This window comes from Lampetra fluviatilis, chromosome 7, assembly GCF_964198595.1.
Source record: "Lampetra fluviatilis chromosome 7, kcLamFluv1.1, whole genome shotgun sequence".
NCBI lineage: Eukaryota > Metazoa > Chordata > Hyperoartia > Petromyzontiformes > Petromyzontidae > Lampetra > Lampetra fluviatilis.
The window spans coordinates 12,623,795-12,738,284 of record NC_136281.1 but is presented as its reverse complement, the minus strand read 5'-3'; the positions used below and the strand labels follow the sequence as shown (position 1 = coordinate 12,738,284).

The window sequence follows — 114,490 nt, the reverse complement described above, 5'->3', positions numbered from 1 at the left end:
TATTGTCATTGTAGTGCGTATTTAATGTGGCGCTGCACTCTGATGTTGTAGGAGAAAACATTTAATAAAAAGTATTTAATTAAGTAGAATGTGTTGTCCATATTTATTAAAAATTGCGCATTTTGATGTGACGTCACATTTCTAACCCCCCCCCCCCCCCCCCCTTTGTCACACATGGTCACAAATGTCTGACCCCCCCCCCCCCAGGTGCGTGACGTCATTTATGGACGGCCCCCTATTTAGTTTTTCCTACTTCACGTCGTCTCCAGCCCAAATCTCTCCCAACTCAACTCCTATCATGACTCTACAATCGCTGAAGGAAAATGTCGGGCTGCCCATGACGACTACGTCAGAAATGCAACATAGGTCGGAACACGAATGACTGTATATATAAAAAAAACTACTGACTTACAGCAGTAACTAGTGGCCTATGAGGGCTTAAATAAGCTACAGCCGTTTAGGCAATGTCCGCTTCCCGCTGAAATGTATTAAATAAGGAATCAGCCAATCATGCCCAACGCAGGAACCTCCTGAATGAGAGTCTTGAGGCTCAGTAAGGCGTGCTTTCCTGGGTAAATGGAATGATTGTAAATCTAATTCGTGGCATTTCGGAGTTGTTTTTTCACCCGACCACTAAAACCTTTTAAATGCTGTTTGCACGACACAGTGATCGTTCATTTTAAAATTCAAGTCTGCCTGCTCAGTGAACTCACAGTGACTTAATTGGCTTAATTGGATTTAATCAGAATTGACAAGACACCAACTCGCTCGGGCACAATAAATGAGTCTAAACAAATGATATTGCGCCACCTAGAGGAGGTAATAGCCGTGCAGAGTCAAAAGTAGGAAGCCATGGACGATCAACAACATTCTACTAAAGCAACGGGGATACATTACGAATACATTTCATATTTTCGGAGTGTTCTAAATGTAAGTCTTGATTTTCGACTTTTTTTTCGAAAAATCGGAATGATCCTAAAATCTCAGGAACATCCCTAGATCAACATTATCAACATTAATAAAACAATCATAAGTGTCATCAAATATTAAAACAAGCGCATGACATACCATTAACGTTGATGCCATCATTGACCACGCCACAATGACCTCTTGACCTTGGCATACTTTCGGTAGTTCCCATGAAATTACCGCGCACTTTTTGAGCGAATTTAACTGATTATTGCTTGTGAACTGATCCATTGGCAATAAAAATAACATTATTATTGAACAACATGGAACTCTTTGAACATTTACCCCTAAATACTGAAATGAAACAATTGTGATTGCCTCGCTTCCAATAACAGTAATACATCATCTTTATTTTTTCGCCGCCATTCACAGCTACAGCCAATTAAATCAAAACAACCCGAGGACAATAACTACACCGTGACATCTAAAGTGGTAAATTATATAGGTAGGAACAACAGTTGCACACTGCCCACCAGGGATTATTTGTCTGTCGTGCATATCCCCTCCCAAACATGTACGCTCCCGGATTGGTTGAAGTGCGTCACGTGACCGCGAGCTTTCTGTCGTGCACGAATGCGCTGTCCAACCAAGTTCCTACCTGCCCACTCCGAAGGAACGTGTTATACATGAATGGCATCACTTTCTAGATCTTCAAGTTATGAGCATCTGCAGTAACACTTCAATTATTCAATACACTAGAAATAACACCGCAAAGGGATGGACTATATATCTTTTAATTGTCGCCACTTACTCTTTCCCACAGTCTGATCATATAAATATCGGACTGTAGAGGTGATGTGGGGTTAAGTGGAGGTCAAACATTGACCTTAATAATAATGCAAATTATAACGCGCGCAAATTTGCGGATGTAACGGCCGCAACTCAGAGGCGCGGAGCCAAGCTCAGAGTCGCTCAAAAGCATGGTTATAGAGGTGAGTTTTTACGTCTCTTTTGAAGGAGGCGATTGAGGTGATGCTGCGAATGTGCAGAGGAATTGCGTTCCAGACTGTTGGGGCTGCCACCGAGAAGCGGCGCATAGACATAACCATCCTGGATCTTGGTATCAAGAGGAGGTCGTAAGTCACGCTGCGCAAGCATCTGCCGTGTGCTGAGCTGCGAGTTGTCAATAATGAAGAAGGTACGGCGGGCAGGCAGATGTGAAGGCATTGTGGCAGAGGCAGGCGATCTTGTATATGACCCTACTGGCGATGAGTAGCCAGTTGAGGGCACGAAGACAGGTAAGTGCCCTGGGCTCATTCAGCTGTTCTCCTGTGCTGCTTGCAGCCACACTGTCTCAGTCACTATAAATCTGGCTAAACTCGCTGATAGAGTATTTGTTATTCTTGCGTGATATTGTTCTTTATTAAAATCACGAGAGAAAACGTTCAATGGTATTGCTTTTCATATTTTTCAATTTAGTTAATGGCATGATAGCACAATGCAAATAATACATTTGGAACTCTCATTGAGAAGGGCACTGATTCTCAAATCGGGAATTTGGTCAAATTAATCTTCTTGGTTCTTTCGGTAAAGTCACGTAGAAGTGAAATAATAAAATAACAGGTCTGTCGGGAAGACAGCGTCTGAATTCAGACGCTGTCTTCCCGACAGACCTGTTCTTCACCTGAGGACGGCTGCTTGCGTTGTGGCCGAAACGTCGTGAGAATTATTTTATTATGTTTTATTTTTATTATTTTATTATTTCCCTTATACGTGACTTTACCGAAAGAACCAAGAAGATGAATCCCTGCAGTCACGAAAGCTTTAAATCGAAAAATGGTCAAATTAAGTTCAAACCCCAATGTAATCATTGTTTTTCTTGTGCAATCATATTCAAACTGAGCTGAAACTATTAACTCGCTACATTTGAGAACCTGGTTTAATCATAGGCAGATCTCAGCAATACCGGCTCAGGCCTCTGGTATATAAGCCACCTGGCCACCTCAATGCATTGGCTCCACATGCCTATTCCACCAAACTGTTTGTAATAATTGAAAAATAATACTTGCTGAAACTTTTACGTGTAGAATAAATAATTAAAACACGTAATTTACAGTTTTAGCAATCCACTGCTGTAATGAAGGCTTCCCCATGCCACATGAGTCATGGGGGGTTGGTTGACCATACTTCACCCCAAGGCCATAGCCATGGAGTCAACATTGGGGGGGACCAAATCTTCCAGGGTGTCTGGGGTTCCCAACCTAGAAAAAAAATCAAAATTTGAAAACTCACTTCCTGCCTAAATTATTGAAAAATTCACTAACACATGGGTGGACTTTTTATTTATTTTGTACAATTATGTCTAATAGTGTATTGTATTACATTGCTCTGTTTAAACTTTTTTTTACCATTTCTTGTTCCATTGTATGTAATGGCAGAGATTAGGGATTCATAAAGTACAACCATAACCACAATCATATAAACAGAAATCTATGCATTGATTTATATGAATACAAGTCCAGATATTGTGGCCAAGGTTTAGCAAATTGTTGTTTTTATTTACATAGCATAGAACATTTTTTATAGCAATATATTGGGGGGGGGGGGACATTTTGAGCATATTTGAATATTGGGGGGGATGTGTCGTATCCCCCCAATATGGATATAAAAATGTGTCCCCCCCGATATATATTATAATTACGGCCTTGTTTCACCCAACTGGTCAGTGCGAGTTGAAGGCTGAGGGGTGGCCTCGACCGGTTTAGATATCCTTCGCCACTGATCTTAACCATGGCCGAGAATTAAACACAATTCTAGATTTGAAGCTTTCGTGACTGCAAGGATTCATATTCTTAGGTTTTTTTCGGTAGTCACGTAGATGAAAATTAATAAAAGTAAAATAAAAATAAAATTAAAATCACGTTTCGGAGGCAACACAAGCTTCCGTCTTCAGGTGGAACCGTCACAGCACGATAGCTGTATCAAATAAGACGGTTCCACCTGAAGATGGAAGCTTGTGTTGCCTCCGAAACGTCGTGATTTTTATTTATTTTTATTTTATTAATTTTTATTTTTTATCTACGTGACTTTACCGAATAAAACACAAGTTGCCAGGTTCAAAGTGTGGTGCCCTAACCACATTTATATATATTCTACATGTATTGTGTATTATTTGTATTTATAATCTTAAAATGTGATTGTAATTCCCATATTTCCAAATGTAGACGTTTATTTGAAGCACTTTTCCAGAAATGAATTCCTGTTCACCACCTTGAGAGAGATGTTCAATCATGGCTAAGCTGGATTAATATTATACAGTGGGCATCGTAAGTCACCCGCATGAGATATTGATACAACAATAGTACTTTGTGTGTTATACCTTTAAATGAATAACCACGTAAGAGCTCTTGCAAATCAGTATATTGCCCTACGTTAGAGAACCACCTGCAGAAAGTGATATCACAAAACAAACAATCTCAATCATTTTTCCGGAAAACCCTGAGTGTGAATAGCATTTTTCAAGGGCGAGGGTGGTCCTGCAATGAGAAGTGTGACCCATACCGTTAATGAGTGACTTACACGAGGAAATCAGAGTACCCGGATACATCCCATGGATATAAAGGTATACTACTCAACGCTATGCACAGATATATTGTCCAGAGGACAAACCCTTTTTGTGGACTGCACCGATTGCTGTTTTGCAGTCTCATGGCACCTCGGGGGGCCCTCAGAATCAAACGCCTCCAACACCAGGTATGCACTGGTGGTCACGCATTCAAACATTAAGCAGGCTGAACCCCTCTTAGATTGCAGGATCTGATGAGATGAGGTGCATTTATGGAGATTTGGTCGAAGCTAAATTACATCATACCTACTCTCGGGACTTTCGCATGCACCCTGCTGCGGAGATGCTCGTCGCATGGCAGTCATTCTCAAGGGTATACATTTTTTACCAAAGTGAAAAAAATCTAATTGAATAAAAATGGTATTTTTTTGTGTGCATTAGTGACCCCGCTGAGACCATCACTGAAGAAGCCAGATTGATCGAGGAGAGCTGCTCAGATTAGAACCCATGATTTCTGGTGGTGGATGAATACTCTGACCCACCCAGCTAGCTCCAACACATGTTTTTTTGTAAATATATAAATGAGCAATGACAACAACAAACAAACGGTGCAATCAGAGTGGCAGTAAATGTAAAACACTAATAATCCTTTATTGTTCTAAATACTTGCAAGCAGCTATAATTACAGAACGTATAACCAAAAACTGCATCACGTTTTCTCCGTGTTCCCAAGTGACACATCCTACTGCCCTCATTGCAGTCCACGTGTGCTGTCTCACAAAATACAAATACGGGGATAAAGCGTATTTTCAGGGTGGACTCATCCATTCTTCCCTTAATAACCCCACAGTGTATGTGAAATAATAGCCATTTTTTTTTATGAATTTCGATAAAGAAACGCAATTGACATGTTTCTATAACCTCAAAAAAGAAATTCCATAAATAGCATACATTTATTGGTTTAAAATGATAAAGGGCTCTGTGCTTCTTATACGTATGTGAAAGCACATTTTAGTTGGAGTAACACAGATCAATCAGGGCGAGGCTCCTGTGCAGGCACTCACAACTGTGTACAGCGTTAATGTATGGCTTCGAACGCCAGTAAACGTCACAAATGAATGCACGTTTCGCAAAAAAGGCTATGAGAAAACAGCTTGCAAATTGGGTATCTCACTCCACTTGCAAATGATGTTTTACTGCCCTGCTCTGCAATTTTCAGAGTCAAAGTGGTATCCCATGCGATGTTGAACATCCTCCTGACAATCATTTGGCTCAGTAGCCTGCCTCAATCGTAAATCTCAACCTTCATTTAACAATATGGCAGCCCATTGAAATCTGTAATTTATTTAGCAAAGTAGTCCGTTGGTACGGTTTTTTGTTGTAAATAGTTAATCGTCATTTTTATTCGGACATTTAGGAATCACTTTCCGTCTTCTTTGTATTGTGGATTCGGATAATTGTGAAATTTGGAGCCTAAAGCACAAATGGCTTACAGCAAATGGGTTGTGAGGGTGGCCAGGAGAGGCAATACAGCAAATTCACTCTTCAATCTATCTGCACGGAGCATCGGATGTGACTCCCTCGTATGCGTGGATTTTCTCCAGGAACGTTGTTGTCCTCTCACAAGCCAATGACTGAAATACATCTTAAACCTCTACGGTTTTCCTGGGTAAATAACGGATATTTTCATGATTATGACACATAATAAAGCACAATCAATTAAATTATTTGTGAAATGTCATAAATGTATCTATTCACGACTGACAAAAAGTCGACATATCATACTATGGCCATCGGTATAACCAAAGTCCAAGAACATCGGTAATTAGAGATAGCACTTTAGAACCAACCCTACAAAACCGCAGACCTAATTAACTATGCTCGCTGCCTCCTCTGCAAATAACTCAGAGGGCCCATTCAGTATCTCCTACTGAGGGCCCCACATATAGCTGAGATCAGCACTGCCTCTACCATTGTACAATAGATGCTTTGGTCCGTGTCCTTACCAACAAATTTAAATTGCGTTCAATTAAATCAACGTTAAATCCCCCAGCTGCTGCTCAGGCACTGCAGTCATTGTACCTCGTCAAATGAAAAAAAAAACAGGTTTATGAGGGCCCTGAGCATGGACAACTGACATTCCACTGTAACCAATCATTTACATGATGCTGTTACAAAGACGTGGCCGGGTTAGAGCAATCAACTAAATTGGAAGGTTGAGGTTAACTCCGCATCACTTGTCAACTAAGCCTGCCGATCATGCTTCCAAGATCAATCAAATTTGCACTGCTTTGTGAGAAATTTACAGTGGTTGTCTAATTGAGAAAATGGCCATGGCCATGAGTAAAGTGTCTTAGGGTCAGCAGCAGAGATGAGAACAGCTGCATATTTGAGCATAGAGACACTTTAACTATGTCCATTAATAAATTCCAGTGCTACTTGAAGCCAGGACTAATACAGTATTAACCTTATCATTAAAAATTATTTGGTACACGTGCATTTTTTCTAAATCTTTGCTCAAAGCTTAGACGTAGAATTTGTGAGCATTTTTTGTTGTATCAACCTTGCATGTGTGGTTGTTCTTTCAAGCAATACTATTTCATATTTGTGTAAAAGTATCTAAATGACCAAAGTTACCAAACAGGATTATCCTAAACAATAATATTTTGCCTCGCAATATATGTCGGTGTATTATTTGTTATCATTTGTTCAACTATATAAGATTGGTCTTTTTTAAAGGGTATTTACCATTACTTATGCCATTTGTCAGTTTTGACAACATACTACAAAAACGCAATTTTGGGGTCAATGTAGTATTACGTTTATTTTAAGAGATTGATCTAAGTGCATAATAACATGTGGCTGTATTAAGTTGAACGAGAGCAATGTCTCAAAAGTATTCAGATAAATCTACAATAAAATGTATTAATATTAATGTTAAGCTACAGGGAGTAAAGCCTGCTATGCCTTGCACTGATATTTAATGAAGATGGAAATCTCTGAAATACATTTTAAAACATGAAATGCAAAGAAGAGCCCAAACGAACGTGTTAAATATTATCTGTTAAAACTTGGCACTGAGGCACAGCCAATCGAGGTTAACATAATGCCAATAAGATTAACCTTAATAATATAAATTATTTGGCGATGCTTCTGTGTTGGCAGTGGTGCAAAATTAACCAAAACACTCAACACATTCGTCAATAACACCACCGTAAAAGAGAAATTACTGTATAATAGATGACGTTTCAGACAATGGATCTTCTTCATAGCACATACAATCATAAACTGTAATGATATCATCATTAAAGAGCTCAAATTACCAAGTAAGATATTTTGGCAAAATGAGTTAAAAGGTCAGACAGGGTGAAATCAACAGCATTGCGAGGAGTCTAGTTGACCTTCTTCAATTAAACTATTTTAGGTGCACAGCAAAATGGCACGGTTACACTGACTGACAATGAAAATATATTATCGAGGACAACCGGAGGTGAATAGATAGGGAGGCAGAGAAAGATAATGTTCTTCTTCAAAATGATGATCTGTAAAATGTATACGTCGTTGCTTCTGGGGGGCGCGTTGGTTGTTGAGTTACAGGGAAAGCAGGGGGCTCAAGGGAAAAAGGCATAATCAAAATTTAGTGACGACGTCATGCTTAGATATTGAACACTTCTCCAATGACAGTGTGTGGGAATGAATTGCGTTTTTTTTTATTAATATAGAGGATTGCTTTTCTGTCAAAGAACTCAATATAGCAATTTGAAAAATACGTGTGTGTGTGTACACATTAGACTGTATTCGTATTCGGTATATGTCATTTTGACAGAGTGAAGGTTTGTTGGTTCAAATCCCAGTTGGAGGTTGACTGTTAATCATTCCAATTAGGATGTTTAAAATATGTACCACTTCGTGAGAAGTATCAATCTTTTGAGGAAACCCCTGCTTTAAAAATGCGGAATGTACACTCCTAGCCCAGTACCACGGTGGAAATGAATGCTACCTCATTGATTGTTTGAGCAGGGAGTATTTTTTTTCACAACACAGAAATATATATTCCAAAAATGGTGCTTCACATCCATTAAAATAGAAGCAAACACCTCCACCCCGTATTGGTGATGGATTCGTGGTGCATTGGGTAGCGAACCGTGCTATGAACCTGGCAACCCGAGGTCAATTCCTGGGCACAATTTGTCAGCTGTCAATTACATTCCTGATTTCAACTATTGATATGAACCGAATACAATTAATTTCATAATGAATGATGAAAAAACTCTGCACGTGACATACGATGACAGAGAGGGGGGGAAAATCCCACCACATTTTGTGATATCTTATAGATAATCGAATGGTTTATTATTGTGATGGATCACATCTTACGTGCTCATGCACGTGTGTCATGGTAGGGAGATCGACTGAGATCAACATTTTCAATGTGGCCGAGAAAACTATAATCTTAAATTAAAGTTAACAAAAGAAAAGCTTTCCATTAGGAGGCAATTATCATTAAACAAATCTAACAAAGGCAAAAACTGATTTAAATCAACAAAATTACCAATCTTGACTTAAAGCTTTCGTGACTGCAGGAATTTATATTCTTCTTATTTTTATTATTTTCTCTATCTACGTGGCTTTACCGAAAGACCCAAAGAAAATTAATTAGCAATGTAACGCTGCGACTGTCGATTTAAAACTGGTTGTTAAATTAAGACATCCCAGTTTTATCACGGCTCTTGTGTACAGCGCCATCTCCAATGATAAGCCGGTCAATCTCCCTACTTGTTATATGATCGGCCCATGAAACATGAGCCGATCATATAACACATGTTGTAGTGCTTGGACGTGTGCATGTATATTACGTCCAATCCAGCAACTTATATCTTGTTTTGCCATCACGGTATATATTTTGAAAACATTATTTCCTGTGCAGGCACTTAAATCAAAGTATCTATACATACTCTTTGGTTCTTTCGGTAAAGTCACGTAGGTAGAAAATATTTATTTTATTTTATTTATCTATACATGTGTACTATGGGAAGCTGATGGGGCGAAACAGGAAAACAAATGACAGGAGAGGAGCACAAATTACTGTCAATGTCACGGGATGGGACAGAATAAAAAAAATCATTCCAGCGTGACGAATGGCTCATATTCTTAGGTTTTTTCGGTAAAGTCACGTAGGTAAAAAAAAATAAATTAATAAAAGTAAAATAAAAATAAAATAAAAATCACGTTTCGGAGGCAACACAAGCTTCCGTCTTCAGGTGGAACCGTCACAGCACGATAGCTGTATCAAGTGTTGCCTCCGAAACGTCGTGATTTTTATTTTATTTTACTTTTATTAATTACAATTTTTTACCTACGTGACTTTACCGAAAAAAACTAAGAATAGGAAAGCTTCAAATCCAGCGTGACGGATGGCTGAGTTGCCCGAAGAGGGCAGCAGCTTGTCAGGGTGCCCTCTGCTGGTCGGGTGCAGTTATTGGCAGTAGGTGCCAGGCAGTCACTCAGCCTGAGACCGAGTGGGGAGATGGCGCGCCAAAACCTGATTGGCACTTTAAGCAGAGGACACTTTTGGTTCACCCCTTCGCAACACAAATATTCTTCGAGTCGTACAGCAAGGAGGAGCACGAGTAAGATGATTATGTGATGTACGGGATGGAGTTATGTTGAGACTCGCCCTTAATCGTTCTCATAAACACAAGCGCCTATGGTGAAGAGGTGCCTCAAGCATGGCTGCAGGACTTTCACAACTGATAAAGAAATTGACCTTTGCAGGTCTTCTAGTGATGCCATCCTCCCATACGCTGCTCATCCGGGCTCTTGACCGTACCTTTCTAAATCAAATGTTTACAATTGTCATTCTTTTCGAGTGTGCTTTAACATTCTAAAATGCTACCGTTTTATGTTCTACTTGTGTATTTTTCTATCGGCTCGATTGTCTTCTCGGCTGATGCAACTCCCAGTGTCACATGGTGAGGGACCTTATCTGTCATCTTGTTTTCACCGGGCCAACCGAGGCAGACCGAACCCCGGTGAAGCAAGGGAATGTTGGCCTCAGTGTCTGCATCGCCACGCTCTTCTGAGCCTCCAATTTATACTGGTAGGAACCTCCTGGTTCCACTAGCCCACAGGGGATTATTGTGCCCGTTCGTCCGTCGTGCAGGGAGGGGCTGGGTGGGGAGGGAGGGGCTGGGTGGGGAGGGGCTGGTCACCCCGTGGTGCCCTTATAAAACTCAACGTTTAACCTACTCACGCCGGCTTGTGCCCGCCCTCACAGTCGGCCATATTTGCGGAATACACCACGCCGCCGTTGACCCTGGCCATTGACCGAGCAACCCAACGTTCCTACCAGCTCCCTCCGCAGGAGGAATGTGTTAGAATAGCGTGGTAAGGGGCCGTCCATAAATGACGTCACGCGATTTTGGACGATTTTTGACCCCCCCTCGTCACACGGCGTCACAAAAAGTCAGACCCCCCCTCAAATATGACGTCACAAAACTCTGCCCCCCCCCCCCCAAACCATATTTTGATTTTGAAAATAAAACATGCTTCAAATCGCTTTAAACTATTGTCATTGTAGTGCGTATTTAATGTGGCGCTGCACTCTGATGCTGTAGGAGAAAACATTTATTTAAAAGTCTATTTAATTAAGGAGAACGTGTTGTCTATATTTATTTAAAGTCGCGCATTTTGATGCGACATCACATTTCTCAAACCCCTTCCCCCATCATCACACATCGTCACAAATGTCTGACCCCCCCCCCCTAGGTGCGTGACGTCATTTATGGACGGCCTCACGTCGTACGTTGAACTTCTTTCGCACCGTACGTAGCCAACCGTGCTAATCGGAGGTGCGGGGAGAGGACAACAAACCAAACACAAAAAGCAGTTCGGCTCCACCGTGAGTCTCCGTTCCCTGCAGCCACGCGGGACGCTGAATATGGCTATGGCTGCAGAGTTTGGTAGTACAGGTTGTTAACGTCGTTTATTGTGAAAATTCGGTCACAGTTCCTATGACCTGTACTGTTTCATTGCTTTCATGGCTTTATTTTGGTGATTTTCGAAAAGTTTTTTGGTTTGGCCATGTTTGTTGTAGTACAGAGTTAGACTGATGGCCTTAATCTAAGTTGTCTTGTGGTTGTTGCTGTTTGACTTGCATCCCACTGGGATTTTTGCACACAGTGTTGGTGTACGGTGCTTTTTCTGCAATATTTTGCTGTCTTTTCTTGGATTTTCTGTTTGCACATAGTCACTTTAAGATGTTTTCTTGTTCATGTTTTTGTTTTCTGTTTGTTGCAGTTGCACCCGATTCAAGAGCCGAATGGCTCACAGGGCTATACCTAATACATGAACTTGAACTTGATGGCGCAGAGCTCATGGTGGGGGGCTCGTGGGCTGCGTCGTGACTCGGTTAAATGACGTTGAAGGCCTTTGTTGGGTGCACCAATGGGAAGCACAGCACACGACTGGGAAGCACAACACAATGGAGAGTAATAGGCAAGCTCCGAGGTTTAATAAAGGTGTCAGTTTTGTACCAGTTTAAAGGGTAAAAACCTACTACTATATTTTGCCACTAGTAAAGGAGGTCTCATAGTTTAAATGCTTACCCCGAGCTCTCAATACTCTGATAGTGCACTGTTTTTGGAGTTGTACGCCTTTTGGTGTCATCTGGTCCAACACCAATGGAGACTAGGCTCTAAAGAAAGCTGTCTCGGATGTGGACCAATCAACTTCAAGGACAGTGCATATCATTATCATCATCAGAGTTGTTTCTTTTTGTTTGCATTTTTGACTACTTGTGTTATGGTTATTGCAAACATGATGTCTTGTATAAAGGTGTCAGTTTTGTACCAGTTTAAAGGGTAAAAACCTACTACCATACTTTAATAATATAACCGACCGCGTGGTCGTAGCAAGATCACGGCCAACGATAACGCGACACGAGCGTCAGCGAGTTGTGGCTCTCGGCAAAGACGACGCTCTTCTGACTGACGCAAGGGAACACTCTGATGGTGCGCCCAAAATTCGTTTTGGGGAAAAAAACACACAAATTAGTTTTGGTCGAGCCTACATAATAGAAATGGCTTCGTGTTCCCAGTCCACACAAAAAATGTAAGGTTAATATTCTCTCAAAGATAGATTTTTTTTTAATAAGCCTTGGCAGAGCACACAGGGTTGGTTTCCCTTTTTATCTTCCCTATGGGAGAGAGCGAGTGATGCTTGTGTTGAATGCGGGGTAGCGGATAGGATTTAGACTGCTCCAAAGCGGTAAAGGATCCCCCTTGATGAAATGGATAAAGTAGCACTTGGTCGAGATCACCATATTTTAAAAGTGTTACCTACGGGAGGGGATGTGGCCTGCTAATAAAAGTCTTATCTGTACGGCCAAGACACACCCAGCAAAGATACTGAACAGCCCTTGCACGCTCCTGCCATTAAAATCATTCGATTATGTTACCTTGTCTTTAAAACTGTAAAGCGAATGGACGTGGGTGCTGTTAAGATTTTTGAACCCATGATCTCAGCAGTGTCGACCAATTTACAAAAATTCTACACATTCAATAAACTGCCGTAACAGGTTCACTTTGTAGAAAGATATTGCATTTATTAAAGCTTTTTTCAGTTGTGTTAAATGGAGCCCCAACACATGAAATGTGTGTGAAGAAAGGTGAAATACAACTCTTGCTAAAGCCACCTTAAATGAATGCCATGCATTTAAACTTGAAAAATTACATATTTTATCTGTGAACATTACTATACATTATATGGCGTTTCGTATATGTCGAGTATTTTTACATTTATACTCATTGTTTAGCAAAAAAGCATTTCATGCAGGGACATCCTGGAATGGCTGGAGGGTGAGATGAAGAAGAGTTTGCCTTTGTTAGTGTTTATCATTCACTTTGAAATCAGATCGAAATTTGCAACATTCTTTTACTGAGAGTTAAGTCAAGGCTTCAAAAACGAATTCTCACAATTCATTTGAGAGGTTTGTTTACCAACAACAAAAAATACACAAACGTATTTTCTATTGAAAAGAATGATGACAGTAATAAGGTAGATCAAGGTATGGAAGCGAGTTGAACAATTGTCACATTTTTTCCAAAGGCAGCTTATGTCCAGGGCTGCCAGATTTGTTCGTAAATAAGTGTCTAGACCTCTAGACAGAAGAACCTAAAAGCCCCACACAATTGCCAATATTGGAGCCCAAAAAAAGGGCACGCATATTTAAAACGTTTATTTTTCTTTCCATTTCACAGCTTTGAAAGAAAAACGACGAATTTGTGCACGGAATTCAATCTGGCAGCCCTTCCCACGCCTGCACCATTTTCCGATCAGAACTTTAACTCGCAATGACAATGAAGCTGTAATGATCTGACATCAGCGGAAATTGAAAATAAAGACTCGCCACAGTGCGACTGGCCATGCAAACCAAACTATGGGCGATGCAGTAATCCAGTATAGTATGTGCTCCTTCAGTGGAGGAATAGCAATGCGACACATACTCTCCTGAATCTCTCATGGCTAGCAGACCTCGACAGTGGAATTTTAGCTCATTAATATATTGTCACATGCAAGAATAGAATATCATCGGTAGTGTAAAGTGGTGAAATAAAAATCAGCCCAAATACTGGTAAAATTCCTGCAAAAATTGCAATCCAATTGGTAACACTCGTCTCCAACTGGTGGTCGGATACTTTTATTTGAACAAACTTTCCCAGAAACAAGACGCACCTGGCAGCTGTCGGAGTGACTGTGCGAGATCATGTGTACATGGTACAGACGAGCCACTGGGGGGAGAAAAAACGTGAACATTAGGAGGGCTGGCATTTAAAACAGTGTTAAAATCGTGATCAGGAAAACCACTTTGTGGGCTGTCATCAGTCGAGAGTGACCTATGAGGAAGCCTTAGAAGTGTGGAATTCCCAACAAAGAGCTGCCAAACAGATACAAATATCACCCACGCTCATTTGAGAATGGAAAATATTTGGCTTTTCAATGCGCCAAATGCAAAACTTTTAAATATGCCCGACTTATGTTTGTCTTAACTTTGTGGCGTATAAAAAAGGGGACTATACAATATGTCCTTCAGTTCCAATGGAATGGCAATCGCCTTGCGTTAAGGTGTCTTACCTGGGCAATCGTCATGGTGGCCACCCCAGCCTGTGCAGTTTGTAGAAACTGGAAAGCCTCTGCACACAACACAATTCAGTCTGTGACAAGCATTCACATCCGTATACTTTGCTGTCTAACATATAAAATAAGTGTGTTACTATATACTGGGTGTAATGGTTGGATACAATAAAAAATGTGACATTTGGTCTCAGGCAATGGGGCCCAATGGCCATAATATTGTGATAGGGCCACTCACATGAATTATAGCGGATATTGGCCTAGTTAGAATAGAACCGTCGATACAAACTGGCTCAAGAGGGAGTTTGCCTAACATCAAGCTGTCCAGCCTCCTAAAATGAATAAACTTTTGTACACACATTCAGAGACTGGCTCCTTCCACAGCAATGTGGGATTTTCACCGTTGGCACAGGACCATCAACAGAGAAAATATGCCATTGGAACCTCATTTGCCAGTATAAAATATAATTGTTTTTTTTACCCTTTATCTGGCAACAAAACTGACACCTTTTTTTTACAAGGAGTCATGTTTGCATAGACCACAATACCTGCAGTCATAATGCAAACAAAAACATTACTCTGATAATGTATGCACTTGTCCAACACCATGTGAGACTAGGCTCTAAGGAAAGCTGTCTCGGGTGTGGATCAATCAACTTCAACGACAGTGCATACATTATCAGAGTTATGTCTTTGTTTGCATTATGACTGCAGGTATTGTGGTCTATGCAAACATGACTCCTTGTAAAAAAAGGTGTCAGTTTTGTTGCCAGATAAAGGGTAAAAAAACAATAATCAGAGAAAATATGATTTGCGGAAGGAGACGCTGCGATGTTTGACCTGGCATTTAACTATAGAGAAAGCTTCTAAATTACGTCACTATGGCTATGGCGGCATAGGATAAGGAACTCACTGCAGGTGGCCTCAATCTTCAGCAAGCAGCACACAAATTTGTCCCAGCAAAGCTGCATCGATTGGTCGGCGTATCGCAGCACCAGCACTTTGCGAAGTCGATTGTTCAACGGGAACCCTGCACGAGGAATCATGAAGCGAAGGTTACTTAATGTGTCAGGTGAGCAGAAAGAGAGGGTATGCATGAGAACCACCGTGTTTTAGATTTGAGACACAGGCTACCTGCAGAATTGAGGGCAGTGTGCAGCTCGTACGATGACATCATGCCTGATCCATCCTGGTCGAACCTCCTGAAAATATCCTACGTGGTAAGAACAATTGGACATTGAAAGGCATCACCGATGTGTTCTGCTACTCACATACAAAAAGGCCATTTACTTGTTTGTGATGTTATTACAAAATGTATTTCAGCACATTAGCTCATGCATATTGATGTTAATATACTACAAGAGGCCAGCTGCAGCATCTGTAAGCTACAATTAAAACCCTCTGATGGTCACACACCATTCATTAAACAATGATAGTATTTTTGTATCATTTAACAAAGGGAGGGTCAAATCTTCTCTCATTTACACTGATGTGATTATCAAATAATGTTTTTAATCATCCCTTTTCACCATGTGGTGGTTTGTTTACTAAAATCTCTCAGTAGAAACTGATAACATAACATCTCCAAATGGCAGCAGTCTTCAATCCCTAAATGCTGTCAAAATGTCCAATTTCAACTTTTTCTGTGCTGTGCATAAAGGTCATTGTTAAACATATTAGCACGTTGTTTGTTTTTTGGGTTTAAAAACAAAGTTGAGGTATTTTTAATTCATGCCTGTATATCTATGTCAACACCACCCCTGTATCATCTTTAAATTGAGAATTAATTAAGTTATTGATGAGAACAGCATTGGCAAGTCAATGCACGTGACCAGTTGTATTATCAATGCACGTGACCAGTTGTATTATCAATGCACGTGACCAGTTGTATTATCAATGCACGTGACCAGTTGTATTATCAATGCACGTGACCAGTTGTATTATCAATGCACGTGACCAGTTGTATTATCAATGCACGTGACCAGTTGTATTATCAATGCACGTGACCAGTTGTATTATCAATGCACGTGACCAGTTGTATTATCAATGCACGTGACCAGATGTATTATCAATGCACGTGACCAGTTGTATTATCAATGCACGTGACCAGTTGTATTATAGCCCGAATCGTGGCCTCGTGTTCAACCTTCCAGGTCTTGATCTTGGCCCACAGAACCTGGAGCTCTTCAAAGCCCAACCGTCCTGACAAATGTGTCTGGTGGACACAGAGGGTTAAGGTTATATTTGTGGATATCCAGCAGGCATCAAATACTGTAAATGTCTGGACACGGCGGATGGCTGATTATTGATTAATTTTTAATTTGGTTGATCCATGAGCATTTCACGTAGTGCAACAGTTAAGTTGGTGAAAGCAAGTCTCTGCAGGGTTGTGTGATGTGTATGCATGTGTGGCTGCATGTGTGTGCACGGTGAAGATTGGTGGTATAGTGGTTAGTGTATTGGACTACCATAACAGATACCTGCTTGAACTGCTTGTCATGCACATCAGCAATAATTGTAATCTGGGCCTCTCATAAATGCGTATCTGGAACAGGATGTCACTATCATCACTGGGGGAGAGATTGTGTGTGTGTGAGCATGTTGCTGGGAAAATCTCCCCTCTTGTGCTGTCTGTTTTCATAGGTGTTTGCGAACAGAACAAGCTTTTACAGTGCATAATGTGAAAAGGGGGATATTTGAATCGTGTGTGTGTGTACGTGTGTGAGATCCAGTCGCAGTCCCTTCCTACAGACGAGGCTATATTGGCTGGGTTATGTGGCTCCCATGCCTAGCCCAACAACAACAGAGGGTGGAGGAGCAACGCTCACGAGTGGAACACCGGCCGACTAAAACGCAGCAAGTTGTTACAGTGGGGGGCATAAATGGTGCCATTGCGAGCCATTTCAGTCAGTCAACTCATAAGACCTGGGTCTGTCCCATGACCTGTCAGCGAAACTTCAACACTTCACATAGCCTCAAGGTGCATCTAGCCTGGCACAAGCCCCATAGTGACATCACCACCGCTTAGTGGTGCGTTGCGACTCTATTGTTGCTGTGTGTGAGAGGCTATGGGGGGGGGGTCGTGGATACATCCAGCAATGCGACCATGCTGCGACATGTCTCTATGCTGAAACTTTCTGTCTGCAATGCCTTGCCTGCAAACACACACACACAAAAGAACTCGTCACACTTACAATGTAAATAAGCCACCACTTTTATATTTCACGTGATGCACGATGAATGTGTATCGCCATCATCGCTTAATGTTTATACCGTGCCTTCCTTGCAGTACGTCTCAAGGTGCCGAGGCAAGGGGGGTGGTGGCTGTCCCAGTTGCAGCACCAGGTGAAGGGAGCACCAGCTAGCAAGTGGGACATTAATCTGCCAGTAGGTGGCGATAATACTACGTGGCTTCCCAAGAAGAAATTTTGCGAGTAGTTTTGTCAAATTTGGGAAATTTGGACCATGCCAGCAGCTGTAGCCGAGATGACCTACTTTTTTTTTATACCAACACAGTATTAACAAGGACGGTCGATGGGCTCGACCCATGAACCTTTGCAATGAGCAGCACACGTGCATCCGTTCCGTTGGGGCATATCACTCGCCCATAATATGAACAAAAAAAATATTGCAATGCTCAGAGAAAGTATGTGCTCAAGTTCAGCTAGTTCAATGGAGTCATCCCAGGTAATGACAGTTGCATAAATATGATCAAATTGATCAACAGTTTATTTCATTATATGTATCTCTTTACACTTCCTATTTAGATTGGTAGCACTGTTGGTGGAGTGTCAGATTCACAATTGCAAAGCTCTGAGCTCAAATCCAGGTCAGATATCAACTCAGTTCATCACCCCACCAGGGTCAATAATATGAGCAGAGTATCACTGTGTGGGAAATCAATAGCAGTGGCAAAAGTAGCTCAGAGCCACCATAACAGCTACGCACCACCAAAACACGCGTGATCATAGAAGCACTTAACTCACTTGTGTTTAAATGACTATTAAAAATCTTCAGCAGGTCATTTGGACGCACCTCCATTTCCTGCAAGTGAGAAAAATGTACACAGTTTAACCATCAATCCCTATAAACGTCTAATAATGTTGACTGTGAGCAAGTGACTCACATCAATTACAGTTATAGAGGGGCTAGAAACTGAAACTTGGCACAAATATAGATGAGCATGGCTATAGATATCTAACAATCCAAAAACAAAACGTTTTAAATCTTTGCCCCCCCAAAATTGTGTGTGTGGGGGGGGGGCAAATTGAATAGTTTTGTTTTCAAATCTAGGCCCACAAAAGTTTGTATCTGGAGGTTTTAACCTAAATTTGAGATAGCATTTCGAAAAAAAATTCGGGCATTTTAAAGAAAGTATGATGCTAAAGTCAATAGAAAGTGGGCAAAGCCCACTTGCAGTTTATACTCTATGTTTATCTGGGAATGCATCAATTTTCCAAACTCTTTTTCAGGGTCCTGCTTTGGGACAATTAGCTAAACAGTACTGACCAGCAATGGGAGTTTTACGAAGCCTAACACACTACAGTTGAAATACTTAATAGAAAGGCAGAGCAGTGTTTTGTGCCATGCAATTTGCAGGGCAGATATGTAGACCTTTAATTTATAATGAGCCAAAATAAAATAAAAACGAGGCTTCAGCTAATGAGAAATTCTGGGGATGATAAAATATTGTCAGCATATGACCACACGTGAAAAGCTAAAGTCATGGTGTTCAGTAGCGTATCTAGGTAGAAGATCCAACCTCTCCTGCCACATCTGAGAAGACCATGAAGAGCTCCGCTTTCTCCTGCTCAGTGAGATCCAGGGAGGGCAGTCCCATCTGCAGAAATACAATTATTGTGTCCGAGCTTTAAATATACTCTGTAACATAACGCATTGAACAACCTTGCATGACCTACACACGTATTGGGCGATGTCCTTTTAACATGTATGGCCAAATGTCACAAACAGAAAATACAATAAGAGCTTACCGGGTGCCTCAAGGGACGAATGTTAGTGTCAGAGTTCACAGCCAATACTGCTCACATTTTGTCACGTTTAGCTATCGACAACAGTTGAGGCCACGTTAATTTGTGTGTGTGTGTGCGGTAATTGGTAACGGGACCGAGACTGTATATTCGCACACCAGAAAACCTGATTATTTTAACAGCATGCAATCAATGGCATATAATTTGCATGGATTTTAAAGAATCAATTTCCATCCGTATGAGTTGAAGCATATATTGTGATCGTAACAATGGATCAGAACTTAAAGCTTTCGTGACTGCAGGAATTCATATTCATGGGTCTTTCGGTAAAGTGACGTAGATAGGTTCAAAGAAAAAAATGTAATAAAAATAACATAAAACTACAATTATTTTTGATTATTTTCTTTGTACCTATCTATGTGACTTTACCGAAAGACCCAAGAATAATGGATCAGAATAGATGCATCATCACATGCATCCTGTATTCGTAAGAATGTTTAAAAACTGCACCTTTAAGGGAAGGTCTGCTGCTACTGTACTTTCGTCTTCACTGAAAAAACCCACACACACACACACGGTGTCATACCATGAAACAACACATTCAAAAGGCTATGAGCTTCTTAAGTATGCAAGTTTAACATAAACGATCCTTTTGGACATATAAAACGAATTATTTGGTAATGCTGCGATTCAGCCAATGGCTATGAAGAAGGGCTATTACCCAAAACATCGCCGATTATATATTTTTTTTATTTTAAGGCGGTGTTGTTGACAAGTGTGTTTTTGTAAATATATGCTGGCATGCCTACAACAAAAAACACTGCAAGGTCAACCTGTATCACGTGAAGAATGGTTATCTGGTGAGAACACAGCCTATGAATGTAAATGGATGATATAATAATTGTCATTGTTTATTTGGTTACCCAGGAAAGATTAACTGAATGCCTGTAGGTTTTCTTTGTATGATGTTTGGCCAGTTCCAAAATAAAGAGAATTGGTTCATCCAGAAAAAAAAACTCGACGTTGAATATACAAGGGATGAATATTAAACCGCAAATGATTTCGCAACCTAATTGTTGCACTGCCTCCTCCAAGCACCATCCAACTTAATCCGGCCCTGCCGACGGGACCGTCCGCATATGTCTATTTTTATTAAATCCTTTATATTAAGTTCACTTGCTAGCTTGCTTGCGCGCTTATGACCGTGCAAATCTTTCGGTCGTTTTTTAACCCACTTCCTGTGATCCAATCGAGCTGACATTTTGCACACAGACTCGTTGTGCGTGACAATTTATTTTCGTGAAACTTTTTTTCCAAAATTTTCCACTTTTTAGGAAAAAAAAAAGACATATTTTATTTAAAATACCAATGTGATAAAAATGAAACTCTTACTCAAGAAAAACAGAAATGAATAATAAAATAAAACCGATGCCACGCATATAAAGGATTTATACTGAAAAACTTTGTTTTTACGGGTTAATTTTTTATTTTACAAGGTAAGACCCACTGAGCTAGAAATAGCTCTTTTTCAGAAGCAACTTGGCCACAAAGTGGCTTATTATGTCGAATTTACAGCTGCCAAATACTCTCAATGCATGTTTCTATAAAAATGTATGCGACCGTGGGGAGAACATGCAAACTCCAAACGTACAGCCGTCAGGGTCGGGATTGAACCCACGACCTCTTGTATACCAGGAGAGGTAGTTAACATCTTGCCACTGTGGCACCCTTACCTCATGGAGCTGAGCTTCTCAGCGAGGATGCGCAGCACGAACCCGGCCTCGTGGTGTGGCTCCCGCGTCGATGGCACCACCGTGTAGGTGCCGGGCGGGAGACAGAACCGTACGAACACCTCCCGAGCCTCCACAAAGTCTGCCGTGCCGGCCACCGGGAGCCTTTCCCACCTCCGCTCATCATCCTTGTCCTCCTGCTCAAACGAGCACTCAACTTCAACCAATTGTGGTATCAGTTTAATATTCTCGTGATCAGGGCCATTCATGCCAAAGCATGAACACCGTTGACTTTGGACAGAGCGATACTGTAATTTTTTTTCTCACGCGGATGGATAATGGACTGAGTTGTTCCCCGGATAAGGAATTTAACTTTGCAACCTTTCAGTTGTCAAATATTCAAAAGCCACATTGCCAAACAGACCTAATCCTGTAGGAATATTCACTCAGCAACGTTGACAGATGTGATTTATATTCAAATACCGAGAAACACTATATTTAGGTATATAGATACATATGTAGCAAACTATTAACTTTGAATGAGGATAAATACATTGTATTTGAATAATATATTTTGCACATATAGAAAAGACTGTAAAATATACATTGTAGGTATAAGTACATTTGGGGTAAATGGTCTGCGAACATGATTTGGATTGTTATAAACATAAGTGGCGAAACAAGTGGTGAAAAAAATACGTGTCAGTAAATAGGAAACATGTGGTGAGGATTAAGCAAATGAAAGCTTACTAATGGAATGTTTCAGTGGTCTGACACGTACACAAAACTCAAAAGCACCATCACACCGCAGTATGGACGATAGATTCAGTTCAACTGAGTACGTCTAACGCCATGGCATTGTCTAAGCATTTCTCGCTGAACAAAAATAGACAGATTTATTTTATCCGCACTAAAGTCCAAATTTAGTTATATACTATGCCCAAGTAGATGAACAGCAACTTAATCATTATACGAATGATAGTCCACATATTTAAAGTGTCTGAAACGTACGCGAGATATCATGCAATTGTCCAAGTTTGTTGTTGCAGAACTGGAAATGTTAAGACCACTCACCTGGAAGATACTGAATCCAATTGGAAAGAGTTGAGTTCTACAACCATGTGCAGAAAATCTCTGTGATTTTGTCTGAATCAGGGAGACAATGAATGAGCAGTCCACTTCACCATCAGTGGGGTCATCATCTTCTTTAAAGAGCTGAAGATTAAACTGTGGGTTGGTCCAGAATGTGCCTAGATGTGGGCACACACGCACACACGTCCCCAGTTTAGACAAAATACTGTTGAGGAATGTAATGTAAGAAAGTACCGATAAAGGCTGCCATGACTATAGGGGCAAAGTGGTCAGTGCCATGCCTGATCATCATCATTATTATCATCGGGATCAACACTGTAACTCTTACCCGTTTTAATGCTTTAATGTTCCACTTGAAATAGTTTGCCTAAGCTATAGGCCCCGTGCACTCACCTACAATTCAAGACCAAGTAATCATCACGGCCAAAGCCATTGATGCCACTACACCTCGCCACCCCTTTCCAATCTGCCATCTCCCACAGCTGCTGCACAGTAGACGGGCGACTTCCATGATCTGCCATAGCGTCCCACCATGTGATCCTAATTCATCTCCTCGGTCACCGGCCTCACGGAGACCATTGGTCATATTCAGTTCTAATTAACGTTGACATTATTAGGCAGGTGTGCATCATGACTGTGCGCTATAGAGTATGAATGGTATGTTATCGATAAGTTATCGATAAGGGGTGCATAGGGGAGATGCATGGGTGACCTGGGAAGGCAGAGCCCCCACCAGCGGAGCATCCGCGCACCCAGCAGCCCCGGTGCACAGTGAGAGAGCCTCTCTTGCATGTGTTCTCTCCCAGGTCAGCTGGGGTCAGGTGGCACAGTTGCATCTGTGTGAATGTGCTCCTGAAGTCCTCTAAAGACATCCTTGAAAAACAGAGGATTTGGGATGATGGGCAACCGGAAATTCTGTTAGCTGGATCCTATAATACATTTCTTACGAACCAAGATAAAACAACCTCTAAGTCAAAGGTCAAAGCGTCTTCCTCCTGCTCCAATGATTATGCAGCAGTGTTTATCTATAATGATGGCCCTGAGTCAGCGGTAGGAATTCCACATTCTTAAGAGAAGAGGGCATCTTTCCACAGAATTGTTGATTTCCCACCAAAAATCATTGTTGATTTTCCCACCAAATAGTGAGGCATCATCAGCCGGTACTCATTTTGCAGACTCTTGAGGACAGATGATGGCCCAAATTGACCTTAATAGGGGTTTTTATTGAACAAATCCCAAAGAAAACATAAGCACACTGATATACTGCAGAGACAAATGTTTATATATATAAGGTTGCAAAATATCCCATGACATTGTTTACAAGACCAGAAACACAATGTAATTTCCAGACTTAGATCATTATTCATGAAAGCAGATGTTTATCAGAAACATTGAAAACTATGACCAGCATTCTTGAGGATGATTAGGAATTTATCCTGACCACCGTGCCATCATTCACCAATTGGCACATGGTGATGATGACGGAATTGTGACACATCCCCAAAATGGCACTCACCAAAATTCCTCGTCACTGACGAGAGACAAGAGGGCTTTTCTCTCTGGTGCCGCTATCTGCCGCCACTCCTGTGAGCTGTCAAAGGAAAATACATCGGGCACACAAAACACATTCGTTTTATATTTTTAGAAATGTTTCATGCGATTCAATTAAGTGTTCATTATGCTTACAGGTGTACGTAATGATAATTATAAAGAAGATATAATTAGCAGCTCTTTGGCAATCCACTCCTGGATGAAGGCCTCCCCACAGTGTCAATAATGGGAGTTGTTTGACCATACGGGACCGTAATGGTGGTCAGTGTGAGTTGATTAAAAGGGGAACTAGGACTGGTTGGGATCTTACTCGCTACTGACGTGAGCCGTGGCGACCTGAGTTCTATTTCTGGCCATGACTAACATCTGTGGCGCGTGACATCCGAACCAGTCCTGGAACCCCCCCCCCCCCATTCACCACCCTGCCGCGACTCTACGTGTTAAAAAAATATCGTCAAACAACCTCCACGACCAACACGGTAAGGCAGGCCTTGATCCATTGGGATAAATTATTATTCACGTGTAATTATTAAAGAGAGGTTAGAGAAATCCTAAGCAGCGATATATATTCTGCAGATGCACACTCACCGGTGTCCCCAGGGCCCCTTCCAGCGTGACTGTGCCCATGGATCCTTAAGTAACATCAGCGGCACTTTCTGCTTGGCCACACACGCCTGGACAGACGGCACAACACAATGCGTGTGAATTACATATGCGCTGTCAAAATGCAAATCTGAATCTGGGTAACACAAACGACTTAAGACCCAGGAGGACAAGCACCGTAGTTGGTCAGCACAGGCAAGAAACCTGAGATGAATTCCTGGTCCTCTAAACCAAATTATCATATATACTGAGTTTTTGGTCACAGCTCAGGTAACAATAATTGGAGAAATACATGTAATTCTTTACGTGTAAAAATATATATAATTTTAGACTATATTAGTTATACATACATGCAGGGTTTGTTCAGAACTCAAAAAATACTTTGAACAAGTGCCAAAAAATCAGCTGAAGGTTAGTACATTTTCCACACTTGACTACACTGCAGTCCAAAATGTCACTTTGAATACACTATATATACAGCCTATATATGTATTGCAAAATTTAAAGAAAAAAACTCCGTCTATTATCTGCATTGAAATTTTTACAGCTGTTTACAGACACCACGTGAATCTGTGGATAAACTCTCGGTCACTTTCCCCCCTTTGGCTCCAATTCTGTTACCCGCATCATCCATGCACAGGCGCTGGAGAGTAATTGAGCATGTACGCGCACACGCTGCACAACAATCGAGCGCACGCGGGCGCGTGTGTACCGCAGAGGAGGCGAGCGGCTAGGCACGTGTGTGTGCGTGCGTGCGTTGCACGGCAATTGAGTTCGCATGCTCATGCTGCAGACCATCGTGGTGGGTGTGGACGAGGTGTACGCAAAGGTCCAGTTCGTGTACCTCCTTGATTCCTGTCACGAAGTACACGTGCCCCTTCTCCAGGCCAGATATGGCCTCGGGCTTCTCAACCTGCAAGAAATCAGCGCTCTTGGGTGGGTTACTGGTAAATATGGAATTGGTGCAATTACAGATGTCAAGGCGCCGAGCTGCTGGTCATCCTCAATGCTTCGTCGCGTCATAGTTTTAGTGCGGGAGTATACAGTGTGTAAGATTATAGTACACTAAATCAATAATAAGATATTTCTGTGAAAACCAGCATTCATAGATCAATTATCGATGCAAATAAATTTGACTGTACAATATATGCACGTGCGTAACTTTTTTTGCAGTGAAGACTTTTTCCACTGGGTTGACAATAAAATGAATACCCGTGCTTACATTTGGTTAAGCAACCAAGATGTGCAATTTATACCGTTATGAGATCAAAATGCAAACTAAACAACAGTACACACATTAGCGGACAATGCAGCCATGTTATATGCAGTTAAGTGAGTTGCAAGGTAGCCAGCAGATGGCAGTACAATAAATAAATGCTTGATCATTCTGTGATTACTTTTGTGTGTTCGCTTCTCATGTTTGTGGGCTTTCATTGGATAACCTGATTTCCATCCACATGAAAAATCTTCACGAAGTAATGGCCAAACATCCCAATATTTTTTTAAAATCAGAAAGCATATTTAAAAGTATATGACAGCGCTGAGAAAACTGACCATGCTGATGAAGTATGGTTAAACAACCCCATGACCGTGGAAAGGCCTTCATCTACAAGTAGATTTACAAAGGGATGAACATTGCAGTTTTTTCTAGAAAACGATCACTTAAATTTCTGAACTTACATTTCTGGTAGGCATGATTAAGCAACGGTGAGTTATCTACACAGACGCGACAAACTGCACGGCATGCAAAGCAGGACATACAGCACGGTCATTGTGCCCATTGTCGTTCCAACAATTGGCGAAGTAATTCCCTCACGTCAACGGAGCAGGCAAGGAAGGATCCTCTTCGGAAGGCGGCCCTCATGTTTCGGTACAAGAGCTCTGGCGACTCGTCGGTCAGTGGCAGGGACTCCATGATGCCGCCCGTGAAATCTTCCATCGCCTCCCACGCACCCACGTCTCTCAGGGCTTCGTACGAGCCGTGAAGCCTGGGCAAGGGACAACACATCAATGCTCAATTGCGGAACGCCGGGACCCACTAGCAGTCTCTCGACTGCACCACGAGTTTAAAATATGCTCTTGTCATGAAAGTGAATATTTGAGACGCGTTGAGATTAAATCATAGGTGGCGCTGTGATCAGAGTGCTTGATTCACATGTGGAGGATCGCTCATTCAAATTCCTATTACGGGTCAACCCAGCTCATCTTCCCTCAAGAGTTTATAAAGTGATCATTGGTCCAACCCATGTGAGACTAGGCTCTAAGGAAAGCTGTCTCGGGTGTGGACCAATCAACTTCAAGGACAGTGCACATTATCAGAGTTATGTCTTTTGTTTGTATTATGACTGCAGGTATCCCAATGAGGCTTTCTATGCAAACATGACTCCTTGTAAAAAGGTGTCAGTTTTGTTTACAGATAGAAGGGTAAAAAAACAATTATCATATTTTTACTGGCAAATGAGGTTCCCATGGTGAGTTTATAAAGTATCAACATGTACGAATACAACAGTGGGTTTCCCATTGGGAGACAGGTGCCTACTTTAGGAACGCTTCTAAATTTGTGTTCAGAGCCACTGTCGGAGATGAACACTGTCAAACAAAATATTTTGGGGTATATATTCTAGGGCCTAAGCAGCTCAAAAGTGGCTTATTGGTCTATACATATCAACTGAGTGTTGTCCCCTCTTTTATGCGGGTATTCTACACTCTTTTTTTCCTACCTCACTTATAAAAAAATATCAATGGTCAAATATCCCAATGAGGCTTTCTTGGATAAAAATAAATCTTGCAACATGGTGTCTATAACGTTATCCTTTATGAAATAATTATGAGACAACTTTGAGATAGATCAATAAAATGATACACCGCGATAATTCTATAATGAAACATTTGTCATACACATCCACGTCCATCAGGCATTGACGACACACATCGTATCGGGAATTGGGAGTCCCACATGTCCACCAACCCCTCGGCAGTGATTATTTTACTGGTAGGAACCTCCTGGTTACACCAGCCCACATGGGATTATTGTGTCCGTCCGTCGTGAAGGGAGAGGCTGGGTGGGGAGGGAGGGGCTGGGTGGGGAGTGTGGGGCTGGGTGGGGAGGGGAGGGTGGGGAGGGGCTGGGTGGGGAGGGGCTGGGTGGGGAGGGGCTGGGTGGGGAGGGGCTGAGTGAGGGGTGGGAGGAGTGGGGCTGGGTGGGGAGGGGCTGGTCACCCCGTGGTGCCCTTATAAAACTCAACGTGTAACCTACTCACGCCGGCTTGTGCCCGCCCTCACAGTCGGGCATATTTGCGGAATACACCACGCCGCCGTTCACCCTGGCCATTGACCGAGCAACCCAACGTTCCTACCAGCTCCCTTCGCAGGAATTTGTTTTAATTATTCTGTTATACTCGTAATGCATTTCTCGAAGGGCCTGCACTCATTTCACACAATAAGGGTGCGATTTGAAATGCTTTTGTGAACTGTGCTCCAATGTGGAATTGACTTTGGGACGACATTACATCGCTGCTCTGACATGTTCAACAGTTTCCCGAGACAGCGTGGTGATGCTAACATGTAATTTCATTTCAATGTGTCTCATAATTTTACTTTGATGATAGGAGCACAACGTTCCTCGTCATCCCAGCAGTGGTTTTCTCCACTTTGGAACTCTCATTTCACATGAAAAACATTTCAAACCTAACTAGGTACACATTTTACTTTCTCTTGTAAGGAATTCCATTTTGTTGGAGGGTACTCATCTCACATCGAGCGGTACAAAAAAAACTACGAAATAAAACGCACATTTTGTCAACATTTCAACTCCGTAGCTAAAACTGCTGTCAAATTAGAATTCGTCGGCAATCAATGATCCCTTTACGGACACTGTGTTTTTATGACAATAATAATAATGGCTCATACACCAACTGAGCAGTGTAATGGTTAATACATTACCATTAAAACGATATAACGAGAACTGAACGCGTTGACATGAGTGTGCCGCTGGCTGCACGCTTACGCCCCTACTTGGCGTAAGCCTTTTCCAGCAAAGCTGCCCAGAACTCATTGTGCTTGGGCGAGTGCACGAACACCAGCTTGTTGTTGTAAGTCGGGAGGCGGTCATCCACAACCACGTCCACCCATTCTCCAAACTGCCAGAACTGTGAAGAGGCAAGAGCGATGCACAGACAACGGCGAATCTTGAGAGGTCTTCGAGTGATCAATTGAGAGGTGTCCTACCGGGAATATGTGGAATTTCCGCAACCGGCCTAGGACTGCCAATGAAGATGAACAAGGAGATGCTTTGATTTGTATTGATTTATAACTCCACTGGGGCAGTGTTGGGCTTTCAATGGGCTGCAAAAACAGCTAATTAAAGTGGATATTCGATCATTCATAGTCAGTCAACGATACCAGTGATCAATATGTTCTGAAACATGGCCAGAATACAAGCACCAATCAACATGCTGAAATTACTTTAACACACTGTGAACCATGTGTTACGTTATGGGCACGTTGCAAATGTATGTTGTCGTAATAATAGGTTACGACCTTGGTTTCTGGGTGACATTACCGACAGCACCATTAGCGAACCAATCAGGGCAGTTTACCTGCTCCAATGAATGCCTCTGCCCTGCCCGACTCTCATTTCAAGCACTGTTGTCTTTCTCTTCCTAGTCAATTCCGCAGTGCAATCACTGCCAAATATCACCTTTTACGGAGCGACTTGCCAACATTCTAACGCTCAAAGCGTGGGGGAAATTTAGTCTCTGCAAGCATGACCTGCATTTTCCCCTCAGTAAATAGTCCAAGGTTGCCACACCGCTGTTCGTTGGAGAAATAACAGCCCCACAAGACACCGTGCGTGACCTTTACGAAAAATGCGGCAAGAGAACATGGAGACGGTTTGTGTGCTAAACATTGCATAGATTCGCAATATCCTGAAGACAACCTATCTGTCGTATCTCCATGGCCAGGAGAGCCATTGTTAGCACACACAACACAGACAAACAAACGACCTAATGCATTTTTACCTTAACCTCTGGCCTTTAGAGAAAAAACCCTGATAAAAGACTGCAGATGCCAGCGATGGCCTTACAGTGTAAAATCACAATGGGCTCCAATCAGATTTCAAACACAATAACTGGATTCTTTTATATAAGTCAGCAACAACCCGTGCTGTGATTCTTTTTTTTTATTAAACCAGATCCTTGTTAAAACTGCATTGCATGGGTGACCTGCATCCTAATGAGTCTTCGCCCTTCATCACCTAATGAATTAACACCATGAATGGAAGCTGCACTTTGCATCTACGTGACCCCAATAATCCCTGTAAATCTTTACCCGTCAGTTAGGCCATGTTTTTTTTCTCTCACTAGATGCTACGAGTGGCAAATAAAGTGTTGAAGACTCCGCAAAGATAATTTAGCACCAAACCTGCATTCTTTGCAAAATGGTAAAAGAGTGACACACCACGAAGAGTCTGTGGAGCGGTAGTGGCAACATCTTGCATCTATTAGAAGTGACGTCACAGCTGCACAAAGCAGCCGAGGTCACAAAGCAGTCTCGTGGTTCCCAACCTGTGCTATGCGTTCCCCCGTGGGGTACCGTTACATGTGACATCACCAGGAAGAATGCGAGGAAAAGTCACGAACAGGTAGTGGTCACATGGGTTACGGTCAGGTAGCGTTACGAAGCAGTGCTGCTGTGTGTTCGTCTGCTAGTAATTATACAGCTATATACCTTATACTGGTAGTAACCTCCTGGTTACACCAGCCCACAGGGGATTATTCTGTCCGTCCATCCGTCGTGCATCCAAAAATGGGAGCGGTGGGGCTGGGTGGAGAGGGGAGAGTGGGGAGGGAAGGGCTGGGTAGGGACGGTGGGGAGGGGCTGGGTGGGGAGGGTGGGGAGGGGCTGGGTGGGGAGGGTGGGGCTGGGTGGGGAGGGGAGGGTAGGGAGGGGCTGGGTGGGGAGGGTGGGGAGGGGCTGGGTGGGGAGGGTGGGGCTGGGTGGGGGGTAGGAGGGGTGGGCTGGGTGGGGAGGGGCTGGTCACCCCGTGGTGCCCTTATAAAACTCAACGTTTAACCTACTCACGCCGGCTTGTGCCCGCCCTCACAGTCGGGCATATTTGCGGAATACACCACGCCGCCGATAACGATGGCCATTGACCGAGCAACCCAACGTTACTACCAGCTCTCTCCGCAGGAATGTGTTTTGTTGTATAGCATTGAGATAACCTCTGCACTTGGATGCCTCAGCCATTCACGTGCTCTGCTTTGTGCAATTATGTCTTTAGAGAGGTTCATACATTTTCTTTCGTTATTTTACATCAAGTTTATTTTCGTGTACATTTTTGTTGTTGCTGCTGCTATTTTAGTGGTTGCTTTAAATAAAGACTTGGCCTCGCCATAGGAATATGGAATTTCCACCACCAGTTCAGGGCCACCAATGAAAATGAACACCGGCCCCACCTTCATTCAAGTAGTCAGACACTTTGACCTGACCACAGTTATTGAAGCGCACATTTTCATCGTATCTACGTGGAGGCGATCTACACGTGGGTATTTTCGCCACGAGTGAGCCGTGTCTAAAGTGGACGTTGGCGTCACCTGGAAGTGGAAGATGCCGGCGTAGCCGTCGCTGAAGCTCTGTCCTTCTGGCACCACGCGAGCCAACAGCCTGGGGTGCAGGGTCAGGGACGCAATGGCTGCCAGCAGCCAGCAGTCGCCTGCTCTCACACATTCACACATCATCTGACATGCTCTATCCAACGCTGGATAAAGGCCTCCCCAAGCTGTTTCCATCTCTCACGGTCACGCAATGCACGTGAGCTGATCTCATTGCGCCATCTCTGCGGTTGCTGCTCAGTCGTAAGTCTCAACCACCAGCCACCATCCCTTCTCGCAACGTATCCTGCCCATACCCACTTGTATTTCTTAACAGTCAATTTAATGTTTGTATGTTGAATGATCCATGTGTTTATCTTTCTGTCTCTCATTGTAATTCCACGAATGCAACTTTGCGTGCTTCTTTGCGCACTTTTCAGCTTTCTGATCCATTTTTTCTCAATATTTATGTTTGTATACTCTCAAATAAAAAACAAAACACAAAGATCCCAGTCATACATACTACATTAGCAAGCGTGATGAGTCCTTTCAAAGGAAAAGACAGTCCAACACAGTACACGAGAACGTGGGGATCTCACCACGTTGCGTGCGCCTGACATGGTGCACTTTGAAGCCAAGAGACTTCCTGGCAGGTCGCGGGTCAAACTCGGGTATTGGAGGTCAGCAGACACTCTGACAATGGGTCCACCATCTAGTCCAGGGGTGGGGAACCTTTTTTCTGCCAAGGGCCATTTGGATATTTATGACATCATTCGCGGGCCATACAAAATCATCAATTTAAAAATTAGCCCGTTATATTTGGTCAAACATTTCATTAACTCACCCCTAATGTGATGGCTGGAACAGACCAAATGATTTTGCGGGCCTTAAACGGACGTTCCCCACCCCTGAATTCTAGTCTGATAGGCTATAGATAGAGGCAAGTAGCTTTCGTGAGCACCTATAAAAGCCAGGAAAGCACACAAGTGGGCAGAGGGGTGAAAAGCTTTCCTGGGCATGCTTGTCTCTTTTGCGTGTAGCGTCACCAACCATGCAGCCATCAATGCAGAATGCTAGCATTGACTGGCAGAGGGAAATACACCCTCTATCGATCTGTGTCTCTTTCAAAGTAATGCCTTCATCTGGCATGCACAGTTTATTTTCATTCTGTGTTGCATAATACATGAGTTCCTCCTGTACACTGGACAAAAAGGCTGATGTTAAGAGCCACTTTCGTCACTCTCATATCAACACAGTAAAGTATTAACAGCATCTACAGTGCAGTGATGTTGATATTCAGCAAACGTTTGCGGAGTGAAATCAATTTCGACGGGCTTGTAAATGTAAGTTCCTTGAAATTATTCATGTAAGAGCAACGCACTGTAAATTCAGAGAGGCCGTTCAATGCCATAGGACAAAGCGATGGTGCCGAAAGTGACTGTATATGACAAGAAATAAAATGATTAGAATGTGGCCTTAAGAGGAGTTGCTTAAACATGAATAAGGTTAGTATGTAGAAAGACAGGCAGATAATATTTACAAAGCAGTATCACTGAGAAGTTGTGGTCACGTCGTTTATTCTGGGTTTTCTTACCAAAATCCCCTTGCTTCATGTCAGTGCAGTCCAAGCTGTCGACCATAAACACTGCATTCTGGGAGATCTCCTGCCAGCACATTGCATCATTAGAAAACATAAATTTGTTGAAAACACAACATTTGTTACTGATTTGCGAACAGTGCTACTGAAATAAACACTTTCACAGCGGCAAGCCCATCTGAAGAGTGCTATTTTTCTCACTAGCAGACACATCACATGTTGTGGTTAGTTAATTAGCCTCCAACATACTACTGAACTGAGTGCTATTTTTGGCATCAACAGCGTTGCTAAAAAAATATGGTGATAAATTAAAAGCTTCCAAGTATCTTTGCACTCTTCTAAACATGAGTCATTGCTATGTTCCAATGGTGATCCTGAGCTAGTGGTGGAGTATTCACATTTCCTATTATTGGGGGACAATCTCTCTTCAAGGGCTCCTCTGCTTAGGAACGGTATTCGACTTAGGAACTTTCAGAGATACGACCAAACCTGTTCGTAGCGAGTTTTTCAAAAGAGTAGAGAGGAAACACGAGCACCAAAGGGAGTTAGCATCCACATCTACACAGTATGATCAGGCAAGAGGCACCGTCAGAGGTCGCAAACGGGTTTTGATTCCTTACCCGTACCCGGCCGGGTACAGGTTCCCGTTCCCTACCCGTACCCTACCCGAAATGAGTAACAAACGGTTACTCACCAGTGACTCACGGCCTACCCGTATCCGTACCCGGCCGCACCAGGGTCGCAAACGGCTACCCGTACCCGGCCGGGTACGGGTAGCCGGGTATCGGGTAGGGTACGGGTATCGGGTACCCGGTTGCGACCTCTGGGCACCGTGCAACTTCAGCCGAACTGTTTTAGCTCACAACTTGTGATAATGATATGCTGAGTCTCGATAGGGTCTATTCATGTCATGCTTTATTTGCAATGCAGTTATCCATCATTACTTATGGGGTAACATATTCAATTAGCTTGAGCGAAAACAAATAATGTTTCTGTTAAATGTCTAAATGTGTTTAAAGTGATTTGCATTACAATTATTTTTTTAACATCCTACACGTAACATATTTATTCTTTTTAAAATAAGGGGCCGTCCATAAATGACGTCACGCGATTTTGGACGAATTTTTGACCCCCCCCCCCTCGTCACACGGCGTCACAAAAAGTCACCCCCCCCCTCAAATATGACGTCACAAAGCTCTGCCCCCCCCCCCCCCCAAAAAATAAAACATGCTTCAAATCGCTTTAAATTATTGTCATTGTAGTGCGTATTTAATTTGGCGCTGCACTCTGATGTTGTAGGAGAAAACATTTATTAAAAAGTATTTAATTAAGTAGAGCGTGTTGTTTATTTAAAGTTGCGCATATTAATGTGACGTCACATTTCTCACCCCCCCCCCTCGTCACACATCGTCACAAATGTCTGACCCCCCCCCCCCCTAGGTGTGTGACGTCATTTATGGACGGCCCCTACTTGTATCAAAATTATACAATTTTCGTACCTATTACAAACAATATTATTTTCTACATACTTGTAATTTGAAGGATTCTGTTAAAACTGTATAAACCATATTATGGTATTTAACTGGCCAAAACTATGCAGGCTATTGGGATTTGGCCCAATTCAAAGGTAAATAATTGATTAAAAGTTTATTTTTGATAACAATCTCTGCAACATGCTTATAGCAATGCAGCCATGTAGTAAAGCAGCAGGCTCCCAATAACAAGACAATGAGTTTGAATCTCAACTTGAGCCAATTCAGTCCATTATTTATCCACGGTCATAAAATAAGTACTATCCGATGAGAACCACTTCTCGGGAAATTTGAGGTTGTCATTAGGCAATGCCTAGTACCACTGAATTGTCCTAATTTGGTAGGGAGAGTGGCTGTTCTAATTAAGGTTCGGGTCTACCGTGGAAATGTCATATTGACACCATATGGTCCAGTTGTTAACAGAGGTCCCCTTACTCATACCCTTATGCCTGGTCACTAAACTCACTACCACAGGGATATACAGTATGTGGAGTGCTCACATGATTAAAGAAAAGTGGCTCCTGTTTTTTAGGCAATATTTACATTTCCACCACTTTACAAACCCAGCCCATCAACATCATCCATCCAGGCGCCAGGTACTGGTAGACAATCGTGATTTCTGTGGCAACAGCAAGTCAACGGCCAGGGCATTTTGTTGTTTTGTGTGTGTTTACCAGAGGTGGGACAAAGTCATTGTTATGCAAGTCCAAGTCGAGTCGCAAGTCATCAAATTCATGACTCGAGTCTGACTCGAGTCCAAGTCACACGACTCGAGTCCACATCTCATAGGTGGGACAAAGTCATTGTTATGCAAGTCCAAGTCGAGTCGCAAGTCATCAAATTCATGACTCGAGTCTGACTCGAGTCCAAGTCACATGACTCGAGTCCACACCTCTGGTGTTTACCCACCAGTGGTCGCCTCCACATGACAGTCTTGAGCTTGCCCAGGTCCGCAGGCAGCCGCCCCGAGCCCAGGGATTCCATGTCCGCGTCGAAGAGCGGATCTTGGAAGAGGTCTCCCCGCTCCGTTGTCGCCCGGCGCAGGGCCTCGTAGTCCTGGCGTGGCGTGGCACCCAGCTCGGCACGGCCACCGCGGCCCCCGTGGCAGCCGTGACCTGGCGGACCCTCGGTTCCCACGACCGACCCTGCCCCGTTTTGCTCCGACCCTGAACTCTGCGCCGAGACTTGACCTGGCCTTGACCCCGATCCGCACGCTCCCGCAGTGACCCCACGGGAGGATTTTGATGCCGCTCGCTGCTGCTTCATCTCAGCAGCGAGCTACGGGCACTGAGAATCGAGGTGCAATCCCTCTCAAAGAGCAACCGCCACCACCATCACCATCATTGTTATTGTTACGAGCGCTGCCTCGCCTCTCACGCTTTGCCTGCCGCTATCTCCGGTACTGCACGGCGGTGATGACGAGGAGGGTTTTTGGTATGATCACAAATAAACATGGGCAATGGCGATGAGAAGAATTGGGATAACGACGACGACGACGGTGATGATGGTGGTGCAGCCCTTGCTGCTTGGTGCTGCGTGAGATTCACGGATGTGGCAGTCGCTCCCGCTGCCTGCAGGGAGGCTTCTCCCCCCCCATCTCCGACTGCTGATTAACACTAAACCGCAACCCTGCTCTGAAATCGCATGATGTGTTTGAGTTTTGTTGTTGTTGTTAAATGTATACGTTCAAATATCGACAGTGTATTTGATTAAAACGTGTTTAATGCGTTCCCAATTAATTATGTTTGATACTCGACAACATATTTACATATACAGGATTTATGTTTGATAATTATCTACACTATATTTAAACGCTGAATATGTATACAGTGTGTTTAATTTAACGTGACCTCGATTGTGAAGCATAATGTAAAACAAACGTAATTTAAAAAAATGAAAATAATAATGAATTAGGAATCAAACAAATGCAACAAATATCATACCATCCCCGGCAAACCTCCACCATTGGAATTACATTCACAGACGCGAATTAGAGAGTCGGGAATAGATTCGCAGGTTTAATGTACATCACTCGGACTGGTATTTTACAAGTTTCATGGGCTTTGGCAGTGACCGACAGTCTAGAAAAAAACGACTGCCGAGCCGGCAGCCAAAGGAATTGAATTCGTCACTAGAGGACGCACATGGCGAGGAGATTGGAGCAAGGTACTTAAAGTTGGATTGCTAACAGCGTAAGATCGTGAGACTGCGGTGGTTTGGGGAGGCGTAGAGCCAGTGCCTAATTAAGCTCGTGCGGGGTTTGTAGAATATGTTATAAAGGGGCCCTAAATAAAAAAAATATTAAAACACAAATTTTTAACTTGCATAGTAAAGTAATTGTAATTTTTCATTTGCTATACAGCCAGATACGACGAATCGCTAACCTTAAACACCCAGTCGTTCATAAAAGTAGAAGGCGGTATAGTACTATCGTAATAGAGCAAGTGCAGAATCACTGAACCGGAATTAATAGCTTGAAAGCATTTAGCGCGGGGCCTTTGAAAGTGCGGGGAACGTAGCATATGTAACGACTTTTGCTACGAGGATAATCCGGCATTGCCTATAGCGGTTGATTTGCCGTGGAAGATACCGATGAGTATTGTTCATAAATTATCAGCATGGTCAGGATTGCTAACATAATATCACACCGTGTTGCCAGATATTATAGGCCACAGCCCATCTTCGACAAAAACGAGCCCTGGCAATCACAGAAGGCAATATTGTCCAACATATTGATCTGGAGAGCCCATAGAGACTGATAGATTGAAATCTGGTCTTTTTAAAAAATATAGAGATGACAAAAGAGATGAAAACGATTGTATTTATTTATTACAAAATGCTCCGCAAAAGTGTTTTTTTTATATACCACTCGCTGCAATGTATGAAACTGACGGCCCGATTTTGATTTAAAGCTTTCGTGACTGCAGGGATTCATATTCTTGGTTCTTTCGGTAAAGTCACGTAGAAGGGAAATAATAAAATAAAAAATATATAAAACAATACAATTCTCACGACGTTTCGACTGCAACACAAGCAATCATCATCAGGTGTGAAATCCACAGCAAGACAATTTGAAAAAAGTGGCGGTTTTTGTTTTGCAATCGAAACAGTCGTGAGAATTTTATTGTTTAATATTTTTATTATTTTATTATTTCCCTTCTACGTGACTTTACCGAAAGAACCAAGAATATTACGGCCCGATGTCAAATCGACTGCAGGGTGCAGCCCTTCCCCTCTCCGTGTCGTGAAAACACTTCACTGCAAGGTTCCCAACCCTTATTCACGACGTATATCTCTCTTTGGCCTCTATGTGCCATGAAGAAGGGGGCATTTTCCCGAAACGTCGCCTATTGTACTCTATGAGATCTCTTTTACCAGTGGCAAAATATGATAGTAGGTTTTTACCCTTTTAACTGGTACAAAACTGACACCTTTATTCAAGGCATCATGTCTGCAATGACCACAACGCAAGTAGTCAAAAAAGCAAACAAAAAGAAGCAACTCTGATAAGGATGATAATATGCACTGTCCTGTGCATATTACTGTCCTGTGCATATTATCATCCTTATCAGAGTTGCTTCTTTTTGTTTGCTTTTTTGACTACTTGCGTTGTGGTCATTGCAGACATGATGCCTTGAATAAAGGTGTCAGTTTTGTACCAGTTAAAAGGGTAAAAACCTACTATCGTCGCCTATTGTATATTTATACTTCACTCGCTGATCAGTGCGGGTTAGTGAGAGGGGGGTAAACTGGTAGCGTTTCAGATATCACTGCAGCGAGTGATATCTGAAACGCTCCTGGCGAACAAACTATCTTTAAAAATATACTCAGCCCGCCCCGTTTCACCGACACATCAGGCAACCCGATGCCTTGTTGCCACCATCACTTGGATGCTCTTCCAATGTCATGCCTAAGGATGCTGCTATATACTTGTGCACGGTTTGGTTCTAGCTCATGGTCGTGCAATTACCAATGTAATAACCACAAATGCCAATGCACAATCTTACTTCCAAAAGCTTACAGCTTTTGGATCATGGGTTCTCTGTTACTACCAGAAGCCCAGATCCAATGTCACAGAGATAGGCACTCTGAGGGGTTAATCAAAGTTCCAAGGGCAATTGCCATGATTTTTAGGCGTCAATGGTAATGCCAGTACCCGAGTTGGGAAGATGGCTACACAATATTTTTCCCAGGCAAAACCAAGGTTCCCTTCAAGGTTCTAAATACAGACGTATTTCCCAAACGTTTTTTTACCCCTTTAAATAGTAAATTGCTTATTTCACACTTATTACCCTTTACACAGACGTATGTGAATAGGGTAGGTGCCATTACTTATCCATGTTAACACGGAGGAATTGATTTTACACAATTTAATGATTCGCTTACCATGTTAATATTTATTTTCATGTTCTCATTACGCGTCACTTATGTATACAGCAGTGACTATAACAATATCGTGTAATGCAATAAGAATTGATAGTCATTGAATGCTGAAATTAAGGTAAATTGTACATTAAAGCTTGACTTAAAGCTTTCGTGACTGCAGGAATTCATATTCTTTGGGTCTGTCGGTAAAGTCACGTAGATAGGTTCAAACAAAAAAAAACTACGACGTTTCGATCGCAACACAAACTGTTCGTGTGTTGCGATCGAAACGTCGTAGTTTTTTGTTATTTTCTTTGAACCTATTTACGTGACTTTACCGAAAGACCCAAAGAAAATGTACGTTAGAGCTTGTTAGACATACCTCTACCCCTGCACATGTATAATGTGTGGTGTTAATAACCAAGACTGTAATGCTATAGCTTACTCCTGCTTTTAAAAGCATCCCAGTGTAATTTTAGGGGATTCATATTTGGCGTGATAAACACGGACACCCAGCGCAAACAAGCGCAGAGTGTATAATCAAAAGTGAAGAGGGCGCTAATGCAGAAAATCCACGAGGTGGTGGTGCTCAGCTTTAGACGGGCTTTAGCCACACTGCCTTTTGATGGTCTGGACCAGGCCCAGAAAGCCATTTGGGCAGGGATTCTCAAACTCTCAAAATTCTCAAACTGTTGTGGTATGGCGGCCACCCAATCAAGAACATCGATCCCCGACCCACCACTTCCCACCACCACCCTCCTAATTCCCCCCCCCCCCCAACCTCACTCAAGGCACTTACAATCTCTATTTGCGTGCTTGCGTTTGGCTGAACATCATCAAACTGCAGTGGACATTCTCTCGGACGTGTTCCCTCATTTGGTTTCTAAACCAATTGTAAAACTCAAACAATGACCATCCATTCCTTCCAGCGATGTGTCACTGCTCAACCCCAATTACATTTAAAAAATAATTTCATATTAAATATTCCTTAATGTTAACTGGAATTGGCTGCAATCACCTTTCTCCAAGACGAACAGTGGGCAGGAATTGTGGCACAATACAAATCGTGGCCACGAACGAGGAGCTGGTTACTAACCCTGCACAAGATCTTCTGGGGTTGTACCTACCCATGAAACAGTGGTCTGAACTAAATCGATTGGCAGAGCAGGGCATGGCAGACGTGGTCACTTTCATTATCAAATAAAAATGAAAAAGAATGTCCGCAATGGTGACTGCGGTCACCAGCACCAACCCATCGATTACATAATTAACACTGCCCGTGGCACCTATTCAGGGGAAAAATCACCGGGCATCCACCAAGGCACCACAGAGACTACTGAATGGGTAAATAAAGCCTTGATATATACAGTACACATGTTGCTAATTTCACCTTGCCATATGAAAGAAGATTTATTTTTTTTACAAAAAAAATACCAATCCATTTTTTTAAAGTAGCTATTTACTATTTGGTTCTTTCGGTTAAGTCACGTCTAAAGATAAAATAAATTAAATTAAATAATTTAATTTATTAAATTAAATAATTTAATTTATTTTATCTTTATTATTATTTGGTTCTTTCGGTTAAGTCACGTCTAAAGATAAAATAAATTAAATAAAATAATTTAATTTATTAAATTAAATAATTTAATTTATTTTATCTTTAGACGTGACTTAACCGAAAGAACCAAATAATAATAATTCCTGCAGTCACGAAAGTTCTAAAATTAAGATAGCTCTTTACTTTTGAAAGGAGGCACCTCTGTTCCAATAGTGGCCTCGAAGCAGTTTTGGCCAAGAGACAATCATCATAGGTTTAAAATGTAAAATGGTGGCATCTGCTCTGGGCATTATGCTAAAGTCTAGAAATCATACTACCATACTTGTCAACCCATACGGTGTACCCGTATTCTTGTACAGGGCAATTGACTTTTCAGGTCCATACGGCGTACAGCCGTTTGTGATGGGACTTTGTAGGATGAACGTATAAGGGGCACGGAGTGACCAATAAGGTCTGAATTGGTCTGTAATAAGGTAGGGCGCTGATAAGGAGTTGGCAGGTATGCACTACACACAATAGGAGCACTGGCTGCGTAGAACACTAAACAGTGTTTTGGTAGCTCTCTGATAAACTCCAAACTCCATATGTGGCTCAATCTTGATCTAACGAGGGATGTTTTTTAGTGACACACCATTGGTCCTTCAGGAGGCTACTGGGCCCCCTTTACGAATTTCTCCTGCACGGTAACCCACGGCACAGCCTGAGCCCCCTCCTCCCCTGAAAGGACAACTGCGATGATAGAATAAAACATTTTATTTTAATTTAGAAATTATAATGGGAGCCCTCATATTTATTGTATGACTCACAACGCGTCATAATTAATGGCGCAGTGGTGTGTGCGTTTGTCTATGAACCGAGCGAAGCGAGATACGGGGTGTGAAGGCCTTCATCCAGAAGGGCATTGACAAACGGCTGTAAAATTATATATTCTCCACAAAAGCCCATGCAAATATATGTTTTGTGCTGAACAGAGCCCTGTATTAAAGATTGCCCGTAACATGTCAACCGGAGCAATACTTATTTAACAAGCTTATCGCCTGGTGACACGCAAAAGGTCAAAACCCGGTCCTTAGTTTACTTAAACTAATTATGTTGAATGATATTGGTCTTGAAAGCCCACAGACTGATTGATGAAAACATCTTTTATATCAATGAGGCGAGACAAATACGCAGAATTTAAGTGCTCTCCCCATAAAGGCCTTCTTACAATGCCTGCAGTTAACCTTCGTTCCGTGACTTCTGCTCATGTTGTCTGGAGTTCTCTTCTACTTAAACGTCGTGCACTTGATTATCTTGCCCTTGTTCAAGACTTGAGGATCGTCTGTTCTCATGTGCATGTAGCTATGGTTTGTTTTTTCGCCTGTGAAGCATCTGGAGATGCGATCACATAAAAACATGTCAATTGTATTAATTCTAGATTTGAAGCTTTCGTGACTGCAAGGATTCATACGCTTAGGTTTTTTCGGTAAAGTCACGTAGGTAAAAAATTAAATTAAAAGTTAATAAAAGTAATGATGGAAATAAAATAAAATAATAAATTACATTATTTTATTTTATTTCCATTGTTACTTTTATTAACTTTTAATTTTATTTTTTACCTACGTGACTTTACCGAAAAAACCTAAGAGTATGTCAATTGTATTCTATTATTGTGATAACATAATTCGTAATTCTTTTCTTTGTCCATATTTTTCTCGTTCAACAAATACATGGTTCCTTTAAGCAAATTGATAGTGGAGGTAGACGTGTTTAATTTTTAATGCCTAGCATTAATATTGAATAGTAAACATTTAAACAGTCACTCAGTCTGGTTCTCTTGAGCTTTAGACATCAACATTGATCCACAGAATCCAGTGACACCCCACAGCTCGCTAAATCGCATTCTTCAAAGTTAACTTTAAATTTCGATTTAATGCTTTCGTGACTGCAGGGATTCATCTTCTTGGTTCTTTCGGTAAAGTCACGTAGAAGGGAAATAATAAAATAATAAAAATAAAATATAATAAAATAATTCTCACGACGTTTCGGCTACAACGCAAGCAGCCGTCTTCAGGTGAAGAATGAGACACTGCCAAGCTTGGAGCTTATATATAAGCTTGGCAGTGTCTCATTCTTCACCTGAAGACGGCTGCTTGCGTTGTAGCCGAAACGTCGTGAGAATTATTTTATTATCTTTAATTTTGATTATTTTATTTCTTCCCTTCTACGTGACTTTACCGAAAGAACCAAGAAGGTTAACTTTAAATATCAAACCCAACTTCATGTCCAGTGTCTCACTGTGCAAATGATGAGCATTGTTCATCTCTATTGTCAACCAGAGGCAAGTTGTGGAAATTCAACATTCCTATGCCAAGAGGCAATTTCACCAAATGAGAACCACTGTTTCCAGCAATGGTACTTATTTTATCGACCCTGGAGGAACAACAAGATTAGTTAACCTCTGATTGGGATTTGAACTCCTTAATCTTACTTTTATGAAACTAGTGCTCGGTCACGGTACCATCCAGCCGTCTTCAAAATGTCAACATTAAATGTTTGGAGACGTATATAAATAAAGTGCATAATGTGTCCATTGCAATATTTTCCAAAAGTTAAACTAGTCATATTCGGGTTTTTGTGCGTCACCTTCCATAACCACAAAACTTGCAAAAACTCCTGGGTCCATCTTATTCACACATACAAAAACATTTTATTTTCCCCATTTATAAATACACACGTACAGTATTCAAAAGGCAAATGCTCATTTAAGCAACGATTGGCACAATTGCGTGCTCGCAAGTGTCGTGTCCAACTGTAATACAACACAGCTCCCCTCCCGCCTGGGACCACCTGGCCTAAGGTCACAATATGCCCACGCTCGAGAATGAGCCGCTGAATGCACCCTTGAGATTGCTCGAGTCAAAGGCAGGTTAATAAACGAGCCGATAAGACTGCCCGACTGGTGCGAGGTCTCGCAGCATTACGAGAACCTTGTCAAGTTAACGTCTCATTTCGCGTGTGTATGTATTGCACAAATTTCTGCATTTATATAAGAACCGTCAGTGGGGGCAAAATTGATTTTCTTAGCTATACACTGAGATTATTGCTAAAATTGTTTCATGCGTTTTCCCTCTCACAAAGATCCCCCCGTATAGCCTGAACAGACTGTAGGGGCAAGTGCTGTTAGCGAGCACCTACAAAGGCGGGCACGGCGCACGAGGGGGTGGATGACCAACACCACGCCCGGCCGCCTTTGTCTCCCGAGTGGCGATGTTTACACACCGCACCAGGTACTCATTTGAGGCTGAGTCGACCTAGGGCAGGCCCAGGACCCGTTCAGATAATCGTCACTGATGTTGGCAATGAACAGAAATCGAACTCGGGCCGCTGGGTTCATAGCGCAACGTAGCGCTAAACCACTACACTACTGCTCCCAACAAACACACACACACACACACGTGTAATTTACCTTTCTGTGAGAGTTGAAATAATTCCTTGAAATCTACATAAGTTTAACATTTTAATAAAAATGACCACTCGACTTAAAATGTTACATTTGCATTATGTTTTGCCTTCAACTATGTGTTGGACAAAAGTGAAAATCTTTGCCTTGCTCAAACAAGTCTGAGGCAGTACTCACCTCCATCCGTCACCCTGAGCCAGCGGTGACATTCTGACCAAAGGAAAAACGCGAACTTCCGACAAAGTGGTTCATCAAACCAAATCGTGAGCCACTTGGCTCTGTCCCACCACAATCCGACTGAAAAGCAGTGTGCGGGCACCTGACCTTAAACCAAGTGGTTCCCTTTGGACGCAAGGTGCACCCGTTATGGACGGCTAACGACAATAACGCCACCGGAGAAAACTTTGTAAACCCATAGCTTCACAACAAAAAAACAATGGCGCAGATAGCTTTACCATCTCCTCCTGCTGCCATGCCTGCAGGTTTCGCAACTTCCACTCCATGCTTTTTTTGACCATTAAGTAATGCCACTGGTGACTTGCAGAAGAGGCCACAGCTGGAGCAGGGAGGATGAATTAAAAGTTACATAAATCATCATGCACAATTCTCCAATGCAGACAATTCCAATACTTGTCCACAATCTGCACACACATGTATAGCATTTTCACTTGAAGCGGAACAGTCCAGTATTAATGATACAATCCTGTATGTTGATCGAATCATTTACAACATTATTTTCTTTACTCCCCTGTAAAAAAAAATGCCAATATAAATGGTTCACTTTGACTTTGCTCCATCAATGATCTGACCAATTACTCCTTATAGAAATGTTTACCATCTATGTAGACAAACATACAACTGATTAAGAAGACATTTTGTTTCGTCAGTTATTCTACTGGAAGTACATGCCTTTATAAAAGTTCGGCTGGTTTCTTTTTTCAAACGAGTGAGGCTACTGGTGGCCCTGGACCAGTTTGTTAAAATTCCACATTCGTTTGGAAGGGGCCAGTCCCTCAATATGACACCCACTGTTGAAAAGTACCGTTGTTCATAGAAAAGTACCGTTGCTGTAATTCTCAGTGCACGAACTTATAATATTGCTCCGTTACATGCCAAGCCCCATTTAGAAACACACATCTGAGGGATCTGTGACTCAAGAAATTGAACAGCAGTTCACAGCTCAGCACTAAAGCCATCGAAATGTTTCCATCCTCACACAATCCAACACCAGGCTGCCCCCGAACAACCAGATCACTTTACAAGACATATTTTAGATCCCCTTACCAGGGGGGGGCAGAAACATACCTTCAATTTCTTCTTAATAATACCAGCTCCCCAATTAACTATATCACATGGCCACAAGTTGGCTACACATGCCTGCTAGCTCCATACAATTTAAACAGATACCATGCATATTATCAATGCACCGATCAATGGCGTAAAAACACAACAGTATTCTCATACACGAGGGCGTACCAAAATGTGTCAAACTTAAAACTGACGTCTCAGCAATGTAATAGAAATGTAACAGTACTGCCGGTGCTAAAAGCACCCTGCTGAAGGCGCCACTTTGACACTCAGCACGATATTCAACTCGGTGAATATTTTTCGTGGCACATTTTCATGCACATGCTTGCTTCTGATTGGTGCAGGCTCTGCTCTCCTTGCTCCTGGTGGCCAATCGGTGATGACCTCATGCGTACATGGTCAACTGCAGCCACTGCAAAGAGATGATGGGTTGTGTTTATTTACACAGTACTTGAATGCATGTTGCTTAAAAACGTGCGTTTTATTGGAAACATCTTTGCAAGAACGGATACTTTTAACTTGTTTAATTCGGTGAAGAGCTTCAAGTTAATGCTGAAACCTATGGTGGTTGTGTTGGCTTTGCCTATAATGTTCAATTGTGTAGCATGTGTATCTTGTTGAGTGAATTCAATTTCCAAGATTATTTTGATGCATAAATTACAATTGAAATAAAAGCACTTGAAAGTTATGTTGGCTAAAATGTGTTTTTACTCATTTCAGTGATTACTTTTTTCCATGTTGCTATACAATAGATACTGTTATATTGTCATCATTCTCCTTTCAGTGTATCGTGTGTTTGTGGTGGGTGTAAACCTTACCAAACCCAGTCCCAGTCTGATAACGCCACGTTTGTCTTTGTCAAGGGCATGGAATATTCCTGTGGCACATGGGAGAAGTGACCGCACAACATTTCAGCCAACCAAATTGACAACCTGTGAGTTTTTTGTTCTCATCGGTGCTGGAGGTTCCATGCTTTAATTGTTAACATTTTCCATGAATTCATTAGTAAAGTGCGGTATTGAAAGTATCACCAGCTGTAGCTGCCCTTGTGTAAATAAGTCAATCATTTTTTTGCCTTATTTAATTGTACAACTTTTAAAATTTACAATTGACTATTGATGTAATTCACGTGAGAATGTATTCCACTATAAAGGTAATTTAAACATTTACCTACATTTTCAAGTTTTTGTTTATTAAGTATATTTATTTTAAGTCAATGTCTATGCTCAAATTAATGTGGGGCAGCACTCCTTCACTGGTGGCCTTGCACCAATGCGTCGGTGGTGTTAATTCCACCAACTGTTTCATGATACGTAGTAATTATCTATGACCAACTAAAGAAGCCCTTTGAAGTCGAGGCATATCTCAAAATGTTGACCTGTTTTCTTTCACAATGCGATATCCATTAATCTCGGTAGAAGTGAGGTGCTATTTTGGTGATCGTGGCACCCAAGCTATGGAACGTCTCGCCGCTTTAAATCAGGCAATCAGAGTCGGTAGATATATATGTCTGTTTAACACGGAGGCTTTCGCGACCGATATCATCCATAAGAGGTTTTTGGGTTAGATCACGATCTAACCCAAAAACCTCTATTATGGATATATGTCTGCTTTGAAAACCCATCTTTTTAAACTGGCCTCCACTCTTTAGCTTAGTCGGTTGCCCTGGTTCTGTTTCCCCCCCCGCCTGCTTTTGATGCAATGCGCATTGGGATTCTAGGATGGAATGGCAATTAGAAATTTTAATAATTATTGGACCCCTGAATATGATTTTAACTTAGAAATTTCTACGGTAGCAACAACAGCTAGATTAGACATGACACACACACACACATATATTTAAAATATGCATGTAGAAATGTAATCAATCCAAATAATTCCCTGGATAATACTCACTGAACATGGCCTCCAATCGCACCATACAGGTAATGTAGTCGTTAAACTTGATAGTCATACTCTCGTCGGCGTAGCGCATGGTGATCAGCTGATACATCTGGTTGTTCAGGTGGAATCCTGTGTGAATTGTGGGGTTAGGAGGTAAATGCACAAACATGGGAATGTAAATTCAGCATACATATTCATTTGTCGACTATCAGTGCCACATATGTGAGATATGAATTAAGATGGCATAAGACATTCATGAAACTTTACATGGACAGCCTTGGCAATAAGCACGGCGCCACACTGGAAAGTTCAGTAAACGTAGCCTCTAATTCACCACATATGAACCTCCGGTTGACCATCCAATTCCAAATTGGAGCAGCTGCCCAAATGTCCCCGCGCCCATATCCATCCATCTCACCTGCTGCATTGAGAGCTGCTCGCATTTCATACGACGACATGGTACCCGAACGATCCTCATCATACTTCCTGAAGATTGCCTGTAGGAAAGAGTAAATAAGATCAGTGTAAACAATGGCTATGCACACGGCTGGATGATACGCGGTTAATGCTCGTAACAAAAACCTGAGGTGAATCCACCTGCTTAAAATGAACATGGGGTAACGTTTACCTTCATTGAGAGTCCATATTTTTTTAATAGCTGTGGCCAGTTTTTTAAAAATGATATCTACTCTTGATTCCCTATTAAGTGGTGCACTTTTATTTTATTGAATCCAGAGAGATGATGAGTAATGTTGGCCCCTCAGCCAGGATTTTAACTTATAGCCTTTTCCATTGCGAGTGGAGTGATCTTGCCACAGGCTTGTTTAAACACCACTGCGGTTCCTTATTCACAACACCGCAACCTTGTCTAACAATCTGAACAAAACAATTATTGTATGGTAAATCTGATGGTGTCAATCAGTCACCATTTTCTGAAATATGTACCGCATTTGAGTCCAGTGTAAGTCTCCAGGCGGTGCAAAAATGTATGGCTCCAACATTACTCTATGTAAGTCTATTGGCTCCATGTAAATCTGCTCTCTGAGAGGTCGGAATAGATGTTACGCTGATTGCACAATTAAATACAACGGGGAATTAAAAAAACTATATTTTCTCCCCACAGTTCACCCAGCCTTGCACCTCACCCTCTTCTCATCTAAATCGCCTCTTCTCCAATCAATAAACTTTGAGCAACAAACCCTGGACGTCATGCCGAGCGACACGTGGCAAAATTATAATATGCTTCCAGCTAAACTTTATTCTCTTACATCACACGGGTCTACCCCCTGCTATATACTGCCATAGACAAATCCAACATTAAATTATATACTGTATTACTATACACCACCCTATACCTTATACATTGCATTATTACACTATGTATCATTCTACCCACCCTGCTGTATATCACACTGCTGTATATTCACTATACAATTACGATACTATATATGACTTTGTACATTGTATTAAGCATTACAATTTTATACTATTTATTATTATACAATCCGCTATACACTATACCATTGACCGTCGCGTGAAAGATACTAAGAAGAAGCAACGAAATATGTCAATGGGAGAGTGGTGGTAGGAGGCTTGCAGCGGAGCAAAGAGTCCATTCCCTGCGGAGAATACAAGATATATAGTCAATGCCAGTGAGTGGACTGCGGTAAAGTGAGCGAATGAAGAGTGTCACTTTACCTGCCACATTTTGATTTTCTCCCAGAGCAGTTTAAATTCGGGAAGGCCGAGTTTTCCGCTTCCATCAGACTGGAGTGTAGCAGCAAGGTGAGGAAAATGATCACTCATAAATGCCACGGTCTTTCAATGAGTAAAAAGACAAAAAAGGTATTGTTCAGAGAACATCTGTGACCATAAAGCAGGGGTGGGGAACGTCCGGCCCGCAGAACGTGTAAGGCCCGTGAAATCATTTGGTGTGGCCCTGCCAAGGCAACCGCAGGCGGGACTCGAAATTCAATAAATCTAGGAGCAAACCTGTAAAAGCAGTTGCGAGTAGCAACATCATCAATACCTGCTAACATCACACGCCTCACCAAAGAGAAGCAGTTCCAGCCATCACATTAGGGGTGAGTTAATGAAATGTTTGACCAAATATAACAGGCTAATTTTTAAATTGATAATTTTGTATGGCCTGCGAATGATGTTATAATTATCCACATGCCCCTTGGAAGAAAAAAGGTTCCCCACCCCTGCCACGAAGCATGACAAACTATTTCTCCAAGTAGTCACTTTCTACTAAAATACAATTCTCCCAGTTTCCTACTGTTAGCAGCATAGATGCCTTTAGGTTGAGCCTTAAGCCATGAACTTTCAACACTGCTTTCGTAACCTTGTCCCCATCCAACCTGGGGTTTATATACAGACCTCTGATCCTTGGGGCCTGGCTCAAACTTATGGATCCAAGTCTCATTGGTGGTGATGACGTGTGAAAAAAACCATGCACCGCCATCATGTGGAGGCATCTGGGACTGGCTGATATGGTGACAAATGCCAATCCTGCGTGATTTGCGGTGTTCTGTTAAGCCATATGTGACCCAACATACACGTTACACAACTTCCAAATCGTCACCAAGAAGTGATTCTCATGAAACATAGTCTAATTTAGCTGTCACTGAAATCAGGAACACACCACAATTGGCTTCTCATCCCCATGGGGCGATGAACCCCTATAAAAAAAATATCCTCTGCAAAGAAGCAATCAAAGCTGTAATGTGAAGTTAAGTGACACAACAAATGTAATTATTTTTAAACAGTGTAAAGTTAACTAGGCTGGGGCCATCAAACGGTGTTGGAGATTATCGTGATGTCAGCTTACTACTCTAATAATTAAATTAGCTGCTTGAGACATCCAGACAGATACCTTGAACTTGCAAAAATCAAACCATGTCATGAGCCACTTATTTATCTTTTGGGTTAGAATCTTTTTTTTACAGCGACTGCATTTAATTATCTTAAGGGTCCAGGATTGGGTAATGTCAAGGCCAGGAGGGGTCATATACACTGCACTCCATTCCAGGGAGTATTTGTACATGTTTCACACCCTGTGGGATAATCAAGACTATTCAGGGACGCAGGTAATGAAGTGACCATGTTAGAATGTCCTTGCCCTTGTTTACTTCACTGACAATAGCAGCTCCGAGGAATTTCCCCAGTCACTTGTAACAATTAAAAGTACATTGCAGGATTCAGTGTACTTTTAATCAAACACAGAACAACATACGTCCTATTCTGTATGTGGTAGATCAGGGATATGTGACTTAAATTCAAGTACAATCGCTTATCTTAGCCAATATTATAATTCAAAGTTACCTTTTTTGGGTTAGACCACAAGACCTTACCAAAAACTGGAATTTGTTCCTGAATTTATTTGAAATATAAACCTTCAGCATCTTTTATTACACAGCATGGGGACAACTTTATCCAGGGCTGAAAAATTTTTGCTGTCAGAAAAACACCATGAAAATAGGTCACAGCACCTGAAATCAGTTGTATTAATCATAGTTGACCGTTCTCCCCTGTGTGTGTGAGCTATTTTCTGGCCGTATACAAGAACATTTTATAATTTATAAACAACCCAAGCAGGAAATATATGTAAACTCAGTTGAGACTTTTCTGGACAATTCGCATTTCATTTCACATGCCAAATATACAAATTACTTCAATAAATGACAGGCAGATGACAATGATAGGAGTCAAAAAAATGTCACGATACTTTTTATCCATAATAAAGGTTTTTTTCGGGTTAGATCGTGTAAACATAAATGTGTCGTTAAACCAGCCACCACCCGACACAGCCAATTAGTAAGGTTTGTCACGTGAACAGCACGTGCCAATTCGTTACTAGTACAGCACACCGGTGTGTGGAGAGCAAATCCACAACATTTTCAATCTGAGTACGACTTTTCGCCAGTAATTACAACTAGCTTCATCAGGCGGACAGTCACATTTAATGTTGTGGCTTGGCTCTCCAACACACCGGTTTGATGGACTAGTAACGAATTGGCCACGTTCTGTTCACGTGACAAACCTTACTAGTTGGCTGTGTCGGGTGGTGGCAGGTTTAACGACACATTTATATTTACACGATCTAACCCAAAAAACCTATATTATGGATGATATCGGTCGTGAAAGCCTACGTGTTAAACTGATAATTTTTGAATGACAATAGCATTTTAATTAATAGCTTTTTGTCAATTTGCCGCTGGATTGAGTCAAGGGGGGTTGTGTGACCTTACTTTACTCTGCTCCTCAGTGCCAGTTATTGAAGGGGAATGCCCAGGATTAGTCCAGACATCAATATGCCACTGAAGTTAAGTCACGGGCCAGCAATGAAACTCAGGCCGCCGGGTTCGCAACATTCCCTCAGAACTGCTTAAAGTGTTGAGTTTGTTGTCCTTCTCCCGCACCTCCGATTAGCGCGGTTGGCTACGTACGGTGCAAAAGAAGTTGGACACACATACAAACCACTTTGTCAGCACAACCACCTAAGCCCTTTCACAAATTTCAACGTCACTGAACGCATATTTCACGTACGTACCGAGGCTTTTCCCACAAAAGCTTTGGAAAGGAATTGGTTAACACAGACAGGAGTTTTTCCCATTCAGTTTCAGTTACATGGGCAAGCTATTAATTAAGCGATCGATTCTCCAAACATCGGTGTGAAAGGGCATCCGTTTGGGAAAACAAGACATTTCCCCGGCTTGTGGCACACAAGCCAAGAGATGCAATTTAGTGACACGTCCACTGCAGGAAAAATAGGAGGATTAATGTTCACATAAACCAATTACAGTCGCCAAAGGATACATCCATGAGGGCAACCATGCTCTGGCAGGCGTACAAGCTGAATCCGTCGGACTTGAGCTCGCCATCTGTCCCACACAAAGACAAAGATCCCCCGTATAGCCTCAACATGCTGTTGTGGAAAGTGCTGTTAGCGAGCACCTATGAGAGCTGGCACGGCACGGGAGGGGGTAGGTGGCCAGCACCACGCCCGGCCGCCTTTGTCTCCCCCAGTGGCGATGTTTACTACACACCGCGCAAGGTACTCATTTGAGGCCGAGTAGACACTAGGAGAGGCCCAGGACTGGTTCAGATAATCGTCACTGGTGAGCGGGAATCGAACTCGGGTCGCTGGGCTCATAGTGCAGAGCGCGAATCGCTACACTGTCGCACACACACAAACGCCACCACAAACCCATCATCTTTGGCCAGCAAAACCCTTGGGCATATCTATAATTGCAGACGTGTCGCCGTTATTCACGTTAATTTGGACCGCCATCCACCCCCCCGCCCCCCCCCCCCATAAGAGCAGTGGCGGGCTGAAGAAATATTGCCGAAAAGATTGTGAATTACAGGCGGTAACAAAGCATTGTAAAAATACAGTACGAGATAATAGTGTGGATGTACACATAAAGTGCGCCAGAGATACCTGAATTGATCATATTTTTTAGGTGTATTCTGTGAAACCTATATAAACCAGACAACTGGATAGCGCTTGCTTCGTCGCGGTGAATGCTGTGCTGTGTTGATGCCATTTGCCTCACACTACACGAAGAGCGTGAAATGCATACCGCTTGACTAAATAATGAACAAGACTCTGTGTGTTCATCCGCAGCTTTGTCAACACTTAGGTATAAGGGCATATGCTTGACCGGTTGAAAATATTTGCATGTACATATAATGTACAATAAGATGATATTTATACGTAGTCAATGATCAACGATAGGTGTCGTACAAACATAGTGTGCACCATTGCGATAATACCTTAGGCCACACTTGAACTGGTCATACGCATGATGTCGAAACAAGCACGTGCAATGTGATGTTATTGTATGAGGCACATGCATAACATGCCAATCAATTGAGCCTCAATGGCATAGTTCATCATCTTCATCATCAGCAGTAGCCCTTTGTCAATCCACCGCTGGATTAAGGCCTCCCCACACCATGTCAGTTGCGGAGGTTGATTGACGACACTGAGTCACTCTGGTCAGTGTGGATCCGTCAATGGGCGGGGGAGCCCAAGACCACTTCAGATATCACTCGCCAAATGATGTTAACCGTGGCCAGGAATTGAACACAGGCTGCCAAGTCCAGTGGGTAGTGCGTCGATGACTGCGCCGCCACTCCCCACACGCACATCGATTATACTGATGCCAATCTGGTACCGAAGCGTAATAGGTACATGGAGTTGACTATGAAATATACAAGCGGTTTCAATTAAGCTTGCACTCTTTAGCATTGATAGAATAAGATGTAATGCAAATATTTCACTTTTTACAAGGGGGAAGCAATATTCTGCCCATAATGTTTAGTAGTTATGCAGCTTGTGTGATTGCAGTGGACGTAATTCTTGGAATGTCCGAGGCAGAATGAAACGCTGTGTTGAGTGATGAATACTTTTTGTGAAATAAATGCATCAGACTCACCTAAACCGTATAGATTTGTACACATCAGCAATTACAATAGCCAATTTGAATTGTGGTTGTTTTTTTTATGAATATGAAAATTATAGTGAATTTGATGCAGATAATGTACGTGCATTTTAAGAATTGGCTGTTATGACACCCACAAACATTAAAATTTTTGCGAAACAAAAATCCATCCACATTCAACTTGCAATAAAATTCTAACATTGAAAGCATCACAGAAATACGTTTACATCTATCGCAACCTGAAAAGTGAGTTATCCCATATGGACACATGAACTCGCAATATTATTACAAGGTACCACATGCGGCAATAGTTTGTGACTCCGCGAACATTATAAAAAAACACACAGGGATCTGTTCCTTGAAAGCATTGCCCATAACTGCCCTCCAGAGTCGAAGCGATCAACCCTACCAAAGGTGGCAATGATATACATCTGTCTCACTCCCCTTAGGAGCACCTTGCGAAGGATTGAAAAGTCACGGTAAAGTCCGCAGTCCTTAAATAGCTATGCAGCCATCCTAAACACCTCCTTGCTGCTGGAATAAAAAAAAAATCGCTTTTCTTTCATTAAAGCAGGTAAGAGCCTACTGACTAACAATCACACATTTTCAATGCTTTCAATGGATTACTATGGAAGAAATGTTGTTATTTTTTTGAAAAATGTTGCTGTAGTTGGGCTCATGTTCACTTTAGGCATTTCACTCAAATGAAATATGGGGTGGCAGATGACCATTCATGATGAGTGCCAATTTGTCCACTGGATGACCACTAACGATTTGCCACGTTATCCCGACTGTGGAGTGAGTGTCACCTCATGATACAAAACAATCAATTTAGATATCTCTCAGAGCAGTGCAAATCTCTCTGTTAGAAAACACATACAGAAGCAGATATCACATAACTATGTCTCTAATTCCTTCAAATGACTTGTGGTTCACACATGTGGGGCAGAATTTTCTTGCCCACCCTGCTACAGAGTAGTGTTTTTTGGACGATAGTTAATCCGATATTTTTAATTATTAGAGGTGAAATTTAGACAAATTAATTAAAGACTGAAACTTTATGTGTAGTCGTTGGTGACCTGGATGAGACCATCAAATTACTACACTTGATAACTCAGTTTAATCACAATTGAATGCTGAATCTCAGTAGCGTTCGTTCGGAAATCTCAAGTGGTTACTAATTTTATCTACCATGAAAAGATGATAGGCTAAGTTGACCCCCAACCAAGATATGAACTTGAAAACTTCTGATTTAGACCCAAACAAATTAGCCACAATACTAACCAGCATGCATGAACTACCATATATCGTGCAACAACATGATTACAGCTTTGAGAATCCATTCATTTTAAAAATCAGTCAACTTTGCCCTGCAAACAGTTTGGCACAAATAAGTAGCGCTGCAGTATGCTAATTGCATATATTCCAATATTGCAGATGCACAACCTGCACGATTGTATAACACAGCACCAAATGCAAAGCAACAAGCGGAACAATCCCAAGGAAAAGAGGATTCGTACAGGCAATTAAAAAATGCACGTCCATTCCCACCCCCCTCCCCCCCCTCTCACACATGCAAATTATTTCAATTTCCAAACAACTAAAGAATCATACGGGACTGTGAAATATATCAATTATTTAAAGCCACATCCAAATGTTAAATAAAAAAAACGCGCTATATCGTGTTCAAATAAAGGACACCGAATTGAAATACATGAATTATACATTTTGGGGCCAATGAGATATATAAACTTTGTTGCCACCGCGACGGGTGTGAATGGTGCGACCATGAAATTGTAACCACGCCAACGGCCGTTTCTCACCATTGATTACCATTCCGGCCATGGACATGGGTGGCGTACATGTTTATCAGCCAACATTTTGGCACGAGGATGTACATCGTTTTTACGAAGCAGTAATGAGTATATTTAAAAAAAAAGAAGCAGGTACTGGCAGCCTGGCATCACCCTTCAATTGAGATTCAAAGCCAGGTTTTCTGTTATTTTACACATCCATTGATTCACGTGGCGATGTTTTTCTCATTTATAAACATTTGATAATGCGTCCAAAAAGAGGGGGATTAGATTGTCGGTTATCGTGAGACCAGCAGCAGTAGTGGCAACCAATGCAAATAAAACATGTAATAATCATTATATTGTGCTGTTAATTATTAAGTTTAAATGAGCTCGACATATAATAATTTGAAGAGATGGAAATTACTTTAACTTGCAATGTTTTATACCGTGAGAACAATTATAATATATTTCTCATTATTTACTTTGTTAATCCACTGCTGGATGAAGGCATCCCCATGCCGTTTCGATCATGGGAGTCGTTTGACCATGCTTGGCGATCCAGAACCAGTTCAGATGTCGTTCGCCACTGCTGTTAGCCATAATCGGGAGTCGTACTCAGGTCGCTGGATTCAATCGTGCAGCGTGCTTACCACTGTGCCAACATTCCGCCCAAATACAGCGTAGACACTGAAACAGCTAAAACATTTTAGCGAGGTATTTTCTGAAACTTGTGACTGGCACAATGCCCAGGAGATGTCACGGGTTTTACAGCCGATCTATTAACTCTGTAAATTATGAGATGCCCAATGGTTGCTCGAATTACGTCATATTGCTCATATCAAGGTGATTTTTTTTTAAATAACAAATTTAAAAATGGCTTCCACATAAAATGAGCCCAGGCTGGTGATCATCTCTGCAAATCACCCCGAGTGGATGGTGCAAATTCTACATTCCTATGGCGGGTGGCAGTTTAACCATGAGGACTATCAATGTTGATTGCCCACAAAGCATTGACCCCAGGTGGGACGATGAAGTGAGTCAAACTGCCGGATGGAATTTTAACTCTCGCCCTTCAGATTGTAAGTCGGCTGATCTAATCACCGTGTCCACATGGCCATAGAATTGAAATGTAATTTACTAATTTAGAAAAATGTATTGCAACTTCTGATCCCTGTGGAGAATTAAATATTTAATGTGCATGCGGTTGGGTGTCAAAAGACAGAAATCACCGGAGCATTTGCACACTTGTAAATATTATAATTCATACTGCTATGCTTGTAGCCATCGAGTACGTAAAACAACATCAATGATTCATTATATTTCAACACCATATCTCTCACAAGGTGACAGCATATATATATAGCCAATCAGGATTAAAGATAACCGCGCGACCTATTTAAATAATTTAGCAGTTGTAACTGAAATAAAGTCATCGAAAATCCAGACAAAATAGGTCAGAGCATTTCACGACGGCATTCATCTCTGGCATCTCTGCTGGGGCCGCGGGAAAGTAAAGGTCAATCCGCGCAAAACAAATCTGATATTTCCAGCAGTCAGCTTGGCACCGTGCTGTGAGATAGATTGCATAACGTTTAGAAAAAGCGTGCATCGGTAAACTCACGTTTGGCAGTAACTTTGTTTAAGAGGTCCTGCAGTTCCCTGGGGCTGATCTCCATGTCCTGTGAGACAAGACAACCGGGGGCGTGCGCACGACGATGAGGGCAGGGATGGCGGCATGGGGCAGAACATGCCCTACTGGCGCGCCCATTACAGAAAGAGTCTGAAGCGCAGAACGAATTAGTAGTGCAAGCATCCAGCAGGGTTTCTGAAACTCGTGTGGTGAAGAAGAGGTCAGTGTTTCCCAAGCGCCCTGGCCCGTCTGCGTTCACCATTTACGTGATCCGACGTTTGTTCAATTATAAAAAAAAAACAATTGTGATACTGGTGCACAAGCACATATGAGAAAAAAAATACAACACGTTCTTCGATAACTCTGTGGCCCTAACAAGAAAAACAAATATAACAGGTGAGGTTCCGGGCAATGACCCTTCTCCAACGATGTATCCCGCCCAAGGCCACTTACTTTTCTTCATAGATTTGAATTCGTTTCCTAAAGTACAAGCATCCCTCGGCATGTCCGTGTCATTCTGATCATGCACCTCCCCACACTTCTTCGTGCACGTTTCATCTCTTGTTTCATTTTCTTTGCCCGTGTCGACGTTTGTTACAAATAAGGAATAAATGGCAATACGCAATGATTAAAAACTGTATTCTTCAGAAACGTTGGTATTCTGCCCTTCATTGTCAAATTCAGCTTTTCAGAGGTGGCCCAATTGGCTCAGAGATCAGCCAATGTTATTAAGCATTTACAAATGAATAAGTAATATCGGCTGGCCTACAACAAACACCAGCAGCAGCTGGAAACCTTATAGGGACTCCTCTACTTACGAACGAGGTATGCTCCAGAGGTCTGTTTGTAAGTCGATTTGTTCGCAAGTCTAAATTTACTCCTGCCGATTCCAAACATGTTGTACGGCATGTACACTAAACACGGGGAATGGATTTAAACGTTTTATAATCTCATTTAGATGTAGATGCCACTGGTTCTTCATGTTCTGCAGATGTAGATGCCACTGGTTGTTTATGTTTTGCAGATGTAGATGCCACTGGTTCTTCATGCTCTGCAGATGAAAATGCCACTGGTTCTTTATGTGCTGCAGCTGTAGATGCCACTGGTTCTTCATGTTCTGCAGATGTAGATGCCACTGGTTCTTCATGTTCTGCAGATGTAGATGCCACTGGTTCTTCATGTTCTGCAGATGTAGATGTGGATTCCCTTTGGTGCTCGTGTTTCCTCTCTACTCTCTTGAAAAACTTACCAGGAGATGTCTGCACAGTTGCTCTCTTCTTCTCTTCATAAATCAACTTGTAACAGGCAATAGAATCGTGAGCAGCTGCCAACACCTTAGTAAACCTCTTAGTGTTTGGGTCCTGAGACTCAAAAAAGGCCAGTGCTTGACACCGAATAACCACCGCCATCTATTGCTCGGCGGTTGAACTTACGACTCATGGTCCGAACAGGCAACTGGACAGACAGATTTGTTCGTATCTCTGAAAGTTCGTAAGTCGGGTGTTCGTAAGTAGAGGAGTTCCTATATATAATCGAGCGAAAACGATGGATACCCCTTTCAGTCAATGGACATGCAGTAAACGTCGGATGGCATGCCGAACAACATGTGGTACAACCCAAAAACAGATACAGTATGATGGTTCAAATTTCTCAATACACTCCATTACTAAGTACTCTTTTTTTTAAACAGCTAAGTCTGTTGAGATGCGTTACCTCGACAAATTGTAACATGACAGCCCATAGACCCTAGAGGGAATGGTGGGCTGTCAACCCCATAAACCAATCTTGCAATTGTTGGTTTAGAACTCCAACCATAGTGTCGCCCAGCCATCATCATACACTCAGAAAATAAACACAGAGTAGAAAAAAAAATCCATGTGCGTTTTCGTACTGTATATTTGAAGCAGCACATTGTGTGTTTAAGCCTATAATATGAGCATCGGTAACCACACAATGAGGCTACACAATCTCGGCTCAACTTACACTGCCAAACAATACTCGCAAATGGTCTCCTGAAACCAAATGTGGGACCTGCTCTCAAGTAAATAAGTGAAAGTGCGTGCGAGTTGAGAATGGTTTAAGACGAATCGTGGGGTCATCAGAATACACACATACTTACAAAAATCTATTTAAACGAGCACTATTTAAGCTAATTCATGCATTGACTTCCTAATATAATGGAGCCGACGGTCTCACTGACATTTGGCTAATGTTGCAAGCGCCCTCGTTTGAAATACTTTTGCGACTGACATGCAAATGGGACAATGCACAAGCACACAGAGGCAGATTTGTGCACGGCGTGTCACTCTACCCTCTTGTCTATTCACACTCAAGTGAGAGAGAGATGTCTCCTGTTTTTTACAATCACCGCTCGTTTACAAATGGCTGAGGCAACGTGCATTTCGGTTGAATATTGAGCTTCAAGGAGAAATAACGCTCATGATCCACCAGACCCTTTGTTGAAGGGCCTGTGTGTGTGTGTTTTTATGGAAACACAAGCCAATTCTTGCCATTCACACCTGGGAATTACCCGCACAAGAAGGGTGACAGCGGCAAATTAACCCGCTGCACATGGGGGTTAAAGTAACAAGGCAGCGTGGGTTCGTCTTACGGGTACATTCGTGAGGACGTTGCTTAACGACAACAACAAAAACCGAGAATCACAGTTGAGATTTACATCGCAAAAATTGGGCTGGCGGCAGTGGTAGGACGCAAACAAAATGTCCGCAGGTGTTCATCACCGAATACTGTACTCTGAAATTAGAAAATTATTCTTCAATTAACCAATCGTTCACGCTAATATGAGGCGGGCACAACACTACAAATCCAAATCCATTCGAGGTGCTTTACACATTTGTAGAGTGAATGGTAATACATTATGTGAATGGTTTTATTCCGATTGGCTAAGCCAAAATATGAATGCAAATTTGAATCTAAATTATTTGGCGAACATATACTGCTTGTTGTTTATGTATGGGCCTTGCAGCGATGCAATAGGCAGTTCACATCATGGGAGAACCAGAGGTGTTATTGTTCTACAAACTGCCAAGGTAAGCCCACAGTGTTATATAAACCCTCAACGATGAGAGGAATGGTGCTCATGATGCAATGTACTCAGCATTGCATGTCACCTTTAAAAAATAATAAACATCACAAGCATTGTTAACTTTCGTCACATTTAACACGAAGATAGCGAGGCACGTCATGTGACTGCATTCAAGCCAAGACGCTGCCAATTACACACGCAATCACTTGCAAGTTTAAGTCACGTTAACAGTAACCTCTAATTACAAGTAGCAGCAATTACAATTACATTCTAACTCGGCATTAATGATGTTTGTGGACGTATTTTCTAAGTGTCAAAGTTAATTATTCTAGCGAGAGTGACTAAAATTAGAAATTGTATAATTATCAATTAAAGAATGTGTCGAAAACTTACTTCAACTTCAATTACTTTGTTTTACGTGTCCGAAATGTTGAAATTTAGCGACCAAAATAAATGCCACTTCGCCACCCCACCCACTCGTTAGACTCTGATTGTCAGCAATGACTACAATACACGGGAGTGTAATCAACCCCTAACAAGCCAAACGTCAACGTGTCTGCGTGTTGCTTCATCTCCTTTGGTGGAGGTCCTGAGCCATAAAATACAAAAGACAACTGCCGTTGACTTCTACAAAGCAGAAGCCATTCTATTCAACGCAGGCTAATGTGGCCGAGTCAACCACAGTTTGAACTTTCCACCTGAACTTTTGGTGCAGCAGCACTTGGCCCAATGTGTTGTCAGTAGGACTGTGCTTATGTCTGGCAGAGTAAGGCCAAAGACAGCTCCCTTAAGAGAGGGTATAGGTATAGTGGAGGCTCTTGAACGAGAAATTGCAGGGCTGTATCTTTACATTTAACCCGAAGCTAACATACTTTGTATGCAATTTAAAACACCGCCTGGAACACCGCGTCAAAAATACAATGGTGGATCTTTTTGTTTGTTTAATTTTTTCACTTCCAGCTTGATGCACGCCATTTTAATTACTCTCCATTCAGAAACGCTCACCTGGCGTTAAACGGAATACGATTTTTAGCTAAGCAAAACACTTTGTGTGGGGGCCCACACCCCTCCCTACTGCCATGACACGATATTGGAATTCGGGACGCGAAATGTGTCGCTGTGCTCAGAGTGGCGAGGCAGCGTTTATTAAAAAAACACTCTCTACGTGGCGACGATTAAGCAGCAGATGCGATGAGTGGCTGGAAGCCAGCAAGGTCAAGGCTGCAGGCTCATCATGTCTTTGAGCGTTGCTTTCCTGGCCGACTTTAATTAGCAACCAGACTGTTCGGACACAGTAGATGTAGCAGCACGCTTGGGCTGTCCGACCTGTGACCATACCAAGTCATGCAGATTATCTCCAACAAAAGAGACAGCATTATTTATTTAAGGCAAGTGATAGCAGCACATTGCTCCCCAACATCATTGCCAGCCATGGTCTAGCCACCGATGGATGAAGGCCTACCCCACACCTTAACTGTCCCTCACAGGCTTGCAATGCCACAATTGATTTCATCCCCGCACCTGAACCAAGCTCACTGCTCAATTTGGCTGGCATTCAGTCACCAGGCTTGCCGACTCCTTATAATCCTTACTGGATATGTGTCCTGCCTAAATCCACTCATTTTGTTTCATCATGTTGATCCAAATCTGCTTTCTGTAACTGACCTAGATATAAATACAACTGTGTTTTCTAGTCATCTTTAAAACAATTATTTCATTTTGATTGGCCAACTTTTTGAACGTTAGGTTTGTTCCATTCCTATTTGAAGTCTAACTCTGATGCCCTCTTTGTGAAGTTCCTTAATTGTCAAAGAAGCAGGACCAGCTGTTGAAACAGAATTATTGGACCAAGTTACGAAAACGTTTGTACAGAGATGTAATGCCTCGGCCATGAAATGGTGCCTCAATCAATCTTCTCTTGAAAAAGGAGGCAACAACGGAACTGGAGATATATACGGACCCATTATTCTCCTACCACACAAACTGTACATATATTTCGATTTAAAGCTTTCGTGACTGCAGGGAATCATCTTCTTGGTTCTTTCGGTAAAGTCACGTAGAAGGGAAGTAATAAAATAATAAAAATAAAACATAATAAAATAAAATAATTCTCACGACGTTTCGGCTACAACGCAAGCAGCCGTCTTCAGATGAAGACGGCTGCTTGCGTTGTAGCCGACGTTTCGTCGTGAGAATTATTTTATTTTATTTTAATTATTTTATTACTTCCCTTCTACGTGACTTTACCGAAAGAACCAAGAAGATGTACATATATTATTCATAAAGATTGTGGGGGGGGGGGGGGGGAAATAAGTGTACATTTTACAGGCCAACCAAGCAAGTCAGTAAGCTGGATTTATTAAAGGTTTTCTACCATTGAACACTTACTATCAACCAGAGCCTGGGAAAAGCACACGACTATGAAAAACCATAATACTCGGCTTTCATCTACAGGGCTCTGTAGGCACTGTAACAGCTCATGCAGTTGTGTAATCATTGTATCCAGCACCAAATCTACAAAATAACGTGCATTTATAAAGCGTGTGAATGCGACCACAATGCAAAATGCTGAACTTGTGTGTCATGGAGACTAAACTATTGAAAAATATTTTTTTATTTTACCAGGTAAGGCCTACTGAGCTGTATATCTCTTTTTCAGAAGCGACCTGGCCACAAATGACAGCTCAACGAAGTGGCTTATCATGTGGACATCTCCAGCAGCCAAATACTCTAAGGACATGTTTCTAAACGTAGAGGGAAAAAGCGGAGGATCCGGAGAAATATCTACGCGACCACGGGGAGGAGAACGTGCAATCCTCCAAATATACAGCGGGTGACAGGGTCGGGATCGAATCCACGACCCCCTGCATACCAGGCGAGGTCATTGACATCTCGCCAACAAAACAAGGGAGAGAAAAACAACATTACTGCCAAGGTGGATTTAGAAGGAAATATAGTGTGGCGAGGGAAGAAACACGACTTTACAGAAATTAACTACAAACAAGGGGTGGGGTACGGAGAAAACAGTTGCAGGCAGGTGAGAAGGGGAACAGGTCTCGGGTCCGCGCGGTCCCCTCTTTAAGTGCGATGTACCCACCTCGCCGGCCAGCTTCTTGAAGACCTGCGTGAACCTACGGTCCTCGTCCGTCTCCACCAACTCCACGGGCATGCTGGGCTGCACCGCCAGCACAGGACACACAGGTGGGACAGTCTATCGTGCAACAAAAACACAACACCACCACTTTCGTACGGGGAACCTCGTGATGATGGTGGAAAGGGTTCCCACGGAGACGCAAACGTTGAGAGTTGGAAATTACAGCGCGGTCACCGATCGGTGGGGGCAATGAGATGTCGCGGCGGTTCGCGAGTCAGCGCCATGAACGCGGAAATCGGAGTTCGATGCCTGGCCACGGCTAACATCGGTGGCGAGCGGTATCCGAACCGGTCCTAGGTCTCCGCACACTTCACCAACCCGCTCTGAGCTGCGTAGAGTCAAATATGGCCAAACGTCCCCTGTCATCGGCGCAGCAGTTGTTCATCCAGCAGTGGTTGAAAAAAGGCCGTAACTTTAGTTTTTTAATTTGATCAACGTTCTTTGTTTTACAGGATATCAGATCAGCGTTTTCTTATAGCGGAGACCAGTCTATTCATGGGAAAACCATTGTCAATATGAGGTGATTAAATTATGCATTTAAAAAAAATCCCTTTAGTGCTATGAGCATCTGTTAATCGGATTTACAAAATATATAGGCAGTGTCTCCATGCACAACAGAACATTTGGCAATGTTCAAATCTCCTTTGGTGACCCCGAGTTATTGGTAGAGAAACCAAGGTGCAGTACATGTACCTATGTCAATACACCGCAAAGTGAGGGCCTTCCCACGCCACGCGAGTCATGGAGGATGTGTGACCATGCTCTACCACGATGGTCAGTGTGAGTTGGCGGAGACAAGGAAGGGAGCAAAGAAGTAGAGTACAACAATGGATTTTGCTGCACTTCCCGCCATGCTGCCCCATATCGTATAAAACCTGTTCTGCATGGCGGTGTTTGTTGATCCGAACACTATCCAGGCTCAACCCTGCTTTCACTTTCAATAATCTGATAAGTAATGCGCTCATCGACAACACGGCGGCAATTAGGGCCACCACAACCTCCGAGGAACAAAACACCAGGGACATATCATGGGAAGAATTCAATCTTCTAATAGCAGGAGAGGGGAGTACTCCACGTGAATGCGTTGTCTTAAGTGGTGGCTTATTATGCAGCTGACAAAACGCAGGGATTCTAATGTCCCTGGGAAGACTGCCATATATAATACAGGGAAGCTGTCTCAAAAAGAGGACAATCCTGGGAAAACCAGGAGAGATGGCAACCCTCATATCAAAGTCAACCACTAACGGGCCGACTGTTTTTTACCATTTGTACATGCATAAACAGGGGGGGGGGGTGGTCGGGGCACAGAGGGCATATGGGTGGAAAAGAGAGATGGTAGCAAAAGTGAAATTAGAACCGAGATCTATCCATGGGACATACATTTTTCAAATATATTTCCGTCTTGACTATAAACATACTGGATGTTAATAAATGTGCTGCACATGTATATCAAGTTAATTACACCACTATTACCAGTAGACCTGTTTTACATCCAATTATCCGGATGACTTGTCTTCGCAGTGTAAAAACTAAAACTAAAATATCAGTACGCGAGATAAGCTAATTGGGACGTGACTGAAATAGTACATATATACATTTTGCATACACATTTCATAGTGTTTATGTACATGCTATGTAATCTGTGAACGCCAGACATGATTAATTTGTGATGTTTGATGGAAAAAAAGCAAATCAACTCAGCGGTACAAATGCGCACATTAATTTTGATTCAATTATGCTGTGCATCGATTGGAAGTGAGGCAGGTCAAATTCCAGATGGAGGTTGACATAGGGCACCATCCCTTTGAGGTTGATACAAAAATACTTGCCGCTTGCTCCATAGGAATCCAAAACATTAGTGAGGTGGCTGAGCGGAATTGCGTTTGCCAATGCCCCCGGATATTACTGTCGGTCCGTTCAAATATACGCGCCCTCCGCATCAGCGGACGTTAAATTAGAGTAGGCCCAAAGGACTCGTCACGGTCAAATTACGCGCAAATGACTTAACTCGAATAACCTACTGACAAACGAATGATCGCTTCCCGGCCTGTGCTCCTTCATCGTTTCCCACACAGGGACAGCTGTCATCAGCGAGGCTTCCTAAGCTAAGAAAGAAAATAACTACAGCTGGACATTGCAATGATTGAGATGTGATGCTATGTAATGCTGGGGCATTTAAGTTCCTAAGAGGTCAAAATCCTGATTCCTTACCACTGGCCCAGGGCTACCAACAGCAAAGAATTCATTTGAATCTTGTTTATGGACACACTGTCATATGGGAATTGTTTGCACAAGTCAAATTGTCCCTAAACTCGAATATTTGGCAATCCTTATCTCTATTTCCAGAATTCAGTTCACTCATAGGACGGACGAATCGCTGTTGAATACAGACCACATATTGCTATTTTTCCATACATTGTAAACTATACCATTGTAAACAACACCATTGTTCCAAACATTACAAAGCATATTCATCACACGAAGAGATAACACAGAACCCCCACCTCTTCAATGTTGGCACCAATTCTGTCGTCCGACTCTCTGTTGGGAAAAAAAAGCAGTGGTTATGATCGTTGGAGCTGGGCACTGTTCCCAGGACCATCTGTCCTGTGAATGTTTTAGCGAGTGTCCTACCCAGGAAGCCTCTTGGTATAGCAATGCATTCAGTGTGACCCCACACCTGGCTTATACAGATGCCCGGAGTTTGTACTCTCAATACGTTTGTTCAAAGCATCTCCTCTGACCTGCTTGAAGGCGCCTCTGAATATTGGCCTTCTCTTGCCGACAGAATTGTGTTGCCCTCCCGCGTGGTGCTCTTTTGTTTAGTTTCACCCGTAAGGGGGGGAAACTACTCATTCCAGTTGCGCAGAGGACCTACCAATTACAGTCGTGATTGTTGTCGTTATTACGAAAGCAAACTTTAATTACAGTCTTAATGGTTGTAATTAATATCCATTCTTGTGACTAAAGTCATTAATACTGTCCTGAAATGTAATTGCAGTATTACTGTACCATCGAATTTCTTACGTAATTGTTGTCATCATTACTGTCACCGTCATCATCATAGTAAAAATAATCATCAGCCACGTTCTATCCATTGCCGGATGAAGACCTCTCCACTTCGCAACCACCCCCGCACAGTAACTGGGCTGAGACCACCAACTCGTTACACTTGGGAAGCTGCTTTCATCACACATGACCGAGGTCAAGGTTCAAACTCAGGATTCTAACCAGCTTCGACTTAGTACTTAGTCCCCTGAGTCACTTGCCTACACCACAGTGCTCACGTTTTGCAGATGGACTGCTCCCCCCCCCCCCCCCCCCGCAGAGATCGTGTCCTACATCTCGCTGCTCTGCTTCCCAGGAGGGGGAAGCACGCTTCCCGACACAGTGTTGCCGGAGCTGGCCACGCACCTCGATCTGTTCATCTTCTCGCAGTAGACCCGGAGCAGGAAGTCGGCCTCCTGATGTGGCTCGTACGTGGACGGCACGATGACGTAGTGGCCGGGCGGCAGGCGGAAGCGGTCCGACACCTCGCGCAGGTTGATGAAGTTGTGGCTGCGGGCGCGCGAGGAGTTCCGCACAAAGAATTCCCCCGGCAGGTGCGTGCACCCGGGCGGCGCCTTCGAGGGGATCGGGGACGGGCGCGGGCGTGGGTGGGACCGGAGGCCCGAGATCGATTCAGCCATAACGTCATCAACCTTACGTATGTGTATTTTAATTTCCAATGTTTTTTGTTTGTTTGTGACTTGCTTATACCTTTCCTACACGCTGCACTCCTGTGCGTTTTTGTATTGTTGTTGTGACTTTCTGGCTCACCCCGGCTGGACATCTGGGAAAAGGAGCTTCATAGCTCGTCGGATGCCTCCGGCCGTCTAAATGAAAATTCTGACTCTGATTCCCGCTCACGGCCAACGCCAGTGACGATTATTTGTGCCGGCGCCGGGCCTCCCCCTAGGTCGACTCAGCCTCAAATGACTACCTGATGCAAAGTGTAAACATTGTCACGAGGGAGACAAAGGCGGCCGGACGTGGTTATGGCCACCCACCCCCTCGTGTGCCGTGCCAGCCATCATAGGTGCTCGCTAACAGGGGGATCTTTGTCTTTGTGCGTGTCGGTGCGTCTGTGTGACCGAGTGGCTCACCTCGTAAATGGCGTAGCCGATGGTGAGCAGGTCTCGCTTCTGACGCCGCATGTTCTTTTGCATGAGGGCGACGATGAACGAGCAGGCCACCTCATCGTCATCCGGGTCATCGTCCTCCTCGTGCAATCGCAAGTGGAACTGTGGGTTGGTCCAGAACGTCCCTATGGGTGGTGACACACACACGCAGACACACGCAATGTCTTTGTGCGTGTCTGTGCATCTCTATTTAAGGAACAAAACGGGAGAATTTCTCCACAAATCCGCCTGATGAAGCTAGTTGTAATTACTGGTGAAACGTCGTAACCAGATTGTAAATGTTGTGGATTTGCTCCCCAACACACCGGTGTGCTGTACTAGTAACGAATTGGCATGTTCCGTTTACATGACAAACCTTACTAATTGGCTGTGTCGGGTGGTGGCGGGTTTTACGACACATTTATATTTACGCGATCTAACCAAAACAACCTATAGTATACACATAATGTCGTCTCATACACACACACACACACACGAGCCAAAGATCCCTGGCCGCACTCCTCGTAAAGTGAGGCATCAGAGTGATGTATGGCGTTTTGAAAATTCTGGTGGCATAAAAACGGCCAATAGGTGCATATCCTTGTCGCTTATTCGCAACATAAATGATCACGGGTGCAAACAGAGATAGCTGGCATGACACATTCAAAGTATCTCCCTGTTCAAAGGAGCATGGGACGGTGCTCATCTCTCTACTGGTAGCCCTGAGCCAATGCTGGACATTGCGCATCGCCAGTGGTGTGGGGCAAGTCTCTCGCAGTGGGACGACCCCACGGTTGGATTTAATCCTCCCCCCCCCGCCCCCCCATCCGAAGCATGGCCGGAGTAGCATGAAACCACCGCCCGGCCGCGCTGGGAGGCGCGCTTTTTCAAGGTCGACCTGCGTAGTTGCGGCAGCCCCCGGCGGTGCAGCCGCGCAGCCAGCGTCCCTCGTGCGCCGTCACCGTCCAGTGTCGCGAGTCGCTCTGCGTGCGCAGCGTGTCGGGCGACAGGTTGCAGATCTCCATCTTGGAAAAGTTACGCTTGAAGTCCGAGAAGGACATCCTGGCACGCGGCGGGGAAGGCGGTGGTGGGGCGGAAGAGACGGGAAAACCAGCTGGCTGGCAGATGGCGTACGAACGGACGCGCGTACATACGCACGTGTAAATAGGGCGCGGCGGAGAGACGGACTGGGGTGCTCGCGGGGGAGTCATGAATTCAGTGGCGTTTTATGGGAAGTCGGCAGAGGTCTTCCTCTGGGTGACTCGTGCCCGCCAAGGTAATATAAAATTCCTGCCACGGCCTCAGGGCCAACACCTTTTCTCATTTCGGCATGGAGAAACGTTAACTTTGATTCAACTTGAACAGTGTAAAGGCCTGCTCATGCTACTGCTGGTATAATGTGCTTGACCTACTATTCTAAGCTTGGAAGGAGGTGGTCGTGCCTACACTTTACACCCACCACGCTCGATCTGCCAATCCACTTCACCTTTGTTAACAGTGTAAAAGTGTAGTAATTTCCAGCCATGTGGCACTGTCAGCAGAGTGGTCAACTCACAAGTTGGAGGTTAGCGGTTCAAATACTCGTCGTTTGGGGTTAACTCACCTCATCACCTCTCCGGTATCGATAAAGTGAGGACCACTTTGCGGGACGTTATAAGTTGTCATCCCGGGAATAGACTGGCCACCACCATAGGAATGTGGAATTTTCACCACTGGCTCAAATCGAGTTGAGCGCCACCTCAATACTGCTCTGGATTAGTGGAGTCATATAATTCAGGATTGAGACGCGATTGTGACATGTACCAGAATTCTCCATCCTCCGCTCGGACCTGCTCCAGTCGACGTCTCTCCGAAACATCTACGACCCTCCACTCCCATGAGCTGGGGCAGGGGTCAGAGTTCAAAATGACAATTGGCGACCGTGATCAAGTGATTAACATTTGCAGTGATCAGTCTTATAAAATCAATTCAGAGTTTTGACCAAACGCAGTTGAATATGAACAATACCAACAACCGATTTAGATATGTGTTCACTCAGTTTATCAAGACTTAGCGAGGAGAAGCCCCCTCCAGGTATTTGGTCATTTCCTTATTAAGAATATTTTGAGGCGAGGGAGGAAACCTGATTGCATGGAGAAATCCCACTGAGCTATAAGTTATTTTCAGAAACGACCTGGCGACAGATGATAGCTCACCGAATCAGTTTACCACGTGGGAATTTATAGTAGCAGCCAAATGCTCGCATCACGTGATTTTAAATTTAGAAGGTAAAAAACTACAGGATCCGGATAAAAATCCGTGCGACTACGGACAGGACACGCGGCCTCCAAATATACCGGCATCGTAAGGGTCGGGATCTAACGCACGACGTCCTGCATAGCAGGCAAAGGAGCGAACATCTCTCCCCCACGGCACCTTAAACCAGTACACGACTCAATTTCCATACACACAGGTCAGCAAACCTTACTCGTTCTACTCCTACCTACTGGCCACCGTGCGTGCATCCCCAGAGATGGGCATCTCACACACACGATTCCCAAACCCTTGCTACAATGGGTTGTCTTACAGGCGTGCGCCAATACGCCTACAAACGATGACAACCTGACGATAATTGCAGGCCATGGCTACGATGAGATTCATAAATCCAGATGAGATGGAACACCGAACACGGATCGCCTCAGTCCATGGGAAAACGGCGATTTCTGAGCCACAATTTGGCATAACAAGAAATGATCACACTGGACTTACTTATCGCTCCAGGCCCCATTCCACTCCACCTCTCCCCACGGATTCCTGATTCGCACCAACCTTACATCTTGTCCCTCAAAAAACACCTGCAAATTAATGAGCGATAGCGTTTATTTTTAACCAATTGTTACCCATTGAGACGTGACATCCACGTGCGTAATCATTTATTTATAAACGCTGTGAAAAAAAATACGAAAGGTTTTTTTTTTTAAAGGAAAAACTGCGGGAACACCAGAAATAATGAATGAAAAAGTAAAAATCGATAAATATTGCATTAAAAGAAAACATTTCTCACATCATGAGCAATGCACAATGTTCCTGAAACAATCTGAAAAAATTACAGTTAAAAGCAAAAATAAGTTGGAAAAAAATAAAAAACCAACATGCAATGAAATAACATTTATTTTCTTGCATAAAAGAACCCAGAAATACGCCAGATACAGTAGAAGTAAAAAAACACAAAGGTGCATACGCTACAAAATTATTAATTACAAAAGCAACGCAATTCAGAATTGTCTTCGACAATATAAAGCGGTGCAATAATAACTTCCAATTAATGCAGGTACGAAAATCTAAGTAACAACAACAAAACAACAACCACACTTGGCCAGGCATCTCAGTTTCCTGTCCCCCCCCCCCCCCATTGCTTAAAACACAAATCCAAAATATAACTGTGGATGAGAGTTTATCGGTCTTCTACAAGACCACTCGAGCAATATAAAAGTCAGGGGCCTTCAAAATTAAATAAAAATGATACGATGCTACAATACGGGGATAGAGTTTGGTTTCCCTGAAGCAACAGCCACATAGTTTAAGTCCACTGGGGCTGTCATCTGCTGTGTGGAGGAATTGGGATGGCAGCACTGAAATTGTTGCCAAGGTTGGTTGGAGCTCCCTGTACGGGTTATTCCGATCAACGCGAGTAAAAAAGCAATGTCCCGGCCAGGTAAGAGTGTGTAAACAACGCGTGTGTAGAGCTGGGACGATTGGACAATTAATCCTATGAATCAACAAAAAGTGGTTACTCGTTCGATGATGAGAGACGTCAACGGTAGTTATCCTACGGAGACTGGCCCCTACTTTACAGAAGAAAAATGATCACCATCGGATCAGGGCGACCAACGGAGATGAGCACCGCTCCAGTGCTCATTTGAGGAGGCAGGGGGCTTGACTATGCTGAGGCCACGCCAACAGAGCTCACGTGAACTTCAGAGCGCTGGAGTGGTGCTGTGCAACTTACCTGGTCAAGGCCCGTGATGGAGTAGGCGTGGCCTTTCACCAGCCCATTGGGCAGTCGTGCCTCCAGGTCAAACATGCTTGTGATCTGGCAACAAGGAAAGCCGTTCATAGAAGCCAGACCGAAAACGGAAGCTTGTGTTGCCTCCGAAACGTCGTGATTTTTATTTTATTTTACTTTTATTAATTTAAATTTAAAATGTTTTACCTACGTGACTTTACCGAAAAAACCTAAGAATATGAATCCTTGCGGTCACGAAAGCTTCAAATCTAGAAAGAAGCCAGACCACCTACGGAGGCTTACACTGCTATAGCTCATGCATATAGGGTTGCCACATGTCCTGATTTTCCCAGGACAGGTGGCAACCTCGTTTTGAGGTTGCCACCTCGTTTTGAGGTTGCCACCTGTTCTCCTGGGAGATTTGTAAGTCTTACCGAGACATAACAAGTCAATTGAATAACAATACACCACTCTGGACAATTCAATTACATAAATTTACACCTCAGAGGTGGCAACCCTACGTGCAAAGGAACATGACTTGTCATGAATGTATTAAGCGATATATAAAGTACGCCATTGAAATTCTCCAACACGGCACTGTGTTTAGTTAGAGATCCACTTACTAAAAGGCACAGTTATATTGAATTAACTTTAGTAAAAAAAAAACAATTGGCAGTAAATACGGGTTGCGCTGTGCTATTGAGGTCAGGTGACGGCTGCGAGAGGTGAAACTTAGGGAACTCGTTCAGCAAGGAGGATCACAAACTAGGGAAGGTGACGCGACAGACGCATTTCTGGTGTCACTTCAGGAAGCTCCCCCCCCCCGAACCAACATTGGACGCAATAATAACACTTATCTGGCTTTTGCTCTAAAAGTAGCATCTGTTTGGAAAGTACTGTAATGGCTGCGGATTGCGAATCTATCCTTGAATGAACCGCGTGCAACGAATGCAGATCCACTTAAACTTCCGAGACGAATGTATTCGAGGCATCACTTCAATTCCTGAAGATGCCAGCAGTCGTGCGTGTCTGAGTCTTGAGGGAAGAAAACGCTCAGCAAAGCGGCGTATACCGAAAGACCACGCTTGGAACGTATCTCCGTTACGTAGCGGTCATCTTACTCACGTTAATTGCCCTAGGAGTAGACTTGTATTTGAAACTTGATTAGAGCAATGTAAGTCACTGACCTTAAGTATCCATGAGTTAGAACCGATTCTCTTAATTGTAATAAAACAAGCCGGAGGTAGAAATTTCACATTCCCATGGCAGAGACTTGTTTATGTACAGCACAACCACTGTTGACTTCCCACAAGGTGGTACTTAATGTATTGGCCCTGGAGAGATGAATTAGCTGCCAAACCCTACATAGCATTTTTACTTTGGACCTTTCAGCTATAAGTAGAGTGCCCTAATCAGAGCACCAACTAGCTGATTGACGGGAGAATGAAAGCTATCAATTTGGTCAACAGGGAGGCATCCTGAAATGAACATGTAGAGTTGTTGCAATTATATTAACGGAGCTCTACATGAGCAGCACTGAAAGTTGGTCACTATGAGTGTTAGAAATTATGCACTTTCTGCAATTGACAGCAGAGACACCCAAGAGATTCATTAAACTCCACTTTGATTAGTAAAATGAGCCGGGCAAGGGTCTTCATATTCCATGTCAGGAGTGTCCAACAATGTTAAGTAATTGAAAGTTTTACGTGCAAATCATATTTCCTTTCTCTTTTACCTAAAAATATGCACGTATGCATGTGCATGAAATGATAATTATCTACGGCTCCTTGCCAATTCACTGCTGAATGAAGGCCTCGCTATCCTATACCTTCATGGAGAAATAAAGGCAGCCAACATTAACAGGCGCTCGCTAACAGAACCTGCATTAACAGTGATGTCAATGGCAGCTGTTGCTGTTGCGTGTGTGGTGCGCGTATGGGACAGTGATTCTCACATCAATCGAGCAGCCCATCATAGACGCCTTCTCTAAGCCCTTGCGCATGATGCGGTAGAGATCTGGAGGTGCCTTCTTCAGGTCGTAGAACTCGAACACACCGCCCGTGAAGTCCTCCATGGCCTCGGCAATGCTGCCACCCTTGAGGGCCTCATATGAGCCATTGAGCCTGATGCACAGGATGCCACAAGATGCAACGTTCAGCTTGTGGCACGTACCACTTAACACGCAATGCTCAGCACGTGACACCTGGAATCAGCACATTGTTACATTTTTTATTGAAAACTAATTTATTTAGAACTATTTTTATGTTTAGTTTGTTGTCCTTCCCCCGCACCTCCGATTAGCACGGTTGGTGACGGACGGTGCGACAGAAGTTCAACATGCATACATCGTTCTATGCCACATTAATATACGTGTACCCAACATAGTTGTTCATGGACTGATCTATGCAATTGACAATGTACACTTGGAGCGGTCAGTGCAGTGGTTAGTGCATTGCACTATGAACCATGCGACTCGAGTTCGATATGAAATCGTTGCGAGTTGAAATCCCAGCTTTGGGCCCACTCAACACCATCATCCTCCTGCAACCAATAATAACCACCATTGAGTGTAAAGACAATTGCAATCGTTCTGTACATAGACAGGACTCCATCAGAGTAATGTGGAATGTTTTACCACTGCCTCAGGACCACCAGTGGAGGTGGCCGCTGCTCAATGCCCATTTGAGCCTGGAGGGGGGACACCGACTTTGTATTTCACACAAAGATTACATTCAAGGAAAAACAATTGTTGCCCTTTGCTTATCAACTAGAGCTTTCTCCTCCAAGCCTTAGCTACAGGGTCTCTTGTGACCGAATGTTTAAAATAAGGAAGTTCAAAGTTCAAAGTTAATTTATTAGGTATAGCCCTGTGAGCCATTCGGCTCTTGAATCGGGTGCAACCGCAACAAATAAAAAACAAAAACATGAACAAGAAAACATCTTAAAGGGACTATGTGCAAACAGAAAATCCAAGAAAAGACAGCAAAATATTGCAGAAAAAAATCACTGTACACCAACCCTGTGCAAATATCCCAGTGGGATGCAAGTCAAACAACAACAACCACGAGACAACTTAGATGAATGCCATCAGTGACAGCCACCGTACCTTCACTGGCCTATCACGTTCTGATTTCGTCGTTCATTCACTGGCGAATTATGCCACACACATCTGCCATGTGCATGGCATAATGGCTTATATCTGTGCGTAGGAACACGTTGGTATGGCTACATGAATTGACAATTACCATCATTTTTATGTGCCTCCAATTAGCACCTCTTTTGTTCGCTCGTGAAATAATCGGGTCATTATAAATGGAATGGTGCGTGTGCCAGTGTGCACTATGGCAGGAGAAAAGACAAAATGAGTGCCCATTTACAACTGGTGGTCCATGGGCCACATTCAGCTCATGCCAGCTTTTGGAGTGGCCCGTTGCACAATGTCCTGCCAGGAAATTGACTAAGAGACAGGCTGGATCCGATTAGTGAACAAATTGACCGGAGACGTGCCGCATTTCAAACACGAAGCTGATATTGGGTGCAACCCAATTAATTTGTAAAGTCGCAAATTGAGAGGACGGGAGTAGTGAAACCTGTACAACTATCTCATGCTAACGTTTTTAAGCTGCCCAAAAAAAATGCAGAGTTGTAGAACCCTTCTGTTGGGTATGAATTAATATAATGATCCATTTAATGAGTTCATATATGAGAGTAAGAGTGTCATGAATACCACAAGGCAGCACAGGATATTACACAGTATGTTGCCCGTCCTAGGGAGTGATTGTAAATTATATGTGCAGCAGTCTTATGCATCGTCAAGTTAAAGTTTTTTTTTCCCCATGAGCATGTGGTGGTGATTATTTTCATTCATGGCCCTAAGCATAATAAGTAAATTCCACATTTCTATGACGGGGACAGTGTTTCAGTCATTGCTGGTTTGCCACTAAGGGTTCTCATTATTTTAACCCCAAAGGCATGACGAGTTGAACCAACATTTTAATGACATTTCCGTTTTTTAGTTCAATGCTATGCAACAACGACACTCATTGGTATAATTATTATTACTCATCAATACAGTACTGACCTTTAACCCTTCTGACAAGATTATGAATTTTGTAAACAACATTAGTTGTTAGGTTAATGGCATGCCCTAATGGCTCATTAAACACACTAAAAGTTGTCCATGTCATATTGCACTGTATGGATGTTTTCCACGGTGATGGGGATTCTTATGGGCTCGAGGAGATATTAGATTATTAAAATATAACAATACTTTAGTTATCCAATTAACTGCATCTTAAGGGTTTTTTTTCAAATGGTGATATATATACATAGAGATGTTTGGCCATTATCTTTATTTATTTGAGGTTTTTGTGTGGGAGCAAAAAAAACATTTTGTCCAAAAAAAATCTCACTTATAAAACACCACTCAAATGCTATAACACAATCGATCGAAAACCGACTTGCTGCGCCGCTTTCTAAAGGCATCACTTTTTTTTTCCGTACATGCAGGTTGCGCCTCAGCGTAAACCACCAAGGAAACGATATTGAAACCCTCAGACCCACTTTCTTCATGGCCTCCGATGGACACCAAACTCGCCCTGCGTGTCGATTCCCTCACACACACAATGAGACCTGCACGGTCTATTAACCCCAACTTCAAAGAGCTAGATGATAGACAAGCACCGTTATGGCAGGTGTAGTGCAGGTTGGTTCGGTAGCCTGAGCACACTCGTTGGTTGGTAGATCTGGCAAAGTAGGGCACTCTCAAGCATGACGTTGAAAGTCACTGTTTAGCAGTTTTGATAGTATCCCGAGAACAGATCCAGAAGTAGGCATTTGCATATTTAGCAGCATCTAGCCTCGCACTTTACCGTGTACACCTAGCCTGGCACATGTAAAAAAATAAAATTATGAACGAAACTATTTTTCTTTTTTCTTCTTCTTGGTTCTTTCGGTAAAATCACGTTGAATGGAAATAATAAAATAATACAAATAAAACATAATAAAATAATTCTCACGACGTTTCGGCCACAACGCAAGCAGCCGTCCTCAGGTGAAGAACAGGTCTGTCAGACGCTGTCTTTCCGACAGACCTGTTCTTCACCTGAGGACGGCTGCTTGCGTTGTAGCCGAAACGTCGTGAGAATTATTTTATTACGTTTTATTTTTATTATTTTATTATTTCCCTTCTACGTGACTTTACTGAAGAACCAAGAAGGTGAATCCCTGCAATCACGAAAGCTTTAAATCGATATTTTTCTTTTACCAGGTAAGGCACGCAGAGCGATGTAGCTATTTTTTTCAGAAGCGACCTGACCACAAATGACAGCTCAACCAAGTGGCTTTTTCTGCGTGGAAATTTACAGCAGCCAAATACTCTAAACGCGTGATGTTGACTCTAAATGTGGAAGGAAAAACTGGAGGACCCGGGAAAAAAATCCACGCAACTATACGGAAAGAGACACGCAAATAAAAAAAATATACAGGCGTCATCAGGGTCGTGATCGAACCTGCGACCTCCTCCCATACTAAGCGAGGTGGTTAACATCTCGCCACTGTGGCGCCCCTATTGGCCACGGTGATTGGCACTGCCACTTGGCATTTCAGTGCAAGTAAAATATAAATGGCCGTGATGACAGAGGTTTTATTATTCCTGACATAAATCTTTCATGTTATGAGATCCTGGAAAAGATATGCATAGATTATGAGTGGAAATACATGTTTTGTCGAAATCTATAGTTTAGCATGCTTAAAAAATGTTCTGATTAACATTGGTGTACATTGTACGTTTGCATAATGCAATGAGGGGGCAAATGGTTGAACCAAAAGCTCCAAACTCCAGTATCCTACAATGCAACAAGTCACCTCAAAGTGCTTCGCAGCACAAACAGTAAATATAAACGCACCTGTTGAAACAAAAGGGGGACATTTTAGGAAGAAAAAAAGTTCAAAAGATGAGCAACAAATGTAAAACATTGGACGATAACCCACGCACACCAACAACGCGGGGCAAGGCCGCACCCGCATTCAAAGAAGAACGCTCCGTTCTACAAAAGGGGCAATCCACGAGGTGCTCGCCCAACTGAGTAAAACCACACCGGCCATCTTGGTCCCAACAAACCCCACCACCCCCATTGGCCATTGAACCAACTTTACCGCACGCTGACCTCCCTCACCGGCACGACACGCCTGGCCATGACGGAACGGCACTTCTGATCCCAACGATGTAATTTGCCGCAAGAAGAAAAGGTGTTTAATCGGTGTGCGCCGCCTGCCATGGATGCATTGTTCAGAAACGTGGTCATGAACGCCACCTCCAATTAGCACGGTCTGCTACGTACGGCGCGAAAGAAGTTCGACGCACACACGAGTTCAACGCGAATACATACGTGAACTTTTTTTTTTTTACAAAAGATGAAAGGTGTGAAAGGAAGTGCGGAGGGTGGTACGCTTGGAAATGACATGTCGAGACAGAGAGTGGAACACACGGATTAAAAGCACACGCTGGTTCAAGAGATCGCCGAAACTGTTGAAAAGAGCAAGTGAGCTTGGTAAGGACACGGCACGATAAGGTACGATCACCGATGGTCAAGAAAAGCGATGAAATGGAAACCCAGGAATTCAACGTGTCTGAAAATACGTCCCTTGAGGAAATGGAAAGTGATCAAATCAGCCCGTGCGCAGGTTGCTATCGGTGCATTGATACATCACAAAGCCGTGAGAGACGGCGACGACCTGGGGAGGCCTCCTTGCATCAGCAGCAGCAGCAACAGCAGCAGCGAATTGACAACGCTTTGTAATTTGACAAACACGTGCTGGATAGGTGCAAGGTGCACGGGGCAATGGCGAGGTGTGTGTCGGGAATGTAGAGCGAGTGGTACACGTGCACTGCACACGCAAGGCGAGGGTCGTGCGTGCAGGGGTTGTACTTTGCATAGGCCTTCTCCAGCAGCGCACTCCAGAACTCGTTGCGGTCTGTGGAGTGCAGGAAAGCCAGCTTGTTGTTCTGCGTGGGTAGCAGGTCGTCAATAACCACGTCCACCCACTCACCAAACTGCCAGAACTGAGAAAAAAAGGCGAACGGCGGAGGGAGTGGGAGGGCAATGGGAGGGAGAAGGGAAAGCAGAGGGCTCAGCAGTCAACGCACGAATAAACACCAAGAGCTCCTCAAGGGTGAGCGGAGTGTGGAGATACACCCAGGCAAGTTTAACTCCATCCATTCTCGATCTGTTTGTTTACCCCAGCCAGAGGGCATTTGCAGGAGGGAACAGGCAAAATAAGGTTGCCCAGTGTGGAATGTGCGCGTGTATGTTCATGCAGGACCGTTCCGGCCTTCATAGGTGCTCGCTAACAGCACTTGCCGTCAACAGTCTGTTAAGGCTATACGGGGGAGATCTTTGTCTTTGCAGGATGGAGCCGGGGCCAGTTGTCGAGACGGGCACCGGAATGGGTCTCCACGAGTTCCGGCGACCAAGTCTCCCACCACCTGGCCTTAGGCCTTAGGCCTTAGGCCAGGTGGTGGGAGACTTGCTTGGGCCGACATTGGAGGTTGCGCGTCTACTGCGCAGCAACTGCGGGATTCCGGCACAGGGCAGAGAGCGTTGGCCAAGGTGTGATGGCATCAACCGGCTTGGGCCATAATCACATCTTGATCTTTAAACAGCTTCTCGCGCTGTGCGAGCTGATTACTGCAGTGAGGACAGTTATTGGGAAGACTTAACATGGAATGGGCTCCATGCGACAGCTATTGTACACGGGCTGCATTCAAAGAGTGCGCTTGCAAATGACTGCGGTTAAGGTAAAGTCAACGCCTCGCTGCTCAAATAAGCGTGGGGAAGTGCCCATCTCTGTTGCTGGCTCTGAGTAAGTGGTGAAAATTACGCATTCCTGTGATGGGGATCAATCTCTCAACCCTCACGACCTTCATAATTCCCTCAAAGTGGTACCCAATTATCAAGCCCTTCAGGGATGATGGGCTGTTCTGAACCCCAGACTGGAATTTTCAATCCACAACTTTCTAATTGATAGTTTTAGTGCTCTACCACATCGACACCAGGTCTGATATGCATACACACGCTGTAGATTTATACATTTTACAAGCCATTCAACTATTGTACTACGCTTTAAATGAACTCTGTTACTCTCAGACACCATCAAAGGCAAATTCATCATCTCCGATTGCTCGATTGTTTTAATTTGTTTATGAAGGTAAAGAAACATTCAGCCTCAAGCTGATTTACAAAGACTGATCCGTAGACGGCCTTGTTGCAACAAAGGATGTTACAGCAGGGAATAAATTTAACATTGCAGACTCTGAGTAGTGAGAAAAACAGCATTCGGGTCATGCACCATTCAATTGACATCTTAACATCCATTGTCACATTATTTTCCCCAATACTATATTCAACGCAGCAGCACACAGAGAACAATGGAAGAACATAACGGAGACGTCGCCAGAGACTGCGAGAAAAGTGCGCGGGTGCTAATCTTCTTTCCTTTTAAAATTTACAAGATTGTAGCCACAATTGACCGTGGCTTAAATTTTAATTCAAGGCATCCTATAAAGAGCCATGAAGACAAGCCTCTGGCTTTCACGATAACGCGACGCTCACCATTGATTTCATTGTCGTCTGCGTAAGCGATGGGGAACATGTTTTATCGTGCAATTTTGCCTTTAAGAGAGGCTCATTCGAAAGTCTCTTTTTCTGTCCTTTTTTTTTATTAACATAGGTTAAGTATTTTGTTTGCTCTTTCAGTGCTTGCTCTATAGGAAATCCTGGGCCCAGCCATTGCAACGTGGAGTTTCCACAACCGGTTCAGGTCCACGAACGAAAGCGAGCAACGCGGCCACGCCTTCGTCCAAGTAGCGTGACACTTTGACTTGAGCACAGGTTTTTTTTATCTTCCGAAGAGCACATTTTCATCGTAACTACGTGGAAGCGACGAGTGAGCCGTGTTTAAAGTGGACGTTGGCGTCACCTGGAAGTGGAAGATGCCGGCGTAGCCGTCGCTGAAGCTCTGTCCTTCTGGCACCACGCGAGCCAACAGCCTGGGGTGCAGGGTCAGGGACGCAATGGCTGCCAGCAGCCAGCAGTCGCCTGCAACAAACGCAAACGTTTCCTATTTAGTCACGAGACAATTAAAAGCCGCCAGCGAGAACCTAATGAAGCCGGCACAGCACACGAGGGGGTGGTGTGGTTAGAACCGTGCCCGGCCGCATTTGTCTCCCCGGTGCCGATGTCTAGACAGCACACCAAGTTACTCATTTAAGGTGCACTCAATGCAGTGGAGGCCTCATAGGGTGTGTACAGATACCAATTGTCACTGATGCTATCCATGGGTGAGAATTGAACCCAAGTCGCTTGGAGAGCAATGTAGCGAGCGAACTGCTGCACCACTACTCCCCTTCATGCACAATTTCATACAACAGCAGCTCTTATTTGCTGCTAAGACGTAGCGATGTCGCCGCGGCGCTTATGCTAGACTTAGGTACACTCTGAGATGATGTGGAGTGGCAAAGGCTTACCGGCAGGTCACGGGAAAGACCCAGGTGTTATATGGCTTAACAGATATCCGTACAGACACCCCATGCTTACGAGCACATACACAATGGATACACTTGGGAGGTTGGGTTTTAGGAGAGGTAATAAGGTATTTATAATATTCTGTTTATCCAGGAAAGCCTCAATGAGCCTCACCGTGCTTTTACAGGCAACCTCTGCCTGCGACGTTTATTTCGAAAACAAAGCTCGCCGCACGGCATCGCGTTTATTTCGCCACGGACACGCATGCGTTGGTGAATGTGAGCGGTCGTATTCTCCCTCGAAGGTGACGGTTTGAGAGCTGTGCTATCGTTCAACTTACCCAGAGCCCCCTGCTTGATGTCGGTTCTTGTGGCTCCATTCACAATGAACTGTGGGTTGTAGCATATTTCCTGAGGTGCACGTGGGGGTAACAGTGCGAGTAAACAGGACGATTAGACCTTGGTGCTCCGCATCACCCCTTTCACTCTGTTGCCTGCAGTAAATTGCATTTGGGGAAAATTACTAAATCCAAAGAGGCAAAATGTCTCTAAGCTCTAATAGTTTAGAGGTTAGGGGGTGGGATTAATTATGGGAGCCTGTGGCAAGTAGCCAACAGGGCCCAGGAAATATTTTTTCAGGGGGCACTGGCTATGGCTTGCCCCGCTGTCCAATACTGGGTGGTGCAGCACCTGCTCCAATATCCTCGACGTTGCCATGAATATAACAAAAAATATATATCAAACACTGCATTGCAAAAAGCACATCTTTCAGAGACAACATCCTCGAGAGACATAAGGAGGAGCACACAGATAAGAGAACATGTGCAAGTTAGAGACATCAATATATGCTTTCTAAGAAAAGTGGACTTTGAGCCGGACAAGCTGTTGGTCAAAGATTAACGACAGAGTGGCAGCCAGGGAAGGGAACGCGCCTCAGTCGAGGTCCACCGTGCAGACGGAGCGATGAAGTCAACGCGTGTGGAAGCAACTCGATAGATTGTTGCAATTGCAGGACAGCGAAAGATGGCGATGCCTTGGAAATATCTTCATCCAGCAGTAGATAGATGGTCTGCTGAATGAAGGTCTTTCATGATGATGATGACGATGCAAAGAGTGAAATTATATACGGTAACAAACAATTTAAGGGCGTTCCCGTACTCAAACGAGCATTGGGTTAAACTCATCTCCACTGCCAGTCCTGACGCAGTGATGGAAATCGCATTGCTTCTATCCCCGCACCTCCGATAATTAATCGACGGTTGGTTCCGTACGGTGTGGAAGAGGCTCAACAACAGACAACAAAAGGCAGCCACTTTTGCCTTTCCACTCGGTGGTACTCTTTTTTGTTTTTGTTTTAAACCACTGTAGAAGGATGATGGACGGATTTGACTGACCACCGGCCGGCATTTATAATCACGACCTTTCGATTGTGTCGGATGCTCTAACCGCAGCGTTATCCCACGAGAGAGAGAGAAAAAACGCAGAGAAAAATAAAGAAATGTAAGCAGCGACGGTCACCGCGGATGGCGAGACTTGCTGAAGAAAAAACAAGTGCACGGCAGGAGCCGTGTCACGATGTCACGTTTCATCTTCTTGGTTCTTTTGGTAAAGTCACGTAGAATGGAAACAATAAAAATCATAAAATAAAACATAATAAAATAATTCTCACGACGTTTCGGCCACAACGCAAGCAGCCGTCATCAGGTGAAGACCAGGTCTGTCCGGGAGACAGCGTCTGAATGAATGTTTCCATTCTACGTGACTTTACCGAAAGAACCAAGAAGATGAATCCCTGCAGTCACGAAAGCTTTAAATCGAAAGATGTCACGTTTGTGTCGATCCACTGCTGGATGGGGACCTCCCCCCCCCCCCCACGCTGGGCTATTTGGTCAAAGGCCGCTACGTTTCAATTGTTAAATATATTATGAATACCTTTGGGCCCTTTTTGGAGGAAGAGTTAAAAATCAATAAGCTTTGCCAATATGCCATGTGCTGCTCCAGGGCAACGCTGGTGGACTCGCACAATCCCCCCCAGAATGTCACTCAGTTTGAGGCGACTGCGCGGGCAGTTGTTCTGGGCACTCGCACTGGCAGCGCATTAAACGCAGCTGATGAAGCCGAATTAGCAGACGGCAGCAAACGCACTTGCACGCTGCACGCCTCATTGACGCGGCGCCACTTAAAATGCATCAACATCGCCCCGCCCGTGATCTGCGTACGCCTTGTTTACATCACATTTCTCGGCACATCAATCGAAAGATAGGGGACACAAAACAACGATGCACGCCTTTGTCACCTCTCTCGTCTAACTATTCCCTGAATGTTGTTGTCGTTGTTCTTATTGTTCGAGGACAATACCAAGTGGGTGTGAGACAGTGCTCAGAGCCATTTGTACGTGCGTGTGTGCGTGTGCTTGTACATGGGTATATGTCAGGCGGCATACGCAAGTCCGTGTATGTGACAAGGAGCGGCAGCCGAACTGGTCAGCACACTGCGGTACGTACAGTCGAGGCAAACCTGGACTCAATCTTCATGCACTATGCGTAACATTATTGGCACGTTACATCTGCCCATGCGCTGGGCCTCCCTTAGGTTGGCTTGGCCTTAAATATGCATGTAATGATGCGTACATTAATTGATTACAATCGCTCCGTGCATAATGTACTCATCTATGAAGGAAAGCCACACTGCGTCATAGAGCTCTCTTTCAGGTGGATCCTGCTGCATTGCGTTTTTATTTTAAGATGTGTTCAGCCAATTACTCATGAGTCTTTATTATACACGTGGGAGGAAACCGGAGCACAATGAGACAACCCACGCGCATGAGGGGGCAACACTCTATCCCTGTACAGATGAAAACAGATGGCGATTAGTCCATTCGCTGTACTGCCTTCTCCTGGCGAGTCGGGGTATGCACCTCGACACCCATGGCAAGGGAGTTTCACAACATTTTGTGCGATCCACCAACTATTGCTTTACACAGCGCTGGATTACAAGCCATCTGCATCGCCATCACTGCCCTTGCATGTACTGTTCCAAACGTCACATTGTGCGCATGATTATCAATTATTTATCATTTAAATCACATGGCATTAGACTGAATAGAACTTGACAATAAAGCCAGGTTAAACAATTAAACAACAATACAAACGGGACGAAAAAACAACCTTTTTGTCGGATTCGGACAACTCATGGTATTGTTCGAGATGTGAATCGATGCATGCCCAGAGCCTGGTTATTAGCATGTGCTGATATTCACCAATAGCCCGTGTTTATGCGTGTGTGTGTTGGAGTTGCTGTCACAACACTGTGTGTAGAACTGGGCTCTCTGGGGCCAAATGGGTATTAAATTACTCCACCAATTATCAGTTCAGTTATTCGACTAATAAAAAAATTACAATAATAGTTGGGGGAAGAAAAAAGGTCTCACCTCTGTTCCGACATGTGCCGCTGGACGGGAAGTGATGGGCGAGGCTTGGGGATTTTTTTTACCTTCAGGAGGTAGGAAGTTTAGTGGTGGGGGGGGGGGGTGTGCTAATTCATAAGGGTCTAAGTAAACAACCACAAAAATGTAGTTGATTAATTGACTTATCGGACTAATCGTCCCAGCTATAATTGTGTGTGTATCGCCATGCTGTATATATTTTTTTTATCAGTGGGGAACGGTAGTGTAGCGTTACAAATCCGATGGCCCGAGTTCGATTCCCGCTCATGCCCAACACCAATGACGATTATTTGAACCGGTCCTGGGCCTCCCGTAGGTCGACTCAGCCTCAAATGAGTACCCAGTGTGGTGTTAACATCGCCACTGGGGAGACAAAGGCGGCCGGGCGTGGTGTTGGCTCCCTGGCCCTTCGAGTGCCATGTCGGCCTTCATAGGTGCTCACTGGGGGGATCTTTGTCTTTGAGTTGTTTTTATCGCCATGCTGTTGCAGTACTATATTCCAAAAGCACACGAGCTTTTTTGGCATTGTATAAGAGAGCCTGCCCATATTGACAGCAACTTGAAGTTATTTACCTCATTGCAGAGGCTGGGAAGAAGAGAAAATGAAAATCCATTCAAAATAATTTCAATACCCGAGTCCAATTTTTTTTTACTTTGGGATCCAATATTGAACCGTGGATATCAAATACACATTAGAGCATTCCAAGACGTGACGTGAAAATGTTGCGCATTTGACCAAACCATAGCTCAAGCGTGTGTACATTTCCAAAATTGTGCATATTTACAATTACACTAAATACGAATCTATTGTCAGCGAAAAAAATACCATCGTGAGAGACATTCTTAATTAATCAACACAATGCCTAGAATTTCTAAAATGTTATTTTAAAAAACCCTGCAGATAACTGTAAATGTAGGAAAGCACGCATGTGCATTCTGCATTTCAGAGTAATGAAAATAATTACAAGCCGCCTCAGTGCATAATTGGTAATAATAAATAAATAATCCAGTAATGGGATTTGTTTAAGTACTGAAATGAAATTTAATCTGTCAACCTTCCAAATCGATGTTTCTCAGTCGCCTTTGTTAATACAGCGAAAGGCAAACCTTGGGTTTGTTTTGACTTCGGTGATTCTCGTCTGCTCTTGCTTATCACATCAGGTCACCCAGTAGATATTCTTAGGTTTTTTCGGTAAAGTCACGTAGGTAAAAAAATGTAAATTAATAAAAGTAAATAAAAGTAAAATAAAAGTAAAATAAAAATAAAATAAAAATCACGACGGTTCCACCTGAAGACGGAAACTTGTGTTGCCTCCGAAACGTCGTGATTTTTATTTTATTTGTATTAATTTAAATTTTTTTACCTACGTGACTTTACCGAAAAAACCTAAGAACTAGAATCGCCCAGTAGAATTGGTATGAAGAGGCTGACGGTACTGCTGATGAGACCCTCAAAGAAGCTGCAACCAGTTCAGCTGATAAAGGCCTATTAAGAATTCAGGATTTGTCGAAGAGTCAAGTCAAAGCATATCTTTCACATGTCAATGAATAGCCTATCCAAAAGACAACCATTTTTGTTTGTTGCACTTACTCATTGTATGATTTTGATGATATCAATTGAAGAGAGAATATAGGACATGAGATACCATATACTACACAAACATGTTATCGCTACTAGATTAATTACCACGTAAAAACTAAGCAAAACATTGCAACACATTTTTTGGAATAAATACCAGTAAAATATTCCAGCAGTGATGTATGAATATAAGCTACAGTTGGAAGATTGAAAGCATAATTGAACTGTATGAACTCGGCTAGACTCTTAATAGGCGATTCCCAGCCTCATGTATTAAACATGTTTTCGAATGAAAACATAAAACCAGACTCTCATTAATTAACTGAACCCCCAATCGCTGCAGGTAATTTCTTTGAGGGTGCCCGAACTTCTTGTTGCGGTTTCCATTTCCCAACCGACCCACTTTTGAAAAATGAACGTTGCCCTCAGTGTGTGTGCCATGCTGCCGGTGATGTGTGCCAGCATCGTGTTGGCACACATTAATTTGTCTTGTCCCAAAATAAATAAATAAAAGCGTTCCAAAGGGTGGCCAACAAAGCGGCAAGTAAACTTCTTTGTAAGCGATAAAGAAGCGGGCACAATCGAAAACGGAATATAATTAAACTTGTCTGCACCGAGATGAACGTCCGTAACGTCAAACCAAACTGCATTGTATTCTTAATGGAGGTGTTCCAGGACTTATTGCACACGCAGTACAACAAATGGTGGCTCGGGTGCAGACCTGCAACCGCTTGCTCACGCCACCGATTAATTACACTGGTCAACAATAAAAAAAACTTTTTTTTTGGCCTGGACTTTTGCAGCTGTTTTAGACTAATTTCAGGGTGCTGATTCCAAATCTGTTCTCAGATTTGCTCTATCACATTTTTATGTTATCGGCATACCCCATTTTCATTGATTTTACCCGAAATTAACTCTGTCACTTATGATTGCAAGTTGTTGGGAGTCAGTGACTGCTTTCGTGTTAAAATATGGTGCTGCATTTTTAGGATAGTGTGTTTATAATATCATTTTATGTAGATATCCACATTTATTTAATATTTTTCTTCTGAAGTTTTTTATTGAAGGTGCAATATTTGATATCTCAAAAACCTGATGTGATAGACAAAAACTGATGCCAGATTTGGAATCACCACCCCAAAATTACCTTAAAACCGTTGGAATACCTTATGCCAGAAAAAGTGTGTTGACCAGTGTTAGCGGAAGGACCTCCACGAGAGGAAGCTCTAGAGAGAGCGCCTTGACGATATATATCGGACTAAAGGGCCGTCCATAAATGACGTCACGTGATTTTGGACGATTTTTTCCCTCCTCCCCCCCATCGAGCACACTCGCATATGGGATCGTTAATCTGACCGCGCAGTCTCCTGGCTGGCCCTGCTTGCCAGTGCGTCTGTTTGTGCACAGAGTCGACGCTTCCATTCCTTGCAGCCGCTCAGGAATTTCTGTGGGGAAATAACGAGAAGCGTTTACATGAATCCAAAGTTGCTCCCTCCGAGAGCGGTTTGTTGTCCTTCCCCTCCCCCCCACCGCACCTAAGATTAGCACGGTTGCCTATGTACGGCGCGAAAGAAGTTCAACATACATACACACAAATAGATATTGTGTTTGTTGCATCTGACAATCGATCACCTCGTGACCTTCATAAATGTATGAGCCAATCAAAACAAACATATTTTGTTTGTAAGGAGGCATGGGATACAAAGACAAGGAAGCAAAGTTCACGTTATCAGAAGTTGAGTGCGTGGCACTAAAACCAATCGATGTAAATTAAACCTCAGTGAGCATGCGTAATCAATAAAAACTAAAATTAATCTCGCACATAGTACCACAACTGCAAAAATGCGTAAGGCAAGACATTAAATTACAATAATGTTAAATAATCTAAGCCTATACATTTCTGAAATGTAATACCGTAATAATAATACAAAATACGTTGTTATAACTTATATTTAAAATAGTCGTTAAAATTCCCTCATTAACTTCTAAAACATAAAAATCCACGATTGCCAATTGGTGACTCGATACGTGAAATTAATTTAAAGTGATAAACTTCACGTGACAAATGAAGCACATGTGCAACATCATTCCATGTAGCTGAAGAATCACATGTAAATAAAACTAATTCCAACGCAGTTTGGTGAATAGGGGGGGGTGGGGGAGGATGCAGGGCCAGGTCAACTATCACTCTGCGCTGACGGTAGCCGTGGCTGGGAATCGCGTCTCTGGGTGCGTAGCATAGTACACTCTGAACCTGGTGACCCGAGTTGCTACCACCACTTAAATATCACCACCACTTAAGAATATTTCTAATTAACATTGCATTTATTTTTACAATGGGACAGGCATTTTTTTTGAGTCCGGTGCCAGCTTGTCACTTTTTCTTTTCCTTTCAGACGGAGTAACCGTGTTTAATGTGATTGAAGCCACAGGTTTTAGCACCCCAGGAAGCATTTGCAGTAACGATCGATGATCACTCAAGGGTCAAAGAATCTCCCACCTCAAATGGGCGATGGGATGGTGTGATCGTGCTCAATTGACGACCATGAACCAATTGCTGAGATTCCACAATCGCAGTCTATGCGTAGCACGACCACTGTTGACTTCCCTGCAAAGTGATCCCGGAGGGAGGGTGATGGGCTTAAGCCGACTCCCAGGGAAGGATTTGAAACCTGCAAAAGCTCTCAACTGTGTGTCAAGTTCTCCGATTACGGCGCCATCCGGCCAGAATAATAACTGATGTCGCACAAATGAGAAATGTTGAGGGTCAATGACCGGCAGTTTTATAGAGGAGAGAGACAAAGCGATGAGAAATCCGCCAACGTGGCACAGCTAGTTCCCCCAAACCCAGTGCCAGTCCACACAGCGAGCCCCACTCAAAAGCACTTATCATAATTATAATTGGAATGTGGCAATACAATTAGATATATATTTTAAAATCCGGGCAAAAAAATACAGCGGGTGCTCTCAAGAAGAAACGTACGGGCGTGAACATGTCCCAACGGTACACAAAGGTGATATCGTTATCTTTATTTTGTTGTCATTCTTTTGGGTTTTCATCCTCGCAAAACTAACTCCATTGAAGCTGCTGCGGGTAATGTAGCAAAAAAATTAATTATGTTTGCAATTCATGTAATCTTAACAGCATGACAGCCACAGCAACAGGCAAGCATGTTCACACATGCTCACAATGTCCTCTATACCGTCCCGCAGTAAATACGTGTGGCTTGAACCTGCGAGTCATGGAGCTTATTTAAGACCATAATTATTCGATTATACAATTTTCGGCGGGCGGGCGGGTGGGTGGGTGGGTGGGAGGGAGAAGGAAAGACGTGAGTGTCGGAGAGAAGAGTGGAGGAGCAGGCGATGAGGTGTGCACAGGAGAGGAGAAAGGCAAGAGTGCACAAGACGAGGGACATATTTGTAAAGCCATTGACCAGCGTGGATAGAGCACTGATGGAAGATCAGCGAAGAGAACCCATGTCCTAATTAGACAACTCATTCAAGTTATCCAATGGCTTCTCAGCTGCACATATTCCCTGCATCTCCGATGAGCACGGTGCACAAAACGAAACCGCAGGAGGCAGCTATCGGCCAAGTAGCGAACACAGTACACACACAGTACACACACACAGCAAGCACACAGTACGTGCACAACACACACGCAGTGTCGCCTCACATCTGACCGCATTAGCCGCATGCGAGTGAATTGGATTCGAAATTGCACAAACCGAACCGGCGTAAAGCAAGGGAAACCTGTATCTGTTTCTTTACAGCCCTTTGTGAATTCAATGTTGGAATTAAGGCCTCCCCATACTGTGCCAATCACGGGGCTTGGAAGCCACTGATTTACATCAATGCGGCGCAACTCAAAATATTGGCCACCGCTGGGCTCTCCTCGTGTCTACGCCCCTGGTTTGTACTCTTCCACGCGCGATTGTGCTTCCAGCACCACTGCTTGCACCCCGAGGGCTAGGGACAGCCAAATCAAGGGAAAATACCACTTAGGAAAGAGCTTTTTGTACAATCGCTCCATTGCCTTTCCAAGTCGCTGAACACAGGAACCCTTTTTACTCCGAGTGGAATCCTGAGATTGGTTTTCCTTAAGCCAGAATTTCGGGAGGTTCTGACTCACCACCTTGACATGAGCACTGTCACGCCAACTGGTGCCACACTAGTACAAGATGGCCTGCAAACAAAGATAACATACTTCTGTAATGAACGCAATCAAATGCACAATGCTCGTGTCGAGAGAATGCCCACCGCTTTGTACAAAATGTCTCCGAAACAAACCATCCTCTCGTGGCAGCGTGACCTGCACCGTGCAGTTGTTAGACGGTGGATACATACGGTACTTGTACGAGTTTGGCACTCGCTGTTTATTCCACACACTTCTGAAGACACCATATACCTAGTGCAGGGGTCGGCAATCAAAATAACAAGAAGAGCCATTTCTTTCCAATTCGGTACAAAATTCAGTATTTCAAGAGCCGCAATGCATCTGAGTACATACTGTACATACGTACATATCGTCAAGAAGCAGCCCGCAAAGAGCCGCATGCGGCTCCGGAGCCGTAGGTTGCCGACCCCTGACCTAGTGGATGCTAGAGCCAGCGCCGCATGGCACCTGTGGTAACAGCCACAACTGTTTTTCTTTGGAACCCAGTGAGGAGACCGCCATCGATGCAACAATATACATTCTAAGCGAGAATCAAAATGCTCCGTTAATAAAGTGGCTTTTTTTTGCTTGCCGGGCATAGAAGTAGACAGCACATAGAGCTTCGCAGCCGATATAATGATTTGTTGTTGTGTTAGGTTACGTCCTAGTTTGATGTCAAAGTTCTTGCCCTTGTCCCTCCACCACTGAAGAATAATTGTCATAGTTTAGAAGGAAATTCTTTATTTATACGTATGTTTGGTGTTTAATTCACTCATGAACATTTTTAAGCAACCGATGGGAATTTTACTGGTCAGAATTTGATCAATACGTTGGCAAGAAAATGGGACCATCTTGTCAGGTAGTGGAGGGTTAATGGCAAGAATTGTCATAGAAGGACCACGCAACTAAACCCAAAAACAAATATGCAACTAGAGTTGCTGAAATATAATTTACCAAGATACAACATTAAATATTGCGATATCAGTTTCCCATAAAACCTTGTAATATTTCTAATTTTTATTGTGTTGTTTTTGTGCTTTGCTGAAGTGTACTTTCGACGAAAGTTTACTTTAACTTTTTTCAGTTGCAGGTCACTCCAAATGGGCCTACCATAAGTTTTATAACCATTCTCACTCTCTCACCTAGTATTCACATTCGGTGTTTCAAAATGATGCCATCACATGATAGCCACGCCATCAATTCTTCTGGAAAACATTTAGCAAATAAATATTTTTAAATCCATAATAGCGGTCTGTACAAGTTTATTTCAGAAATATTTATAAAAGACTAATATTTAAGAAAAAAAAACTTGAGTAATGATAATCATAATATAACAATGCAGCATTTAACTAAATGGATGATACGATTATCGTGGGTACTGTCTCGTACGATATATAATATCATATCATTGCCATATTACAGCCGCACGATACTTGTAACCCAGCACTTGGAAGCAGTACTGACAGGTGTATTGATATAATCACCCGTGGTGGCCTGCAGGTCTCAGCAAATTAAATAAGTTTGTTAACCGACCTGTATGGATTTTTGATGGTAATCCCCAATTATGCATAGGGTATATTCAATTGCTTTGCTTTGCCGATTTCCTGACACAAGCAAAGTAATCAATAATAAAGCAAACCCCTGCTCAAAATAAGTCATGAGCCGAGGTTTCTCTCGGTGAGGAACGATAGTTATTCGTATACATTTCAAATATACCACGACATATTTGCGGTTCGATCAGTTTTTTTTCTAGTAAATATTAAACAATGTAAAACATTTATTCTAAGTACTTAAATTTTGTACTGCTTAAACAGCATTGCAGAATGCTTTACACAATCACTGCCAGCATAAACTGTAGCTAGAGGGGGACATCCACCACATATCATTTCTGCCCGCGGTGGATGTATTTATTTACAATGTGAGAAATGAAATAAGAGGCGGCGGCTGCAATGCCCAGCAAGGGTACAACGCGCCAAAATCTTTACAATCCACCATCTGCTGGCATTCGCACCTGACTCATGAGCGCAATGTGGGCCATTAAAATTCAAAACAAGCACAATGCTCCCGAGCACCATTTAATTGATGCTGCATTTGAGGAATGCCAGGATGTGAAAAAAAAATTGGAAACACTGCAAAAGCGGCTCACGTTAGAGATCTCAAAGCTGAACGTCTTCATTAATCTGCAGGAGAATTAGCGGCGGTTTTTTTCAGGTCAAAACTCAAAGGGCTGTTTTTTTTTTGGCAATTGCATTGCACAAACAATACGAATGCAGGAATATATAATGCATTTGAAAAGTATATCTTAATATGTGTATTGCTTACTGAGCAATCTTCCCAAATGAATGCAGTTTCCATTCGTTAGTGCTCTAATAGCATGCAAATGTGAATTTCAAATTCCTCGTGAAGACCGAATGGCTGCAGGGAGAGTTCGATGTTACTTACAACAACATCTCAAGGCATTATGCCGAGCACTCTTACCAGTCAACAGTTAAACTGCTTAAAAAGCAGGGGACACCACACGCCATTAGTGACCCAATTAGACAAAAGCTTTAAATAGCCCATTTCTTGGCTTAATGCGTCTGTCTTTTACTTCATCTGAACCGGAGTGGCAAGGCCATGAAAAGTTATTGCGATGTCAGGAGGCGAAAAAAAGTGATAAAATGTCCACATCACAGCAATTTTGGCAACTACAAGAATTACTAAAATGCAATTTTGATTGCGAGCGAGGCGACAAAGAGATGCACACATTTCAACTTCCTGGCAAATATATTCAACACATCGGACAATCTTTAATTAAGCAGTCGTCGTCGTATAAAAGACTGGCTTCCCACCATAGCAATGTGAAATTTCCAGCCTTTACTCAGCGCTGCTCATGGAGATGCGCACTCCTCACCTCGTAAAATGTGCCCACGTGTGTGTGCGCGTGCGCGTGTGTGTGCATGGGCACGTGTCCGTGTGTGTGCACGTGCGAGTGTGTGCATGGGCACGTGTGCGTGTGTATATTCCTGGGGGAGCGGTAAGCGCAGAGATTATTGCGCTGCGGTACGATCCCGGCGACCGGAGTTCGATTCCCGCTCGCGGGCAACACCAGTGACGATTATCTAAACCGGTCCTGGGCCTCCCCTAGGTCGACTCAGCCTCAAATGAGTACTTGGTGCGGTGTGTAAACATCGCCACTAGGGAGACAAAGGCTTTCGGGCGTGGTGCTGGCCACCCAGCCCCTCATGTGCCTTTCCGGCCATCATAGGTGCTCGCTAACAGCACTTGCTCCTACAGTCTGTTGAAGGCTATATGGGGGTTCTTTGTCTTTGTGTATTCCTGCACGTGCAGGCCCTTGCCGCAGGAGTATTTATGGCTACACGCAATCGTCGTCATTCATGGTGAGCATGCATGGAAAGCAAATGTGGAGTGGTTAGCTCTATAAGCTGCGATCTAGATGATTTGGGTTTTATATATGAAATCAGAGTGGACGTGGTGCCTGGTTGACTCAACCACAAGAGAGCAACCAGTACGGTGTGTAAATATCGATTCTAACTAATTATAATACAATTTTTCAGAACCTTTGTCCGTCTTACTGCCGGTTGTAAGCCTCCCCCTGCCATAACGGTCATAGGGGTTGTTTGACCATACTTCACCACGCTGGTCAGTCGAGATTGTTGAAGAGGAGGGGCCCGACATGGGTCAGACATCACTTGCCACCGATGGTGGCCTTTGACTGGGAATCAAACTCAATTTGCTCAGTGCTCACCAATGCACCCACTACTCTACCCCCAAAATCAATACTCTGTAGAAAATAGGTGGTTGGGTTTGTGCTTGCCACAACACCCTCTTGAATGCCATTGCGGGCATTAAGATTGTCTCACTAATAGCACTTACCCTCATGTCTGTAAGGGTAAACTGGGGATGTTGTCCTTTTTTTGCATTTCAGGATTGAAAAGCAAAAATTATTGGCCTTTCATGAAGTGTAGTTTTAATTGCGTGTCTCTGGTTAACTGCCAACTGCGCTATTAGCAGCCAGTCCTGCCCGAGCGTGAGGCTCTCCTCCATCACTGGAAGCCACTGATTGACACATCCTGGCAGAACACAGCTCAAGATATTGGCCACGGCTGGGCTCTCCTCGTGTCTACGCAGCTGGTCGGTACTCATCGACAAGGGATTATGCTTCCAGCACCACGGCTTGCATCCCGAGGGCTGGGTGCAGCCAGATCAAGGGAAAATACCAATTAGGAAAGAGCTTTTAGTACAAGCACTCCATTGCATTTTAAAGTCGCTGAACAGGGAAACCCTTTTTTTTACGACGAGTGGAATCCTGAGGTAAATTTTTTTCCGCTCAGAATCTCGGGAGGTTCTGACTCACTACCGTGACATGAGCACTGTTAACCCCACTTGTGCCGCGCAAGCACGAGATGGCCTGCAGGGAAGGGGAAATATGGGCAGTGTCGGCAATGGTGAGATATCTGGATGTCACAGGAGTTAATGTACGTGTATGCGTACAGTGATTTGTCAATCTGGATAATAAATCTGTTTTTGTTTTGTCAAGCTCCTTTCATATCGAAATATCTCAAAGTGCCGAACATAGACAAAACTGGCACTCACACTTATCGATAAAATCCAATCGAAATACAATAAAGGCTGATAACAGTAAAAAATAACGAAGGCCTTCTCATTATTGATGGAGGCCTCCCCACTTTGTGCGGGTAGTGGGGAATATTTTACCAAGCTTCGCCACGCTACTCAGTGCAGGTTGGTGAAGGCAGGGAGCAGAACACACGGGAGCATAGAAATACAGTACAACAGTGCATGTTGCTCCACTGCCCCCCGCTGCCAATCGTTCAGCCCCGTGTCGTAGAAGAACCTGTCTGTGCAAAGGTTGGTGACGCAGCATTCAAACGCTCTCTCGGCTCACACCTGCTTTAGGGTCCAAGATCTGATGAGATCGGGTGATGTTTGGTGATAGGAAACAAGGGTTAATGCCGAACAATAATCAAAGTATCTGCCTGCTCAATGAAAGCGCAGGGACAGCGCTCATCTTGTTTTAATGATCCTGAGCCTGTGGTGGAAATTTCCGTAATTCCTATCGCAAGGACTGGTCTGAAAAAAAGGGACAATCGCTGTGGCTTTCCCAATGAAGTTATATCAAAAAAGTATTAACCCATGAAAGGGATTATGAGCTGAAATTGACCACCAACGTACAATTTGTTGACCACCAAATGGAATTGAGCACTCCGTGTACGACGCGAAACATGTTGGCCATTCAATCGGCCTTCGTGATTTATGTGCACGACAGCATTGGGGATTCAGAAAATACCCTCATTGATTCACATTAAACAAAAAGGTTTTAAATGGGCATAAATCGGCGATCTTTTGTTGAACTGGCCTATCGAGTTTGATCTAAAATTGGGCAGAAATGTCATGAAATGTGATTGGACGACCAGAAAAAAATCTTTAACAAAAAAGGTCGTGCATTTTCAAACATAAACAAGAACAAATGTAGATTTTGTTGTTGTTGTTGCGTACTCTATGGGAATCTTTCTCATCTTGACAAACATTTTGACAAAAGCAATACATTTTTATTAAAAATGTAGGGCTTTCCCACCAATCGACAATTCTACTATTGAAGAATTGCGATCAACGCCCCCTTGAGAAAGGCCCCTTTCACCCGCAGAACCTTTGGGATCACCAAACGGTGGCTGGGATGAAATCAGGAGAGGGATTTTGTCTTGCCATTGTTTTTTGTGGTGCATGGCAGCAGAAAATGCATCGTAAAGTTTGAAGAATTGCAAAATCAAATGGCCGTGCTGTAACATACACGACCCTCTTGTTTTATGATTGTCCGGAGCGGGCTACTGAGTGCCGATGTCATCTTCCACATCTCAAATTAAAAAATGACTGCCACCTATGAAAAAATGTGCCATAAAACTACAGCATTTCTGTAATAATGGTGAACCTCACTCTCTACACACACACACGCACACGACATTTGTCTCGTGCAGAAATACTACTGTATTATCCAGCTCTCCTTCGCAAAAAAAACCCCCACCAAGAATGACCTCTGGCTTCGTACCTGTGTAAATAAAGACACAGAATGACTACTGCTCTTTCTCTCCGTCACCTTGAGCGTGTCATTGATGCCGGATTTAAGACAACAGACTGACAGAGCAATATTCCTTTCCGCAGCACGAACACCTTAAACGCCTGCATGAAACGAGCATTGCTCTTTTTGTTGCGTTAAACTGAACAGCTGAACAGCATTTCCCGTGCATATAAACAGGGAAGCATTCCTAGAATACCATCAACAACATTACATCATAGCGTCACGTGCTCCGTGGAAACATTTGGTTAGAAATGTTACGAGGCGTTATTGTCGTGAGAAAACCAAGAGGCTGCTACCAGTGATATCGTATTATCACAGTACAATGGTCCACTCACGATTGCTCAGCATGAATTGTGTTTTCGTGTTTACATTTCAAAACACGTGAAATTGCAGAAACAATCAAAAAGCGGCAGTTGATGGCGGAAGGCAGCTCGGGTTAACGCTTGGACAGCAGCAGGCAAGTCCCAAGTTAAGCATCTTTCTACTTAAAACGACATGGATACGATCATTATAATCTTGTTGCTGGCCCTCAGGCCGCGTTCGATGGCAGCAAGTTTTTCATCCTCGACAAACTCCCTCGATGGGGGAGGGGGGTGGGATCCGTCGCCTCCCTTCCGAGCGGGATTTGAAACCCTGCATATTTTCCCGACTGCGAGCCGAGAGCTCTAAGGACACACGGCGCAACCCGTGTCACAGCCGTGGCGAGATTGCCACCCACTCGAACCGGGGCCGGTGGACTTTGACTGCTGCCAGTCACGGCGATATGCCCGCCGGCGCCTTTAATCATCATCATCATCACCACCACCGCCTCTCTCGCCTGCGCCGTCCCCCCAGGCAGCGACAAGTGGCCACGCCGCCCTTTGTGAGCGTAGATTTATGGCAACACATTTACATCGGATAGAGAAGACGAGAGGGGGGGAGGGCAGGAGGAGGAGGGGGGGTCACGCGTGACATTGCCTGACATCACCCTGCTTCTAGGAAGCAGGGATTGTTATCTGCGCCGGGTTGACGTGTCTTCGAATTTCACAACATCTAAACACTTGTTTACGCTGTACTATATATGTATTGAATGTATATATTATTATATATTTTGTATTACATTTTATATAACAACAAATAGTGTGTTTTTTACATTTATACTGTACGTGTGCTATTTACGTATTATTCACATTTTCCTTTGTGCGTTTGAGTTATTTTCATTATCCTCGCCTAAAACAATGTAAATTACTCATTAATTCTCCATAAATCACCACCATTGCCTTACCACATAGCCACGCTCATTTTTTAGACCCCCCCCCACACACAAGGTGATGATTGGCTGAGTCAATCTTAGGAGGACCGGGATTGTGAGCCAAGCGTTCAAATCACAGCACCACCTGGCCCAGCAGACGTTAAATAATAATAATAACTCCCTGGTCACAAACAATCAGCGTTACCCGTCACCGAGATCGCATGCGGGAAAATGCAGGATACCAAAAAAATCCAAAAAAAACAGACCCGTTGAGAGGTTGGGAAAAATAATGAGCGTGCATTCATTGAGTCACGAACGACTGCGCCTCTCACTCAAGGCGTAACAAACAGCTCCCTCTCTCTCCTGGGAGTGGAGCCCTAAACCTCACTGATGCACGCGCCGTCAGATTTTACTGCTGGCTCGGTGTTGGAAGGGCGGTGCGCTGCGGCCGTGGGCGTTGTGTGAACGCCACGGTGGTTAGGAGATGTTAACTACCTCGCCTGGTATACAGGAGGTCGTGGGGTTTCGGGTCCAGACCCTGACGCGCCTGCTGTATATTTGGAGTTTGAATGTTCCCCCCCACCCCCCGTGGTCACGTGGATTTTTTTCCGGGTCCTTCGGCTTCCCCCCCCCCCTCCACGTTTAGAATCAACGTTACGCATTTAGAGTATTTGCTGCTGCTATACATTTCCACGATGATGATGATGCTGATAAGGAAGCCACTTTCGTTGAGCTATCATTTGTTGGAGCCAGGTCGCTTCGGCACAAGAGCTACTACTACGTATTGCTCAGCGGTGCCTTGCCCGGTGAAATGCAACGACACGAACAGAACAAATGTGAGCGCTCGGTCGTGGTAGGGCGCGCGAACGGAGCGAGCGGGAGATGTTGTTGTCGCGCGCGTGCGCACGTGCGCACCGGAGGGAGGGTGGGGAGGGATGGGGGAAGGGGAGGGAGGAGGGGGAGGGAGGAGGGAAAGGGGAGGGAGGAGGGGGAGGGGAGGGAGGAGGGGGAGGGGAGGGAGGAGGGGGAGGGGAGGGAGGGGAGGGAGGAGGGGGAGGGGAGGGAGGGGAGGAGGGGGGAAGGGGAGGGAGGGGGGAAGGGAGGGGAAGGGGAGGGAGGGGAGGGGAAGGGGAGGGAGGGGAAGGGGAGGGAGGGGATGGGAGGGGAGGGAGGGGATGGGAGGAGAGGGGAGGGGAGGGGGGAGAGGGAAAGGGAGGGAGGAGGGAGGGGGGAGGGAATGGAGGGGGGGAGAGGGAGGGAATGGTGGGGGGGAATGGAGGGGGGAGGACACGGGGAGATCCTCACGTGCCGCCGAGCAGCCGCGCACATCTCACCGTCCGTGCAAATGCCACATGCGGGTGGGGTGGGATGCGGGTGGGGTGGGGGTGGGATGCGGGTGCGGTGGGGGTGCCGGTGGGATGCGGGTGGGGATGCGGGTGGGATGCGGGTAGGGTGGTGGGGGTGCCGGTGGGGGTGCAGGTGGGGGTGCCGGTGGGGGTGCCGGTGGGGGTGCCGGTGGGGGTGCCGGTGGGGGTGCCGGTGGGGGTGGGGGGGGTGGTAATCTCCCCCTGCGCCGGCGTGCCAAGTGTGGCGGACGCGTCTGCGCTGCGCCTTGACCCACATGTCATCAGCAAGGCCGATCGATGGCGCTGCGCTCACTGGGTTCCCCGTGCCGCTTCTGCGGGGCAGTCCACAGGAGCGGCACTGAGATATGCGGAGTCGGCTGCCCAAGATGCTGCTGCTGCTGTCACCGTCGGCGTGCGTGCACCACTGTTGGTTGCCCCACGATGGCCATAAACCACGAGACGTATGGGAATAGACGATAGGATAAGGGGAAAAAAACCCCCAGTTTTCTACAGCCGCGCGTTGAACATTTCCTGAAGGATTCTAAGCGGCGCATCGTTTACAGCTCGTGTTTACAGCTCGTGTAAACATCAGCAACTGGGCGCAAAGACCTAGGTCAAGCTCCTGGAGCCTCGGCTGGATACCGCCAGTTTTGCCCCGAGCTCTTTCCCACAACGATTTTCGTCCCCCCCCTCCCCTGCTTTGTGTTATTACAATGAAATGGCGATGACACATTTATGGATCATTCGCTTAATTTTAAGATGTAAATCACCCTCACAGTCCCTACGTGTGGTGAGGTTTCATTGTCCGCACATAATTAGAGATGATTTAAAAATATATATATAGCAGTTGTGCAAATGATATATCTATGAATTAAGTAGCAGCAATACTGAAATATAACATTGTTATCCAGGTGTACCATGGGATCTCAAATATCCACGAAAAGTAAAAATGTCTGTCAGGGGTGGAGTGGTGGTGCAGCGGTTGGCACACTATGCGATGAACCCGGCGACCTGAGTTCGATTGCCGTCCGCAGCTAACATTATCTGTACGAGTGCTGGGCTCTCCCTTCACAAACCCGTAATGACCACCGTCTGTGTATGTTGAACTTCACTCGCACCGTACGTAGCCGACCGTGACAATCGGATGTTAAACCTTTCTCCTCTGCTGCTGTGAGTCAAAAAGTGAACAATTGTTTTCCTGTGTCTAGCCGATGCAGACACTGGCCCCCTACCAAAGGAATAAGCAATTTCCACACTCCAGGCTCAGGACTAACAAAGATTGGGGCAGGGAGATATTTAGAATTTTTAAAATCTTAAAATAATAATGCACCACTCCCTCTGGCAATACAATGATGAATGATGGCTTGCCCAGACCATGTTTGTCATTGGGGGTTGTTTGATCACACTTATCCATGCTGGTCAGCGCCGTTTGGCAAAGGAGAGGACCCATAATCGATTCAGCCGTCACTCGCTACTGATATTATCCGTGGTGGGGAATCAAACTCAGGTTGCTGGGGTTCACAGCGCAATACCCTAACCACTGCGGTACCACTTCCCCATTCATTTTGAAATGTAGTGTTTTTTATTGCACGATTTTTTCAAAATAAATTCATCACGATGTCGAAGGGAGTGTGACTTTAGCTGTGTGTTTAAATTGTGCATTGACACCTGTGCCAAAAATTGTACATGTAAAATGACGATAATAAGTGGTGGTGGTGATTGTGTTCCATTGTGGCAATGCCAGACACTCAGCTTTCCCAATTCTGCTTCAAACAGAGACTGATTTCTACACCTAAGTGCTGTCTTTAACCCAGCCTCGTACCACCAGCTACCGAGCTGTGGCAATGTTAAGGACACACAATTGCATGATCATCATTATTACTTGTAAATGCAATGCATTATTTAATCAGTGGTTTCTCAAAGATAAAGTCCCTTACATCTCCGCATAGAAAATATGGAGCACGAAGGTTAGCAAAAAAATATTACGTAATGCGCAGACTAAAATAAAATGTTGATTTCGAAATAACATGCAGATAAATAATGCAGCTTTAGTGCAGAAACACAGACGGGGAACATATGTAATGGCGCTAATGGAATACAAATGTAATATCCTGGAATTTTGTGCGGGCCACAATGACTTCTAATATAATTGCAGTTCCTAAAAAAAACACACACAAGTTGCCGTATAAAATCAACGTATTCCATTTCCTCTCAGCCTTTTCATTTCTCCTCTGCACCGCAAAACATGCCGGCGATAAAATCAGGTATTGTCGTACGCTTTAAATTTAGCGGTGCAGAGAAAGAAGTTTTTTTTGTCCGAAACAGATTGCACGTTCGCTCACTTTTTTAACACATCCACTTTGTTGTGGATTTTCTTCTTTTAATTCCAAACAGCTTCATCTTTGCAAGTGTGCCTGTTCCAAGTTCCCCCCCCCCATCTCCTTTGGGCTGTTTCAGAATTTCACGTGTAAGTTTTATCTGGGTGTCTCTCTCTCTCAGGCTATGTCTCTCTCTGCGTTTCTATGTGTCTGTCTCAAGCTATATCTATCTGTTTATGACTATGTCTCTCATTGCCTGTGTGTGTCTGGTGTGTGTGTGTCTCTCTCTCTCTCTGACCGTATGTAAATGATAGTGTCTGTACCTGGTGCTTCTTTTGTTTATATCTCTGCATCTGAGAGTCTCGTTTTCTCCATCTCTCTCTGTCTCTATGGCCCACAAATCCCCAATTGGTATCGAAAACTCCTGAGTGCCTTACAATTATAATTTACAAAACGCGCTCTCTCTCTCTCTCTCTGCATAATCGTGTACAAAACATCACGGTGTTTTTATGCAAAATAATATTTTGCAAGGCAGCGCTTTTGATCTCAGTGGGTTCTCACCAAGTTCACGTACCTTATTACGCCAACATGCTGCCACTGGATGCACGGACACTCGCACCGATTGCGCAATGATAATTCACTGTGTAACAAAAACAATATTTTGTCCCTGGGTAGTGAGTGTTATTTCCTAATTGGTTATGCATCAAAAGTGCAGAAAATGGCTATTATTCCCCACAAACGTTGCTTCTATGACCAGGACAGTGATATTTTGACATTTATTTTCAATGAGAAAACGTGCTGTGCATTTGTGTCATTCCTTCACATAAGGTCCTGGTTACAAAAGCAAAGTTTGTGGGGAATAATAGCCATTTTCGATACTTTTTATGCACCAGGTCCTCATTTGAGGCTGAGTCGACCTAGGAGAGGCCCAAGACCGGTTCAGACAATCGTCACTGGTGTTGGTCGTGAGCGGGAATCGAACCCGGGTTGCCAGGTTCGTAGCGCAGCACGCTAACCGCTACACTACCGCTCCCCACACACACACATTGACCCACACATTGACCCACACACTGACACCGACCCAGGTCAAATAGACACAATGGCATAATATGCTTCCTCGCAAAATGTTGCACACATTGACACAACGCTGATATTGGCATGGTAACGTCATGTATGCTACACTCTTTAACAGTGACACACAGAGTAACCTATCAACCCCGTATAGCCTCCAACAGACTTTTGAAGTGCTGCTTGCGAGCACATCTTTTAAAGCCGGAACAGCACACGAGGGTGTGGGTGGCCAGTACCACGCCCGGTCGGTCACCTTTGTATCCCCAATGCCGATGTTTACACACTCCATCAGGTACAGGGCTCATTCAAGGTTGAACCGATCTCGGGGAGGCCCAAGACCGGTTCAGATATTCGTCACCGATGTTGGCAGGAATGTAACTCAGGTTACCAGGTTTGTAGCACAGTGCGCTGATCACTGCGCCACCGCTCCCCACTAACTCTAACAAAGGCACACTCAAATTATTCGGTGGCAATGCATTGGCAGTGGTCCGCAACCACAAATAACAACAAAAACTCACATCCGTCAATAACATTGCCTTTAAAGAACGAAAAAAAAAATAGACGTCGTTTCGTGCAATGGCCCATTTTCATTAAAACATTAATCAACGATGCATGTGCGGTGGCTATTCGTCATTGCACACAAATCTGAAGAAGGCCCATTGCCCGAAACGTCGTTTTTACGTTTAATTTCCAGAATCTGAATATTTAATACCGGAGGAATCCGATGAGCTCTGAAGCTCTTTTTCCAACACACAGTAAAGTCACACACCCTGAGCACCACCCACCACCACCATCACCAGCACCCACCAGCACCACCAACCAGCACCACCCACCACCCACTCACCACCACTCACCACCACTCACCAACCCACCACCCACCACCACCCACCACCCACCACCACCCACCACCACCCACCACTCACCACCACCACCCACCACCACCCACCACTCACCACCACCACCCACCACTCACCACCACCACCCACCCACCACCACCCCCCACCATCACCACCACCCACCACCACCCACCCACAACCACGCACCACCACCACCACCCACCACCACCCACCACCAACACCAACCACCACCCACCAACCACACACCACCCAACCACCACCACCACCACCCACGCACCACCACCAACCACCACCACCCACGCACCACCACCAACCACCACCACCCACCACCTCTGACCGTGGGCCTGCGCCAACTGCACCGCTGGTCGCACAGCGAGGGCCCCAGCACTGCGTCCCCTGCGAGGAAGTCGCGGTCCACGTAGAGGGAGCCGCTGCGGAGGCAATCGGCGCGCAGCTCCGCGAATCGCCGCGGGTCGCGCCCGGGGGGCTCCTGAAGGCGCTCGGCGCGGCTGCGGATGGCGCTGGGGCGGTACTGGCGGTGGTGGTGCTGCTCCACGAAGTGCTCCAGCCGGGGCGCGCACGGCGACTGGGGCAGGTCGTCCACGATGTAGAAGAACGGCATCGTCTCTTCCAATCTGTGTGCCGCCTACGCCGAATTCTGTTGTTGATACCACGGGGCTCGCAATGTCTCCTTGTAGCCCCCCCGCGCAGTGTGCTGTGTGCTGTGTACGAGTACTAGTTGGTACGTGCGTGAGAGTTTGTGTGTGTGTGTCTTTGTCTTGTGTGTGTATGGAAGACTGGCCACCACCAACCAACCCTCTTTGATTGCCAGACTGATCTTAATAGGTGCTCGCCAACAGAACTTGTCCCAACAGTCTGTTACAGGCTATGGGTGTTGTGTGTCTCGCTAGCTGCACTTACCCCAAGAGTCTTGTTGAGGTTATAGGGGAGGGGTCTTCGTAATTTGAGAGTAGGATCGTGCTGCTGATTGATGATCGACCTCAATGTGTATTTTTGTGTATGTCAAAGTGTGTACGTGTATTTCTTGGTGTGTGTGTATCTATAAGCGATCGACCTATAGATTCGTGTATTTATTTATAGAATGGGTACCTCTAGGTAGCCTATTTACCATCAGGAAAGTGTATTTTGCCGAGATTGATGTGTATGTAGTTTAGCGCACGTGTGTATGTCCCAGATTGTATGTGTCCTAGAATTGATGTGCATCCATAGACTATGCCTGTGTACGTAGTCGATTTGCCTGACGACTTACTATGTATGTGTGGTTGTTGATAGTTGCAGACCTATCGATCGCACAGATTGTGCAGCTATCGATACATTATCGTGTACTGCCTGTTCACCCACATTGCCGAGTGTTTCTCGGTAACCTCCCTATGTTGTTGTTATTATATGACAATGCGTGTTTAAATTCGTATGTAATTAACGTGCAAGTGCACCGTGCAAATATAACATCGGTAACGCGTACCCCCATATACCTAAACCGGTCTTGCAAGGTTACATTTCCAAACGGAGCGGTTTCTCAACGCACGCATCGCCAACGAATACATCTGACGCTATGTTATTTCGGGTCTGTCATCGAGTTACAACACAATGAAGTATACGTTCGTACGTCTGTGACTCTGATAAAAAAAAAATTTGCATGTAAAAAAAAGTCTCGCCGCAATTCGGTAAACGACTTAATGTGGCCACCAACTCGCGACGATTGTGTTCACAAATTCTGACGGTGTTGGCACGGACCTCTTGCGCGCTGTGGTTGCCCTCCACGTGACGGAGTCGGAGTCGTCGCCTTCGACCGCGGTATTCAATAATCAACAACCCAGCCTCGGCGGCTTACAACAATAGCCCACAAGCCAGCCCGTGCTGTCAACGCTATCGCCGCCCAAGGAATGGAAGAAGACGAAGGAGGGGGGGGGGAACCCCCACACACAACTGGCGTACGCTTCAGCTGTCTACCTACATCGGGGTAGGCAACGGATTCACAAATAGTCACTCTTGAGCGTCACCGTAACCCGCGCGCGTAGCCCGGTGTGATCTAGACCGAGTGCGTGTATCCTACCATCTCAACTGGTGCCGTGTTGTTCATTTCCCTGCCGCTGCTGCTGATGCTGTGTGTGTGTGAATCGTGTAGAACCCCGAGAACTGCATGCCTTATAGCCCCTACCTGCGCGCATCGGTGTGCGTGTACAAGCCGAACGCACAGACTGTTTCAACGTGTCTCTCTGAACTGGTGCGCCTCTATGAAAACAACCCGTTAGCATACCTATGGCCGCGTGCATTGGGTGCTCGTAAATACATAGCCTCTGTCCTATGTGAGGATTGCGTGTCGTGGTCGCAACAGCCCGTGCAGGAGACAATGACTGCTCTCGGCTCCCCGTTGGTGTAGCAGCAGCAGCAGCAGCGGCAGCAGCTTCTCCTGCAGCGCTCCCCCGAGTGTCGCCGTGCTGGTGCTGCTGGAGAGGGGGACGAGCGCTTGAGAGACGAGGGGGGGAGGTGAGGAGGGGATGGTGTTCGCTGCTCCGGCCACTTACGAGTGAAATAAATAAATACCGGGAAGAGAGAGAGAGGTAGGGGGGGGGGCAATAAAGAGAAGCCCTCGCGCTCGCTTCTCATCCAAAGGAGGGGGGGGGGCACCGCTGCCTCCTCCTCCTCCTCGTCTCCCCCCTTCGCGGAGGCTCCCGCGTGAGAGTCTGGAAGGCAGCCAAGTCAGACGAGGTTCTAAATATAGAGCCGTGTGTGGTGTAGCCTGGGGCAGTGTGTGGTGTAGCCTGGGGCAGTGTGTGGTGTAGCCTGGGGCAGTGTGTGGTGTAGCCTGGGGCAGTGTGTGGTGTAGCCTGGGGCAGTGTGTGGTGTAGCCTGGGGCAGTGTGTGGTGTAGCCTGGGGCAGTGTGTGGTGTAGCCTGGGGCAGTGTGTGGTGTAGCCTGGGGCAGTGTGTGGTGTAGCCTGGGGCAGTGTGTGGTGTAGCCTGGGGCAGTGTGTGGTGTAGCCTGGGGCAGTGTGTGGTGTAGGCTGGAGCAGTGTGTGGTGTAGCCTGGGGCAGTGTGTGGTGTAGCCTGGGGCAGTGTGTGGTGTAGCCTGGGGCAGTGTGGTGTAGCCTGGGGCAGTGTGTGGTGTAGCCTGGGGCAGTGTGTGGTGTAGCCTGGGGCAGTGTGTGGTGTAGCCTGGGGCAGTGTGTGGTGTAGCCTGGGGCAGTGTGTGGTGTAGCCTGGGGCAGTGTGGTGTAGCCTGGGGCAGTGTGTGGTGTAGCCTGGGGCAGTGTGTGGTGTAGCCTGGGGCAGTGTGTGGTGTAGCCTGGGGCAGTGTGTGGTGTAGCCTGGGGCAGTGTGTGGTGTAGCCTGGGGCAGTGTGGTGTAGCCTGGGGCAGTGTGTGGTGTAGCCTGGGGCAGTGTGTGGTGTAGCCTGGGGCAGTGTGGTGTAGCCTGGGGCAGTGTGTGGTGTAGCCTGGGGCAGTGTGGTGTAGCCTGGGGCAGTGTGTGGTGTAGCCTGGGGCAGTGTGTGGTGTAGCCTGGGGCAGTGTGTGGTGTAGCCTGGGGCAGTGTGTGGTGTAGCCTGGGGCAGTGTGTGGTGTAGCCTGGGGCAGTGTGTGGTGTAGCCTGGGGCAGTGTGGTGTAGCCTGGGGCAGTGTGTGGTGTAGCCTGGGGCAGTGTGTGGTGTAGCCTGGGGCAGTGTGGTGTAGCCTGGGGCAGTGTGTGGTGTAGCCTGGGGCAGTGTGTGGTGTAGCCTGGGGCAGTGTGGTGTAGCCAGGGGCAGTGTGGTGTAGCCTGGGGCAGTGTGTGGTGTAGCCTGGGGCAGTGTGTGGTGTAGCCTGGGGCAGTGTGTGGTGTAGCCTGGGGCAGTGTGTGGTGTAGCCTGGGGCAGTGTGGTGTAGCCTGGGGCAGTGTGTGGTGTAGCCTGGGCAGTGTGTGGTGTAGCCTGGAGTCCTAGATCACCAACCACTCAAAGATCCCCCCTCGTACAAGCCATTAACGGACTGTTGGCTCGCGAGCTTGCACTTATGAAGGGGGTTGGCCAGCACCACTCGCCGGCCGCCTTTGTCTCCCCAGTGGCGATGATTACACATCGCACCAGGTACTCAGTTTTTTGTTCAGGCCGAGTCGACATAGAGGAGGTCCAGAACTGGATCAAATGATCGTCGCTCGTGTTGGCCCGTGAGCGGGAATGGAACTCGGGTGGCCGGGTTCGCAGCGCAGCGCGCTGACCGCAACGCTACCGCTCCCCAACACACACCAACACAGCACACACCAACCCAACACACACCAACACAGCACACACCAACACAGCACACACCAACACAGCACACACCAACACAGCACACACCAACCCAACACACACCAACACAGCGCACACCAACACAGCACACACCAACACAGCACACACCAACACAGCACACACCAACACAGCACACACCAACCCAACACACACCAACACAGCACACACCAACCCAACACACACCAACACAGCACACACCAACACAGCACACACCAACACAGCACACACCAACCCAACACACACCAACACAGCGCACACCAACACAGCACACACCAACACAGCACACACCAACACAGCACACACCAACACAGCACACACCAACACAGCACACACCAACCCAACACACACCAACACAGCGCACACCAACACAGCACACACCAACACAGCACACACCAACACAGCACACACCAACACAGCGCACACCAACCCAGCGCACACCAACACAGCGCACACCAACACAGCACACACCAACACAGCACACACCAACACAGCACACACCAACACAGCACACACCAACCCAACACACACCAACACAGCACACACCAACACAGCACACACCAACACAGCACACACCAACCCAACACACACCAACACAGCACACACCAACACAGCACACACCAACACAGCACACACCAACACAGCACACACCAACACAGCACACACCAACCCAACACACACCAACACAGCACACACCAACACAGCACACACCAACACAGCGCACACCAACACAGCACACACCAACACAGCACACACCAACACAGCACACACCAACACAGCACACACCAACCCAGCGCACACCAACACAGCGCACACCAACACAGCACACACCAACACAGCACACACCAACACAGCACACACCAACCCAACACACACCAACACAGCACACACCAACACAGCACACACCAACACAGCACACACCAACCCAACACACACCAACACAGCACACACCAACACAGCACACACCAACACAGCACACACCAACACAGCACACACCAACACAGCACCCACCAACCCAACACACACCAACACAGCACACACCAACACAGCACACACCAACACAGCACACACCAACACAGCACACACCAACCCAACACACACCAACACAGCGCACACCAACACAGCACACACCAACACAGCACACACCAACACAGCACACACTAACACAGCACACACCAACACAGCACACACCAACACAGCACACACCAACACAGCGCACACCAACACAGCACACACCAACACAGCACACACCAACACAGCACACACCAACACAGCACACACCAACCCAACACACACCAACACAGCACACACCAACACAGCACACACCAACACAGCGCACACCAACACAGCACACACCAACACAGCACACACCAACACAGCACACACCAACACAGCACACACCAACACAGCACACACCAACACAGCACACACCAACCCAACACACACCAACACAGCGCACACCAACACAGCACACACCAACACAGCACACACCAACACAGCACACACCAACACAGCACACACCAACACAGCACACACCAACCCAACACACACCAACACAGCACACACCAACACAGCACACACCAACACAGCACACACCAACCCAACACACACCAACACAGCACACACCAACACAGCACACACCAACACAGCACACACCAACACAGCACACACCAACACAGCACACACCAACACAGCACACACCAACCCAACACACACCAACACAGCACACACCAACACAGCACACACCAACACAGCACACACCAACACAGCACACACCAACCCAACACACACCAACACAGCACACACCAACACAGCACACACCAACACAGCACACACCAACCCAACACACACCAACACAGCGCACACCAACACAGCACACACCAACACAGCACACACCAACACAGCACACACCAACACAGCACACACCAACCCAACACACACCAACACAGCACACACCAACACAGCACACACCAACACAGCACACACCAACCCAACACACACCAACACAGCAAACACCAACACAGCACACACCAACCCAACACACACCAACACAGCACACACAACGCTGGGGTGTGCTATGAAGAAGGGCCATTTGCCCGAAACGTCGACTGTTTGTTTTCTATCGACGAATGCGTCGTGTTGCCTTTCTTTGTCAATTCTGCTTGCGCACCGCTGCCAACCAAATGATTTGCTTGGTAATAAGGGGCCGTCCATAAATGACGTCACGCGATTTTGGACGATTTTTTACCCCCCCTCTTCGTCGTCACACGGCGTCACAAAAAGTCAGACCCCCCCTCAAATATGACGTCACAAAGCTCTGCCCCCCCCAAAAAAAATAAAACATGCTTCAAACTATTGTCATTGTAGTGCGTATTTAATGTGGCGCTGCACTCTGATGTTGTAGGAAAAACATTTTTAAAACGTCTATTTAATTAAGTAGAACGTGTTGTATATATTAATTTAAAGTTGCGCATTTTGATGTGACGTCACATTTCTCAACCCCCCCCCCCCTCGTCACACATCGTCACAAATGTCTGACCCCCCCCCCTAGGTGCGTGACGTCATTTATGGACGGCCCCCAAGGGAACAATAATATTGTGCAGTGAGGTAACCCTATAGCGCAATACCAAAACGCAGCACATCCAACACAACACGCACATGGCAGAGGAACTCAGGTAGTGGAGTAGCCTGTAACAACAACAACAACCGCCATTCGCCACGAAGTGGCGGTGACGTCTTCACGGCGCTTGTGCCAGGCTAGGTGCACGTTGAGGCCACGTGAAGTGTCGAACGCCCGCTGGCAGGAGGTCACGGGGCAGACCCAGCAGGTGCCACGGGTCGACTGACTGAGATGACGAGCAGCCTATACAACCACCCACTCATACAATTATAATAAAATACAAAAAAATGAGTGATACTGCACAACAAAAATAACAAAGCGGGGAAATTAAATATACACTCTGCTATGAAAAAGGGTCATTGTCTGAAACGTCGCCTATTGTATATTTTTCACCCCGAGGGCAGTGTTATGCACGAACGTGTTGGGTTTTTTAGTTATATATATAAAAACGAGCAGCGGTCGCGTCTATAGAATCGACCGTCCGTTTGTCCCTCCCTCCAGCCAGCCAGCCAGCAAAGCTTATTCAACATTGTGTGATACATGAGAGGCGCTGTTTACACCCGTAATGATGCGATACACCGGTGATGCACTGGCACTGCGATTACCTACGCAGGCGCACATGTAACACATCATCATTCATAATCTGCAGACCATTGTCAGTCCACTGCATGATCAATGCCTCCCCACGCCATTGGAGTCATGGATGTTTTTTTGACTATACTTCACCACGCTGGTCAGTGCGAGATGTTGAAGGCGGGGAACATAGACGAACAGTACAACAATTGATTTGTCAATATCGATGCATGAATTGTCACCCATCGTTGCTAGCAGATTTCGACATTGGCATATCGATCGTAATTGATGTGCATGTATATTGTAGTGATATTTTTAAACAAATACTGGATATAGAAAACACACATGAAGAGTATATAGATCAATACACATTGAAGTGATGTCCTATGTTAAACCATTACTTGTTGGTGTCATTGACGGTCATGAGTGGGCGGATGTAAGTGACAGTGATGTTCTAGAACAGCGGTCCCCAACCTCTTTGGCACCAGGAACTGGTTTCGTGGAAGACAATTTTTTCACGGACCGGGGGTGGGGGGGGGGTTATCATTGGGTCTTTCCCCATTTTCAAAGAAGCTCTCCAGCGACGTTTGTTTGTTTTACTCATTTTGTCTACTTGGGGTTAGAGCTTGTGGGCTTACCAAAACTGTGACTGTGACAAGTGCGCAGTGCAGGGAAAGAGGCGCGGACGGAAGTGGTCAATAATAAAATAATGGGCGGGCCACGTGCCGACTCACCGCTCTCACCTCCTGCTGCTGTGCGGCCCGGTTCCTAAGAGGCCACGTGACTGGTACCGGCCCACGGCTCGGGGTTCGGGAACCCCTGTTCTAGAAGGTCTAGAAAGCTGAAATTAAATATAATTTAGTCTTTGGATATTACTGGCAGATTTTTTGCATGAAAAGGATAATTTTTTGGCAATGACAGAATTGGTGTGCGCAAAGATTTTGCCCACTCCCGTCGACAAAATGATTTACAAGAAATGTTTGTACACCCCAAAATGAAAGGTGTTGAATCCAAATACGTAATCAATATGTGATCAATTGGTTCCCCAAAATTGAAAGCAGAAATATTAAATTAGTTTTTTTGAATCTAGGCAATTCAAAGTTTGTATCTAGGAATTTTGAAGGATGTAAACTCCAAAGATGAAATACGATAAAAAAAAACTAATCTTTTGATAATTTGTTTGTAGCAATCTGTAGAAGTTGAAGGGTGCTGAATCAAAATACGATACATGTTTTCATAACTCAATTCCTCGGTTTTTTTTATTTTAAAGAGGGTTGACGTTCAAGCTCAGAACTGGCCAAATCCCGTTATCAATATCCTCGTCCAGTACCTTTAACATGCACATCTATACTGCATGCCATCACTGTACACGCATTGGTATTCAACTGCATGTGCAGCCAGTTTACGTGTGTGCGCACAAAGAATCGATAGGTGGACTCAGCCTCAAAAGAGTACCTGCTGCAGTGTGCAAACATCGCCAATCGGGAGACAAAGGCGGTCGGGCGTGATGCTGGCCACCCACTCCCTTGAGTGCCGTGCTGACTTTCACAAGTGATCACTAACAGCTCTTGTCCCAAAAGTCTGTTAAGGCTATACGGGGGAGCTTCGTCTTTTGCACGATAGATCTCCATTTGCCAAATGTATTTATTTTAACCCACATCGAATGGCTTTACAAGAGCACTGCTGTTTCCAAGTGCATTTGTTCTACAATATTTTAGTTTCATACTGCAGTGACATAACATGAATAGGTATAAATATTTACGTATAGAAAAAAACATTGCTGCATTATACATGGGGCATTTCTATTCCCAGGTCCTATTTTGGAAATGGGAGCGTTCTGTTTAAATTTTGACATGATTTAAAGTTTAAATTTAAACAAACGACACTACAGTATCTGTGCGTACATGCATGTAGGGTACCGCATGTATACACGGCACCATTAGAAACTCTTCTTTTTAACAGCGACTTAATATGGCCACTGCAAGCTCGTGCTCATATTGTAAGGTTACTTTAAATTCGAATGGTTATGATCTGAAATATATGATGAGTGCATTGATAATAGCTGGGATCAATTGAACGCAACCACATTTGCGGGAAGACAACAGTAGTTTGTCCTCGAGTGATGCTGGCTTCCACCTGAGCAATGTAGAATTTATACCCATTGGCTCAGGGCTGGCAAGACTTTAGACTTTTAAACAACTTTTATTGCCGCCAGCAGCAGAAGCACTGGAGGCGATTTCGATATGAAATACACAAAGTCACCAGCAAACAAATGAAAATAAACGCTACAAATCCACGCGCTGTGGCGCTCAAAGCACCGCGCACAACACGAAAGAAAAGTCAAGTGGTTGTGGTGGTCATCGCGCACGCCACGGTAACGAGCGAGCGCTTCAGAAGGTAAACACGAGGGTGCCGTCCACGCTGGTACAGAGGGCTTTTCCGGCTCCCCAACGTTCGAAGAAGACACGCACATCACCGACATGTGTGTGGTACGCGTGCTCCAGCCGGAGCCGTGCCTTAAGCAGGACTCTGAACACTGGAAGCACAGAGCAGCCGTCAGTGTCACCTTCCAGCATCTTTTTGTCGGCTGGCAAGAGAGAGGAGGAGTACCATCCTGCAAACGTTTGACCCACAGAACCACTTCACCTTTTCAGCGATAATAAAAAAAGACCTACGTGTGTGAAAACAGAGTTGGTGTTTTCTGACATGAGAAAAAGCAAATGGGTTGCCCACTTGGTCGTGGCTATTAACAAACATCGCAAATGAGCCCCCAGTTTCCCTTGGAATTGTCGCGATTGGAGCATTGTGGGAAACTGAATTGACTTACCACAACACTGTTTGTTCACTGGTTATTTAAATAAGTTATGTATCCAGGAAAGCCTCTCCGAGTCCTCAGGCTATCTTTCAAAAAGGGGGCTGCGTTTGGGATGTTTGGTTAATTCTGTAATGAGTGTACCTGCACATATAGGTCACATTATATTTCCCACTCACGGCCAACAACAGTGACGTATATCCGCACCTCCGATGAGCACGGTTGGCTACGTACGGTGAGAAAAAAGTTCAACATACGTACATCTATAAGGCTGCTCTTATCCCTGTTTAGCGAGTCTGCTAAGTGAGCTACTTGATAAAGGTGCCCTCAGCGTGGGCTGTTGTGCACTGAGCTGCAGATACGTCTATCATTACATATTGTAAACACAAAGAGGCTGTTTAGAGCGACACATGCACACAACGGGGAGATTCAAGTCCACACAAACATACACGATAGTAATTTACCTGTAAATCCGAGTGCAGTACGTACAGTACTTGCAATGTCACATCGGTTGATCACATTCAGATGGAGCTATTGTGTGAAATTGGCAGTGGAATGCAGTATAGCAAGTAGGGTTTGACAATTTTTTTTACAGTGGCGCTTGATTGTGCTTTCACCAAAATGGATTTATTGGGCCATCTGGCTTCCACCCACATGACCGCAGTACACGGGGCTTAATTTGTCAGTGAATATTTCCAGGTCGCTGGTGAACTGGACCAGGCATGTGCTCGTAGACACAGATATAGGAGCGAAAGGTGTGATGGATGTGGTGTGTTGGGTACAAACATAATATTTCACAGGTCGCCGACCCAGACAGATCCAGATGAGATTAAGTTCTGCATGTAAAGCCCTGAGGTCAGTCTTTTGCTGAATAAAGGCCTTCCCTTGCCGAGTAGGTTGTGGGGGTTATTTGACCATACTGGTCAGTATGGGTTGGCATAGAAGAGCAGTACAACAATATATATTGCTGCACTGCCTATCCAAGCTCAAAATCTGCTTAGCTTCCCAGTTCTAATGAGATCGGGCACATTTCGAACGATTTGGCAATGGGCTCATCTCCATATATCCATAAGTTGACTGGCTGCACGCAATTCAAACATGAGGACTCGTTTTCTTGACGCTAGAAGATTGTTGAGTTGGCTCTAAAGCCCAACTGGCTGGCAGCCATCTGAGTGTAAGTTTATTTCACGACAACAACAAATTGCCCACGCACCCTCTCAACAATTAATAATTCATAACACGTGCATGCCAAGAATCTATGGTATTTACCCTGAAATGTAATATTAACATTACATTTTGTTGTTTATCCATTAAGTCTATTTCTCTCTGCGAGGTACTTTATTCGTGTTTATTTGTTTAGTTCCACGTGCTATGTTCCAGTTGAGATTTGTGTTCTTTTTGTTTTCGTCTACGCCACTTCGGCCAATTAATCTCAACGGGGCCCGATGCAGACACGAAACAAACATGTGCCCGTTTTCCGCCGGCATGCGGCGTAATCCACCG

General features: G+C 44.4%; 2 protein-coding genes across 4 annotated transcripts; both read right to left on the bottom strand.

The window, feature by feature from the left end:
- Nucleotides 1–11,755: 11,755 nt before the first annotated feature.
- On the bottom strand, nt 11,756–35,863 carry LOC144933588 (calpain-9-like). 3 transcript variants are annotated; one of them, XM_078858544.1, is made up of 21 exons: nt 35,207–35,863; nt 32,763–32,832; nt 31,172–31,290; nt 28,587–28,720; nt 26,389–26,560; nt 25,417–25,485; nt 24,558–24,643; nt 23,935–24,009; nt 23,131–23,291; nt 22,401–22,576; nt 21,330–21,523; nt 20,107–20,146; nt 19,371–19,448; nt 18,595–18,652; nt 17,699–17,763; nt 16,755–16,823; nt 15,743–15,821; nt 15,522–15,638; nt 14,609–14,667; nt 14,210–14,265; nt 11,756–11,940 (listed from the first exon to the last, which is right to left on the bottom strand). In XM_078858544.1, the coding sequence occupies exons 1-20, from the start codon at nt 35,561–35,563 to the stop codon at nt 14,239–14,241; spliced, it is 2,205 nt and encodes a 734-aa protein (XP_078714670.1). In that variant the 5' UTR covers nt 35,564–35,863; the 3' UTR covers nt 11,756–11,940; nt 14,210–14,238. The 3 variants fall into 3 exon arrangements, with proteins under 3 accessions (XP_078714670.1, XP_078714669.1, XP_078714671.1); XM_078858543.1 differs by lacking the exon at nt 11,756–11,940 and adding an exon at nt 13,059–13,325; XM_078858545.1 differs by lacking the exon at nt 11,756–11,940 and having other exon boundaries at nt 13,349–14,265; nt 28,650–28,720.
- Nucleotides 35,864–42,886: 7,023 nt separating this feature from the next.
- Nucleotides 42,887–103,415, bottom strand: LOC144933587 (calpain-1 catalytic subunit-like). The gene is made up of 20 exons (XM_078858539.1): nt 103,038–103,415; nt 80,942–81,011; nt 80,057–80,175; nt 78,007–78,140; nt 73,032–73,200; nt 71,081–71,164; nt 69,841–69,926; nt 68,896–68,973; nt 67,991–68,154; nt 67,078–67,238; nt 66,347–66,555; nt 65,437–65,473; nt 62,876–62,953; nt 56,724–56,781; nt 51,676–51,740; nt 48,553–48,621; nt 47,273–47,351; nt 46,867–46,983; nt 45,789–45,847; nt 42,887–45,382 (listed from the first exon to the last, which is right to left on the bottom strand). The coding sequence occupies exons 1-20, from the start codon at nt 103,320–103,322 to the stop codon at nt 45,356–45,358; spliced, it is 2,148 nt and encodes a 715-aa protein (XP_078714665.1). The 5' UTR covers nt 103,323–103,415; the 3' UTR covers nt 42,887–45,355.
- Nucleotides 103,416–114,490: the final 11,075 nt, after the last annotated feature.

Coding starts and splice junctions, on each gene's coding strand:
- LOC144933588 (XM_078858544.1), bottom strand. CDS start 35,563: ATGAAGCAGCAGCGAGCGGCATCAAAATCCTCCCGTGGGGTCACTGCG. Junction 18,653..19,370: donor TCTCAGATGTGGCAGGAGAG/GTTGGATCTTCT, acceptor TCTCACTTGCAG/GAAATGGAGGTGCGTCCAAA. Junction 14,266..14,608: donor CCACCATGACGATTGCCCAG/GTAAGACACCTT, acceptor TTCTCCCCCCAG/TGGCTCGTCTGTACCATGTA.
- LOC144933587 (XM_078858539.1), bottom strand. CDS start 103,322: ATGCCGTTCTTCTACATCGTGGACGACCTGCCCCAGTCGCCGTGCGCG. Junction 66,556..67,077: donor TCGGCTACGCCATTTACGAG/GTGAGCCACTCG, acceptor ATCCCCTCGAAG/GCGCCGCCCGGGTGCACGCA. Junction 51,741..56,723: donor AAACAAAGTTACTGCCAAAC/GTGAGTTTACCG, acceptor TGTGTGGGACAG/ATGGCGAGCTCAAGTCCGAC.